The sequence below is a fragment of the Diorhabda carinulata genome, chromosome 5 (assembly GCF_026250575.1).
Source record: "Diorhabda carinulata isolate Delta chromosome 5, icDioCari1.1, whole genome shotgun sequence".
Lineage (NCBI taxonomy): Eukaryota > Metazoa > Arthropoda > Insecta > Coleoptera > Chrysomelidae > Diorhabda > Diorhabda carinulata.
The window spans coordinates 26500491-26612295 of record NC_079464.1 but is presented as its reverse complement, the minus strand read 5'-3'; the positions used below and the strand labels follow the sequence as shown (position 1 = coordinate 26612295).

General features: G+C 32.6%; 3 protein-coding genes across 4 annotated transcripts; 1 reads left to right on the top strand and 2 right to left on the bottom strand.

Moving 5' to 3' along the window:
- Positions 1-10304: 10304 nt before the first annotated feature.
- On the top strand, positions 10305-68020 carry LOC130893632 (acyl-CoA synthetase short-chain family member 3, mitochondrial). 2 transcript variants are annotated; one of them, XM_057799876.1, is made up of 12 exons: positions 10305-10619; positions 38176-38338; positions 46425-46569; positions 50001-50145; positions 52992-53088; positions 55321-55532; positions 56730-56958; positions 57169-57479; positions 63264-63409; positions 63478-63700; positions 65860-66035; positions 67842-68020. In XM_057799876.1, the coding sequence occupies exons 1-12, from the start codon at positions 10586-10588 to the stop codon at positions 67926-67928; spliced, it is 1968 nt and encodes a 655-aa protein (XP_057655859.1). In that variant the 5' UTR covers positions 10305-10585; the 3' UTR covers positions 67929-68020. The 2 variants fall into 2 exon arrangements, with proteins under 2 accessions (XP_057655859.1, XP_057655858.1); XM_057799875.1 differs by lacking the exon at positions 10305-10619 and adding an exon at positions 28778-29056.
- A 2205-nt stretch (positions 68021-70225) lies between these two features.
- Positions 70226-88486, bottom strand: LOC130893631 (protein argonaute-3). The gene is made up of 10 exons (XM_057799874.1): positions 88426-88486; positions 87969-88358; positions 87733-87912; positions 87292-87667; positions 82555-82897; positions 80025-80276; positions 79258-79464; positions 78483-78787; positions 75399-75670; positions 70226-73759 (listed from the first exon to the last, which is right to left on the bottom strand). Exons 1-10 carry the CDS (start codon positions 88466-88468, stop codon positions 73425-73427), a joined length of 2703 nt encoding a protein of 900 aa, XP_057655857.1. The 5' UTR covers positions 88469-88486; the 3' UTR covers positions 70226-73424.
- A 576-nt stretch (positions 88487-89062) lies between these two features.
- On the bottom strand, positions 89063-111019 carry LOC130893633 (27 kDa hemolymph protein-like). Its single transcript, XM_057799878.1, has 5 exons — positions 110838-111019; positions 105828-106033; positions 102231-102507; positions 98886-99039; positions 89063-91066 (listed from the first exon to the last, which is right to left on the bottom strand). Exons 1-5 carry the CDS (start codon positions 110878-110880, stop codon positions 90850-90852), a joined length of 897 nt encoding a protein of 298 aa, XP_057655861.1. The 5' UTR covers positions 110881-111019; the 3' UTR covers positions 89063-90849.
- Positions 111020-111805: the final 786 nt, after the last annotated feature.

Here is a 111805-nt window from a genome sequence, read left to right as displayed (position 1 = left end):
TACTGCAGTATAAAAGTATTACTAGGTGCCTATCACCAAAAAGCTAGACACATAATATCTTGTAACCTGTTTAACGTTAGCTGAGAAGTTTCCAGGTAAAAAAATTATAGGTGTAGTTGAAACAGCAATGTTATTCGTTTCTTGTAAATGCTATCTCTCAACAATATTGGCAATTTCAATAAACAAGTAATTACTCGTATTACACAAGACTATCTGTTAACGGGAGATCACAAACCAACGTACAGGATGTACAATAGTGAGTTTATACTGAAACACCTCTTAATTGACTGAACAGCTACTTCAGGAAGACACAAAGAAACTTATAAACTACCTGAAAGCCTGCAAACTAAGTAGTAAAATCTAGATTTAATGATCTTACTCGCTAATAACCCTGCGTGATTGATGCGTAAATAATAAAAAAAGTCATTGGCGTTTCTTATCTTAAAAAAGAGCACCAAATGGATTTCAACTATCATTTATATTAGATACAAGCAATTCTTAATTTTAAAATCAAGTGTTTTCCATTGTAACGATAATTATTATTGAATTGTGAACAATTTTGTCTGTAAGCCTTATGTCTCAACCTACCTTCGCTCAAATATCTTTCAGAGATCATGTCAACAAAAATATCTTAAACATATTTTTTAAAAATTATGACATTGTTATTAAAATTTCTAATAGCATCGAAATCTGCCTGTTTACCTAGGCAATAATTTCTAACTTGTTTCACCAATAGAGCTTTCCCAAAATAGTGGTTTATTGTTATCTTTTACACAGCTGGGCTCTTTGTTTATCTCCTGCACATTTCAGAGGTTTTCTTTGGTTTGCCAAGCAGTACTTCTTCTAATCACTGAAATGAGGAACTAGTAAACGGTAGAAACACACTTCCACTCGATGGAATTGGCATACCAATGTATTGAATACAACATCCATTTTGCACATATCTTTCGGTTAAGTGATGTCGTTACAAGATCTAACATAATCATGTCCTGTATTTTTACTTAATTTAATTACTGAACATTTCCCAAGTCTTATTGACGCTGTTTGATTAAAATGGGTCATTTTTGAGTTGATGAAGCCTAGACTCATCATTATAATGAAAAACAAACAGTCAAGTGGATTTCAAAGAGCCAATCTACTCTAAAAAAGACAAAGACGGTTTCGTCGGCAGGAAAAGTGACGACTACTGTTTTTTGATTGTGTTCATGAAAAGTTAAACCACCAAATCTGACCTCAGTGGCTCTTTCCTGTTTCATAACTTTAAAGTGTCATTTATAGAATCAGGCAAGGACGTTAAGGCATACCTAAGTCTATTTTGTGGAGAAAGACAGCAATAATTATTTGATAAGGTTAAAAACGTTAGAGCATCGGTTTACATAATGCTTATACTAGAAGATTTCATTGAAAAGTGAAAATGATTATGGTGAAAATATTCGTATTTTTGTTTTTTTTTATATAACCCTAGTTTACGAATTAGTTTACCGACCTACACGAACCCACGTGTTGCTTAGACGTAATACCGAAAATTAATAGGTACGACATTTTTTACCGAACACTACTAATATTTATTCATAAATTTATCATTTTCTTGTTTTCATAAGGTCTCTCTATAAATTACAAGCAATTCCAATAATTTATAACATATAATATTGATAAAGTGAAATTCCGTTCGTAACCGACTCTGTAATGTAAGTATCTGTTTAGTATTTTGTTCATCAGTCTTTGATGTTACTGGAATGATTCAGCGGCGCTGTAAAGACACAACATCAATATTCGAAGCTGCCCTCGCTTTCCTTTTTGAGCAAACAACTTTCCGTAATCTACATGATTACACTCAAATATTATAATCAAAAAAATGAAACTGGTTGGATATTGGCAGGAAGCTTAATGGAACGAAATTCACTTGATGCATAAGAAAAACGTCTGCGAGGGTTGATATTCAACGAGAAAAAGATACTTCTCGGAATACAGATTTGGCTCGTGGTAATAAGTGAAACATTTGTAATCAGACTTAATTGGTTTTAACAAAAAGGTAACCATTGTTATCATTTCGTTTGACATAATAAGTACGTTATTATAGTACAGTTGCTGAAAAAAAAATTGAATTTCACTAAATGGATTTCATTGCATTCAATACAAGGTTATACATTACTATTGGACTAAACAGAAAAACAAAATTTAAGGATTAAATCGAATATACCGAGAAGCGTATGGTTCAGTACTGTCTTCGAGAAGAGCAGTATTATTAATATCCCACGACAATTTGGAAGCAATGTTTTACTTTTGTACAAGTAATATACAATATGTAATATGTACAACATATTAGTGAAGTGCCTTATTATTTTTATTTTTGGTAGATGATTCCACAGGCACTTGTCCACTAAAAAGTCTTGATAAATTCACGTTCTAGGTATCTGCAGGTGAACTCCGTGTTTTTTATGAGCCACGTCAGCCTAGCGAATAGTTATTGCAAATACTGCTCTAGGTGGGATTATGTTAGACACCTCGCAAGAGTATCTACCGTGGTAGTATCGGTAAAACAAAGTTAGGTCAACAATCTTTCTTCTACGTTCAAAACTATCCATGTTTCTGGTCAACTCTGGGCTGCCTATAAGTCAAATTGCTCTATTCTGTAGTCGAGCATCTTAAGGGTATGCCAATGCTCTGATAATGGACGTATCTGGGCCTTTTAGAGGATTAAAAGCTGTCGCGGAGTACTTTTGGTCTTGAAAAGCTGCCTTAGCTAATTCGGCCACGTGACTGTGATAGGACAAATTGCTCCCAGCCTCAACACTTAACAAGCAAATTTGTGGTGATGGTGATATTCTATGTCTAGCGGATACCTAAAGTTCCAGCTTTCGTTGGAAAAACAGCATCCTGGCTCTTTGCTGCATTTCCAAGCCTTTCATAAATTATTTGCTCAATACTACCTACGGTAATGCCCAATTCCTCAACCATATCGCGTACAGTATTGCATCAAACTCTCAAAATGAGTTTTTTCACAAAGCTGACGTCCTCATCGGTAACACTTGTTCTGGGGAGCCGCGCATGTTACAAGTTTGTTATCAATTTTCGCCTTTTCGGAAAACGGATTTCATGCAATTTATATATATTCGTATATTTTCGTTTTCTTTTATTTCAAAATTCCATTTGCTTGCATTATTTAGAATATTAATTAACATATTCATTATTTTTTATATTGATTTAATTTTCATGATTATTAACATCCATGTTAATATTAATTATGTAGTTTTATTATCAAGAACCTATACTGCGAAAATAAAATATTATGAACGGAAATGAATTTATGAGGAGAAAATGTAAATACGCGGATATAAAAACGGCGAAATAAATATTTATGAATATATAATACAAAAAATGTAAAGCGTTTATATGAAACATACGAATCTAAAAAAAATTGACAAAAGGAAGTATCGTAATTTAATTCAGTGATCTATATTCAAAGAAAAACTGCTAAATTGATCACGGGAAATATTCTTATTTTATTTGTAATTTAATTTAAGTAATTGGAGAGTTTTAATTTATCAGAGACATAAACCAAGCCTTCTAAGTTGAATTAAAATTCAACTAATTAATTAGGGCATGCAATACTGGTATACTGGTATACCGAAAACCGGGACATTGTCCAAATTTTTGCCGGTATTCACCTTAAAATATCGGTATTTTCGGTATTAGACCATTAACTCTAGTTAATACACGTTACACGGAAGCTTGATTCGAGGAATCCCCCATTTAATTAGAATCAAATCAGATCCCGTCCACTGTTGCTAAAAGCTGTTAGCCAGTGCGGTTTATTTTTTCAGTATGTAGACACAAATTGAAAGTTATTCTTCTGCGATATATGTAAGTGAATTTGGTAGTCCTAGAGTTTAAGGACCAATAAATATGTGTGCCATAGATAAGATCAAATAAATATTTATCAACTAATATGTTGCACAATTTGCAACTTCTTGTAATTTAGGTACAATATCCAATAAATATTATATCAGAACTATCAAATATGCTGCAGATAAATAAATTTCCTATTAATAAAACTTGTTTTATGGTTCCTCAATAACGTTTATTTACTTTTCTAAAATTATTAATCATTTAAAATAATTGTTTTAGAGTATGAATTCGGAATCCAATATATTTCAAGAACACAAAAAAGGGAGCGACGTTAATTCTGTTTGACATTATTATTTAATTGCTAATCAAGGGCAAATAAATAGCAAAATGCACAAAAAATCAGGGAGAATAGACAAGTGGACTTCACATCCACTTGGAAACTCGACATAAGAAAGCTACCAAAAACATTAAATTATTATGTTCAAAATCAATAGAAAGAACAGTTATGTGAAATCCTGATTCATATGGTTGCGCGTCATTGACTACCATTTACAATTTTCTGCTCTTAGGAGGATAAAAGAAAAGGGCTACATGAATATAATGATCTACCAAAATCAGCTGCAACAATAAAATCTACGATCTCTGAATATAGAAAGAGCATAAAGAATTAAAAAATATCTGGTTTAAAATAATTGAAACGCATCCGATTTAGCTTAACATTCGACTAATGGAAAACGGAAATTTGATTGAAGTCTAACATCAGTTATATTTTGCACTTGGCATCCACCTAGCTGCTAGAGAGGTCCTTCACAAAAAAACCTCCTGTTCAGTGACTGCTGATGCTGAAATTGAACCAAATGATTCCGAATCTAGCGATTGTGATAGTGAAGTAGATGATGACAATGATATAGAAACTGACAATGAAGAATATAAAAAGATTACAGATGATTGAGTTTGAATTTGTTGACAATGAAATAAATTTGAATTATGCTTATTTAGCACCGCTGGTAACAAAAATTGGAAGTGTCATTAAAGAACTGATCAATATTTAAAAAATATGCAAAACTACAATTTGGAAAAGAATTTCAATTGGATTTCATAACACGATGAAATAGTTTACACGTTATGCTTGAAAGGTTTTGCGAATTACGGTATTGTGCCCAAAAAACATTCATTGGTTTAAAATCAAACATAGTCTTTTCCGAAGAGAGCTCCTTACCAATGTAAGAGTTATTATTTCGAAACAACCTAATGAGTAACGTATACGCTAGAGGGCGCTATTTATTTCTTTTTTTTTTAATCTAGCTTGAAAAATGTTAAATGGAAACATGCAGTTTTTATTAAGGAATATAAAAGTAGACCAAATTAGCAACAGAATAGCGAAAACCGCATGTCGATATCTTTTTCGTATTACGAGATATCTTAAGAAATGTGTAAATTTTAAGTATTTTCCTTTAAACATGAATTACTTCGGTTTGACTAAACGAATTTTAACATTTTTTGACCTCTCAAAATTGTCTTTCCTTGTTATATTAATAATAGTTCCAATTATTATGTCAATATTACTTATGCTGTCACCGGGAAACTTCCCTGATAGGTGGATAGGACGTGGAGGCCTATTTATTTGGCCAGTCAGGTCACGAGACTTAACCGTCTTAGATTTCTATCTCTGGGGCCGGATTAAAGACCTTGTTTGTGCAATTAGACCCACTACTAGAGATAACATGATCGAGAGAATACGAAACGCCATTCAGAGAATTTCGAGAGCAGAAATTGAGACTGCTGCTCAATCTACTCTTCAAAGAATAAACGCTTGTATCGAAAATGATGGGCGACAATTTGAACATTTAGGTCGTCACTAGCGAGTTACCTTAAGTTATATTTCCATTTTAACTTCCATAACGCAGTTTCCCGGTGACAGCATAAGTAATATTGACATAATAATTGGAACTATCATTAATAGAACAAGTAAAGACAATTTTGAGGAGTCAAAAATGTTAAAATCCGTTCAGCGCCCTCTAGCGTATACGTTACTCATTAGGTTGTTTCGAAATTATAACTCTTACATTGGTAGAAAGGAGCTGTCTTCAAAAAGTCTAAGTTTCCATAGATAGGTTAAGTAGAACTGGACACCTCTTATTTGAAGAGATAGACTAAAACTTGTAAAATCAAATATTCGCTGAATTTCTTGAAGAATACGATAATCATAGTTTAAATGCATCTTAATTAGGCAAAATTTGTAAATGATTCATTTTATAATTTTTGGTATTTAATTACGCCCTCTGGCAGTGGACCTACAACTCTGTAAATAATTTCCAGGTTTTTCTTGAGGTCACTTTTGCTATAAATTTTTTTCTCCAGAAACTGTACTATAAACGGTTCCCGAGATATGGCCGAGAGCCATTCTTATTGGGACACCCGGTACATAGAATTTCTCAGCAATCATCCAAACTATGAACTTTGTTTTTAGGTTTTTATTTGGTAATCAGATTTATGAATATTCTCCTGTAGTCAGAGTCAAGATTACTAACAACATGTTGAGATTCCACATTCAGTGATGCAAGCGTTGCACTTGTTTTATATAAACCGAAGTTTGTGAAAGTTTCCTCTCAAACTACCATGGAAAACAAGTTCCATATGTCTGAAACGGTCTTATGATTTGTTTCTATATAAGGAGTTTGTTTTCGATAGAAAGTTTACGATTCTTATTCACGTGAGTGAATCATATTTAATATTTTGTATAATAAACCGTAGGTTTTGAAATTAATAACTGGCTTTTGAAGTTGCTAATATTATTTACATAAAATATATAATGCTTGTTCTTCTTCTTCTTCTTTCTTCCATAATAGGTGTGGCCTATTCCTTCTTCGACATCTTCTCTAAATTGTCACTCTACCACTTTTGTGGTCAATCTCTACTTCGTGTTCCAATTAAAGATTTATCCCATACTATTTTTACCAGTCTATCGTTTCTCATTCGACTTATATGTTAATACCATTGTTTTTTACGCTTCGATACCCATTCGTTAATGTTATCTACGTCACATAAACGTCAGATGTTTTCGCTTCTTTCTCGGTCTAATAGTGTTTTTTCCGTTTTTTTCATTTCTGTGATCTTCAAGAGTTGTTTCGTTTTCGATGTTTCTGGTCTTGTTTCTCATGTATAGGTTAACGTAGGTCTGATTGTCGCTTTGTGAATTCGTGCATTTATTTCTTGTCTTAGGTGTTTATTTCCCCATTCTGATGAAATCCCGCGATCTTATTTGCTCTAGCTACTTGTCCTCTTGTATCAACTGATCTCCATAACTGGTTATGTCAATTTCAAGGTGCTTGTATTATTTGACATTCTAGTTCTAATTTGCAACTAATGGGCTCTTTTGGTGTTGTCATGCATATTGTTTTTTCAGTCATATTATACTGTTTTCTGGCGAGATTGAAGATATTTAAAAAGCTTTTAAGATCATCTTCATTTTCGGCACATACCAAAGCGTCATCGGCATAGCACATGATACATTGGATTAAAAAAGGCACATTTTAGTTGGATCCAACGAGAACACGAAATGTTTGTTTCTCCATCCTCTAGAAAGCGCTTGTAGCAAATATAAATACAAATCAAAAGGTTTTTTGTGTTCTACAGCGTGAAGAAACATATTCTGTTGTTACTGTGCAAGATACGTTCCGTATTATGTTCACTTTTTGCCCGTTTAGATCATTGGTTTCTGTAGAATTATTTTTTGGTTAGATAATTTCATGGATTGAAACCAGAATGAAAATAAATATATTATTTTAACCGTCTCATATGTTTGTAAAGGAAAAATAAACATTTCTTGTTTTCTATCTATACAGGCTGAATCTCTTGGCTTTAAATTTATTTTGTACACAAGGCCGCTGACTAGATGCTTTGTATATTAAAAGTTTACAATGATTTCTTCGTGGTGTAATGCTGGTCTTTGATTTGTGAAAAAAGAGAGTCGAATGGGCGGAGTGTTCCATTAATAACAGTTACTGCAAAATTATTAGTATCACAAAATATCGATAATATAACGGCGCTAAATATGAATAAGTACAGACCATAAACCATGACTGAAGACAAAATAAAAGGTTTTTGGGTATACTTAAATAGGGCTTCAAATCAACTATTCCGAATAAAAATCTAGGCCAATTGACTATGTATAGTTGCGGCTCGTGGTGGAAAATTTAAGGTGTTCTGCAATGTTTCCAAACGTACCTTGTAGAACCCTTGTCGTCTTTGCCTTCATCAAAAAGATTTTATCGGCTTCCATATTGAAGTGGTAGATTGCTGAAACGATTGCCACGCAAGAAAATATGGATCACTAAGCACTACTTCACGTCTTCACCGAGATTTATAGTTTACTATTTTACTTTTATGGTCTTCAAAGGAAATTCGTAGTTTTTCAACTTTCAAAACTATACTGAACAAAACACTGCAACCATATAAAGCTATCTTTTTCAGTGGATAGCTTGAAAAATGTTATGAATTGATCTTTGCATTGGATTTATAAGAAACGTGTTATTCGATTTAACGATGAAAACATCTGTTCGACCTCTGCGGCTGTTACTACAATGCCAAATTCATACTCTTGCGAGGCGTCTACTAGAAAATGTCAACTAGTCATCTATACCCTCGATTTACTCTATAATCACGCCGTCACGTCCTTTGACTCGTTCGAAAAACAGTCACAAAGCTGGTAATAGGCTAGTGAAACGGATGAAGGCGAGAGGAAGCGAGCTTACCATCCACACTCTCGCAGTTGCGTTGCCTCGTATAGCCTCGTACAAATCCTGAATCGGGCATAATAATTTTTTCATTCAATTTTCTATTAAAAATTTCAGAAGCCGTAGTGCGCCGTTCAATGCACTGCAATCAGTTCTTGGTATAAAGGTCTTGACTGGATTTTCAGTTTTTCTACATTTCCACATTTTATAGAAGTATTCACCAAATATCTTAGTATTAATCAAGTTACAAGGCAACTTCTATACTAGACAGAATCGCATACACTCTATTATAGTATATTATTGTATGTATGACCACAGATTACTACCAATGAGTAGTTGATAAATAACATATTTGATATTATAAAACGTTTTTGGAAAATCAGATAAAATAGTATATGTATATTGGTGATTTATAGAGGGTTATCCAAACTGAACATAAATAGAATCATCAAAGACAATCATATGTAGCCAATAATTAGTGGTAAAAGCATTGCACATACTCTTAAATAGATTTTGTTGGGTGAGAAAATGTTTTGGGACAAAAGTTGAAGTAGAAAATATCGTTATCAACAAAAGGTATTAACATTACAGCCATATTGAATACGATAGTTTAAAAACGATTTATATTACATTTAATATCGTCAGGCGCCGAGATTTTACGAGGATGGTCGCCAAAATACCTGGCCCAACAAAGGAAACACAGAAATTTTGAATATATATATATATATATATATATATATATATATATATATATATATATATATATATATATATATATATATATATATATATTTGTATCTCCTTTTAGCTCCATACAGTTTTGATACCTTTTTATAATAAGAATCGTCAAGCTTCTCAAAATAGCCATATACTGCCGAAATTAACTCTTCACAGCAGGAAAATATTTAACTTCCGTGCCATTTTCTTAAGTCTGGAAACAGAAAAGAGTCCAAGAGGGCTAAATCTGGCGAATAGGGTGCATGAGGTAGGAATTCATTGCCAAACAATCGATAATAACACTTTTTTAAATGTGTACTATGTCTGCCAGTTTGTGCACTTTTAGTCTACGATCATCCAATACCGCTTTGTGGATAATCTTCAACATTTCTGGCGTCGTCATCTCATTTGATCGACCACAGCGATGCTGGTATTCGCAAGTTGTACAGCCTCATTTAAACTATGTCACCCAATATTTTACTGTTGATAACTAAATTGCAGTCTAAGCCAGGGTAGCATATAACTCAGCTTTTATATTGGTTGGGTTAATGGCCTTTAAATAAAAATATTGTATCACATAACGGTGACCAATTTTTACAAATTCACTGAAAACGTTTACAATTGATGGCTGCTAAACAAATACTCTGCAAGGTGGCGTTTTTAACCTAATACAGTGGTATTTTCAACGAACTACCGTCATCTCTAGGTCAGTCTAGGTACTTCCGAAACCATTCTCGCATTAGACTTTTCTAACGAATTTTAGAGTACCAAAATGACGCTGTATAGGAGGTTTCAATTTATTATCTCTTATAATAAACCTAATTTAACTGGGCTATAAAACAGGACATTGACAAATGTAAAAAAACACTAGTGTTTCTGACAAGCAAAATTTTTCTTTCATTATCTATACTATGTGCAAAATTCTTATCTTTTAAACGCTTAACCGACAATTAAAGCTAATTCTCAAATTTTTCAATATTAACAAATTAATTTTACTACCTCATTCGTCTTTCTTAATTGCATGAGTTACATACGTAATGGTTTTGGAAATAGTAGATCAAAAATCAAGAGCATTTATTCAAAAAAACTATTTAGATATATAAAAAGTCTGATTGTGAATTGTAAAAAATCGAAGGAATTAATTTTTAATTATATCACGTATTAATTAAAGTATGTATATATAATTTTCTATAAAATTAGCATAATGAACATAAACTTTAACTGACATTATTTTGTTTGTGGTGTAATCAGTTGAGTTTTGAACTTAGTGTTAAGCGAAAGAAATGATTGTTGAAGATATAATAGAGACGTCACATAGTAAGTACCTATAATTTTTTTCTTCTTACTTCGGTTTTATCATGACATACATAATTATTGAAGAAAAGCAGTAATACTGTCGAGCACAGGAATGAAATTATACTATATATTTCAAAGAAACTATAAAGATTATAAATCCAATGTTCCGCGTTCAAACCTTAACTATATACAACAAAAGTGCGACGTTCGCAGTATAATTTAGGACCGGCTATCAGGCAGACTGCTATAGATATTGAAGCATAGAATCTGAGTGACTTAAATATATTTTGTGACCAATATTAGATATTAGATAATCTCGGAGCATAAGCTCGACGTGCTTTCTCTGAAACTGCTACAAATATTACGGTTTAAGATTAGATGCACTAGAGCGTGAAGGTCGTGTATCTATTACAAGGCTTACTTGAAGTTTGACTGTAGGTAACGTAGCTTTTGTCTATGGATAGCCTCACACTTACAAATGAGGTGTTCAGCTGTTTCCTTTGGTTCCTTTCAGAAACGAGAAGAGCTCTCAGGATTTTTCTGATGTTCTTCAGATGGTAAATCCTCGGGCAGTGTCCAGTATAATTCTCCTTAGTTTATTTTTAAAATCTCTTCTGTTATTTTCGATCTGATGTCTTGCCTCCACTTTTCTGGTTGATTTTTCTTTCCTCCCTTTTTCATGACCATGATTTGATGGTTTTTTGGATCTGATTTTTATTTGTTTTCAAGTTATAGCTTATTAACTAATAAACAAATTATCACATAAAAATTTTCTTAATCATAGCGTTCTTTCAATAAATGTTCGAAAATACCGCCATTGACTTCTAAACATTTTCTGCTTCGTCTACAAAGAGCTTTTGATTCCCAATTGATTCATTTCTTTCTTCTTTAATATTTTATTTTGTAGACTTCATTTCTTATCCAGCCCCATAAACAAAAATCTAGTGGTGGAAATCTTGCAGGCCAATTAATGGGACCTCCACGACCGATCCAACGACCTGGAAAACGTTCGTCCAAATGTTGCTTGACCTGACGAGCGAAATGTGCAGGAGCTCCATCGTGCTGATAGTACATCTGCATTCTAATATTTACAGGAACATCTTCTAATAGGCCTTGTAATTCATTTTGTAAAAAATTAAGGTAGTTGTCACCTGTGAGACGATTCTCCAAAATGAAAGGGCCAATTAAATAACTGTCAACCATACCACACCACACGTTTACAGAAAACCGATGTTGAAAATTGCTTTCGACTATTGCGTGGGGATTTTCGTCCGACCATACATGATAAGAGTGGTTACGAGTTTTATTAATGCCATCACGGGTAAATGTAGTTTCATCCGTAAAGAATATACTCGATAATACACGATGATTATTATTTATCCACCGACAAAACTCCATACGTTTAGCGTAATCCTCTGGTTGTAGGTGTACATGATTAGGATATAAGTCTTGTTCGTGGAGTGTGTTTATTACTCTTTTTTGTGAAATTCCCAATTGACTAGCAATTCTCCTGAGCTAGAAGTTGCATCTTCTTCTACTAGATGCAGAATATTGTTTACTTCTATCAAACCTTGTCGAGTAGCGCGTTCAGATGATATAACATATCATCTGGGAAGCTTACCAGTTTCACAAAATTCGTTAATAACTCTAATAGATACGTTTTTATCAGGATATCTTTGGTGTGGAAAAGTTGACGATATTCTTCAGCAGCAGCTGTAGCATTTCCATTACAGAAACTATAAACAAACACCATATTTGCATATTCTAAATTTGAATAAGTATCTGGCATTTTGCAACACTAACAATCACATAAATTCGAAATTAAAAGTTCAGTTACTGTTCACTCTACACTGACAGTTCATCAAAACTTCATACTTAATTGAATTATGCCATTGTATTGAGTGGTAAATTGTACGTAAAATAACTTTGTAGTTTGCTCTCAGTGAACTCAAAGACTGCAGTTGCATTGTGCGCAATGATCAGAGCATGTACATACGGCGTATGTTTTCCCTTGGAAAATATAAGAGTCCAATTGGATATAAAGCTTTACTCTCCTGATCTAGTTTTTGGTAAATCATAATTTGAAAGACATGGAATTTATGGTAATATCAATGGGCATCTGATTCTTTTAGAATGTTTAGATGCCCTGTCAAATCAACGGTTCTTCTTGTTTGTTTGCCTTTATTGCCATTTTATTGATTCACTTTCTATAAAGTCATTGCAAGGCAAGCCGTCTTTTGCAGCTCATTTATCTAGGATTGTTTCCTCAATTTTAGTTTTTGTTATTGGCCTTCTTGTGAAAGCTGTATTGTTCATGATAAGTACGGATTTACACCTCCAGTTCATTATTTTGGGTTCCACTGACCATTTGTCAGCAATTGTGTAAAGTAATTAGTGTCTTATGACTTACTGCTTGCAGGTATTGTCCCCAAGTCTGTCTTTGATCGAATGTCACTTCAAGATATTCGTATTGTACATATACTGCAGCAAAGAGTCCCGAGGATTTGAATATATTTTGTAACCAATATTTCTAGAAAATCTTTGGAGTATTAGGATGTATTACAATGCTTTTAACAGTGTCGTTCGAATTGTGTTAGATAATAAAAAACGTACTGTTTTTGCATTTGCATAATTTTGAGAAATCGTTATAGTTATGTATATGCAACAATTGTTTATTGCACACGGCATGAAATTTCCAATACATTGAGTGGAATGAACAATTTTTATACGAGTTGCATTGCAAATTTTCAATATACTTATAGAAGGTATTAAAACATTTCTAATCTAACAATATACGATCGAACATCGTGTTACTCACATAAGGGACAAATTGAAATATAGAAAAATTCACTTGATTAACCTACAACTTGTTTATCGCTTTCAAGATATTCCCCAAAAAATGAATCCATTATTTATTTATGCATAAGTTATACAAGAAATGTTTAATTGTATTTTCAATAAATAATTAAACAATAAGTACCTTTTGTTGTAAAGCCGATTGAAAAATTCACATCTGCTATCTTAAGATTGTACATGTACTCCCTGTAAAAGTACAAACAATTGGGCATGAGCCGCCTCTGGCCCTCAGATAGTAGATTAGAAATCATCTATTCCGTCAAACACGGTATATGGAAATACGTCCAATCATCCATTGAAATAATATAAATGTAGAATTACATACGTGAATAAATAATCGTTTAATTCTAATTATATTGAAGTAATCATCATCGTCACTTGCACATAAATAATAATTGGTTCTATTTTCTCTATCGACATATCGAGTTTCCAGAATTCCTTTCCTTCTGTTATATCCTATGGAATTTTGCCAATAGTCGATGTGGAGTCATATCAAAGGTGACGATCACCTAATTTGAATTGTATACTATTTCTAGCGTCATATTACTTCATTCGGAACTGCATTCGTACGGCTGCAATGGTTATTCACAAACTGAATTTGACAGTTATCGTACTTTTTGGTGGGTTATCTCACTCATTTTGAGTGATGCAAATTTTGTTATATTGGAAAAATGGATAAAAAGGAATTTCCTGTGTTAATAAATTATTGCATTTGGAAAAAAGTACTATTATAGCGGATTGATAAACATTATTCGTAATTTGTAATTTGTCCCACGACAATTAACCGTTGAGAAGTGATTTGAACGAAGACGAAGCAAGCAGTCAAAGCTTCAGAGGCTATTACCGACGAAAGCATGTCCCTCCACACCGGATTCCAATTGGCACTCATTTAAGTGAATTGCACTTAATGAGTTAACACCAAAGCGCGGAAAGGCGCAAAAGTCAGAAGGCAATATTATGGCATTAGTATTATGGTATGATTCTGACAAAATATTCATCAACAATCTTTGAAAAGGAAAAAATCTATTACGTAGCGTTATCGAAGTGGTGAGCAGATAAACGGCACCATTTGAAGAAAAAATGATGGTCATTAAGACATCAATGGAAACAGTAGCATAATTGCATGAATTGGGCTTCGAATTGCTTCCACACCCACCGTATTTTCCAGATCTACCTCCCAGCGAGTTTTACCTGTTTTCTGACTTTTATTTTTAGGCTTAAAACAAATCGTTCTGTAATGACAGCTATAATCGTTGTATCGTCTCCAAAGGCAACAATATTAAATAATAAAATCAAATTCTATCACAAAACTGTTAGTTTTGGATGTTGGATGATGATTCAGTCAGTCAGTTTTTTAAACAAATAAATAGATGAAAAATCTTACGAACAATCATAATTAAGTAAATTTTTCTTTATGTGAGTTTATTTCAACAATTTTGATTGACAATTGGTCGATTTACACCTCCTAAAAGTTTCTAGTTAAACTAGATTGCGGTGTAATAATATTATGCCTGATTTTGTAGAAAAGTAAAGCTTTAATAACTCGTTGAATACAGAGGTCGGCATAAGTCTAGCGACGCTCTCGAAAAATCGGCATTAGTCCGGCAGCGCTCATACTCTGTCGAAAAAGTTTAATACGAAGGATACGATACGATACAAGTTCACGATTCAAGAAAGAGTTTATTTTGTTACATATATTTGCGTATGAACGCGGATTACGAAACAACAATTTCCGAACCCGCCGCTACCAAATCGTTCAACAGTGTGAAATATGTACCAGAAATTCTCAAAATCAGGCTCTGTTGCCGCGACGCGCCGCATTTTGTATGATCGGTATCTGTACCAATAACTAGAAAAAAAACTATCTCATCGAGTTTACCGTCAGGGTCTCCTCGACAGACTTCAGGAGGATGATTTCGATTGTAGATTGGAATTTTGCGAGTGGTACCTCGGATGCAATCAGACTGTTCCGCAGTTCCAGAATTCTATTTTGTGGTCAGATAAAGCAATCTTCAAGCTGAACGGTACAGTCAATCGACATAACTGCGTGTACTGGAACGATTATAATCCTCAAGCCTTCATTGAATAAGAATTAAACTTTCCTGGAGTGCGTTTTTGTTTGTCTTTGGGGGTTACGTAACAGACGAAAGTTATCTGGAAATGCTCGAAGATTTATGTAGGAAAATGGTCAACGACCCAACATTTTGGATGGGAGGATTAGTTGAGTGGCTGCACGGCCATGATACCTACTGATTTTTTCCTGTGGGGCCTTCTCAAGCAACGCGTTTTTGCAAGATGCATTAATCAAGATTAATTGAATATTACATTACCCCTTTTTCAGATCCCTTTGGTAATTTTTCTCTTAAGGCAAATTTGTTACTTGAGTAATGTCGACCTCTGTATTTCTCACATTCGCTTTAAAAATTATGTACTGACAGAATCGTGAGTTTTTCGGACTATGTAAATTGTTGCATTGATATTAAATTTTTAAAACTAAAGGACGATATTTTAACATGAAAGCGATAAATACGGTAAATACGTGTTTTTGCATGGGATTAGAAAGTTGTTGATAGAATTTTCGCTTAAAAAACGTGTTTAGATATTAGGAAATAATATTTAATGTTCATTATTATAGCATACTATAATTCAAGGTCATAGTTTAACTGTTGGGCGCCCTTTGATGTAATCTTTGAAAAATTTCAATATTCATATTAATGCATTTACTAACACACTTTTGACCTCTATAACACCAACATTCATATTTTGGTCTTCAGAGACCAAAACTTTACATTTTTATTTCTGAAGAAAGAAAGTTCCTGAATAAGTAACTTTTGACATTAAATTAACATTGAGATAGTGTTAACGATAAATAGTGAAAACAAACAGTTAATAACAAAGTACATCTAAACGGATATCATATTATCATTTTTCATATATAAAGGCCCTTATTTTCAAACTTATATTGTAAATACTTTCTATACTGCAATTCTGTCACCCTATATGTTTTCTCATCAATATTTTATGAAAGCACTTCACTTCAGACTAGTGTACACCAAAATAAATACACTGCGCGTCAACAAAAACTAACCTAACCCAAAAATTTGCGAAATTATCCAAATTTTTACATGTAGTTTATGTTTGTTATGATAAATGCATGATGTATTTATTCTATAATGTTTTTAGCAAGTTATACAATGTTATGCGGGTTACAACTAGAAAGTAAGCAACAATTCGAGAATTTATAAATTTATTAAGAAGCAACACTTTCAATTGACACTACAATGATTGAACAAAGCACACACAAAAAGTGAGGGGGTTTATTTTTTAAAAGGATATATTGCCACCTCAATACTGGATGATAATTGATAGAACGTAAGACATTCTTCTTCACGTGTTGATGGAGTAGATATTCGTTGTTGGTTGGTCACAAATAAGCTCAATAGGATTGAGACCGGGAGTTTAAGTGGGCCAGTCCATTTGTACAATACGAACCTCTTGAAGATACTCCGTTACCATTCTTGCCGTGAGCGGTCGAGCATTATCTTGCATTAGCAGAAAACCATTATCAACAAATCCTGCATATGGTAGTACATAATCTAGGATCTCAGCAACATATCGTCGTGCTGCTAGTGCGCCTCTGTCAATCACGACAAGATTTTTGTGTGCCTAAAAAGAAATATCTGCCCATTTCTTGGAATACGGATCGGAAAAAATGGCCCAGAGCAGTGGTCACCAAATTCACAAGGTGTGAATAAAATGGACTGATTCTTCTGGGATCACATTGATAATGTGTGCATAAAGGGATGACATCTTTGGGGGAATACGGAATGGAATGAATTTCGGAATGTTTCCATAGAAATGCTTCGTAATGTAACTTCTCGAATTATCACTTTCAAGCATACATAAATGTCTTTGAAGGTCTTTTGGAACACCTATTGTGATAATCACGACGTGTGCGTTCACTGTAGTTAATAACATAGTTCTATCACACTAATCGATCACCGTGAATATATGAAACGTCAGACTACTGGTACGGAAACAAAAAGAAAGCGATATCATTGAAACCATCACACATAGTTAAAATGTCAAAATTGTCATGGCTTATAGTCTGATACTGCTGTCATATCCGAAAATAAAAGAAACCGACTTGCTTATTTCATTTGAAATAATTGCATTTAAATGACTATAAAAAAAACATTTTATACATTCAAAATACTGTTCGAGATGTATTTCACATTTTTTAAATTATTTATACCAACTGTCTAACCACGAGAGATGTGCAACACATACATTTGATGACTATACGGGACATTTATGATAGCCCCAGAGCTACATAAAATAGCATCGATTAAGGTATACGACGTTTGAGCTTTGAAACGGGGGGCCTGTAATTAGTACATCACCAAACGACATTTCTGGCACTCTGTACAGGTACAGGATATGAAAATGCCAGCCGGTTTTCCCGGGCTAAAAAATGGGCTGAAAATCCTCATATGGTACATGAGTGAAAACTCTTGGATCGTGGTGTCCGGACCTCAAATAAGAACGCTGTAATAATGCCAGAAGCTTTGGAGGTCGGAAAAGCCTCACTAGAAGATATCGAAAGTGCCGGAAAATTCGTTCGAAAAGCCCGATATGGTACACGAGTGAAACCTTGTGGAACGTGACGCCGGATTCTCGATTAGTAGCGGTGTAATAGTGCCAGAAATTTTGCTGGTCGGGAAACCCAAAATTAAAAGAAATCATTAGGAAACCATTTGCTCGTAATTTCATGCCATCATTTTCAGCCGTTTCGCGCTGCCACCGCCAACTTCGCCGCCGCGAAAATGGGCTACTAACTTTTTTATGTGAATTCATTTACGGCGCTAATTATTAACCGATTTTAATGAACTTTTTTTTAAAACGTTCGGCTAATAATTTTTTTTTAATTTTGGGTATCGCAAACAGATAGTTTCAAGGGAGCCAACAAAAATAATTTTCATTTGAGACAGAAGCGAAAAGTTTTCATTTTCACAAGTACGTCGATTTTATTTTTTTCAGAGCTTTTCCGACCTGTAAAGCTTCTAGCATTTTCACAGCACTTTTTGTCAACACCCCAAAAAGTCAAGTAAAAAAGTGTACTACTCGAGGTTTTTCGAATGAATTTTACGGCGCATTCGGTCGCTTCTGGCGAGGGTTTTCCGACCTGCAAAATTTCTGGCGCTATTACACTGCTACTAGTTGAAAGTCCGGCCTCACGTTCCACAAGATTTCAGTCGTCTACCATATCGGGTTTTTCGGTCGAATTTTCGGGCATTTTCGATAACTTCTGTCGAGGCTTTTCCGACCTCCAAAACTTCTAGTATTATTACAGCGTTCTTATTTGAGGTTTGGACCCTACGATACAAGAGTTTCCATTCGTGTACAGAGAGAGAGTGCAATTATTAATTAACTGTTTACGAAATAGGGCAGAAAAATCACAATATGAAAAATTTCACAGACATCAGATAAAAAGAGAAGTTTTATTACATGTTCTAGGATTCAGACTCCCCAGCAACCAATTGTGGTGGTTGTACCAATACCACAATTGACCTAAAAACCCTACAATATGTATTTGAAGGATCACTTCACAAGTCTGTCGATACCTACAATAGAAAATGTATTTCTTAAATGTAACACATGCCTACCAAGTTCATTGCCAGTAAAGAGACTTTTTCATACGGTGGAATAATAATGAGACCTCACAGAAAAAAAATGAATAATGATGTATTGGAACTACAGAACAGAACACAACATTTGGCGTATTTTGGAAAAGTAATTTGCATTTAGCATTTAAAATACAAAACGCAAAACTATTTCGTACCTTACATTTGAAATAGTCGAAACTATCTGCATTGAAATACATTTCTTAGACTGCTTTATAAACACTATATCAAGACTCGCAATTACACGCATTTCGAGAACTAAGTTATCGTCTTCAGAAATCTTAGCTGAATATAAAATTTACCCTCGTCAGACATTGTTATTTTGAGATTTGATTTGTTTTATAACAAAATTCCGCTTTATATTTGAACCACTCTCGTATAAAGCATAAAAATGTAGGTTGAAAGGTTGAAAGGTTGAAAGGTTGGAAGGTTGGAAGGTTGAAAGGTTGAAAGGTTGAAAGGTTGAAAGGTTGAAAGGTTGAAAGGTTGAAAGGTTGAAAGGTTGAAAGGTTGAAAGGTTGAAAGGTTGATACAAGATAAATACTACGACTGGCACCAGTGCTTTTGATGGATAGCATATTGGAATGTGCCGCAGGCATTCTTTAATTATTTTAGCAAAATAATTTTTCCCTTGCATAATAGACAGTTGTTCGTAAAAACTGATATTGATTGATTGATATTAATAATAAAGTGATCTCATTTTCTGTCTTTATTTCCAAAATATCAAATATCTTATTGTCGTATCAAAACATGTCAAAATATGAATATACAAGCGTGGAATGTAAATTATACATCTTGTATATACGTTAGTTTTCAACAATAAACAATAAAAGCAATTTATAATGTAGATTCAGCAATGTCGATATTTTCATAATTATTTGATATTTCCTGAAGAGATGTCCATTGGTTCTATTTGAAACCTTGTGAATTATTTGGACGTTTATATTGTGGATTATTAGGACGAATATTTAGTTGATTAAAATTGTGTGGTGGCTGTGAGGGTCTTTGTATATATATATAAGGTTGTAATTTGTGAAAAATGGATGACGTTGAGTTGGATAATTGTTATTTGGACGCTAATTACTGTAGGACTGATTTGTAGGAGAATGTTTTATATACCTCGTTGGGTATGATGGTGGAGGACGAGTTTTCAAATTAGGTAGAAATATTGGACGGGGTAGTTGAAATGATCGTACATTGTTATTATTTGTGGGATAATGATTGAAATTTTGCGTTCTAGTACGTGTTAATCTTAAACAAGGTTTGAATGACACATTTGAATTCAAATTACTTAGTAGAATACAATAAGTTTTCTTCTTTCACTACAAAGCTCAACGTATGTTAGTTTGTATAAGTAAGTTACGAACAGAAGCTAAATTATCGTTTTTCACTTAAGTCTAGAATCTTGGCATCGCATACTAAAATTGTAAGGGGTTTCATTCTTAAATGGTTTTATTTAATAAGATCCTATACCAAACAGTCAATGTCTCGTTGGTCTCCCAAACTTAAATTTAAGGCTTGTTTGATTCTGCCCCAATTTTTTTAATTCTGTGCGCAAACCAATTAATATTTGAGTTCTACCTGTTAATTTTCCCAAGTTAAAATGTGTTTAACGCATTATCCGAGTTACTAGCAAATGCAAAAATAAAAGTTTCACAATTACCTATCAGTATATTAAGCGTATAAGGGTTTCCATCAAAATTTGGAATTGAATCTAAATATAATTGGTAGTTTGTACCTGATGTGGTCATTTTTAAATCTATATTTTCTAAGCTATCTTCACTTGAACCATTTTCAAAATGATTATTTTCGCTTTGTTGTAAACTTGAAATTTTTTTAAATAATATACTTACATTTTATACCTCAAATTCGCTCATCAAAATATATTAACGATTTTCATTTGTATAACTAGTAAATTATTGAATATGGAAAAAGGAAATAATAATGAACACTTACGTTAGAACTAAAGCTATCATACGGTAAGGGTCCTAAATGTTGGTTACGATGTTAGTTCTTAGCCCAGGAAAACTTTCTTCTCGTTCTTCACTGGTGTAGTCCACTGGAAGCGCTGGAATCGCTCGATGTCCACTCGAACTATCTGCAGTTCTTCGATATACACTCGAATTCACAGTTTTCGAACACAAATTGGAATATTCTGGTTAATCGTTGAAACTAAAAAATTTTCTGTGCGATACGTTAAATTTCCGAAATATCCTATTGACTGCGCCAGTTACGTTACTGAACTGAACGAAGACGTTGAGAAACGCTGAGAAATGTTTATTGACTACAATGACAAAACAAAATCTAACACTATTACCAGTTTACAATATTTATATGTTTTACAATGTGCCTCGTCGGCGTTATGCAATAAAACTTAGAACCATAATTCACACAAAAAAAATTAAGAAGTAAATTTACGAAAAACTACATTATAATAAATTTCATTGGAGCTAGTTCCGGTTTACAAATTTTCTTATTACAAAAATATACTTTTGTACAACTGTCATTAAAAATTCCACTTTTAAAGACGGAAGTGGAAGTGTGTTAAAAATATTTAACACGATTTTGTGATTTTTTGAATATTAAAATGCATTTTGAAGTTTAATTTCATTCCAAATTCGCCTTTTATTATCAAAATTGGACAGTTATACATACAAAAAACAAATATCACTTTTAACACTCATATCATAAATAACTATTTGTTTACCTTAACGAACAGAAAGTTGTAAAATTTCAAAAAGGGAAAAAAATAAATACGTCCTATAATGATATTCATAAATTGTTTGAAAATAACCATTCCAAAGAAAAACTATTGTCTGCTAGTAGTTTGAATTATCTCTGTTTTTGTTCTGTAAAATGAACTAAAATGAAAATAAAAAGAAAACATTACACAAGGGGCGAAAACGGGTTAAAAATTTCGAAATCAGCGGCTGCAAACTGTGAACTGAGGTTTTACTTTTAGTTTTATTTCACGCCAATTCACGTGCTCTGGCAGTGACAGTGTTAAATACCTTCAATTTTTCAAGAAAAAAAATTGTAATATGATTATCTGGACTGACAAATGCATGATAACATCAAAAGAGCTCATTAGATGTAAATTAGATATAAAAGGTCAAATACTACAACAGAGAATGAAATTGGAATACTTTGGAATTGACTCAACCAGTTATGGAAACGTAGGTAAGAGGACAAATAGCTAGAGGAAATAAGGTCACAGGATGTTTTCAGAACGGAAAATAACGAAACAATTACACGAAAGACAAGAAACAAAGACCCGAATTTACAAAGCGACAAACAGTCCTATGATAATCTATACATCAGAAACAAGACCAGGAACATCAAAAACGAAACAACTCTTGGAGACCACAGAAATGAAAATTATTGGGCGGATCTCGGGGAAAACAGACTCTAAAAAGGAATGAAAATATCAGACAATCAAACAACATATAAGTCGAATGGCAGACGATAGATCAATAAAAATAGTATACGATGAATCTTTGTAACACAGACCACGAAAATGGTGAGGTGGAGTGACAACCTAGAACCAGGATGAGGAAAGATATCGAAGAAGGAACAGGCCTATTATGGAAAAAAGAAGAAAAAGAAGCATGTTGACTTGTTGAAATATATAATACAAAATGGGTCTGCTATTGATATTCAATACTGAATAAAGGTATATGTTTTTTAAGACAACAAAGAGATTTTATATAGGAGTAGCAATGGGAAGATTACACTTTATTTTACTTGGTTAATGTCTATTCTACGAGGATTGTCTGTTGAATGTTTGTCTTAACAAAACCAGAAACTGTGTAAATGCGGCATCCAACGCTCGAGTAGCTTACGTAATTTCCTGTCAATACATAGCAGATGATATGGCGGTAGCCTGTTCGAACTCACTGACCTTAATCCGAAGGTCGTTTAATACACCTTGTTGAACTTTTAACATCGCTAGTTTTGCAGTTTTTAGATACTGTTACGGCCACTAGTCAATTGAACTACCCAACATTTTTTGGTCGTAAGTGATGATGCAGAGTTCCGTCTAATTTCTTATTTATTTGCTAGGCGTATTATCTTCTTTATAATCTCTCAATCAATGCGCAGACATATATTCCGACTTATATTGATAAATAATTGTTGACAACTACAAGTTGAGGTCAGAAATTTGTCAGATAATCCTCGTATCTAGTATGTATGAGAAGATCTACTTAGATTTAGATATAGCTTGAACCTTCATTAAGATATAAGATTTTCATTGCTTAAAATTTTTTACTTTTGGTATATTTTCTACTAATAATTAATTTTCGAGCTGTTAAGGCGAAAAAACATTTGGGACAAAAAATGCTACAAATAATCTGATCTTACCGGGTAAGATGCATTCAACCGCTGAATAGCTCATTCGATTTTATTCTTAACAAACTTACCCGAGACACATTGTCTTATCCTAACTGTGACTATTGAATTCGAATTGGTATTCAGAAAAAACATTAATTATTCCAACGACATATTGTTCATTTTTTCATGCCAAATGATAAATAGTTACATTAAGTCTAGATAAAGGGCACCGACTATTTTATCGTTTCTCGCCTATCTATATGACCAGCCAACGTCTGTTTTGAAGGTTACACCTCCACAAGTGCTAAGGTATTTTTAGCATCCGCGAGTCTGTCCGCTAACCCCATAGGTTTAAGGGTAATTTACTATAAATTTTATTATTTTCATGGTATAAGTTCAGAACTTACATCACCATTCACCAAAAATAAATTAAAGACAGAAATAGTCGCTAATTTACTGCCGATTCATATAGAAGAAATTTTTGGACTACAAGGCGTTTCAAGGGGAATCCTCGATTAGTTTTAAGGACTGTAAAATGAGAATGGTTCTAGTTAATATTCAGTGTATTCGCAACAAAACGGATGAGTTGTATTTGTTGTTGGAGAAATTGGGGTACCCGAAGATAGTTGCTATCATTGAATACTGACTTTATGCAAATGAACTAGTTTTTATTGAAAAATATAGAGTTATTAGAAGATATGACAGGGGTAATTCAGCTCTTGGCATAACCCTAATTTTGTCTTCCAGCCAGGACTCAGTTATATTAAATTATAATTTTTAACTAGTAGAAAATAGTTTTGAGTTTTCTGGAATTTACAACAAAACGACTTTTCTAATGATTGTGCCATTCGAAGGTCCGTGGTAAATATTTTTGAGTCATTTCAGGTAAATATGCACATGGATTCACCAACTAGAATTACTAATACAACTTCTATAGACGACATCAGTCGATCTAAGTTTTGAGCTCCAATATCATAAGTTGCTTCGGGAATACCTGGACAAGTTAAATAAGCCAGGCAAAAAGAATTGAGCAACCCTCCAATAGATTCTGAGAAACATTGAGTGCAAGGAATATTTCTGTGAAATCGGCTACGGAATATTAGAAAAGAAAGTAGATAAGAAAATGCCAGTTAATGGAACCATCTACACGGGTTGAAACGAGCAAATATTCTTTCTAGGGCATCGTTGCGTCAATAAACACCTGAAGACGCTAGATTCAGCAGAGAATGCAGCGTGCAGAGATTCTGCTACGTAGAGAACGAAACCTCTATCTAAATTATATGAAATTGTGAGATACTTCGGAACTTGTTTTACACCTAGGAGTGTATAAAATAGAAAATTGAGAGCAACTGGAAAAGGGGACAGAATAGATCCTTTGGTAAATGTGTATATGACATTTTAAATTGAATATATTCATGTTGTTTCGCTTCAATACATTTTCGTTAATTGAAATATTAGTCAAGATCGAAGTTGAATTTAATGAGGAAAGCTTCCAGAGTATTGTTGTATTTAGGATCTAATGAATGATTCGATCGCATTTCATTTTTTGATATTTTAAATTGGTGAACCTTCGAAAATAGTGACCTGTTTATAATTCCAAATTCGGTAATTTCAAATGTCTTGCTATATCTCTTGCCAACGAGCCCAATTTATTTATTCCCAAGGGCTATTTTCTACATTCCTATCTATATTTTAGTAATTCAAAAGAAGCGTATCGCATCCGTGCAAGGACGAAGCTTTCCATAATTTTATAAATTTAGTAGAATTCTTCTGTGATTATGAAATTTCTAGTAACTTTGGTTTTAGTATCGGTTAATTTTATTCCCCATTCCCCTGTAAGACTAATAGCCAAAGCAGCCTGAAATTAAAACCAAAAATAAAATTTTCCATAATACTTTTGACTATTTTAGAATTTTTCATATTGTGTTTTGAACCTGTGCATAGTTTTGCATATTTTGAAACAATTTTTAAGAAATATGGTACTCCTCAGCAGCGGCTAATAGGAATAATCAATTTCTAACAAATCTGAATCCTTTTAATGTAAAAAACGATGATACAGAAGTTGACAATAACAATAATGATCTTGTTATATGTAGAAACTTTGACAAATGTTTTATATATCACGAAATCTGCCATCGCGCACCAAACCACCAGCAATTTCATCAGGCAAGATTTCATTTGAAGAGTTAATAGAGTTGTTAAGTTTTCTTGAATTTTTTAATGTTCTGTTCTCATAAGAACTGCGAAAAAAAAATTTGCGAAAATGGTCCAGCCGAGCCATTCACGCATGATGCCGTGACCAAGGGAAATAAAGATTCCTTTTTATATACGAGTAGATTAGGCATTTAGTGAAGTAGTCAATTGGCCTTTCTTTTCCCTACAAGGCTATTTAATTGTAGAATTACATCAGTTTTAACATTAAAAAAGATTATCTGGGATAATGTAACGGTACAAGTTCAGGTCCAGAAATCATTTGTAATAGTTTTATAAAAACTGTAAAAGAACAAAAATTCCTCCAAGCACAATTTATGTAGAAAAAACTACATAATTTCCGAATTTCCCTTGATATGCTAAATCCAGAAATGTCTGATACGCTACTTCTTACTGGTACAAAGTGAGCAAAAATACTAAAATTTCCATTTACTTACAAAATGTTCCAGAAAATGTTTTGTCAGACAGGTCAAAGAACCTTCGTATGTATAAAAAATTTAGTTATTATAACGCCAAAAATAAAAATGTATTTAAGCTATGTTGACCTTCCTAAATACACGGAACAATGTGAAATGGATAAATTATTATGCATTAAATATTAAAACATTTTCAAAATAGCAGAGGAGAATTGATCTGAATATAGACGTTATGCATGTAACTTGTTTTATAAACAAAATTTGTCACAAAATAGTGAAAACTTTCTGAATCTGTGAATAATTGAATAAATCGGTGAATAATGTAAACGATTATCTGACAGTTATATATGTTGTTGACATTTCACTTCGAAATACTGAATTCTCAACTGGAAACTAACTTTTTGCAGAAGATTAATTGAAATATTTAATCAATACTCGACGAATTGATATTTTAGTAATGATCGATGACGGGGTTAATTACAAAAGTCAAACTTTGTGAATAAGAGATATCCTCACTTCCCTAATAGCTTATGAGGTATCTACTGGGTATAAAATTTATGTACTAAAAATGGAACTTGAAAATACTCGTATACTACACATCATCGAAGAGAATAAATGAATATACACTGATTGATACAAAATCAGGATTGAAAAAACTCTTACTGAACTTCAATTCACTCTTTCAATGATGTTCTACTTTGCGGATTTACTGAAGGTAAACTCTTTCTCCAGTCTCTGAAGACGATAACTTGGTTATCGAAACGCGCGTCAGACAGTGTAATTGTTGTGTTGGTGTTGTACTAGTACTACTACTAGAAGTGTGTACAGTGTTTTCACTATAACGGTTCCAAAAATTCCTTACTTCAATTCAGTGATTTTTGCGATGGTTTTGAGCCGTGAAGGAAATACGAAGGAAAATAAGCGGAACATATCTTTCCTGGAAGACCTGGATGGATTTCCTTACCGAATTCAAGCTGGACACCGATTGAAAAACCAATATATGAATATCACGGTAGTGTATTATTGACAATTTTTGGCTATGCTGTACGAGGATCCAGTTTTATCCAAATTTATTCAATAATTTATAGTTTGTATAGTTTTTAAACGAAAGTGAAAGGGGGACATTGAAAAGCAAACAACATCCTTAGTTTACATGGTCCGGACGTAATGTTCCAAAACCCGTTAACAGGGAGCGGATTTCGTGTATCAGCACACAGTGATTCATATTAATTCTTAGAGTATCTAAGTAATCTGTTAATTAGGAAAATTTGATGCAGAAGGTTTTGTCGAACCAGGAACATTCGGAGGAAAACTGGTGTTTTAAACAGGACGAGGCATTGCTACGGGAAACTTTTGGAGGAGGTATCATTTCCCAAGCATCCAGATTTTATAGCATCGTATGCCTATCTATGGGGTGTGTTGAAGGAGAAGATCTTCAGCGGTACAGACCTATCCAGAAGTGTTAATGATTTAAGTAAGAAGATTGTCTCGTTTTCTTTTTTAATAATATCAAGAACAGTGTGAATAGTCCATATTTCATTGAGAATAATAGTTATGAAATTTTTGTAGCGAAGCCATTTGTCCAGGATTTCAGAAGGTTTTGTCATACTCGAAATAAGTGTTTTAAACAGGACAAGGCATTGCTGTAAGAACATTGTGGAGGAGGTATCATTTCCTGAACATCTAATTTCAGCTATACATTCTGATTTCATACATTATTCATAGGATGTCCATCTATGGAGTATGTTGAAGGAGAAAGTCTTCGGCGCGAAAGACCTACCCAGAACTTTTAATGATTTACGTGATAAGATTCTCTCGTTTTTCAGGAATATGTAGCAATAAATATTTTTGAAAATGTTTGAAAACCTGCGTGACCATTATAAACTGTGCCTACAGTTCAATTGCGCACATTAATAAGTAAACAACTTCTTTATTTTGTGTGTCACGATTTAGCGTCAGCTCACAGTGTGATTGGTCCGTATTTCATTGAGAATAATGATGACAAACCTATTACTGTTATTCAAGAACGTTATAGAAATTTTATGGTGACTCTATTTATCCAGGATCTCAAAAAGTTTTGTCATAGGTACCAGAAACATTTTGTGTACAACTAGTACTTTAAATATGCAGAGGCATTGCTACAGGAAACTTTTAGAGAGGACATTATTTCCCGACCAACTATGTTTAGATATCCATCCTGATTTTACACCACTGGATACATGTCTATGGGGTATGTTGAAGGAGAAAGTCTTCAGCGTATAGACCTACCCAAAACTGTTAATGATTTACGTGAGAAGATTGTCCCATTTTTTACGAAAATGCAGCTCTAAAATATGTGCTCTAAAATATATATGGAAGTTTGCTTAACCGTTTTAAACAATGCATACACCACTTAGCCACCGCATTTATCAGGCATGGCTGCTTGTGACTTTTAGATTCTATTAAAGCCTTTAAAATAATTAGCTCAAGGTACAAATGTACGGAAAAATGTATTAAGCATTATCATGCTTGTAATGGCTCGAAAACTGACTATTTTGAAGGCGATAATAAAGATTTGTATTAAAGTTCATTTGTGGTCGCTGCAAGTCAAATTCGATTACATGGTAAAACTTTATGCAGCGACATTAATGGCAAAAAATTAACCTTGGTACTTGAACTTAATTTATGTCAAAATATTGCTAGTATTGTGCAAAATGCCTCGAACGTAATCATGTACTTTCTATGTGAAATAATTTTTTCGGCATTTAATATACCCTGACACCAGCAGTGAACTTTAACTATCTTATTAGCATATTGAATTGTATGTTAAGTTAAGTGTCTACCTGAATCAAATTTAACAGTGAAGATAAGTTACGGTCATTTCCTGTGTATCATAAAAACTGATGTTAGCTTTTTTGAAGTTTTGAAATAGATGAAAATATGATTTCCAATGCAAAACAACGTAGTGAAAAAACCAAGGGTGAGTTTTCATATTAGCATCTGTGAAAAGTGTCAAACTCATATATATTTTAGTTTTCCACTAATATTGTTGGTAATGAACGGTTAAATTTGATTTGAGGTAAACGAGGATGTGAAACTTTTTAAAGATCATAATTTGAGCATTCAATACGAATCCAATAACATAGTTATAATAATTTTATAATTAGGATAAAAATTATTAACAAAGTAATTCAGTAACTTTTTAAGAATGTTGTACGGTATGTTCCAAATAACCGATTTAGCCAACTATCTATACATAGATAAAGAAGGATGAGTAAAATTTCTTGATCTTTGGATTTTGGACAACCTGAGCCTGCTTTATAATGTGATTTTAAACGAACAAATTCATTTACAGACGTGGGTACTCAAGTAATAAGTGATTTTATTTCATAGAAACAAGTAGCTTCTCTTTAATTATCTGCCAAAAAGTAAAAACGTATCTTGAAGGGACAGGGTCATAAAAAGATCAGATGCAATATCTTAGAACAGAATTCTAGAATAATTTTTAGTTATTGATCGTTTATTTAGACATTTTTAGTCGAATTTTTCAAGAAAATTTTTCAAGAAAAAATTAGACTATTACGGTAGGCATGACTAGAAGAAAAATGGGGGGCACATCATTTTTCCCATGTTTTGAGACCTCCTGAACACGATTATGATGGTTTTTCGAATGTCTGTAGTTTATATATATATATATATATATATATATATATATATATATATATATATATATATATATATATATATATATATATATATATATATATATATATCTATATATCTGTTTAAGCTACAATTCTTATTTTCGTCTTTCGAGCAATTGCTATGGGTCCGATTTGGTTCAAAATTAACATACATGGCTTTTTTGGCGGCGGATTGATGTTATTAGAGTTTGGTTGAAAACAAATGAATATTTCGAGGGTTCGCAGTGCAAAAAAAGTGGTTTTTCACCTTTGCTCACCTCTGCAGGTCAAACTAAAAGCGACTGAAAAATGAAATTTCACATGTAGGTTCAATTAGTTGCGAGATAATTTCCTGTATAAGGTCGAAACTTTCCATCTCCACCCCTCTCCATTTTAAGGTCATTTTTGTTATATTTTCTTATTTTTTGGCCAGAAAAAGTTTAACTAGAGGGTTCGAACTTCGCATGCAAGTAGGGGTGATGTTGAAGAATTGTCTTTCTCAAGTTCAAAGTTTTCTTCTTCAGTTCTTCTAGCACAAAACGCCCGAAATCATTTTGATCGTTGTAATTGTTGAACTGGACCGCCTCCTATTTAATGAATAATACGAGTATGATCCTTGCTAGGGTGATTTTTTTTACTTCCCATTTTCGAAATTTCTTGTCATTATGACAATTTTTTCTTTGTTGTCAATTGAAATGGAACAAGAGGGTTCGAGACCACCGGGTCTATTGAAATTATGAATTTTCATTCGAGAGATAGAGTTAACTTGTGAAATGAAAAGTTATTGAGGAATCGCAAATTTTCCATAAAAAGAAATAAGATTGAGAATTATTAACATTTCCAAGAAATTCATTTTATGGAAAGATTTGTTTGTGTATTAGTTAAATTCTTCATACGACGAAAAATTCGACTTTCGTGATGGAGCTCTGCTGCTCACGGCTTTTTCAATATAAATTTCAATTTGTTCCAAATGAGCATTTACAAGAACCAAAGATATTTAAAAAAAATTAAAATGATAAGAAAATGTTAACGCATTTTGAAGTAGAATATTCGATAAGAATTCTCCTGGCCGTGACTGTTTTCAGTTAATGTAAATAAAAATGGAATCAGAGTTCTGTAGATATCAAATTTAGAAGAAGAAAAGATATTGAAAACATTATTAACTATTGAAGAAAGCCCACAGGAACCTTTAAGAGTATTAACTATTGCAACAATGTACAGTATGAGACAAAGCAATGTTCAAATTCTGTTCCAGTAGCAAATATAAAACTTTGAGGGTTACCAGAAAAGTTTCTGACCAACAAAGAAACGTTCTTGTCTCATGAAAATATCTTTCCTGTAAGAGAAAATGTTAGATTAAGAGACATAAAAAAGTTGCTAGAGGCCAGATCATCTGAATATGGTAGGTAGTCAACTAAAGTGAATTTTAGCTATGGCAGTCACTGAAGTGTGAAAAGGTCGTGATAGAAAGAACACTTTCTTTTTTCACAAATAGGATCGTTTTTTGCAATTTCTCTCTTTAACCAATACAGTCATGATTAACATAATCTATCCAAAAAAAACGGCTTTTCCGGCCAATCAGTCTTTCCTTTTTCTGAGCAGGTCTTAACTGTTATTTCGTTTCAAGAAAGTGGTGGATCCAGGTTTCGTCTGCAGTTATGAATGGATGAAAAAAATTTGACTCATTTTGCTCCAACCGTGTCAAAAAGGACTGGGAAAAAGTTCATTCTAATGCACTTTTAGTTCAAAGTGGACGGATAGCTTATAACATGCATAATTTTCAGTCATATAAGACAAATGCGATCTTTTGATATGCAAATATCTCTCAAACCTTAATCCGAAGGTAGTCCAGAACCATTTGGTACACTTTTTCAAGAATATGGATATTTTTCGTAGATTTTGGCAATCCAAAAAGGTCGTGATTTAAGTTGATACTTGATTTAAATGCCCAGAATTTTACATTCGTAAATAATGATGCAGTCTATCGCTGCATAGAGTATAACTCCACTTCATTTACGTAAAGGCTTATTGCCTTTCAAAAACAAATATTCAATAATACCACAATAGTCAATTTTTTGTATTAACAAAATTCTCAAAATAACTCACTTATACGATTGTCATACAGAAACTAATCATACAAAATGACTGAAACTAAGAGGGCATTTCTCTTACAATGTCGTATTTAGCTGGTGATGACGTTTAAAAGGAAAAAAAAATTTTAAATTATCAAACTTGTGAAGTGATCACTAATATATTCGAATATAAAGGAAAAGGAAAAACTAAATGATCAAACAAACACTTTATGATTAAGAAAGTTGTACATACAATGGCAACAAAAATTTAAAGGAAAAGGATATATAGAAAATACAGATCCTTTATGGGAAATGTTTAAGTAAAAGCCATGAAAAAAACTCTTAGACTACTATTAGAAGACATGGTATCAGTACTTTGAGTTTATTTATGTGTGACTTCCAAAAAAAAATTTTAGCTATTCATGGAACCATTTCAATGAAGGATTTTTCAATTCAATACCATGAAGAAAGATAATTACAATGAGACGAATTGTGAAAATTATAAAAAATGAATTCCTACTTTGCCTCCCATGTCTCTTCTTGTAATGGTAAATGCTCCTTAACATATTTAAGAAGATGAAGCACCAGATTCGAATAACAGAAAACAAGTTATAATCAATTGGTTGATTTATACATATATAATATTTTTTATTACAAAAACATCAATATTCGATTCGTAGTTGCATTCCTTTATTCCGAATACTTCCTCTCACTGATACGGGCCTGGACATTCCTCCATATTTCATTCTGTTAGCTGTGAAGAAAGCATTGTATTGAAAATAAGTGAAAAGAGGAATAACAAAGATAAAATTGAACTAGCTCGGGAACTGAGCGATTATGGTTCCTGTTCATAGATTGGAATTGTGTGAAATACAAAAAGATATAAAAACAATTTCTTTTTTCCAATAAGGTAACATTTACCCTACATGAAACAGTCATCAAGTTAATTTGTCGTTATTGGAGTGTGTGAAACCCTCACGGGATTCGACAAGGTTGACCTCAGTATTTCATCAAAGTGAATTTTTGGTCATGGCAAATAACAAATTAATTGAATTTCAAGGAAACGTTGAGTGAAGTTTAAGACAATTTTATGTTTTTGTGGTAATATTAACTAAAATAAGAAGGAGCTACACCACGTTATGCATCAACAGTACAAGCGTAACCAAATCAATGTTTCTCTTTATTCATGAATCTGTAGATAATGATAAAATTGTATGACAACCTCTTTCTGGTGATCTGGCTATTATATTATTTGGAAAAAATCTATAATCCCTTGAGCGAATAGACAAAACTTTAAGGAGAGTCAAATACTTAAAGCGTCGTAAATTATAGTCCTCTAGCCATGTGATGAGCAAGCCTTGAAAGTACGACTTTCTTCACTTTGTAATTCATGGCAAAATAAAGGGTAGGAAAAATATAGGTTGGTGCACAACATCGTGGTTAAAAAATCTGTGTGTCAATAGTTCAGGAACTCAACAACTCAGCTACTCCGCTCAGCAGTAAATAAAGCAATGATAGCCAACATGGGAACCTACAATCAATAACTTTATTATAAATTTGTTTTGGGGGTTTTTTCATCGTCCCCAGTTTTTTAAATGGTATACCAAATCTTTTAAAAAAAATTTATCGGTTTACTTTAGGATTCTTGTATATGTATCGCGCTCTTCCCAATAAATTCATTCACTTCCTTCAATTTCCCAACTAAAAAACATGTTTTATACAATAGCTGAACGAACTTGACAGATTTTATCAAAACGATTTTATAAAATAATATACGACTTATTAAACATGAATTTAGTTTTTTCAATTGAGGCGCTCGGTATATTTTTCTATTTTGTAGAAGCTCCTTTTTCCTTTTATTTGAAAAACTAGACATTCGTATCCAGTTGTTAAGTGGTAGCCCACGATAAATCGACCTACATGTTACACGTTTGGCATTCATAATTATTTATCAAACATGCATTGCTACACAGAAGCTGAAAATGTTCAATTTATGTGAGGAACAGCAAAAAGTCACAAGGAGAAAATATAAAATTACTTTGATGTCGCGAAATGAAAATACTTTTTCAAATATAAAACGAGACTAGATACATAACAAAACTAATATAATTTGTGTTATAAACTTTATTTTTTAATGCCTTACATTTTGCTTTACCGGAACCCCATCTTACAATATTGTAAAATCTGTGCAAATTCTTACGCCTGAAAACATAATAGTAATCAACTGTATACGCAATTAACATGAGATAAATCCAACAAAAAATGACATTTAAGCCTATGATTACCTATCTCTTTGGCATTACTCATATTACGGCAAGAGTTACAGTAAATTTAGACAGGTAACACTTTTCTTATCATTCCGTTAATTCTACATTTTCATCACTTTAATAGCTATAGCTTCGAGAATTGTAAATTAGATGAGCTAGGTCGTAAAGGTTTGACTTTGACCTATTGTGTACCCCGGACTGTTTACTCTTACCTCTTCTGTGTTTAAGACTGTGTTGACTGTAAGTATCGTAGCCTTTGTCTATCGACAGCCTCGCGCTCGCAGAGGAGGTGTGCGGTTCTTTCTTTCGGTTCTGGCAATGTTAATCAAATTATTGTCTATTAAGAAATTGATTATTCTTAATTAATTCTAAAAAAATGTGTCCGCTTAAGTTATAGAACTGATATAGGTTCAATTGTGTCATATTCAGAAGTCATAGATCAATATTAATGTAAGTCTACCAGAAGGTTTCTAGATATCTGAAGGTTCAATACAAGATCGGGTTCAGGATACAAGAGTGAGATTACTACTCTATGGTGATTTAGTGGTCTGTTAGGTAACTTGAGTATGTTAGAGTAGAAGTACTGCTCCAAATTTGTTTGAGTTATGGCCAGCAGAAATTCGGGAAGAAATGGGCAACTTCAGGTTGATATAATCGCTTTATAGCGTCTACGAGTCGAGATATGAATATAAAAATGAAAAATCAGAATATTGATTCTTGATTTTAGGTGTCTTTTTTAATAATTTTTGGAAAAAAGATAAAATTTGATGTTTCGACTTTTGTTTAAGTGTTTTCAAAATACTTTCCAAGCTTTCAAAATTCAATATTCAAAGTGACGTTGATAGAACTTTTATAAAAAGATTTTATTTTGATAAATCAATTTTGTTCAACGTTTGTATAACATTTTTATTTATTTCTATTTCTATGCATTCTGTATATTCTTCCAAATATGAATGACATCAGTTGAAATTTCGTATATATGGAAATATCTTTTTAAAAATCAATTTAAAAATAGTCGCTTAACTCAAATTCAAATCATTTTAATTTATAATATTCTCTGGCCTGTGAAGAAAAGTATGTTTTTGCCGTAAGTACATTCAAACAATTTCATCTCATTTCGAAATTCATTCATAATTATAATCAAATTTGAAATCATCTGGATGAAGATTTGGGTTCAAATAATGAATCTGATGTCATGTATTTATTTGGAAATAGAGGCAAGAAATCATTTCATCCACATTCCTGCACTTAACCATTCACAATCTTGAAAAGTAACAAGCCTTTATAATCGGCGTCTGCTTTCAATAAAGTTGTTTGTGTGAAAGGGCTTTCATCATTATCTATATATATATATAAAAGAAAGTCGTGTTAGTTACTCCACTTATAACTCAAGAACGGCTGAACCGATTTAGCTGAAAATTGGCAGGGAGGGAGTTTAGAGCCAGGAGAAGGACATAGGATCCCGTTCGACAGCATTCCCGTGTGACTTGACATGAAAGGTCAGTCACTATAAAACGTGGTATAACAAAAAAGAATCATAACAAAACGCAAATGACAGCTATGTAATTGACGTATAATGACAGATATGTAATGACGTATGGATTGAATTTTTTATATTTTTGGTTATCTTTCTTAGAATCATACACTTAAAACTTTTTTTGATCTTTATTAATTATTATAATCATTAAAAAATATTCAAATTATACTTTATAGATGTTACACCCAGTATTCTCCAATTTTTATGCTTTATTTTTAAATATTATTATTGATGACGAGCAAACAAATACTTGCGTCAATAGATAATAATCAACTTAATGAATAAAACATCATTTTGTTTAAAGATTTTTCTATACATGAATATACAATTATTTCAATAAATCTGAATTTATAAATTGAATTAATTCACCATATTTGAACTATTGAACATTTACGTATTGATATTGCAAATAAGCGAAAATTGGGCTAATATAAACTTGTAAAAAAAAACAAATCTTGCAACTCAGTTCTTCTACCGTGAAAAGTCGTGAGATCCATGTAAGTCGGTTGATTTATTCAGTCCCTCATTAAGGGACCTTCTGTCTTAAGTTATTATGTAATTAGCTAATCTAACAATAGCCACTATATTAATATTGAAAGTCTATGTATATAAAATAGATTGACTTGGTCATGGCATGAAAACACAATACCATCAAAAAAAAACAACCAAGTCTTGCAGCTCAGTCGGCGTGATTGTGCAATCGCACTAAACAATCTTATTTACTATGTTTTGCTTAAGAGTTTCATAGTGTTTTCATGCGATTGCCAAATCAATCTATTTTATTTAAACATAAAAGATTTTTAATGTATTTGTGGTCACTATAAGATGTTGCATTAGCTAATGCTAATGCTTTAGACAGACGGTCCCTCAAGTAGGGACTGAATAAATCAACCGACTTGGTATTATGTGGATCTCATATTTTTTTACGGTTGAAAAACTGAGTTGGGAGACTTGGTTTTGTTTTTGATGTCATCTCATTTCTTTCTGTAGATAGACTTATATTTTTTCTCTCTTTTTTCTACTTCTTAAATACCAACAACGAATTTTTTAAAGCGCACTCTATGTCTTATGAGCTTTTTTTATTTTGGTAAGCAGTATTTCTCTTTTTATTTTCCGTTACTACTTCTTAAGCTTCACCTACAGTTTTTCTCGAAGCCCACTCCCTCTTTATGGCTTAGATGTTACAATTTTGGACAAATGGGACGCTAAATGCTTCTTAGTCTATCGTATCCACAAACTGAAGATTCCTGTGCTTTAATACTTCCAAAAGTCGACATATGTAACCCGCCTAGGCTTGTAACTCTCGATAGTGCCATGTAAACTTGATCGGGTGTGAATACTGTAGAACCGATATCCATCAGAGCATTATTGAGTCTTAGGCCCTAACTTTTGTGATTAGTTACAGCATATGCTTTACATATGGGAAATTGTTCTATACCTACAGTCGTACCAGCCTATCACATCTTCTGGACTGAAATTCCAAATATTTTAGTTTTCCTGTGATTTATGCACTAAACACCAATTGTGTTAGAATTTGAAGCTTCTATGTCTACTAGAAGTGGCTTAGAGTTTTGTTGATCGGTTAGTAAATGAGTGACTAGTTATAATTATTAAAATACTGTCTCAAATTAAATGAAATTTGAAATATACCGTGTTTATACATTGCTTGCTTGGTTACTCGAAATACAGGCTTCTAGTTTAATCTACAGCGAAGTTATAGAGGTTCGAAAATGGCCTGAACTGCTTCGTGAAAAGGATGGTACTACCGAGCCGCTGTACATTATTAAAATTTATAAAAGTTTTACGAAAAAAATCTCTTTGGTGTAGAATTGAATGATGTTTAAGTTCACTTGAAATTTTGAATAAATATAACCTTAGAAAAGTTATGATACGAACTGTGTAACTAGCGCCCCCTACGAGAATTAATTATAAAAACAAATTCATGTTATGTATCAGCTTCCTAAACATATTCCTCTAAAATGTTATCACAATGTTACCATTAATTTTGGCAACATTGTAAAAAATGTATATAAATTTTTTTTCTCACCGTCCTATATCTTGAATACGGATGCTACTAAGTTTTGAGATATGGCAACACTGATGTGAATATGTCAAATCTGATATTGCCATCATAAATCTTGACATTTTCAATAGGGAACGTACTCCCCCGCACGTATTGTCATACGATTGCTACTTGAGTTGCTTACAGATACATTCATCTTGGTTAAAGAATGGATTTATATCGCCAACATTTTAGTGCGATGATTTTCGACGTGAATTAAACCAACACCGATCAACTCGGTTCGACTTTTCACATGTTTTGGAGGTACCTGAAAAAATGCTTCAACAATTGGTGCAAACGCATGCAAAAGTGAATTGATGTCAATGGATATTTTGAAAAACAATAAAGCCATATCCAATTATGAATATTTGTTTTTATTTGTCTATCTCAAAACTTAAGTAGAGACGGGAATCACTGTTGTTTGAACTACTAAAAAAAAAATTTGGAGAATCGAAAGAATTATTGTTTTTATTTATAGTGAGCAGAACATCAGTACCATTTCCTTTGGCAAGTTACGACACAGTATATGCCGAGTCCATTCAACATCCAGATCGTTTTTGGGCCAAAGTTGGGCAACTGCTAACTTGGTCCAAACCATGGAAGCGAGTAGTAGATAATACATACGAACCTTTTACAAAATGGTAAGTGTTATTTGAAATAATGATATCATAGTTATATAGTGTGCACATGTACACATTTCATCCTAATCAAAACTAATTTTTTCCACTTTATACGCTGTTTTTTCTTGTCGATTCTGGTTCTGTAACCAAAAACAAGAAATAGAATTGAAAAACAACTCTTATCTAAACCTCGCAATAATAGGCATTTCCCACGGCAGCACTACGAGTCATTTTAAACTTGCACCCTTTAAGGTCTTTATAGAAAGTGAAGCAATAAAGTTAATTCTGTGATGCTCAGAGTAAGAGTTGATCGAACTCAGATGGTCATCACATTACTTTTGCATTTACATATTTAAATTGCTAAATATTTCTATAAAGACTTAAAATTAGTCGAAACGTCAATTTTTATCTTTCTTTTAAAAAATTATTTAAAAAAAACTAATTTTGAAATAGAAGAGACTTATAATCAAGAATATTTAAAACATAAACAAAAGGTCTAAGAAATAAGAAATTATATATATAAATATATATATATATATATATACAGAGTGGTCCAACGAAAAGTTTGGACCTACCTTTTCTCTTTTTTTTTTTGTAATTGAATTCAAAAATGCTCGGACACGTCGATTTTGCTAAACCCAAAAATTTTAAATGTAAAGAGGGGTCGATTGATATATCATTTGAAAGGGCACAAAACTGTCTTTCTAATGATACCCTATTTGTTGAATTTGACTAAAACAGTTAATGCGAAAACGGCGTTAAAGACATTAACCCGAAAATTGCCAACTGCAATCGTTAGTACATTCCAATGTTTGTTATTTTTAACATGTTTTGTAAAAAAAGTGGACTAGCCGTTAAATTGATTTATTAAAACCTTACATTAACAAATGTTGAAAATGTTACCCATTTGATTCCATACAATAATACAGATTTTTTTCAAATCTATTTCTAACATTTTGTAGCATATCAGGTGTAATGTTTCTGCACTCTGCTGTAATCCGTTGGCGAAGATTCGGGCTTCGTAGCAAAATATTTATTTTTCAAATGTCCCCAAAGAAAAAAGTCTGAAGGCGATAAATCCGGTGACCTGGCAGGCCATTTAATTCGGCCCCTCCTTCCAATCCACCGTCCAGGAAACCGGTCATCTAAGAACTGACTTACAGGATCCACATAGTGCGCAGATGCTCCATCCTGCCGAAAATGAAGCCGATCAGCAGTCATCTTCAATTATTTGTGTTATTAAAGAGTCGATTGTTCTGGAATGGAATAAATTTTGTACCGTAGAATTGAAATAACTTGAAAAGCCACCAAACTGAATCAATCAAGAGACTAAAATAAACTGTGTTAATTCTTTTCCTACACGTATCTGCATTTTTTATTTCAACAAAAAACGCAAACCATTAGTGAGGAATTTAGTTCTGATAAATAATGTCGTGTTTTTGAAATCCCATGTTCCTTTAAATTAAATAATTTAGAAATGATTGTAGTTGTTTTCACTCGTAAGAATTTGAATTTTTCGTTAATACCAAAATTATCGGCTTAATGTCTTTAAAGCCATTTTCGCATCAACTGTTTTAGTATAATTCAACAAATAGAGTATCATTAGAAAGACAAATTTGTGCCCTATCAAATAATATATTGGTTTACCCCTCTTTCCATTCAAAATTTTAGGATTGTTACTCACCCCCGCTAGTGGTTAAAGGCGCAGATCGAATAATATGTTTAAAATGTGACCCACTCAAAAGCAAAATAGACGTGTCCGAGAATTTTTCAATTTAATTACAAAAAAAAAGAGAAAAGCTAGGTGCAAACATTTTGTTGGACCACCCTGTATATATATACATATATATGAATTGTAAAGAAGTCTTTGCCAGCTAAATTATAAGCGGTTTCTTATTGGTAACGTGGCAAGGAAACACCAAACAGAAACGAAACAAAACATAAAACATTTTTCCCTACCATTTTTCCTAACCATATGTACAAGGACTTTCCCAACAATTATCGAATTATTTCAATAAATATGATATTAATATAAGTTATAGAGGATATAAAACATTATCCAAATATTTCACTAAATTAAAATCTAATAAAACACCAAAAAACAAAAGAAGTAATATTATATATCAAGTGCCTTGTACTAATTGTGACGCTGTCTACATAGGGCAAACATCTCAGTATTTAGAAAATAGACTAAGAGGTCATCAATACCATAAAAAAATAGAACTGCGTTAACGAACCATGAAATATCAAAAAAACATAAATTCAATTATAAAGATTCAAAAATTCTTGAATCGAAATATAATACACGAAAAAGAATTTTTAGAAATGGTTCACGTTCATAAGAACGAAAAAGCTATAAATTATAAAAAAGATCTAAATAATTTAAGTAAAATTTATCTATTTTGTAAATTCTAATAAATTTAATTGATTACCGCTTTATATTTGAGAGTCGAAACGTCAAAATTTCTTTCTTTATTTTGAAAGCTATCAAAAAAAATAATTTTAAAACAGAAGAGACCTAAAATCAAGAACATTTAGATGCATTATATATATACATGGTGTCCCTCGACGAGTTTAAACTATCTGAATATGGCAAAATACTTATAGCAAAATCATGAAAATTCCTGAAAATGGGTTTTCGGATACGATTTTTTTGAAAAAAAAATATTTTGCCGCATATTTACGCCTACCTAATCCGGAACGTTATAAAGGACAAAGTTCTTCGGCAACGTTCCTAGCAGACTCCGGCGAAGAAATAACCAACCTAAACCGCCTCGGTGGCTGGAAGTCTACTACTGTCGCTGAGGGCTATTTGGAGGACTCCAAGAATCAGAAGAAATATCAAATAAAATTCTTTGTACTATAAATGACATAAAACCAATGCCGTCACCGTCACCGTCATCTTTATGCGACCTGCAACCGATGCCATCCTCATCGACGTCAACTACCTTCCAGTTGAAACCAAATAACTCCACTGGACCGGCAATTCTTACTATTCTACAGAATGCAACAAATTGTGTTTTTAATATTAATATTTATAATAATTAATAGTTTTTAGTTAAATTTTTGTATATTATCATGTTTGTTGGAATAAAATAAATTTTGAAAAATGGGTTAGTATACTTTTTTGTATATACGGTCGTAGAAAAAATAATGTTCCTAACTCATGCGTAAAGTGTCTTTCCCGCACTTGACCGCTTGCCCACTGTAGTCGCGTGCGGGAAAGTATCACTTTCCGCAGTTGTTAGGAAAATAGAAGTTTCTGGAATCTTGAACGTTTGTTTCATCATAGTCAAAAATAATGTATGCAGGGATATCTTGCAATGTCTGGCATAAATTGTTAAAATATTCCGACATGGTTTTTTCAGGAACAAAAGCAAGAGAGCGTTTAATATTTGCAGTTACTTTCTCCACTACTGCATCGTTATGTCGTTGAAGCAAAGAATAGACCCAGTGATTATGCTGAAACATATCAACGTTTATACAAAAAAGTATACCAACCCATTTTTCTAAAATTATTTTATTCCAACAAACATAATAATATATAAAACTTTAACTAAAAACTATTAATTATTATTAATATTGAAAACATAATTTGTTGCATTCTGTAGACTAGTAAGAATTGTCGGTCCGGTGGAGTTATTTGGTTTCAACTGGAAGGTAGTTGACGTCGATGAGGATGGCATCGGTTGCAGGTCGCATAAAGATTACAATGACGGCAACAGTTTTAAGTCATTTGGCAGGTAACAGCTCGGAATTAGTTTCATTTGCAGCCTTGAAAATGGCTTCGGGAAGTTCTTCATCGGATGAATCCATTAATATTATTGTATCGGATTCGGTTTAATGAGGTTTAATTTTGAAGAAGACTGCACTTATTCGGTCACTTCCAAGACATTTTGATCAACTTTGACGTTTTAGTAACAATTACATGGTTATATAAAAAATATCTGTATTATTGTATATTTTCAAAAAATTAAAAATGCTACAAAAAGCTAGAAAAGGTTTAAGTTTTATTTGATGGACTATTTAGTAAATATTTATTTACCTGTAGTAACAATAGTTATAATCTCAGAAGTGAAAAACTATCTAATAAGGTCAAAATTTGCATAATTTTACTTTCCCGCACTAGTGCACTTTCAAAACTAAAATGCGTGCGGGAAAGTTGGTTAAACCGCACGGTCGTAGAAAAAAAAGAAACCAAACTAGGAAATTGGAAAAATATAAGATATTTTTCCTACAGTTACAACCAGTTTATTATGATAGGCTGGAAGACTACATGTTTTTAGAGAATGAAACTCATTTTTTGTTGAGTATCCGCTTACAATAATAATTGACCCGGTTCAGGATTTTTTAATTGAATTCATAATTACTGAGAAAATGATTTCGTCAGTTACTTCACGACCTCATTGTATACAACAATTTTAACAAAAAATAAATGAAGCAAAACACGAACTTCTATTATTTCCAATTAACCATAGAATACGAGTATAATAACAGGCAAAAAACGCTTTATTAAAATATTAAAACGAAGGCCTAGTTGGCAATTAATCACGGTAATAACCTTTCGCAAACGATAATATGAACGTAATGGTTATTCAAAGCGAAATTTTGATTGATTGAAAACGCTTTTGTGTGAATTAAAACCGCATAATGGGAATGCTTTGGTTTGTGATTTCTAGAATTTTAAACGAAATACACATTTATATATTCAGTATTTCCCTTGCTACTATCACAGATCGATATAATCTATAAATCACTGTTTATATAACAATTATTCATTACTCTAGATATGAAATTAACTATTAATTTTTTTTATATTGGAAACTTAAAGCGAAAGCTGCACGTTGAATCTTTTCTCATCATGTCCTGACTTTGCCTTGTTTTTTTTTTGGAACTGTCTCATTTTGCAAAAAAAAATAAGATAAGAAGTTCCAGAAAACAATTAATCTTCATAAAAACTCTCCAATTAAACTATCTTATTTCTGAATTTCGTAATTTTTTATATTTTCATAAACGAACATTTGAGCACTTGATTTAATCTATAATACTAATTTACACATTTTGACTTTTGTTATATACCCCGAAATAAATGTTTAAAAACGGATGGACCGAACTTCTCTAAAACTAAGCAGAAATACTCTATAAAATCAAATAATTTTTTTTAATTTTCGTCAATTCTTATTCCACGTTCAACATCTAGTTCCAAATTGGAATGAACTGTCAAGTAGGAAGTAGAAACAAAATTTGATCTTTTTTTTTGTTTGTGGACAGTTTATGTTTTCAAAAAAAACACTCAACAGAAAAGAAGAAGGTCTCAAAATAAACTCTACATGAATACCGATATTACGAAATACAAAAACCGCATAGCAACAGAGCAATCAAGCGCGCCAAGACAACAGTGTAAAGCAAAAAGTTTAAGACCACCTTAATTAAAGTAGGAAAATTAAATAAAACTCCGATAACATATTAAGTGTTTGATTAAACTTTTAAATCATTAAATTAAACACTTTTTAACAATCAATATACTTGAAAAGCGTAAAGAAATAGTTAGTTAAACTCATTTCTAATCAAAAAATCCTTCTTTACATTCTATGACTTTTTTTACTAATCTTGGCGTAGGGCAGCCCACATTTCCTCTCGAAAGGATGAACGAAATTACGTACGTTAGTATCAAACTCTTCCCACGAAAGTTCAATGGGATTGAAATCCGGGCTCTAAATAGGCCAAACCGTGTTTATTAACACCCATTTTGCCTCTTCCTTTTCCAAATATCCTCTGCATAATTTGGAACTATGTTTGGGATCATTGTCCTGTGGGAAAATGAATCCATCTCCAATTAATCACAAACCCGAAGTAACGGCATTTTGTTCTAACATTTTTTGTACTGTCCCTTTTTCATAATTCCAATTCTGATCAAATCTCTAGTTCCATGGGTAGAAAGACATCCCTAGACCATAATAGAGCCACCACCATGCTTGATTGTTGGGACTACACAGTTTGGCATCATATTTTATTGGAAACTGCGTCGTACGTGAATTCTTCGTTTTGAACCGAATAGCTTGGATTCATCTGTCCCAGAACCTTTTTAGAATTTTCTCCAGTTCAATCTTGATGGGCGAGGGCCCACAATATCCATTTTTTTTTGTTTTGTGGCGTTAGCAAAGCTTTTAGAACGGCAATACAACCATACAACTTCGCATTTATCAGTCGCTGTTTACTGTAGTCAATGATAAAGGTTTAACTCGGGTTTACCCAGATTTCTGGTACTGTTAACTGTCTATTTCACTTACTGGTAAGAACAATGAAATAATCTTCATTTGAAGTGGTAGTTTTGTGCCTTCCGAGCGTTGACGATTTTGAAAACTGCCTACCTCCCTGTATGGAGTCTTCGATAACTTTGATTCATAATAAATGTTGAAAATGATCACCTCTACCTTGTTTTTACTTAAAAAGTTTTAGAATCGTAGGCTGTGGTCACTTCGGCAATTCATTTACGGTGTTTGCGTAATGTTTATCCAAATTGTGTCAAACACTGTTGTTAATAGTTACCAATAGAAGTTTACTTGTACGTTTGTTGTTATTTTCACGTTATCTGTGTATTGTAACATGTATACAAACGCGAAAATTTTCACGTATGGGCAAACGAGAGTATCTATCATAAATTTTTCAATATGTTTTTGCAGTGAACGTATGGATTGCTATTGTAGGGGATAACTTAGTTGGGCCATATTTTCTGCCTCAGCCGTTAAATGGGATTTCTCACACCAATTTCCTCGAAAATGATCTCCCCGAACTACTTGAAGACATCCCACTGAATATGAAACAAAACATGTGATTCGTGCACGATGGTGCTCCAGTACACTTCAGTTGGGCTACTAAGCAACAATTAGATGCAACATATTCCAATCGTTGAATTCCTCGAACTCCAGAGTTAAATCTTTGTGATATCCGTTTATGGGGTTACCTTAAATCATTAGTCTACACGACACCCATAGTTGATATCAACGATTTGAAGAATCGTAATCAAATAACGTGTGACACCATATGAAATACACCTTAAATATGTACGGCAATCCATGACACGTTGGTTACGTGTTTTGGCTAAAAGTGGTTATTTCCACCATATATATAACATAAACAAATTGGTAATGAAAAATGATCAGGAGCCGGTGTTTATTTGAAGAAACTGAACATTTAAAAGTAATTCAAACAGAGAACTGGCTTCAAGTAAAACTAACACAATAGCGAAAACTGTCGTACTATTGTGAGAAAGTGATGGATCATCCATAAATACAAAAATTTACACAAATAGCTAAGTAGCTTTAAAAATAATAGCACCAATAGCAAAAAAACAGAATGGTAATGAGCTAATAATGCTATGAAGTTGAAGGGAATTCATTGTATCAAAAAAAAACACAATTGACCATTCTGGCTTGAAAATGCTCAAGAATGAGCCATAAAAGTGAAAAATATGGAAGGGGAGTTTAAGTAGTTAAGTTTGTAGATTATGGAAAATGGAGGTCACCGAGTGAACCCCGAATTTTAGTTTCTTATAGATTAGTAGGGAGCTTAATAGAGGTCAATAATGAAATATTTTAAGGCAGAATATTATTGAGATTTAAAATAAAAGTTGGAGATATCAAAGCGGAGTGTGGTATTGTGAACAAAGTCTGAATTATATTTAAACAACCATAGTACGGCTTGAAACTGATTATAGAATTGAAGTTCTCACAGTATCAATTTTCCCAGATGACTTTAACCAGATGTTCCTAGAAACTCCCGATCTTAGATTGGGAATAAGAACCAACAGAAATAAGATAAAGTATATTCTATATGTATAAAAGTATAACAATATTAAAAGTTACTTATACTGATTAATGGAGGATTGTGTACCTTCAATTTTGCTTATAAACAAAATTATTATAGATTATAGATTGTTATATAACTTTAACTAATAGCATTGTCAAGTTTTCTTACGTACATAAACTATCAAATGGTCTTACCAAAAATTGAAGATTTCTATGCTATCGACTCGATTCAAATAAAAAAAAATTAACATTTGTAGCGTTTGTAAAATACATTTCATATTCAATCAGGCATTTTATAGGTTTGTAGGAGGGGAGCTGAACGCATGTTACAATGCCGTAGATAGACATGTAGAAGCTGGTAAAGGAGGAAAAGTCGCTTTGATATACGACTCTCCTATTTTAGGCGTAGTAAGAAAAATTACATATTCTGAACTACAGGAAAAAGTAAGTAATAAATTTTATATTAACAAATAAATTACAAAATAAAAGTTTGTAATGTAGGTATATGTTACAATTTATCGCTGTCGGTTTATTGATATTCTTCAAAATGTAAATGTAATTCCTACTTGGTGACTGGATTTGGAAAAACTTTGGAAAAACCAAATGTTATTTCCATTGTGATACTCAAACATGAATAAATCATTTTATTTTCTTTCTACGAGGGTTGGTACTTAAGTTTTAAAATAGACAAAATATTTATAATTCTCCATTGAGATCAATACACTTTTGCAAGCGTTTTAACCAATTTTTCCATTCCGATTGAGTTATTTGATTTGAGCGCATCAACCGCTTCAACAGGTGTATAAAAACGTTAACCTTGCTATTTATTTTTGATTTACGGTAATAAGAAGAAATCATTTGAGTGCCAAATAAGGTCTATATGGTGGATGATGCGTCAATTCGATGTTTTCACTGTTCAAAAACGTTTTTGTTTGAACTTATGTGTGAGAACTTGCATTGTCGTGATGGAGAATGATTTTTCTACGTGATTCGTTTCCATGATTTTTTCGAACACTTTTGGCAAACAAATGCTGGTGTACCATTCAGAATTGACCGTTCTACGTTGCTCTAATGGAACAGTTGCGACATGTCTAGTTAATCCGAAAAAACTGACGACCATTTGCTTCGCAGTGCTTCGTGCGAAATAACTTTTGTTGGATTTGGCTCATCTTGAAAGACTCATACATTATATTATTGTTTATTTTTGGATTCAGATGTCTTTTGAAGCACCGTGATTGAATTTTTTCAGTATTTCATTCCACCAATCGACACAAGTTTCTTCTTGAGCGATTGTCCTGATCAAACAAATCCTTTTGACAGCCAAACCAATGCTCAAGTATATATTCTGGTAGAACAGTCGATTTTGGACGACCTTCGCGAAATTCATCCTGTAGCGACGTTCGACCACGTTTGAATTCGGAAAACCACCGAAACCCGGTGGCTCATCATAAAAAGTTCTCCGCACACTGTAGTTCTTTTAATCTACGTCGAAGAAAGTCATTGAAAATGATCGCTTGAAAATGTTCTCGATGCAATTCTATTTTTTACCAAGATGAATGTTTCAATCAAGTATCTATAAAAAAATCAAACAGCACTAGTATAACAACACGTTCTGTGTACGTTCACCATCAAGTATCAAAGTTTATGATGACTAACGTCGTATAACTCGTGGAAGTTTCTCTTTCACTTAATTTCCTCTGTTTATTTCTTTTTAACGTCAAATTTATCGCCTATTGCAATTCTTCATATTTTTGTTCATTTTAAGTTTCTATGTTTGAGTTGACATCTCTACTGTTACACTAAAATTTCTTTCACAGTCTATTAATATGTTAGAATTATGATATAATATTCCTCCTTATTCTTTATTTCTATATATTATATATAGTCCTCTTCTTCCATCCATTATTTTGTAGCAAGTTGGATTTGAAACTAAAATTTGGAAATCATTAAGTACCTTCATCTCTTGGTCTCTTCCAGTGAACCAAATCAAAGCACTATCTTCGAATTGATCGTGTACTATTTCCTTTATTTCTTTTAAATTTTTTTAGTAGTGCTTTCTCTATGTTTATAACAAATTTTACATTAATTGTTCCACAAATTGTTCTTTTTCCAAGATACTTCTTCTTTTTATTTTCTTCTTACTGTTTTCATTTTTCACTACTCCAACATTCAGTTCTCTTAATAACTTTCAAGCATAAGATATTGATCAAACGAACCCGCATTTTGTGTGCATCCATTGTTGTGATTGTCGTTTCGTTTCGAGCGTATCCTGTATGGCACCTACTAATATCTCATCAACTGAAACAATGGATTTAAACAATCTTCTCTATCAAATTTGTGACGGTCACGCCTGAACCGTTCGGCGAGTTTTGTGGTTGTCAGTCACATAGTTGGGACACAACGAGTACAAACTTTTATGTTCAGTAACGATAGAGTACCGGACAGATCTTGAAACTTCCGGAAATTGCATCGATAATTCACTTATGGTGAACTTTCCCTAACCGCTCGGTCAACTCGCTGAACAATGTCGTCTGAAGCAACAGACTTGCGTCCTTGATCCTCATCAAAAGGAACATTAGTTTGGGCATCTCTAAATTTTCGTCACCATTCGCCCATAAAGGTATCTCCATACACTTGACTCATTCTTAGATAAAATTCCACTGCACTGTTCCTTTCTGCCTGCTTGAAATAAATAACAGCTAGCACTATGCACAGTATTAATCACCTACTGTATTCATGGCCATCAAACTATACAATTGGAGGTTGGAAAATACAATCCTTGTAATTAGAATCATTTCAACCCCTCAAGAATCTTTTAACGCTACACTAATGGGGCAGCTAGCTTGAAATTGTTTTTTTTTTCAATTGAATAATGATCCTAATGGAACCACATATCTATAAAATGTTTTTCAAATGAAGCAAAAAAAAGTTAGTAATAACACCTCTGAACCGCGTATTTTAAACTTAGCACCAATGCCACTGTTCCATTATGCACTCAAAAAGATTAGTTGTATAGAGTAATTGTATTTCGACAATAGGTCGTGAATTCTATGGAGGGTAAGGAGAATGAGAACCATCGAAATGCGGTAAATAAGGGTACTTTGTACAACGCAAGTCGTTGAATAATGAATTGCTTAAATTAAGAAAGATATTAGATTTATTGATTCGACATATTTCAATTCATATACAACTCCTACATTTGTCTACACCAACACCATCTTGGAAGGTTTTGGAACTGTTATTTATCATAAAAAGCTTCAGATTTTCTCACATAAGAAATACTCCTTCTCTCTACTCTCCATAGTGAATTCTCATCGCCTCAAACTCGAAAATTTTGTTTATGTAGAATTTAACAAAAAGTGTGTTCTATCATTAAACAGAATATTTGAATAGAATTGTAGAATTCATTCTGTTAACGTGTTTTATCAATTCCTGGAATGGATAACCGTAAACCCAAATGTTAGCCTTTGACATTGTAGATGTAAATCTGGACGTCCAAACTGATTTTCTTTTTTTTCTTTTTTCACTACTGGACACAATGAATTTAAAGAAATTAAATAGAAAAATTACAAATTAAACTGCACACAGTCAATTGCTGCGTTGTATCAGTTTTTCTATTGGAACCCTTTGATAATTTTCATAGTCATAGTGAGAATCGATATAAACTTGTTTCTTCTATATCGCTCTATTTAAACTGCCCGTCATACATTTTTTTTTCAAATTTGATATGATTTTCTAGTAAGTGTTCCAGTAATCCAGTTAAGCGATTGATCAGCTGACATTATGATTTTTTTATGGTATAATTCTACAGTAAATATCGAAATTTGAACTATTTCAGTATCTATATCTATTATTCAAAAGCAAATCTTTTCTAGGTATCCAAATTAGGTGGTCTTTTACAAAGGTTAGGTGTAAGCAAAGGAGATAAAGTGATTATATACATGCCACTAATTCCGGAAACTATAATGGCCATGTTAGCTGTAGCTAGAATAGGAGCAATACATTCAGTGGTTTTTGGAGGTAAAGTATTACACATACGTTAACATCCAATCACTTTTCTATTTTTATCGATTCAGGGGTAGAACCACGTTGGAATTTTGAAAATTCTTGACGTTTCTGCTTCCGCTTTGGACTATTATCAAGAGAAAAGTGGGGATAAGGTGTTTATTCGTCCATTGGTAAGAAGTAATCCGAGTCAGTGGTCTTAATCTGCCTACTCCAAACAACGAATCACACCTTTTCTTGATTGATTCCAATGTCTCAATCTGCCTATTCCTTGAAATTTCATCAAGGAAATGAAAAGTTATATCACAAAAAAAAAATATAAAATGATTAAAATAGTAAATAATATACTTACCATCGAGAACCCTGTAGACAGCCCCCCACCCACCGTTCTCTCGATAATAACTCAAAAGCGGTAACCGAAACGTCGCAACCTGGTTCAACCCATGAACCTAGTCCTTTTGTTCATAATCCTGACCACGGAAACCTTTCCGAATATATATTCACGGGTTGAACCGCGTTAGAATTTTGAAAATTCTTGATGTTTCGGCTCTCGCTTTGGGAAAACTAGGTTCATGGTTTGAGGCGAGTTGCAATTTTGAAAATTCTCGACGTTTAGGCTCCCACTGTGGAGCCATTACCAAGAAATGGGTGGGGTTAGGATGGTTATTCGTTTATTGGTGAGAAGTGATCCGATTCCGACTAGTTTGAACGTTATTACGTGTCGTCAGAGTCGTATAACAGCTCTCATTCGGGCTTGGGACCCGAATTAAATACAATGTCAAAGAGCGTCGCAATTTGGTTCAAATAGTTAAACATTCCTCAGCGAAAACATCTGGTCATATAGAAATCTAGCGTAGTAACCGATAATATAGATTCTGATGGTAAATGAGGTGTGTAAATTATGTCAGCATAAATGATTTCTAACCTTCATCTCTGAAATAGTTTCTACAATCTACAACTACTTTTCTCGCTAATGTCTCGACGAATATTGAATTACATCTTCTCTGGAGAGCGTGATGTCAATAGACCTTTTTGTTGATATTAACATCCCTAATGGTTCGCAATTGCAAGGAGGTTTGTAACCACTGACTAGTTTCGACGTTATTACGTCTCATAAAAGTAGTATAACAACTCTCGTTCGGGATTGAAGTCCGACCTCATTTACTCATTTCTACCTGACCAGTGGTTCGTAGTTGGAAGTGAGAAGGGCGCCAGTGAGCGTTCGCTGGGGAATGTTTAACTACATGAACTAAATAGGGACGCACTTTGACGTTTCTTCAGTTCAGGTCTCAAGCCCGAACAAGAAATGTTATTTCACTCTGATGAGGCGTAACAATGACACATGTATATCATGAAGGACACAATATGAATTATGAATCTGCCAAATTTTTAACAACTGAAAAAAACTCTACAAAGCGTCTATTACTAGAAACAACATATATTGCCAAAAATAATCAATGCATCAATAAGAAAACTGATTTAAATAATCTTAATGTAATCTATTCATATCTTTTAGATTTTTTATTAAAAGTTCTTGAGCTCTTAGGTTGATTTTTTTATTAGAATGTTATCTCATCTTCACGTTTCGGTTATGAATAGAAGGATTATCAAAAGACTAATTAATAGAAAGAATAATATTTTATGAATTAGATAACATATGAAATAAAGTTTTTGTTAGAATTATTTTTCTTTAATGTCAAAATATTAGATATTAGTTTATCTACCTTAGATACTAACTTTATCTTGAGTTATAAAATTATCAAAAATTAACAATAAAAGAAATGATCTGTATAAAACAAAATAAATTATGTGTTACTGATGAACAAGATATAAAAAACTTGGGCAAAATTTATTATAGAATGGAACAAGATGGGAACGATGTTGAAAAATAAATAATAGTGTAAACTTTTCAATGATGTATAAGTAATAATACGTATCAACAATGTTTTGTATTTGTGAAAAATATGAGAATTTTAATTTTATGCAAAATTCTCGTACTAAATTTGCGGTAAAAAATATGACAAATCTGGCAAAGAAAAAAAAATATTATCAAGTTTGAATGCCTACGATAAACATCAACAATCTTTTTTTTAATTCTGCGTTTATTTGATGATCATAAAACTCGTATTTCCTGATATTTCCATAATTAAGCGTTTCATTTAAAAAAAAAATTTAATTTTATTAGTGATGATTCCTTTGGAAAGAGGCACTGCCTTTCTCGATTTGTATTATCATATAGGATTCGGATTTCGTCTTCAGTGATCAAGCGATTAAAAAAAAGTCGCATATGATGCATCGATTGGCATTATTAATTGTTATCTTCGAACAAATTATATGGGAGCCAAACATCTGTTTTTTTTTTTCGAATTTGCCGCAAATGTTCTTGGATGGTGGACCATGGTTAGTATAGAGTACATGAGAGTTCTTCAATTGACTGATATGCCTTCATTTCTGCCCTTAGCATATCGTTATCTAATGTTTTTGTTATTCCTGTCATTCTTATTGAGACAACAGATTCGAATTAGCATCCATTTTACATTCCAGACTCATTACCATGAAATTTTCGCGCTTCGATGCAATCAATTAAAACCAACCATAAAGTTAGATATCCATGAACTTCTGTCTTTATTACTACAACCGGGGAAATCCTCAATAAAAGGATGGCATTATATAAAGAAATTATTTGTAGAAATGTAGGTACTTCTTGTGAAATAAATTATGGAAATATCAGAGGCTCATTCATATTTAATTGTCCATTGGCCTATTGTATACTTTAAATAAAATTGCTGTTTATACTTTGTCTGTAATTTATTCTCACGTCTATCAAAGTATATTTTAAATAGCATTATTATATTTTTTAGGATTTGCTGCAAATGAGTTATGTACAAGAATTCAACATGCAGAAGCTAAAGTAGTTATTGCAGCTAGTTGTGGTATAGAACCAAGTAGAATCGTTAAGTAAGTAATACCGAATTGAATGGAATTCAAATCATGTGTCTTCGCCTTCAAAATAGGCTCCTTCCGAGCCAATACAAGTAGCTTAAGTAAATTATTTTTTAATGGCTTGAATGGTGTATTTTCCGAAAAGCGATTGTGAAAGAGGAATGACTTAGCGATGACTCTCGTTACGTGTTTGGCCAAAAAATCAGTCACAATCATACGAATATGACGGCGCAATATCGTAGTGAAACATTCATTAATTGTCTCTCCACAAATCCGGTCGCATAAGACAAATTACTTCATGCAGACGCTTCAAAACAGCCAAGTAGTACTCTTTATTTACCGTCTGACCTACTGGAACGAGTTCATGGTGAACTACACCATGGTAATCAAAGAAAACAATGAGCATCGCTTCAATTTTGAACCAACGTGGTTTTTTCGGTTTTGACTCCATTTTGGGATGCTATTCACTAGATTAATAGGCAGTTTAGATGTCATATTGATAAACCCACCAGTTGATGAACGTAGAATCCTCAATTACATTGTTAGGTTTCACTTTCTGTGACCTATACTCGATGTTGTATTAGTTCAAGTCCAGCATGGACACTCTTCATACCCAAAACATTGACCAAAATATGTTTCTGAAAGCACCCTCGAAAATCTATTTTCTCAAAATTTCTGATGTGGATGTTTAAGTTTTCTATGACTTCACAACCTTCACCGAATGCTCTGTACCACTCAAATTGTTGTGTTCACGATTAAATAAACTTCCCAAAATAATTCTGCAATATTTTCATCGATTACGTAGCCGTAATTCCATTGGAAACAGAAAAATTTCAAACAAAGTAGATTGTTCAACTGTTCGAAAATGTAATCATTTATCAACAGATGATTACGAATTATATGCAAAATTTTTTGACCAAACAGGATAATTAGTGAAGACCTTTTGGAACATAATGTAATTGAAGAAAAGAAAATGGTCATAACAATTACGAAGCGAAATTGGAAAAAGACAATACAAACACTACAAGAAATAACTTAGAGCATAACTAGACAAACATTTTTTCATAATTCAGCAGACAAACCAAAATAGAAAAAAAAATTTAATTTTTAATTAACATAAGACAAAAAGAGATCACAGATTAAAGTGGGAAAGAAAAAAAATATAAGATCGAAGAAGTTTGTGAATTCCAATACCTAGGAGCAACACTGTCAAATAAAAATGAAGAACGGACAGAAATGAATAAAAGAATAGCCAAAGGATGTAAAGCCATGGGATCATTAAGTGAAATGATAAAATTAAAGCAGGCTAAATTAAAATATACCGAACAATAATACGACCAACAGTTACATACGGGTTTTAACAAATGCTGAAGAAACAAAACTGGAAAGAAAAATTTTCTGGGACATAAAAACAAACGAAGAACTGAAAGAGCAACTGAAAGTTTTGTATAAATACTTATCAATAAAAAGATGGATAAAAGCCCAAAGAGTAAGATGGTTGGGGCATAACAAAAGGATGCCGGAAAAGATTTGCAAAAAGGACAATTGAAGAAGGGGAAGGGAATATAAGAAGGAGAGGAAGACCAAAAAAAATGGTTGGATTCAGTTTTGAAGGATAGTAAAGAGGTAGAGCCGAATTAAAGCGCAAAACTACAGAATCGCAATCTGTGGAAGAAAATTGTACAATCAGTTGAAGAGCGAAGAAATTAGAATAAATTAAAAAAAAGATTTAAAATGTGTAGATTTTCATGGCCTTATGATTTTTTAGTTTTTATAATCATCCTCTAGTTTTGAACAGCCTTAATTCAGTTAATTTTGATTTTAAACTAATATTGAAAAAAACCACTTCATTATTTTCCCTTTCTCGAAGATTATTTTGAAAAAATTCTTACTGTCCGTGTTTAGACCATCTTTATTAATATGGAGATGAACTATCGAGAAAAAACGGCAAAAGATTAACTTAACATGGGAAGAAGCTACAGAAAAAGCCAAAAACTGAAGGAAATGGAAAGACCGCGTCAACAAAGTTGACCACAGTTTTACCACAGCTGCTGAAATACCGACAGGTGCCCTTTACTCCACTGGGATCTGTATCACGATGATGTATATGTTTTTTCCATTTCCATTCTTTTCGATTTATTTCTTTAACAGGTTATCCGAAGATATCGTATTGTGATAATTTTTTTTCCAATCTCTAATCTAAATTCCTTGTATTTATTACCCAAATAATGATTTTTCTTTTCCTAGCTACATAACTGAATTAAATGAGGCAATATCATTATCTACTCATAAACCTTCGAAATGTATAATATTCCAAAGGAAAGGTGTGGAAATTGGTGATCTAAATCCAGAGAGGGATATGGATTGGGAAGAAGCTATCAAAAATTGTGAAAGTGCGCCTTGTATACCAGTCGACGCTAATGATCCTCTATATATTCTTTACACTTCAGGAACTACAGGTGAGTAAATTTCAATATTCAATTACTTTTAAATATTGAAAAATTGCAGTGTATATAGCGAGTTGTTGAGCAAGGAATAAAATATTGTTTATTTATTCTTTCTTAATAATTTTATCTTTGTCTTATTGAAAATGTTCTTTTTATTCATACAGGCTGTTCCGGGACTTAATGCAAAAAATTCGGGAGTGAGTAGATGACGTGAAAATAATGCTATGACATTAAAAAAAATTTCTCACTCGACCCCTCGATTCTGAGTTATAGGCTTTCAAACGAAATCAGAACTAATATTTAAGTATATTATATAAATCATACATTCGAACATGAATTTTTAATGGATATTTACGTATGTCCAATAATAATTTGTTTGACGGAATAAATAATTCTACACTGATATCTGAAGGGCGGGGGCGGCTCATGCCCAATAGTTAACAATCCGTTACTTTTAACAGGGAAAATCTGTACGATCTAAAGATAGCAAAAATGAAGTTTTCAATCGATGTCTTAACAAAAAGGTACTCTTTGGTTAACTCGATAAATTGATGGTTTAGGAGATATGTAGATTTTTAGGTCGTTGTGCATGCCATAAAGACCTAAAGACGTCCTGATCATAAATTGTGATTATTTATTGAAAACATATACTTAGAATTTCTCCAAAATGATTACATTCGTAAAGACCTGTGGTTCATGCACTATGGAACCTCCCTCCACTTTTCTACTTATGTAAAAAATCGTCTTAATAAAATTTTTCCTAATAAGTAGATTGGTCGGGGAGGTCCATTTGCATAACCACCACCTGAATCAAATAAAATGGATTCATTTTTTTGGGTATATCTTAAAAGCACAAGGAACTAAATAATCGACGGAATAAACTTCCATTTTGGACCTATAAGGCAAAGTCTTGGAATATTCTTTCAAATTCAAAGAAATATCCTCCGCATACTAAGGAACTGTAGAGATATGCAAGGTGTCCACGTCGAAGATGTATTATAGTTTTTTTTTGTTTTTACTGACTAACTAATTAAGTTTTTCCAATAAATAATTACAATTTATTTCAGAATGTCTCTTTATGGCGTAAGGTTGAGTTTAAAATGTAAATTGTTTCTCACGACATTTCTCTCTTTTTGAGTCCAGATTAGTTCAATAGTTCACAGTGATGAGATGCCAATGGCCCAACTTTAACTTCAAGATTGTTTACAGGTGAACCGAAAGGTATTACCCGACCAGTAGGTGGACATTTGTGCACATTAATTTATAATTTGAAAACCTTATACGGACTTACACCAGATGACGTATGGTGGGCAACAAGCGATTTTGGATGGGTCGTCGGACACTCGTTCATGTGTTATGGACCATTATCATATGGTATGACGACCATTATATACGAAGGAAAACCAACTACAACCCCTGATCCTAGTTCCTATTATCGGTAATATATTTTTATTTTTAATTATCATAATTTTAAGGAATCAGTTCTTGAATATATAAGGTAACGATTCATTTAAAAAAGTGCTGTTATAGAGAGATAGGGAGGGCAAAAACGCTTAGTTTGGATTCAATTTGTATTGAAACCCTCTATAAAAATAGTTTAGTAAGAAAATTATAGGCATTTAAAACGACTTTTATTTTATTCTTTTAGAATTATTAGCGACTATAAAGTTAATGGAATGTTCACCGTACCAACAGCAATGAGGCTATTGAAGCAAACAGATCCCGAAGGAAAATACGGCATGGAATACGATCTATCAAGCTTAAGACAATTGTGGATGGCTGGAGAACATCTGGATTTGAATACGAAACTATGGTCGGAAAGAATGTTTGGAGCGCCTGTGATAAATCATTGGTGGCAGACTGAAACGGGTTCTGGAATTTCTGGAATGTGCGCTGGCTTGAAGAATCCTTGCACCGATACGGATCTTACCGTAGGACTTCCATTTCCTGGATATAATAGTAAGTTTTTTTCATATCATTGACTGATCTTTTTTATTTTAATAGAATTAAATAATTATCACTTTGATATAGACGTCCAAAAATAATATCTTCATCATCAGTTGATGACATTTGGAAGATTTTAATTTATAATTGTTAAAACAGAACATAACCTCAAGGCTGCGGCTTTTCTGTAAATTGGTGAGCCCGTAAATAGAGACGATAGGTTTGGTACTTAAGTTTTGACATAGACAAATAAAAAGAAATATTTATTATCGGATATGGCTTTATTGTTTTTCAAAATATTCTCCATTGAAACCAATTGACTTCTGCTAGTGTTTGGACCAATTGTCGATTGAAGTACGTAAAATATGAAATTTGAACGCATTAACCGTTTCTTAAGATGTAGAAAAACGTTGATCTCACAATTTTGTTTTGTTTTGCGGGAATAAGAAGCAATCAATGGGTGCTAAACAAGGACCGTACTGCATGTGACTCATCAATTCGATGTTTTGACTTTTCAAAAACGTTTTTTCTTGCACTGTCTACATTCACAACATGTGATTTGACCGCATCAAACGCTTCTTCAGATGTAGAAAAACGTTGTCCCAATTTATTTTTGACCTGTGGGAATAAGAGGAAATCATTGGTTGCCAAATAACGATGGATGATCCATCAATTCGATGTTTTCACTGTTCAAAAACATTTTAGTTTTAACTGATGTGTAAGAGCTTGCATTGTCGTGGTGGAGAAAAATTCGTCTTCTACGATTGGTTTCTCTGAGTTTTTCGTACAATTGCTGGTGTACTATTCAGAATTGATCATTCTAATCTCTAATGGAGTGATTTCCATCGGTGTTTTGATCCCAAGAACGGGAAAGTAGTGCTTATTAACCGACGTTCTTAAATAGGCTCGGCACTTGTAAAGCTTGAGCGATTGTGATGCTGTGACTGTCAAGTTCTCGTGTAAATGATTTAATAGTTATTAATTATTATTATAGCTCATTTTTATCATGGAGTCGTTTAACTGTAGGGTAGAACCGTTTGATCAGATGAAAAACAAAGGAAATAATGACAAAAAAGGGAAAATATGACAACGACTATCTATCGGAACCTAAGCCGATTTGTGTTATAACAGCACAGTTTAAAACCAACACTTCTTCGTAGACATATTGAAGCAAAACATCCGACACACAAAGATGAACCTATTAAATATTTCAAAGGAAAATTAGTAGATATCAAAAATTGTAGCCTTTCTTCTTCCTTGACTTCAAACGAAAGTAGTGAAATGGCCCATGAAGCATCATTTCCAGTAAATTATAGAATTGCAAGATCTAGACAAGCGCATACAATCACAGAAAATTTTATTGGACAATTTGCGAAAGATATCGCCAAATATATACGTGGGGAAATTGCGGCAAAGAAAATTGAGCTAGTTCCCTTATCAAATAACACGGTGTCGCGTAGAATTGATGACTTATGTGGAGAAAGAACTTATAAAAAGAATAAAATTGAATTATTTTGTAATTCAACTTGACGAATCGACGGATGTAACAAATGCCACAGTCTTGTTTGTCTACGATAGATATTGTTCAAAAAGATGTATATTTGCAAAACCTACACAACTGGAGAAGCGATTTTCGATATGATCAGAGGGTATTTTGAAAATTAATCTAGGTGTGTGTGCAAAATCAATGATAGGAAAATTTTTTGGTTTAGTATGTAAGCATATTCCTGCAGAGTAATTTAAAACTTTTCTTCACTACTTCACACAGATGACTTTCCCGTGGTAAAGTTTTGACGCGTTTTGAATTGAAGTCTGAAGTTCAAGAATTTTTTATTGATCATCCATTTCATTTGTCTTGTTGTATATCCAATGTTTTGGCTGCAAAAGCTTGAGTATTTAACTGACATTTTTTGTAAAATCAATGAATTACATATGTCTTTACAAGGTGGGGGTGTCACCATTATCAGTGTAAATGATAGAATTAAGGCTGTGATGTAAAAGATCAATTTTTGAATTCAGATGAATGAGTTGGATGTTTCGATTCTGTCAGCACTTCTTTATCAAAAAATCCAATTAAACTTGACGAAAACATAGAAAGGAGTATATGTGAACATCTAAACTATCATCGATCAACTTTAGATGACTATTTTCCCAACAAATGCTATATATCCATCTCAAACAACTGGATACGCAATCCATGTCAAAAAATATGAGTTCAGAAATTTCTCTGGAAAAAACAAAAATTCAGAGTTATCTTGTGATAGTTCTTTTTTTTAAAGATCAATCTTCAATTGACTTCTGGCTCAGTATAAAAAATGAATATCCTGTTCTGTCAAAAAAGCCATTGAAGTTCTTTTACCATTTTGCACAACATATCTATGAGAGAAAAGATTTTTAACATATACTTATCAGAAAAATAAATACAGAAACAGATTAAATACAGAACCTAACCGAATGTTATCAAACAGATACAAATATCCCATCAAGAGTTTTTCCAAATGTAAAACATAAGAACCAGTTTATTAAATTTACCTACGATTCTGGACGACCTTTTAAATATTCACAATCTCAAAACTTAAGTATCGACCTTCGTAATATAGCCGCAGCTGTACCCGAACTTAGCTCCAATAATAAGTCTATTCCTTTATGTAGCTCTCATTATTTCATTTGTTATCACACTACCCTTCTATAATCCACCCCAATCCCAGCCCTGTAGACAAAAAGTTTTCCTATATCATGACCATTCTTAAAATCTCTATATCCAACATACGCATGTCCCTATCCTCTCAAAAATATACCAACGTGTATCTCTCTCTGGGTTCCCGGAAAGTGTGTACAAGATAAAAGTGGAAATTTTCACCAGCATCTTGTAGACTAAACCAGTGTACTATATATACTCGCTCTGTTAGCCGCTCATAAAAATACTCTGGGCAAAATTGAAAGAGCACACACACCACTCAGGAACTTGATGATTTTTGTGTCAAGTGTCAAATTTTAAAACCTACCACAAATTATTTGTTTATTGATTGCCGTGTCCGAAATACAAGGTACTCGATTAATTAAATACAAACTTATAACCTTAAATTCCCCGGCACGAGACTCTTCTTGAGTTAAAGTATGAAAATAACTGGTAACTTAATATTTGAAACTAAACAAACTTGAATTTATTCCCGGACACGATTATCCAGATTAGCATCAAATAAATTTATTCAAAAAAAAAATAATAAATTCGCATTAACTGCGTATCTAAAAAAACACACCGAATAAAAGCATCTAAATTGAAAACAACTCAGGTTTTTATATATTAAAGATAAGACTGGGACTTATCTATGGAAATCCTGGATGGCTGCAGCTCTCAACTGAATTCCCAGTTGTTGGAGTTGAGTTGAATTTGTTTGTTTGTGGTGTATAGGTTGAGTCCTTTGGATGTAGTTGCACTCCAAGCTGGAAACTTCAGAACTGTGGAAAAAGATGAGGAAGGAAACAACGGGAACACAGATGGAAATTACTGAAGAAGGAACGAGTAGAAAGAACAAATTTGACTAAAATGAGCTTATCCAAACAGGAATCTGTTCTAATCTATTGGTTCTGTTTCCCAAATAATCAAAAAAGACTAATTTATATCATACTATCATACAAAATTTACTTGATCAAAAGGAAATCCATAAAGAAAACTGGAAGTTTATTAAAATTTCGAGTTCGAGTTCGAATCAATAATAAATTAATTTATTTCAAAACTCTAATGTTATATAGAATAAATAAATTAGAAGTGACTACTGTGCCAGGATACGTGAACAAAGGAATATTCAAAATGTTTGAAGTTAACCGTAACAAGCCGAACGGCATGTTACAAACGTTCTTTGTCCTTTTATAGTCTGGTTTATCAAGTAATGATCCATATTCCGTATTTGTTTCAGCAGCCAATTTGTGTTAAGCGTAATATTGAAATTCATGAAACCCAAACATTTATCTGGTGTTTGAGAAGCAACTATGTTTGATGTTGATATCACTTGATTGCAGATCCCAACCAAGAAAGAAATTAAAATCACTATTTCGGAACGTCGCGTTCAATTTTATATTCCTCTTCTCTTTTGAGGTTATATCAATTTGATGTTGATACTGATTGTTACTCCTGGGGAACTTAGAATTGATATATTAGTTTCCATATGGTATTTAATCTAGTATAATTTTTTCTGAAAGATTGATTTTTTGGTTTATCAAATTTACCATACCAGTTTTCAAAATTTGCATTAGTCTTTATATGCCATAGCATCTTCCGATGAGTTTGGTTTTGAGAAGAATGTAGTATAATGTTCTGTTTTGAGGTTAAATCTAGAAGGAAAGTACGTAGCATATATATTTTTCTTTAAATGATAATAGAAATCATTAATATTATACTAATTTTTTTACACGTTTTGATACTAAACTCCATTTTTTCCATCGTGAAAATGCGCCTGTCCATTCGTTTCCAAATTCAAAAAAATAGCTTGAAGGAAAACAATTTTAGACCAATGAATAGGTGACTGCAGACAAACGAAAGTGTGGCTAGTAAATAATGAGTTTGCCGATATAAAACATTTATTTCTGATATTATGTATATTTATTTATTACCTTCAATATACACCCTACATCGTTCCATGGTAATGAAAAGTGCAGGAAGTCCTTTTCTCTGTTCCAGTATTAGAACAATTCCCGTACGTATTTTCGTATAAGAATGTATTTCATTCTTAAAAGATGTTTCATTTTGACAGCTGACTGGACGACACATTATTCGGTCATATGTAAGGGTGGTGTGAGCTTATTTCAATTTTAATATATTATTAACAATAAATTATGAGTTTTTGGACAATTTTAATATATCGAAATTACACTGGCGAGCACTACTTGAAGTAGGCGCGACATACCTCAATTTTTTGCTCGCCAATGTATTGTATCACTCTCTAAAGACGCAAATTAGTTATGAGGGTAGAGGCCACGTCTCGCAATTCTGTTGGTGTAAATTGTGAAGTTCTTCACCCAACATTCCGCTTACATGATATGTTTATCATGAATTAGTGCCACCAACCGACCTCTCACGTTACTGTGTAATTTCCCTAATGGATATTTTCAACAATTTTTCTAAAAATAAATGATGTGAACACAAGCCGAAACAAAGAAAATAGTATAAAACACTCGTAACAGAAGGTCATTCCAGCATTCGTTCCTCCCGCCACTCGCGCTCGTGTCCGAATTTGGAACTCTTGGGAGGAATGTAAAGCCTTTTTACTTGTAGTTTGATATACTATTCTGTTAGTTTCTTCAGGACGTGCTCCACTATTTACTTAGCCAACGATCAGATCGAACAAGATTACTGGCTTTTTCAATATTTTCATCTTCAACATCTTCTTGGCTACCTTGGAAACGCTTAAACCACTCAAAAGTACGTGGACCATACAAACAATCATTGCCATACACTTAATTTATGAGTTTTTCCAAGTTTCATGTGAAGTTTCACACCAATACGCTGCCCCCATACAAACGAAGACAACGGATACACTGATTTGTCCTCAGACCCTGTGGACGTCGCAATCGAAAGAGTAGGCTTTAGGATAAACAGCTGACAGGGTTGACCTTTGGAGCATGCGTACTTTTTCTTTAGCAGCGCTAAGTTTCGTTACTTAATAGCTATATGTCGTATGGCAGGAGTTTTCGATAAATTATGTTTTCTTGGAGCGGACCACCGATACTCAAATAGTTGCTAGTTCTATCACAAAATATTTTTTTTTTATTATAATAATAGTTAATCAATTATAATGATAGTTAAGGTGTTGAGAAAAGATGGTACTGAAGCTGATATCAACGAATTAGGAAGAATAGTCATCAAACTCCCTTTACCACCTGGAACATTAACTACGCTCTATAAAGCCGAGGATAGATTTCTAAAAACATATTTCGCCAAATTTCCAGTAAGTTATATAAATATTTTTGTATATGCCTTTACTATAATTCTAAATTAAAAAATTTCTATTAAAAGGGATATTACGATACGATGGATGCTGGTTACAAGGACAAAGATGGATTACTTTACGTAACAGCTAGAGCTGACGATGTCATTAACGTAGCCGGTCATAGATTGTCCACTTTAGCTATAGAAAATATAATTTTGTCCCATCCGGAGGTAGCAATGGCATGTGTCATTTCAGTACCAGATCCAATTAAAAACGAAGTACCCTTATGCCTGTTCATAATGAAGGAAGGTGAGAATAATAATATAATAATATATATATAATAATAATTAATAGAAAAAATCATCCAGTATTAATTTTCAGCATAACATTCGATGAAATTGATCCTCATCTTTACATCACTATCAATAAACAAAAATTTCTTTATACGTCAAAATAATACGGTGAATATTTTCAAAAATGAAAGCTATCAAAATGAATAATTATGACTAGAACGGGAATTAATATCTCTAATTAATCCACAGTTTCACTTCTTGGCGCTAGTTTTCTCAAAAAAGGAATAAAAAATATAGCGTCTTGTATTCTACAGTCCACAGTTTGGCGTGAAAATCCGAAAGTTTTCTTTTGTTTCATCCAATAACCTCTGTTCTACGCAGGAAGAAAGATTTCCCATCTTTGCAGCGTAGGAAGCAATCAAATTTATGCGTTACAAGTGATCGAGGCAAATTGAGGGAAAGTTATGGAGATGATGCAAAATGCGAAAATAAATAAAAAAAACCAATAATAAACCACGGAAAAAAAATATTAAGAAGAACGAGGAAATTAGCACAACTGCTAAGAAGAAATGAAGAAGAATCAAGAAAAACTGACATAAGACTTGAAAATAAAGAAGGAGAGTTGATAGAAAAAATGTAAAAAGCTCAAGAGAAAATTTAAATAATGGAAAATGAACTGTATGAATCTGAAAATAATTTGAGAACGGTCTGCTAAAAATAAAAGACTTAAGTGGCTTGAATGATGACAAAACAATAACACAAGTTACTGATGTTTTCGGTCGAACCATCACAAGACAGGGCTGGGTTTAATGGGCTATAGCACAGGACGGCAAATTGAGATAAAAAAAAATAACAAATTATTCTCATAATTAAAAATATTTGTCGAAAACATAATAAGAGGGTCCCTATTTAAGTTTTGAGGTATTGCAACACTGATGTCTATATGTCAAGTCTGACATTGCCATCTTTAAGTGTGACATTTTTCATTGTGAACGTACTCAGCCCGTGTTGACACACGAGTGCTATTTGAATTGTTGTTTGAAAAAATCATCTTGGTCAAAAAATGGAATTAAATCTAAAACATTTTTGTGCGATGTTTTTCTGTGACTTTCAACGTGGATTAAACCAACAGTATTGTGTCGACCAATTCGACCAACGTGTGAATTTCATCCAAAATAAGCTGTTGTAATCGACAGTATGGGTCTTTCAAGGTGAGCCAAATCCAACAAAAGTTGTTCGCGCACGAAAACGTTTTGAAGTGTCAAAACATCCAACTGACGAACCGTATATATATTTTGATTACTTATGATTACTTTCCAATGTGTAATTAAAATTTAAAGTGTATAAGGGGTCCCCTTGCTTCAGCCCTCTTTTTCTTTGAAAACTATCTGATAGATTTCTTACAGACCATACTTTTATCTCAGTTCTATCCAGTGTCAATTTCAGCATTCTCAATAGTTTTCGTGGGACATTTTCTCCTCTCTATTGTATCTTAACTTTGTGTATACGCGCACACGAACAGTAGATTTTGGTCTTGACTATTGTATTGCTTCGTTCCCTCTCTAAAGCTTCCTTGATTTCCAACTGGCCCCAGTTTGTTTCTTATTATTCCGGCTAAAAACTTTGTAGGTCACATCCAGTAGGGCCTTGTCCGTGTTGTTGTAGAATAAAATAAACGAGAACAATTATTTTAGACGTTTTTATTGTAAGTCTTTTCCCTATTCAGTCAAGCCACTATATCCTAAAAATAACCCACTTCCGCCCCCACCCAAAAAAAATTAGACCTTTCGTTTAATTTATAAATCTTGTTCAAAAAGATGGTATTAATTTCCGACATCTAGGACCTCGATAAATGGATTCTATGACACTAAACTAAAGTGTTTTTATTACGATTCTAAAACAGGTATATACAGAAAAAAAGCCGCCTTTTGCAGTCATTATAATAAGTAACAGTAGCGATTTTGTTTTGACTTCTCGCCAATCGATTCCGAGTGTTTAGTTCGTCAGAATAACATTATTTCATCTTTTTGGACTGACGTCACCTTAAAGATCAATTTAATTGTGTTCCAATTATGTAATTAATTGAACGTAGACTCGTTCTTGACAAACATAGTTCTAATTTTGTATTATCAAGATGAAATCGCAGTTTTTTTACATATCTTAACCTTTTTGCAGATTCACTTTTGAGTGAAGATACAGTATCGAAAGAATTAGTTTATATGGTTCGTGAAAATTTGGGGCCGGTGGCGTCCTTTAAATTAGCATTAGCGGTTAGCGGATTGCCAGTAACGAGGTCCGGAAAAATTTGTAGAAAATCTATGGCGGATCTTGCCAGAAATAAACTTAAGAAAGTAAGTGAAAAGAGAGAGATACACAGCTTAAGCCTCATCAAAAATCGAGGGTGTATTAGCAAGTAGAGGTAGTGGAAATCAAACTATGAGTCATACTAATACAGGACACAATTTTACGTTTGAAATAAGATCCTACTACAGTCGACTCTCGTTAATATGAAACTGGAGGTAGTCTTAAAATGTTACGAATTATCCAATGTTAGAAATGGTTTTGGTGGAAAATTTTCTAAAGAAAAGAATAAAACATCGAATTATTGAGTGTTCATAATCAAATAGATATTATTTATTAGCTACTATTCTTTAACTATGACAAAAGTTAAGAGGTACATGTGTACACTTCTCATAATGTAAATGTAATGTAATTAATACCCATTTCGAAAGAAATCTACTTTATTAGTTTGCATCAAAGCACTGCTCAATAACTTTTTTAAGAGAAAAAGTACCTCGAATGCCTCTTCATCACAGAATGTTGAATGAGGCTCTTGCTTCCTTAACTGACACTTTTGCGAAAGGTTCTGATGTGTCCTCATCTTAAATCGTTGATTTTTTCATTTGTACTTGTCGCAGATGAAATTTCGCTATCCACTGGAACAAAATCAGAAAACTCACACATTCATTATCCGTAATTATTAGAAGATTTTCTTGATTTTATTTTATGGAACCAGATTTTTTGAAGCACTTCATTTGGGGTATTACTGCTCTCTGTGCCTTGTCAATCACTAAAAGCAGGGCCGGATTAAGATTAGATTAGGTTAGGTTAGGTTACGTTAGATTTGTGGTATCAACACATCAAGAAATACAGAATGATTTCCAAATGATGGGGCCCACTTGGGCATCAGCTCCCCTCGCATACATTCAATATTGCATGAATATTTAGCTGTAAAAAAGATTTGTCGCGTTGTATACCGCATAATTTGACAAACGCTTTAAAAAAAGCTTGTGCCGATTGGTGCAGAGAAATGTTTAAAAACTTCAATCGCAGTGCTTCGAAAGAAGTCTATAAGAGCGTGCCATGGATCATGGATCTACGCATCTGAACCCGAAACTAAACAACAATCGCCTGTATCGGTCTTTCATGACGAGCCAAATCGAATAGAAGTTGTTCGAAGCGCACGAAGCAAAAGGTCGCATGTTTTTTTCGGAATAACTGGACATGTCGCCACCGTTCCATTAGAGCAACTTAGAATGGTCAATTCTGAATGTTACACCAACATTTTTTTCAAAGAAGTGTTCGAAAAAATCGGGAAGACCAATCGTAGAAGACGAATCAGTCTCCGCCACGACAATGCGAGCTCTCACACATCAGTTCAAACAAACACGTTTTTGAACAATCAAAACATCGAATTGATGGGTCAACGTTTTTCTAGATCTGAAGAAGAGTTTGATGCGTTCAAATCACATGTTGTGGAGATACCTCAATCGGAATGGAAAAAATGTTTCGATAATTATTTTAAACGATCTTAAAGTCATATCCAATTATAAATATTTGTTTTTGTTTGTCCATCTCAAAACTTCGGTAGCAACCCTCGTACTAATGAATCTATAGTACCTACCTATACCGTACCTATAGTAAGTAGAAAAATAATGTGTATAACACATCTGTAAAGGCCTTTTTTGGAATCATGTGTTTGTCGCATTCAGGGTCGGTTAATGGGAAAATATTTTCATTTAGACTGCTTGTGTGCTTGTGAATAAACCCTTGAACAAATTGGTGGCGGTGTATTCGATATGATCATAAACAGTTTCATAAATTCTAATATAATTATATTCAATTTTATGAGGTATCAAATTGATATTATTTTACAGATTTCCGCAACGGTTGTAGATCCCACTGTTTACAAGGAAATCGAAGAAATTTTAAGAACGCACGGATACTGTCGCGAAATAGATTAACATATGTATAGCTTAACCATAACTTAGTATTAAATTTAAAAAAATTCATTTTATTTTTGTTAAGATTAGGTAAATACAGAATTGTTATTGTTTTCTTCGATTATCAATTACCCCAAATGGAGACTTCTTATGAGAAGCTATGAATTTACTAGGATAAACTACTGTCATTTTATTCGAATGAAATGTAATTCAATATCCGTTACGGCATATAGGCAGAAATTATAATTTTTTTGTTATAAATCTGGTTTGAAAAACTTGTTATTTCTAAACTGGATAAAAAGTAAATTAATTTGTAGTGTTTTGGTTCTATAAATTAGTAAAAATATAAAACTTAAGCTGTATTTCTAGCCTAAAGGTCGCCCAAGTTAAATCTATTATTCCTCTAACAATTTTATAGGTTAGTTGTGAAGTTTTCATCACTACACCACTGGCACAAATTCTTTTGTAAAACGATTAGCAGCAATCAAATATTTATCCTGTAGTGAAGTAACCGCGATGGAACGCGATTTCTCAACGTTTCAATTTCAACTGTTGATTCCAACACATTAATCTGCTGATCCCTACCAAGAAAATGGAAGCTGAAGAGTATCAACAGCTCATGGAGAGCTCTTCGGATCCTTTTTTGTTCATGTTGGGTCAATTCGTATATTCTTTTTATTTATTTCTGCTAACAAGTGACATGGTGCACTTGTGTATCATCTTTCTCCACTTTTTTGTTTCTCGTTGTTCCTTCTTATTCGCGCCGCCAGGTATTTTCAGGTATCTGTGCTTTATGTAGTGTACTATATCTTCTCTTTCCATCTGGTTCCTTATTTTGTAAGCTATTAGTGTTCGATATTCATTTTCTTGTGGTTTTTGGTCTTGGGAACCTTCTCAGTATTTTTATTTCCATTATTCTTAGTTTTTCTTTGTCTTTTTGCGTTATGCTATTCAAGTAAATAAGTATCAACAACTCATGGAAAGCTCTTCGGATCCTTTTTTTGTTCATGTTGGATCAATTTGTATATTCGGAGGTTCGTTATACAAACATTTCATTGAACTGCTCTTTCTACATATCATTAAGGTTTAACTGAGAAAAATCCCCATAGTAAAGTTATCGTGACATAAATATCAACATTTATTCAATAGGAAAATGAAACTTGGTATTCAACTGAGTACAATGAGCTCCTTTATGCCTCTAACAAGCACCCAAGTATGTGAATCCGCACTGCAAATTCTCACGTTTTATAAAACATGTAATATGCAATAGAAGCGTCAATCGTTGAAATTTAAAATTCGTTAATTTCGAAATAACATCCCTATAGGATGGTAGGACGACATTTGGATGAAGAATATCATGGTGGATGAATTGTATGATCAGATTCAATTAAAGGGAGAGACCGATTACCAAACCTGACACCTTTAGTTTTTTTTCTGTGGGGGTCAAAGTTTCCCATCTGATACTTTCATCATATGTTCAGTTTGTTGTTGATTTGACATCTCATGAAGACACAACAACGTTCTGGTTCAAACTATGGAGTCGTTGTCATTTTTTTGACAAGTCTTCCTCATTAACTAGTATATCCTGGTATGAATAAATAGGAAATAAAAGAGCAGACGGGTTAATGAAAAGTACTTTCAAGAGACACTTCCGCTCTTCCCATTTCCCGTACCAGATGGTTTCATCAAAAGTCTGATGAACAAAAGAGCTGGAAGCAACTTTTTGAACATGCGAATGGAAACAACGAGCATGCAACAAACTAAAACCCTCTCCAGTTTCATCAAATTCGAAAAAAAAGACTGATCACCAAGTTGATTACTAGCCACTGGTTAATGGCAAAGAATCTCAAGACGATGAACATCACGCAAAATGCTCAATGGTCAAGATGCAAAAATGAGGATGAAACTCCAGTCCACATATTGTCAACTGGGTGTTCGAGAGAACATCGAAATCAAGGGAAGTCATGTAGGCCTCTTCACTTAGCACACAACATAAGCCCCCCATAATATCTGAATTTCAATCCATGAATTGTCCTTTATAGGGTACAGGGGCACTCAATTCCAAATTAATAAAAAACAAGATTAGTATTGGGATTTGAAAATAAAAAAAATAATTTTACTCATAAAAGAACTATTCCCGAACATAATCTTTCGACAAGGCCTCCTCAATTTTTGCAATAGTACTGGATTATCCAACATACAGTCCTATTTCAATATCTGTTTCTAAAACTTGGAGAATTTCTTGGTGGAGAGCGCTGGGAAAATGATGACAAGTTTAAATAAACTGTTATCAATTGGTTTAAAGGCCAGGCAGCAGATGCTAGAATTTCCTATTTTAATAATAAAAAAATATAAAAAAGGTAAACTAGACAGTTTAACAATCAGTCATTGTAGTAAATAGAGCAAAAAATTAGATCATGAGAAACTTAAATAAATGTTCAAATAATACCCGTATTTTCTTTAACCCTTTCGTTACTGCGGTAATAAGTATCCCAAGAAAGTTAAAAATAATTGTAAAGTTTCTATTTGTCCTAAAAATGCCCTCGTTAAGTATTCATCTTTCTACAGACAAATATAAACCTTGAAAACTTAAAATGCACACAATCTCATTATTTTTTTATTACAGTAGTTTTAGTTTTTGCTGTTATTTATACTAATATTCTCAGGTAGTAGTTTTATTTCGGTTGAAATATAGTACCAACCGTAGTTGATACAATAGTTTTATAGTTATGACAAGATTTGGACTTAGAAATAGAAGCAGCTTTGGAAAATCACCATAATTTCTCTGAAGTGGAACCGTTTTCTCCTTGGAATCAAAGTATAATTATGAAGATTTGACTCCGATTTACAAGGATATGAAATGAAAAAATACATCAAAATGACATAGCAGAAGATGATCACACTGAAACTTCAGAGAGAGAAAAATCACATTTTACCACATGCTACATTTAATCTTCTCAATACTGTAGGGACATATTATCAAGAGAATTTCTAATTTTACTAAAGTGATTTAAATGCTTTCAAATGCACTAGGATCTGGGATTTTAGTACTGTACGGTCATAGGTTCATAAACAAGTCCAGCCCTGTCTACTTTGTTGCTGTTTGTAGCCGGCTTTTTGCTTTTCTATAAAATTTTGTCAGTGTAGATGTTGCTAGTAAACAGCAGACACGTGTCACACTTATTACTGTGTTTTTATATGTGCTGTGCTCGGAATTGCCAAATAAGCTATTTATAATTTTATTTTACTTTAGTGTGCAACAATAGTTTTTGAATTTTCTTCTTTTCAAAAAAAAGGGAACTTATATGTTCCATCAGTACTGAATAATCTATATATTAAAAATTTTCGTTTTAGAATAGATAAGCCTTTGTTAGACAAAGAGCTCCAAGATATTGTGCATAACATTGATTTTGAAGAAGAATTAGATCCATTTCAAGACAGTGATGGAAGTGATATAGCTAAAACGTATGTACAACCATCTAGCGACGATTTCTTCAAGTGGAGTTGAAGATACTCCATTGATACAAATTTTGGATTATGCTTATGATTCCAAGAAAGGTTTATGTTTTCCACAGCATCCATAATATTATATATCCGAAATTCTTTTATTGATTGCTTCTCTTCTCCCCAAGTAATAAGCCTTAAAATTGAATATAACGCCTTGGTCCATTGGTTGGAGTAAGGCAGTTATGTTATGGAGCATTATCAATTAATAGTAATGCTTCTTGTTCAAGTTTTTTAATTCCACAATAACATTTAAAAGACAGGCCAAAATATTCAATGAACCAATCCTGGAAATTTTCATAGTTATCTATTTCTCTTTTTGTAGTGGTAAAGTAGTAGTGGTGTAAATTTGAAATCTCCACTTGCGTAACCATCCAGTATAAGTGTTTAGCGATCTTTTGCTGCTTTAAATCCTGGTGCTCGTTTCTCTTCACGATATAGAAATGCTCGTTTTTGCATTCTTTTCCACAACAGGCCTGTTTCATCAACATTAAAAACTTATTCCGGGTGATACATTCCTTGTTCAATTATTTTTTTTTAATGGGAATTAAGCCGTTGGTTTCGTATCACCACGTACTGCTTCTCCTGTATTCTTTATGTTGTGAAGGTTATTTCAATGCTTAAATTTATTTAACCAATTTTACTTAAGTCACCTGTCTCAGCATGAATGTAGTTGAAAATTATTTTAGCTTATTCATACATATTGCGCTTAATTTTGTCGTCAATCCATATAGATAGTCGTTTTTCCATTTCCTATATGAAGTTGATTCTAGAACAAATAATGTTAGTTGGAGAGCTTGACGTAGTTGCTGTTGTTCATGACCAGGATCTAATGATGGTTGCTTCATTTTCTTGTTTTTCATTATCACCCATGATAAAAACTAAAGATCATAATATTTGTCACTATATTAATAGTTATATTAATAAATATTTACTAACAATAATGTTAACAAATATTCAAAATGATAAAAATGCTTCCTTTTAGCACAATTTAGAGTAAACCCAGGGGTGAAATAATAGAACGCTAAGACGAAACTGTGTTAAGCGTGGTCTTATTATATAACCATCTTAAAATACCAGCAAAAACATGAAAAACATACTACACATGTTATTTTCCAGATAGCTAAAACCTCAATTTCTTATCGGTCAATCGAATGACATAATTTAAAGGAAGATTATCCCTGAATAGATCTTATATTGAAGCCAATAAAAAGAGGAATAAAGGTATGACAGAAGTTTCGTTTTCTCAATAATAAAGGAAATAGCATTTCTGCGAGCAGAGCAAATTTTGTTGTCTACTCATTAAAAATGCTACTGTTCTAATGTTGAAAACAGCCTACATAGAAAAAACTCAAGTGTACATGGTTTAAAAATGGCAACATGTAGATTAACGACAAACCTCGTTGTGGATATCTATCAACTGTTAGAATCGAAAAGAATGTTGGGAAAAAATGGAAACCATGTACTCACAGACGGTCGAATGATAAAATGATCAACTATCAGTGAGTAGTGGTTATCTTGGAGCACTATTCAGAGAATTTTAACTGAAGATATGGGAATGAAAATAATTGCTGCGAGGTTTGTTCCTCGTAGTGTTCCTGACAATCAGAAAGTAGATGGAGTTTGAACATTTTGTACTTTGAAAAAACAGCTTGATCCATCAAATATATTACTGATGATGAGTCAATATTCTGTGGTTATTACCCAGAATCAAAGCAACAGTCAATGGAAGTCGTTATCAAATGCGTAGTTCATGCAGAATCTGTTGCCCCGGGTTAGAGTATCAATCAAACCTCCCATTTGGAAGTGTTAGGATAGTTCATTAAAAAACAATTTTGATATATTATTCTTCAATTGTACCAAGAAAAAATTGTCTCGTTCCTTGCCAAAAAACTAAAGCTAAAAAAAATTAAAAAGGCGTGTTCGAACATCCCATAGTCGTAATTGAAACGTAAGTAACATTTACATGATAAATTCCGTAACGAAAGAGTTAAATTGTTACAATACAAAAATTCAAAGATAAAATAATGTATCCGCTAATGTAGAGCTCGGTAATTGCTTGATATGTTGCCCCACCAACGCAGCCAATTTGTGTGCATATTGACAAGGCGCTGGTACGCGAATCGTACCAGACCAATTATAATATAGATGACACAGTTTGTAACATAATCGTTGTATGTGATCCGGTTTTAAATTACAACTATCATATAAAACGATGTAATGCGTGGGATTTACAGTTCCGTATCGCACATTTTGAGGTACCAAAAAGAAGTCGCACAAATAACGTCTTGTCACTGAATGGTCCAAGATCGTACCGGGTAGAGGGTTTCCAAAGTTGCCGTCTCGATCTACGGAAATACAAAATAATTCTATTGATTATTTGAGAAAAAATAGTAATTAAACTTAGTGTTCCAACAACAACTTGACTACCAAAAATACACAGAAGCCAAAGACAAAATATAAAAAATAAATAATTCATATAAAACAATTGAAGATATTTTTGATTTGTAGCGACCACGCCATGGGCCTTCGCATTTAACATTACATAATACAGGTACAGTTTTTAGGAAAAAACAACATACTCACACGAATGCAGGCGAGACGTTTTGAATAGAGTAGAAATTAATTCTGTCTCGGGACAGCGAAGTGAGCAGTTCTCAAATGCCTACATCTCAGCAGAGTTACGCTGCTTCTAGAGATTCGGCATGTACCATTTAATTTTGTGTTTGATATATATTTCTAAGTATATTGTTTTGCTGATGTATACATAATAAGTTTATGTAGTTATCGAACTTTTTTTATAATGCTACTGTATCCCCATCCTTGACCGTAAGACTAGCACCCATAGATTCAACTAATTTATTTATTGAATATTGGTGTATCACAAATTCAAAATTTGAAAACATGAACCAATTAGACGATTGTACGTTTCGTCTCCAGAGACCGAAGGTATAAACTGAAAATTTCCCGCCAATAAATCTCTGCTTTGAATTATAATCAACAGAGACCTGGGTTTAAATTCAGTGTACCAAAATCAACATTGGGTCGATACGTCAAGAACGGACGAGAAAAAGAGGCCATAGAAATAGATAAGTAAGCTGGAACATTCAGATAAATGTTCACGGATGAACAGTAACTTGAGTTGGCAAGATATGAAAAAACACCTATTTGCGGTATATATGAAAAATGCACGTCGATTGGCGTACAAGTGGCGACTAGAAATAATATTTCCTACAAATTTAACAAAAACTGCGAAACGGCTGGCAAAGATTGGATTAGTGGACTTTTGAAGAGACACCCTGATATTAGTATACGATCACAAGGAGCCACTTCGGGGCCTTTCTTATGGGGTTCAATCACGTAACTGTTACTCAATTTCATACATGGCTGATGTATTGACAAATACAATCTAACAGCTGACAAGATTTTCAACTGTGATGAGACGGAAAGCACAGTGAATCCCCAAAGTCATTTGAAAATATTAGCGACAAAAGAAAAGGAAAAATTGGTGTGTCCACTTCCAGTGATAGAGATCAGACAATGACTGCAGAGATTTGTGTTTCACCTAGTGGGGCTTGTATGACACCTATGCTGATCGCTTTCTCTCCTTACCGTCCCGATCTTAATCCTATCTAGCTAGTGTGGGCGATAATCAAAAGTTATTTGGCTAGTGTCCATACTTAGTGATTTACCCTCGTAGTTTATACAAATACAGTCCACTTTTGGTAGCCTAAAGTTAGCAACCTATGATTTCAATGCCACTGAAGAATCTCTTTAGACACTCGTGAGATGGCAGGAGGGAAGAATGCGTAGAGAACAAACACGCATGTGAAGAAACATTATGTTCTTTTCCTTTCATACATAATCGTATTTTGTATATAATAAGTATTTTGTTTTCTCAAACGGCGAATCACTGGAAGCTCGTGGATGCATTCTCTGAATTTTCTAACTGGCGGAAATAGTACAAGAAAATTTTTTTCTACTTACTAACTGAAAACACTCTGGTATTTATCCTCTTCTGTACAATGATAAAACATATTTTTATATCTAATTCTAGTTCCCGTAATACTTGTTCTATTTGTTCTATTTCATATTGTTTACAATAATCTAATTGACCATCACCGACACCATCTCTAATTATCACAATATTTTTTGGGAAGCAATGATTCTCTTTCGACCAAGCTTCTAATAATTTCTTAAAAGCTATTCGCATGTGATCACTGAGTTCTTTTTCTTGGAATGTAGCAACACTAAACCATCTAAAAACAAACATATTAAGCATAATTCTTACATTGGTATTTTTTTAACCGTTGGTGATATTTATACTGAACACATCATTTACATTACCACTACAGCAATAGCAATAATTACGTCTGACGCGCGTTTTGATAACCAAATAAGGTCTTCAGAAACTGAGTAAATTAGAAGTAAAACTTAGTTTACCTTCAGTCTTTGAAGACGATAACTTGGGTTATCGAAGCTCAGTAGTATAAACAGTGTGTCCAGTATACGAGGATATAGTGAAAAATTCTTAGACTACCAAATAAAATTTCAATGTCAAAATATTTTATTACTCAACATATTCTCCTCTTAATTGGATACATTCATTACAACGAACCTCCGCAGCTTTTATTACCTCCTCGTTGGAAGAAAATTTACGACCTTTTAAACTTTTTTCAGTTGAGGAAAGAGATGATAGTCGGACGGAGCTAAATCTGGTGATTAAGGGGGGCGTTTTAGTAATTCAAATCCTAAATCACGAATTTTTTGCATGGCAACATGAGATTTATGTGCAGGGCCGTTGTCCCGCAAAAACAAAACACCTTTGGATAGCATTCCGCGTAACTCTGGTTTACTTTTTTGACATCAAACTTTACACAGACACTTCTAATAAGTTATTGTTAGTTGCTATGGTAACGCAATATTTTGTTTATGCATGGAACTGGTCTAGGCTAACTAGATATCAATACGAGAGGAAGGACCTTTTCGTGAAAACTTTCTCAAATAAAATAGCAAAAGATATAATTTTGTAATTTTACATTATGAATTATGAAAGGAACGACTAAAATATTATATTTACTACTCTAAACAGTTTTACAGTGTAATATAGAAACTTAGTGTTGGCCAGCGTCGGAGTTCCAAACAAATCAATTTAATTATTCATAGAATTAAAACATTTGAGATAAGTAAACAATATCAAAATTATTCCACAAATACAGTTCAAAATAACTTGAACTCTAATTACTAAAAATGTGGAAAGGTAGGTAGGTAGTTTCTTTCGATAGCCTGGGTCGGAAGTCCTGCCACTATCCTTCTGTACCTTGTGATTAGTACGCCTACTAGAGTTTCTTCCTATTCACTACTTATTTGGCTCGCATCCCTAGAATTAGAGCCACGCCTTTTTGTTTAAGATGTTCCTTACTCTGTTGGTAAGATTTCCACCACAGGTTCAGAGCGTGTCAGCGGTTTAACGGCGCCAATATTAGCCAGCTCGTCCGCAATTCTATTACCTGAATTTTCTATGTACAGGGATACTGAGTAGCTTTATTGCCATGAAGACAGCAAATTTATTCAGTGCCTTGTTGTATTACGGAATCAATGTTACTCGGTAGTCATGTGTTGCAATGTCATTGGTAGTGCTGTGCTGTCTGTGTAACAGGCTGCTAGCCAAATCTGCATAAGAGTAGTGTACCTTTCTTGGAGAAGGGTGAGTCCTTATCCACCTTTTCGCTTTCTAGTTCCCTTCAGTCCGCCTTTTTAAATTCATATGTGCAATAGATGTTGTATCCTACGTGTATCTTTAATACGGTAGCGCCGCTTGGTATCCTGTACGATGATGCCAATATGTAGATGTCCGATGCTCAAGAGGGTGGCCACAGCACCGCAACACCAGTCTTTTGAATTTTTGTAGCGCTGCCAAAGGACATCCAAGAAAATTGTTGTCGAGAATAACTTGTTGTACAAGATGGCATCTTATTAGCTTTGTTTCCTCCAGAGGTTCCTGAGGTACCATTAGAAAGACCCAGCCGCCACCTGAGCCTCCAAGAGAGAGACCATCTTGCCCAGTACAGACTCCTTTGGTCTTTGTTTGCACCCTACTTGAAACTACCAAAGCCAATTGGGCAGCGAGGCTTGAACATCACTGGGTAAACTGGAAAGCTTGCCCATATGTTTGGACTTCGCCTGTGTAAAACAGGGTTGAAAGATGTCGTATTTCGCGCCTAATTAATCAGAGCAGTTGATGGTAAAATCGGCTGAAGACCAATCTATGTGTAATTTAGCTGGTCTCATTCCAGGTTTTTCAATCCATCTCTGTAGATTGTCTTGCGAGGGGATTTCTCAGTTATGTGAGCTACACCAAGACTGGGCATCCAAACGAGCTAGATCTTGTAGCCATCACTCACCAATTCATCTGGGATTTTATTGCACCCCAGCACAAGCCTAAAGCTCACCAGTTCATCAGTTATAGCAAATCTGCTGTTCGAACAGAGAGAACTCAGTGTATTTCTATGGCATCTTCTGCAGGAGTCCAATCCGGCCAAGCCATTCATTCTGAAATCATGTGTGTACCAAGTGGCTCCATTATTCAGTATTGCAGTATTCACTGTTTTCTTTCAACAATACCACCACCATTTCGACAACTTGGCCATTTAGTATGGCGGACACAAAATTCTTGAAGAGCATTGCCCCTATTCACTTTATCATACAAATCTCAGTGTTACGTCCTTTGGGTGCCCGGCAGATTCTTTCAAAAGAAGAATAAAATATTTCTTTGATGTCAAGAAATGCCACCAGATCAGCATTTCCTTTACCTAAGGCAAACCTCCACCTTTCTCCCCAGGATTTGATATTGTTGGACATGTAGTGGAAGTGGAGGTAATAAAATAAAATAAATTTTATTAGGTTTTTTGACAGATTTAAATTTAAAAAATGCGAGTGATTAATTTGTCGTCGCCCAATTATCCTACTGCATAATAATAAATATATACTTTGTTGGTTATAAGATAATAAAAGGTGAAAGAACTATAAACAGGTTGTTTTGTAAATTTTGAAATAAAATGTAACGTTTACCTTGAAATACTTTCATCGAGACTAGCCACAAATCCACAAACAGAAGTTCCTTCTGGTCTACTGTGATAAACATCAATACCACATATCATCCATCCCTTAAAAGGAAATCGCAATGTCCAAAGTGTTCCGCCTAATTTACAAGTCATCTGCAACGCTATTTTCTGTACGATAGATCGGACCTTTTGCGGATTCGATAACGTCCTAGAATTTATAACTTGAGACGCCACGGGTATTTGAGAACAACAAATTTTTTTAATGATAGAATAACGGTCGCTCCTCATGTTTGGACAGATGAACACTACAATCTAAAAGAATTATTATAAATTATTATAACGAGAAAAAACAAGTGCCACTGCAAATATGTAACAAAGCTTGGAATAAATTTTTTAAGTATAGTCATGAAAGTGCAAACTACAAATAATTTAATTGATTACCGCTACATATTTGAGATGTAAGAACTAAGGAAAAATTAATTTTTCTTATAAAATCAAATTTTCTTTTTGATTTTATTCCTATTTTGATATTCATGATGTGATGTGATGAGGTGATCAATTGATTAATAAGTAATAATAATAATAATATATATATATATATATATATATATATATATATATATATATATATATATATATATATATATATATATATTCCGAGCTTTCGAATACTTATGTATTCATATCGTCTGGGATTGAAATTATGGACAAATATAATATAAGAAATATGTATAAATGTATAACAATTATAAGTAAAATAGAAACTTATCAATATATTTTACCTGCGTTTTTCTACTGATATGTTCTCGACATATTTTTACGTAAGTTTCGGATCGATCATCGGGTAATCTTATTTGTTGTGGTTGCCTTATACGACATCCCATTACTTTTCCTAATCTACACATCAGTTCACAAAACTCATTGGCGTACTTCTTATCTTTATCGGTGAAGAAAACTATCCAATTGTTCATGTCTACTGGACCAGATACCTATCAAATATAACAGTACATATTTTATACGAAGATCGGGTAAGTATTAACACGATATCGATAAAAATTAAGAAACAAAACTACCCACCACGCTAAAAAAAATTTTAAACTATTTTTAACCGCCAATGTTTCGGCTACAATTCTCGTTAATTTAGTTTGTAGTTAAATTTGCAAAGTAATTAAAGGACAATAATTGTGTGTAATATAACAAGCGTACGTCGGTTCTGTTCGTAAGATGTCGGTTAAGGTGGGAGCTTTTTGATGACCGAGAGTTTTCACATGCGGCTTATTATCAGTTGCATTATTAAATTCTATGTTTGAATTCGGTGTAAGAATTGTAGGTTATTATCTAATTTTTTGTTCAGCTCCTCTAATTTAGTTTACAATTCGCAAAATCATTCAACAGGAAAATTAAATATAAAAAATATTTTCATTTCATTGACTTTAAAATCTGTATCAATATAAATTTCTTTATTAAAACGATTATATTCCACCAATAAAAGAAAGTAGAAAACTGGTTTTAAAGGTTATGCTTTACAAGTAATGAATTTGTTATATACCTGATAATCTGAAGCAGCTCTGGACCAATCACAATTATCATTTGTTTTACATTGATTATTCCCAAAGTAAATGATTTCGTTATCCAATTGTCTTCCGGACATCAATAAAGAATCATTTTCTAGATGTAGTCCCCAACTAGCCAAAACCTGTTGAGCTTCTGGTGATTTTTCGACATTTTCTAAATATTTCCGTAGGGCCGCTACTCTTTGATTTGGTGTGACTCTTGTGTAATGTGCTATATCTTTCATCACCTTGTGAAAAAAAAATATATATATAGTTTAAAAAAACAAAAGAATGAAATGGATTTCGGTTACTGCACAGGTCAATTCGAAGAATAAATCAAAAAAATATGAGAGGAAAGGGAGCAACGAATGATTGGACGGGACTATATGATTAAATTAGCCAATGAAAATTATGATTATAGTTACAAAAAATACGAGGATATATTGAGAAATTCTTAGCCTACTATAGAACCAAACAAAATTTCAATATCAAAATATTTTATTACTCAACATATTCTCCTCTTAATTGGATACATTTATTACAGCGAATCTGCAACGTCTCTAGACTTTTAAAAAAAAAATGTTTCTTCTTGCTCTGCAAACTGAAACAAGAACTTTTCCAGCAGATTTTTGGACACGAAACTTCTACCCTTGCACGCTTTTGATCAACATTCAAACATTTGGGGATCCATTTTGCAGCAATTTTTCTCATGTCCAAATTGCCGTTAACTATATGATGAACGCGTTCGTATGAAATATTCAGTGTTTCAGATATCCGTTTTAGCCCAATTTGACGATCTGATAGAAACATGTCATGAACTGCATCGATATTTTCGGGGACTGACACAGAATACTGACCTTCCCGATCGGTCAGCATCTTCAATAGAAAATGTACCTCTTTTGAAGCTTGCAGTCCAATTTTTCACGGTCGGATACGAAAAATATTGATCGCCAAGGGTATTAAGCATATCTTCGAAAATCTGCTTACCTCTTAACCTTTTTAAATCCATTTTTTTTACATCATTTTTCTTTTAATTTATTGCGTAACTCTGGTTCACTTTTTTGACCTCAAACTTTACACTAACACTTCTATTAAGTTATTGTTCGTTGCTATGGTAACGCAATATTTTGTTTATGCATGTAACTGATCTAGGCTAACTAGATATCAATACATCCTCGTAAACCAGTGATTGTACGCTTGGCGAAGTTGTTTAATCACAACGGTTTTTTGGTGGTTCCGGCCTTAACCACTTTTGCAAGTCTCTCAAAACGAGGAAATAAGAGAAATACGCTGACTTGCACTACCAATATAGATAGCAGACAGATAATGTTTCACAAATTACTTACTTACATTAATTATTCATTTGAAAATGCTCCCAAGGAAGCAACGAAACGTTAAGTTATACATATAAATGTGATATTCCATCGAAGTTTTATTATTTTATCCAAACAATCTGTGGATCCAAGAAATTTATATATATATTTGACCATGAAATGTCAAAAAAGCATAAATTCAATTATAAAGATTCAAAAATTCTTGAAACGCAATCTAATACACGAAAAAGGGAAATTTTAGAAATGGTCACATTCATAAGAACGAAACAGCTATAAATGATAAAAAAGATCTGAATAATTCAAGTAAAATTTATAGCTCTATTTTGTAAATTCTAATATATTTGAGATGTGGAAACCAAGAAAGAATCAATTTTTCTTATTGAAACAAAGTTGACTTTATTTTTATTTTGATATTGATCTATAAATCAATATAAATACGCAAATTGTCAGTGTCAGTATCATATTTTGAAAAAGACTTGAAGAAAAGTCGAAACGTCAAAATTTATCTTTCCTTTAAAAACTATAAAAAAACTATTTTCCAAACAGAAGAGACCTAAAAACAAAAACATTTAGATGCATTATTATATATATTGTTATACTTTTCAAGTATGAGTACACTTTTTGACCATAATTATATAATGGATGGTCCTATATTAATAAATTATTTATTTTATTTCAATATTCAACGTACACTTATTATAAGTAATTTGTGAAACATTATCAGCATTTTCTAAAGAATAATTAATATTTGATGATTAAAATATTTGTAGAATAGATAAAAACATATTAGTAGATATCTTAAAAACATTATTAAAAACATAATATTAGAATCAGTGTAATTACCTCGAAATTTCAATAAAACGGTATTATACCAGGTAGATTGAAATAATCTAATTGATCAAATTATGGTAAATTTGGTCGAGGTTTTTTTATATTGTCTATCATTTACAGAGTATTTATCTTGTTTTATGTGTATCATTTCATTGATTAATAATTTTTGGTAGTTCGTGTCTTGAGCTAAGATTTTTGTTTTTTTAATATCAAATTCATGATGAAATCTATGAATTATCTGTATTTGTTTGCAATAAGATCGATTCACATTAGCTATCAACAATTTCATTATATAAAAATGGGTGCTAATGGGCGACTTAATCTACCTTTATATAAAAAGATTCAAGGTTAATATACTCACTGTGAAGTCATTTCTCATGGAGGTGGTAAGTCCTGTGAGATAACTAATTTCGGGCACTAAACAAACGATTTTCTCTACTTTTTCCGCTGAACCAGACACCCTAACATTTTTTCTATTTATCAATAAGGGTTGAGTCAAGTCCGTTATGGTAATATCATACTGCTTTTTGTAATAATCGATGAAGGAAATACTATTTCCATCTCTGGTGGGGAAAGTATCCTGTGGCGACATGTCCCAAGCGATATCTTCCACTGTATAAGTTTTGTTATTGTATTTAGTAAATATACAGGAACCTATCAAACTTGATGTAGCGAGTTGCTTGAAATTTTTAGGATCTGCTGCCCTAAGTTTAAAAAATTAAGTGTCATATTTTCATGGCAAATAGTCCATGAGGATTATTAAATTAATTTTTGAAAATTTGTTTTTCAGCTTCATATGAAGCGGAACACAACTCGTTTAAGACGCCATTTTGTATTGTGTCATGCTTGGCGAGTCCCTCGTTACCAATAACCTTTCGCCCGTTGCTACGCCGTCCGTTGGACGGAAGACAGGGATTTTCGTTATTATTAGGAAATTTCCGCTGACTTTTTGTCTCAGTCATTCAATAAACAGTTAACATTGAAGTGAAAGTTGTCAACTGCCGTCTGAAGTACCTACTGACAATTGGTATTCAAGTGTCGACTTGGCTCAGATTCTTTTAGCAAAGAAAATTCCATTCCTGGACACCCTGAGGAAAAATACATTGGCTATCGATCAAGAATTTTTGCCAGTTCACAGTTAGGCTTCCAAAAAAGTTGCCAATGGTTTCATACGCAATGAAGAAAACTAAATGTGCAGTTTTGATTTAAACTATGCATAATAATGATAAAATCGACAGGCACCAAGAAGCTAGAAACGATTATGGCTTAAAATACAACCGAAGGAATTGTCACTGTCAACAAATTATACGCCTGTTACTCGGCGAAAAGAGTAACAAGAAGATGGCCGATGGTAATTTTTATCATATAATGAACGTAACTGGGATCAAAAAACAGAGAAGCTCCTGATTGAAGAAATATTTTTCTCAAAAATCTGGCTCAAGATTTAATGAAAGAACAGTTGTATGCCAGATCAGACATAAAAAACCTTCCCATAGATGTGAAGCCTTCATTATCAGAAAAGAGCAGACTTTGAACAGAGAAAATCAAACACTATAAAATTGTGTGAAGAGTGTTCAGAACTTGTGTATGGGAAACATTCCAAAATAATTTGGGAAGTGAAATGAAACAAAATTTGCCGACCAGAATACGGCTAGCACCTGGTGGTGTTGCAAAAGCTTAAACGTCTGGCGAAAGGTTAATCATTTACTTGTTGTTGTTGAGTTGGTAACAATATGGCGTCTCATTTTCTATAATCGGCTTACAGTTGAGAAAGTTAAGTTAGATTAGGTTAGGTTAGGTTAGGTTCTCGGCCGGGGTTGCTGGTCCTATACCGAAAGCCTCCCCAGGTGATGAATAGGGAAATGGCTTCCAGATATAGGTGGTACCGCGCAGGGCGTGCCAAAACCAGGAAGGACGCGACGGTTATTATGTTATGTACGGTAATTCAACGGGCAGATAGAGCTCATAGCCGTAATGAAGACGTTCTTCCTAAAGAAAGACACTCGAGCAAAACTAAGCCCAAAATAAAATGAAAAATGAAATAGAAAATGTTTGAGCAAAAAAATATATTACACCAAAATGGTACCACTATCAGTGGAAAAGATCTCCTTGCTAAGGTAGGTTGCCCCACGAATTCTGGGGGGGGGGAGGCAAAGACCCAGCGGCAATTTAATTCCTTATTGGAATCTGTCCAATAACCTCATTATAGAAAAAAGAAGGCGAATAGAAGCAGTAGAAGAGCTTAGGTGAAAATGATTCAAAGTTAAAACTGACCTACATTACCTAGAGAAAGGAAATGGAAGAAGGTGTGGATATCACAACCAGTAGAAAAGAACTGCTTGAGGAGATAATATCCTAAAGAACATGATATAATTAGAGTGAACTTAACGCGGGCAAAACACAAGCGGCAATACTACATATAAATCAAGATCAGACAAATACTATTAGCAGGTTGAACAACATCAAAGTCGGATACACGAGATACTGTGTTGAAATAAATAGATATAAACAAATGCTTTAGATGATGGCCTTTCAATGATACAGCTGAGTACTGCAATGGTCCTGACAATATAGCCCTTTACTTCAAGTGCTGTAAAGAACATCACCTTAATGATTGCAAGGAAATTGGAGAAAGATGCTTACTACGCAATAATGAGAGTCACACCATAGGCACAGGAAGATGTGAAGCATTTAGAAACGCACTGACAAAAATTGTAGACTAAGAAGACAGACAGACAATATGAAGAACCAAATGAAGAAACAAAGAACGTGAAGGATGCAGCAATGAAAATTGTAAAAAAAAAGATACCAATATGTGAAAGCAGCACAGATAAGGCGTTTATCTGGATTGAAATCCGAAATTTTATTCTGCTAAGCTTTTATATTGGACCTAGTAGAAGAATCCAAAAATTCCAAGAGATTATCCAAAACCTAGATAAAAAGATACTTAGATCCTAAAAGGACGCTGTTGCAACAAGAAACTTCAATTCTAAAACTTTAGAATGGGGTATGCCAATAAAAGACAGGCGATATTATGTGCTAATGGATTACACAAAGATATCTGGTTCTCATCAATGAAGGCGTAGAACGCACTTTCCTTAGACGCAACGCAAGCTCAATCATAGACCTTATCATGACAAAGAGTAATATAGGAGAAAAATAGTGGATTGAAAAGTAATAGCTAAAGAAATTTTTAGCAATCACAGATATACATACTTCGAAATCAGATATTATGAACTAGGAAAGGTAAAAACAGTAAAAAAACCTCACAAAAATTAACCAAAGGAAACTAGACAACGCTATAAACAAGGCCGGAAAAAAGGCTTACTTACAACAGGGGGAGAGATAAAGACACTCTGGTGAAAATTTGCAAAGCTACAGTGCCTAATATAAATATCTCAAACCAGTATATTGGTGGACAAAGGAAATCGCAGCTTTAAAAAATGCATGTCTGGCCTCAAGAAGGAAATTTGCCAAAAGTAATAAAAGAACAACAACAAATAACAAATCAGAATACATAAAAGACGTTAAAGACATTAAAAAGACACTGTTGAAGCTGAATATGTGTGGAAATTGATAACAACCATGGAGTGAAGGATACAAAATCGCCCCCAGGAAACTTAACCTTTGATATAAAGGCCAGCCACTGGGAAGAAATGAATATCTAAGTCTCCTTAACACAACTAACAAGTTACTAGAGTATATAATACGGAGCAGATTAGATGAAGAATTAATGAACGAACTTAAAAGCCAGACTATCAGATTGACAATATGGCTTTAAAACTGGGAGGAACAGATGCGGTGAAGTCGGTTGTAGATTTATTCATAAAGGAAACTAATAAAAAATCATACAGGAACTGTAAAAAACGCATTCAAGAGAAGGAAATAATTGCAAAATTGTAGAACAACACCATATCTCACAAAGTTAATAATGAGCTCCAGCTCCAGCCGAGCAAGCGAAATGACTGTGGCAATGGCGAGAATAATGCCCAATACTAAAGAAACTCGATCAAGTAAAAGAAAACTACTGGCAGCAGTCACCACCTCAATATTACTGTATGCAGCCCCAGCATAGAATACTGCAATGAAAATTAGAGCAAACATAGAAGACAGGCTCCTATAAGGATATGCAGCTCATATAGAATCGCATCAACAGAAGCAACCCTAGTAATTGCTGAACTGCCATCAATAGACCTACTAATAGAAGAAAGAAGCTCCATGCCGCTGCAAACGAAAAGAAGAAACGCATTAGGAAAGAAACCAAAGTACAGACACTAAAGATATGACAGGAACACTAGAACGCAAATGAAAGTAAAGAAAATACATGGACAAGAACACTAATACCAGATTCCTCACAGGCCATGGTAGTTATCAATAATTTACATACAAAATTGGGAAAACAAATGATGATAAATGCATCTACTGGATACTGCACAGCATATACTCTACTGTCCAAATTGGAACGAAGAAAAAGAGAGAACTACCACTGAGCTATCAATATCAGACCTACAGAGGTAAATATCACAGATGATTGAAGATCTGAAAAAGTGGAGAGCAATAGGTAAGACAATAGAAAATATTGTGGACCAAAAAAGTAAATAACAAACTGGAGATTAATATCAATAGACGAGAAAAAAAGTGAATATCCCCCACCTGAAGTAATACGAGAGTGGTTTCAAGAGAAATACAGATTATAAAAGGAGGGAAATGTTATTTTAGTTAGCCGGCACCCTCAAGAGGGCATTAACTCAATACATCCCGTCCTACTCAAACATCTTGGGTTAGATTAGGTTGGATTAGATAATTATAATTTTGTATTTCATTTAGAACTACTAATTTAGTACTAATATACACCCAACACAACCTGAATTTTAAAGTATATATATAAAGAAAAGCTTCATTTATGACGGGGATTTCATAGCTGTGGGGGGCACCTCTCACAGCTCATTCTGGGGGCGCAGAGAACTCTTTAAGACATTTGCAATTTATATGGGGCTCTGCAACTCCCTTCAGCTACCCCACTCCCACCTCGCCTTCAAATCACTATAAATCGACTGTTTGTAACCTAAAGTTTTACCAAATATTAAAAGAAACTTACCTTAGTTCTTTCAAAAGTTCATAAGCATTTTGTGTTCTCATTACTTTATGTTGTGTATCGAGACACAACATTAATCCACCTTCCAATTCATTAACTGATATAACATAACCCGGAAGTACTTCTAACTTGTGTTGGGGTATCAAGTATCTGTGGTGTGTATTGAAATAATTACGACCCATTGGAGTATATAATAAAATATACATAATACGTTTGAAGAGAACATTATAAAGAGGAATACATTCACGTTCTGATAAGCTTTTTTGTTTTTTGTAAATAATTTTCACTTCGACTGCTTGATCGCCGTCTGCACCTGGTATATTAATAGAAAATGTTTTGAAAGTATCTGTGATTTTTTGAGGAAGATAGAGAATACTGCCTACAAAAAAATTGAGAAAACGTGAAATGAAAAAAAAAATAAAATTTTAAATAAAAAAAACTAACCTCCGTCAAATACTTTGGGCAAATTAAGCTCTTTCATAACAATATTCGTTGCTCTGATTCTCTTATTGGTTGCATCTAGCTCTGGATCAAATTTGACTTCATATTCAAATACTCCTCTATCTTCTTGCAGGTGTAATTTTATGTAATTCACTGACAAATTAACAGGTCTACCAGAATCTCCTGAAATATTTTAATTTCTGGTTTTAATACCATTTTAATGTATTTAAATTACTTACCTTTAAAATGCACTGGTTCTTTCTCAACAAAAGAAATTTCTGATGTGGCTTTAGTTATAAAATCTACTTTTACCTCTGTTTCGGAAATTGACGATTCTGGAAGAGGTGTAGTTATCAAGGCAGAAGTTTCAGGTTGTGGTACTGTCTTCGTTCCAGGTGTAGTTATCAAGGCAGAAGTTTCAGGCTGTGGTACTGTGTTCATTCCAGGTGTAGCAGCTTTTTTTTCTTTCAATTTGTGGAGTAGGGCTGCTCTGCCTTTTGGTTTTGTTGGTGGATCAGCTGTTACCTCCATTCCTACTTGTTTCTCAGATTTCTCCCTTTGCATTTGAGCAATTCGAGCAAGTAAAGCTCCACGACCTTTTGCTGGAACTTTATCCATTTTATCATGCACTAAATATTTGATTGAATTAAGTGAAATTCTAAGAAATTTAAATTCTGAACAAGATAACCTACATACCACAATCGTTTATTGTAAACATAGAGAAACCACAAAATTTCATTAATTGTCAGATGTCAAGTGACACAGCTTGTCTAATTAATCTATGTATGTTTTAGTTAATCTATTAAAATTGAATTGAAATGTAGAAAAATTTAGTTGGTTAGCCTACAACTTATCAAATAAAAACTAATAAATGTTCGAAGTGAGCATCTTACACTTCTACATAATTCCTGAAGCTTCTTAGGATAATTCTTTGAACTTGGAAAGACTTTTCAATATTCTGCTTTATAGCGTTACAAAGTTTATTCTATTGATTATTTCGTTCCTTGTGTTTATGGACGATAAAGGATTTTTTCATATTTTTCAATTAACTCTATATCGAGCTATTGACAATAGTGCAATTAATTTTCCACGCTCTTGAATTTAAAAGAACTATGAACCTCCTGCCTCTTGCTTACCTCATATAGGGAACACGCATTCCGGTATGTGCTTTTTATCTACTCATTAAAACTAGAGACAATTGGGGTTGTTGCGTTCAATGCTTTGATTAAGAAGTAATTACAATTTATTTAAAATTGCAGTTATTTTTACAACTAAAAGTACTTTAAAAGTAACTGAAGTTGCAGTTCATTATTCAAAAGAGAAACAATCCACGTAAAATAAATTCATTTATTAAAAAAGTAAATAGTATTAACACCAAGAATATATACAAATTGACCATTATCACAAAGTTTCTGTGGTATTAATTTACACTAAAATGAAGTAAATATGTAGTAAATTATAAATTAGCCATAAAAACATGTTCTGCATGTAGTATCCAGTATGAGTATTCAAAAATAAAAACAAGAGTTGGTAAGTTCTGTTTGAATTATCCAACGTTAGTTTATATTTTTTTATCTTTCCTATTTGAGTAACAGCTAAATATATATTTCAAGATGAGCTTAAAACCATTCTAAAATAATTGGTAAGAGGAGTCTATTGATTCTAACTTAAAAACACGTTAATGTTGTATCTCTGACTGAATACTTTACATAGAGTTCAGTTGAGCTAAAAAAAAACCATCAACCCCGAATTTACCCATACCCATTGAAACTTATTTGTAAATTGCTTATCTATCTAATTTTATATGACCACTATATTTATTTCATAACTGGTATTTAAGTCGACCATCAAAGATACAAAAGTTAGATTAAAAACCAAAAAATTTCTGATAAAATTAAGTTTACGTTAAGAAAAGTATTGAGGGCTACTTTGTGAATTTTCTGGAGTAGAGTGAGGTCTCCAGCTGTCACAGTATGTTGGCTTTTGTACATAATCTTTATAATGACAAACTCGATATTTTCTTCCATTACACTTTCATTTACTAAGAAATTATTTTATTTCAAGAAAAAATTCATTTAAATTGGAACACTTGAATGATAAAATTAATTTTAAAAATACGTTCTTTATCAGGAAGTCGAGTAATCAAATTTTTGCAAGGTTTACTTTAAGAGCTCATTCGCCAGTGAGGTGTAGCCCTCATTGCAATCAATTCACTTTCAGACCTGCATTCAAAATATATAGAAAGAAAAAATGATATTAAATAATAAGCCGAAGCACTGTTTGCTTAATAAAAATACTTAAGGTATAGTATACTGTACATAAAGTTACTTAAATAAATTATCTGTGTTAACTTAATGAGGTTTTTTGGCTGTAGGTTTAGAGCAGGCTGCAAAAAAATGGAGTTACTGGGAGTCATTGTAACTTTGGAAAAAATCATTCAGTACCCAGATAAAAATAGTACATAAAATTTTTTGTATCAATCGAGTAACCACTCAAAGATGATATTAAAACTTAGTTTCAAGTGAGTCGTTGCGTATCTATGCTGTATTTTTTTGTTTGGCCTCCCTATTATTCTTGTACCTCCTAAACCTTTTTCGATGATACTTCGAACGACATCTTTTAAGTAAAACTCACTCTTTGAGCTTTCTAGTATCTTGTAATGGATGAGTATTTGTATGGATTCTTCAGTGGTTGGTTAGTTATTTTATTTGTTTTCATTCCCCTAAAAAAGTTCCTTTTCTTTTTTCCTATAACTAGTTGTGTATCTTCTGCCTTTGTTCTAATTTATTATCATAATGACATAATCACAACAAAAATAATGACAATAATTATGCTTCATAAAATACTAATGTAAGAAAAGTTTATACTCAATAGGTACAGTTCCATATATAAAAAAAATTTTATACTAGAAAAAATTTTATGTGTCATTTTTACTAAATTTCAAAAAACTTCATCTTGTAATTCGAAAAGTCAAGTTTTTTGCAACCAGCTCTCGCTATATAAATATTGGTTTTTAATATCTTTTAACTTGTATGCCTTGAACCTGTGTATGTATGATATTTGGTTGTTAAGATAATAAATTTAATATCAAGACTATGGATCACAAAGATGAACCACAATTTAATATAACCTGACATATATAAGTGCCACAAAAACAAGTAGCGAGTTACTAAATATCGACCATGATCCGCTTACTTGAGAAGATCCAGTTTTTATACCTTGACAAGGAAGTTGCTTTTTCAAAAATTTGAAAAAAGCATCAACTATGTTTGCTGGTGTGCTTTCTTTGCATTGTTCTAATTCGTTGTTGATGCATGCTCTAATGGTCTCAAAATCGCTGAAAACAATAATTATATTAATTTAGTCATGTCAATGAATACATAAAACTAAAAACACTACCGATTTTTTTTATATTATTTAGAATCAGAAATCTCATGCAGGGATGACGATATTATTTATATTTCAGTATCCAATGATATTAATGTAGAAAAAATTTAGATCCAATATTTATTGTTCTCTAAATGTTTATATTATATCAAAATGTATCACTGTAACTGTACAATTTTCAAGGTTTTTGATATAGAATCTAATAAGTCACTTCTTTATTATTTCACGAATACACTTTTTTTGTTTGAAATATCGACAGAAAAAGCACCCTATTTTTCAGTCGATAATTATTACATCAAAATATCGGCTCTTTTGAGAAATAGCGGATGTCTTTTTGTTCGTTGAAATCTATATTTTCTGAATGTGTGAAAAATACACATTGCTATTAAAAGTTTTGTGGAAAAATCCTACAAAAACTTTTTTTCTAAATAATGTACTTACTATTTTCAGCCAATTACCAAAACTCACCCTAACTTTACTCGTGTTAATCAGTCTAACATGGAATATCACGTTTTACCAATAATTAACATATTAAATAGTAATGAATAGATAACAATTGTATACCTATAACGGTTAAGAAAATTTTGTTGTTTTTTAAATAATTAACTTATACTCTTTCTTCTTATACACTTTTTATTTATCAACTCCATGTACAATACAAATCATATTAATATATCATCTTAACCTTAATGATGAATAATTCTCGATAATTCTCTATGATTCTCACTAACTGACTTCTTCTTTTTTTTTTTATTTTCATATATCTTAACAGTAGGCCAGAAAGTAAAAAAACTAATACCTATATTATTAAACACAAACCAGAAAAGTATTATTTTTAACACCCTCTCTTAATACTTTTCTATGAAATCTCAAATATTATATTTTGATTTTTCTTTTATTAACATTAATAATAAACAAAATATCTTAACATAAATTTAAATAATCTCTATTCTTATAAAACTGTCTTTTGTGGAGCCCCTTTGTTAAAATGTCTGCTACTTGATTTTTAGTTCCAATAAAAGTTAATTCCATTTTCTTTGTATTTAAAATGTCACACACAAAGTTGTATTTTATATCTATATGTTTTACACGTTTGTTATTTTCGGGATTTTTTATCAAAGCTATACATCCTTGATTGTCCTCATATATTTTAAAATTTTGAATATTGACTTTCATATCAAACAATAATTTCTTAAACCATAAGCAATCTTGTACTGCGGAACATATTGCCACTAACTCAGCTTCTGAGCTTGAAAGAGTCACACAATTTTGTTTTCTTGTTACCCACATCACTATATTACCAAATAATTTAATTAAATATCCTGACACTGATTTTCTATCTACCACTTCACTTCCCCAATCAGAATCCACATAACACTCAAACAAACTTTCATTATTTTTTCTTTCAAATTTTAAATGCATATCAACTGTTCCTTTTAAATATCTTAAAATTCTTTTTAATCCTGTCCACACCAAACTATTATTTTTATCTTGAAATCTACTTAAATAATTTACTGAGTAACTGATATCTGGTCTTGTTCCAAGCATCAGATACATTAAACATCCAATTAATTGTCTTACTGGTAGTGTGCATTCATCATCTTTATTTTCAAAAATATTAAACTTTGGATCTATAGGTGTTGCTGTGGGATTGCAATTATCAAAATTAAATCTTTCTAATATTCCAAGTAAATATCTTCTTTGACTTAATTCCAAGATTCCTTCTTCTTTAATATAATTTACTTCAAGTCCTAGAAAATTCTTTAAATCTCCTTTATCTTTTATATCAAAACATCTCATTAAATCATTTTTACAAATTTCAATTTTATTTAATTTTTGCCCTGCTAATATGATATCATCCACATAGAGTAATAAATACATAATTTGTTTATCTTCATCAACTTTTGTATATAGACAATAATCAGTTTCTGATCTTGTAAAACCTAAATTTAATAAATATGCATTTATTTTTATGTTCCAGCATTTTGCAGCTTGTTTTAAGCCATAAAGAGCTTTATTCAATTTTAAAACACATCCTGGTTTACAATTTACCCTCTCTGGCGCATAAACATATATTTCTTCTTTTAAATCTCCATTTAGAAATGCCGTTTTCACATCAAGTTGTTTTATATAATATCCATATTGATTGCTCACTGTTAGAAGAGTCCTTATTGTTGTCATTTTTGCCACAGGTGAATATATATCATCATAATCATAAGTATTTCTCTGTCCACATCCTCGTACAACTAATCTCGCTTTGTATCTGTCTTCCATTATTGTTTCTAATGGTTTCTTAGCAAATACCCATTTAGCTGTCAAAATTTCTGCTTTTTCCGGTTTCTCTACTTCATTCCATGTCTCATTTTTCTCAATTGAATCAATTTCCCTTTTCATAGCCTGTATCCACATATTTTTGTCACTTCTATTATCTATTTCCTCCACTGTCTCTGGTACTTTTTCTACAAATGATACTGCATCAAATGCCATATATAATTCATAATCATTATATTTTTCTGGAATTTTGACTTTCCTTTTTATTCTTTCAAAATTTTTTCTTTTATGAGCTTCATCATTACTCTCATCTTCTTCGGATTCTATTTCAACGTTTTCTTCTAAACTGTTTTGTTCTCTATTATTTATTTCAATACTTGCTTTTTTTATTTTATAAATAAAATCAGTTTCATTAAATATAACATCTCGTGCTACTATCACCTTTTTTTCTTTTATACTCCACAATCTGTAACCTGTATTTGTATATCCTATAAAAATCATTTTTTCAGAAACTGGATCAAACTTTTCTCTAAATTGTTTTTGTATATGAGCATATGCTGTACATCCAAATATCTTAATATTTTTTATATCAGGTTTTTTACCATACCACAATTCTGCTGGTGTAACATTTTCTAAATGTTTGCTAGGGCTACGATTTAAAATATAAGCAGCTACTCTAATGCTCTCATTCCAAAATGTTTTTGGGAGGTTGGCTTCTTCTATCATTGTTCTTGCCTTTTCCAACAAACTTCTATTAAACCTCTCAGCCTTACCATTCTGCTGTGGCGTATATGGTATTGTATAATCTAAAACAGTTCCATTTGATTTACATAAATCTTTTATATCTTTGGAAATATACTCTCCTCCATTGTCACATCTTAGCACTGCCAATTTTATGTTAAATTTTGATTGTACCATATTTACATATTCTTCAAAACACTTAAACACCTCATCTTTACCTTTTATGATATACACTGTACAAAAATTAGAAAAATCATCCACAAATGTAACAAAATATTTACCCCCATCGTGACTTAGTGGCGTTATTGGTCCAACAACATCAGTATGAACAATCTCTAATAATCTTTTTGCATGTGATCTTGTTTCAAATCTAAGTCTTGTCATTTTACCTTTTACACAGGCTTCACAAAAATCAATTTTATTTACATTTACATTTTCCAAACCTTTTACCATTCTTTTATCAACTAATAACTTTAAATTTGCATTACACATATGCCCTAATCTTTTATGCCACATCATTGATTCATTGTCATCATTTTCAATCATAAAACATCGATTTTCTATCTTATACTCAAAAATAATCTCATAAAGCCTGTTTCTAAATCCTACTCCTATCAATTTATTTTCATTATATAAACTAACCTGACCACCCTCAAAAACTACAGATACATTAGACATTTCTAATCTTTTTACTGATAATAAATTCTTCCTTAAATTTGGAACGTAAAAAACATTTTTTATTATGCATTCAATGATCTTTCCATTTATTTTACTCAAAACTTTAATATTTCCAATACCTATTGCCCTCAAATATTCATTATTCTTTGCTACTGCTATGTTAATTGGTGTTTTTAATTCTAAATATTCATAAAAATATTTGTTATTATTTACTAAATGATCTGTACAGCCTGAATCTATATAGAATGAGATATTATCGTTACTTACAATCTTACTTTCATTACCATTCATCAAAAAACATATTCCATCTTGCTCTTCCTGATCTTCGGAACTTTGTTTCTTGTTCACCTCTACATGATTTCCCTGATTTCTGTAGTTTGTATGATAACTTCTACCTCGAGTGAAACCTCTACTTGGAGTTGCATATCCTCGAAAACCTCCTCTACTATAACCACCTCTATAATTTCCTCTGAAACTACCTCTTGTAAAACCACCTTGCACAACTCTTGAATTTGATTGCCCTGGTACACTTTCTTTACAGTCTTTTTGCATATGTCCTTCCTTGTGACACCGGAAACACACTATTTTTCTAGTATTTGTAGTATTAAATACTGCTGATTTTTGTTCATAAGTTGATTGTTCAGATTTTAATGCTTTTCTTCTTTCTACTTCACTTCTAAATTTTCTTTTGACGAAATCTATTGTTAACACTTTAGGATCCATATTCTCTAATATTGTTATAACTGTTTCAAAACTTGGAGGCATCCCCATCATTAACATACATACAATGTCCTCATCACTCATAACAGCTCCTGTAGCTCTTATCTTCCTAACAAGATCATCAAATTCTGTCAAATAACCTTCCAAATCTTCATTCTCTTTTAATTTTAATGACATTAACATTCTTCTTAGCATCATTTGCCCGGGTAATCCTTTTTTTTCATAATTATCTCCTAAAGCTTGCCACATACCATAGGCTGTATTTTTCTCCGTTACAAATTCTAATTGCTTATCATCCAAACATTGTATTATCAATGACTTACATAACTTATCTTTTTTCATAGCTTCCTTTTTGTCTTTTTCCACTGTATAATCTGATTCCACAAATTCTTTTTCTATCCATTCTGCCACATCTTTTTCTTCTAGTAATATTTTCACTCTAAATTTCCATGAGTAATAATTTTCACCATTCAATAGTTCTATGTTATAAATATTTTTTATTTGTGAATTAGCCATTTTCTTTATATTTTAATTATCCACAGAATCACCTGGGCCCATAACCTGTTGTTTTTTAAATAATTAACTTATACTCTTTCTTCTTATACACTTTTTATTTATCAACTCCATGTACAATACAAATCATATTAATATATCATCTTAACCTTAATGATGAATAATTCTCGATAATTCTCTATGATTCTCACTAACTGACTTCTTCTTTTTTTTTTTATTTTCATATATCTTAACAGTAGGCCAGAAAGTAAAAAAACTAATACCTATATTATTAAACACAAACCAGAAAAGTATTATTTTTAACAAATTTCGCATTCGAGTTATTTTCTGTTTTTTTTTTTGCATTTTCTAATAAAATTTATAATAATAATTTATATTCTTTCTCACTATTGGGAGAGATTTAACCTAACCTAACAGTAAAAGTGTCAGTTCCTATAAAAACAATCTTTTTCGATAGTTATTACAGTTCTAAAAATTAATAAAATCATTAATAGAAAGTTTTGGAAGTATCCTAAGCTCAGAGACATATTACTGAAGTAGAATTTCATACCAAAACAGTGAATTTTGTTAGACACAGTGTAATCAATTTTAAAGCGGATTGGAAGAATAATTCGCAAAATCTAGCTCTTATCGCCTTGATATGAAGTGGTCTGTGCCAAAACAGGTCCGTACTCTCGAATCAAAGCGAATATATTTTTAAAATTAATAATGATAAAAAATAAATGTTGGGACTTCTGACTACAGAAGCTCTCAGAAAGCAGATTCTACAAAATCATATTCCTCTGCACTTAGTCAAACACAATTTCCAACAAAACATCAAGCAGTTGAGCTAACTAATTCAAAAAATATTCTATTCACATCAAGGCAAATGAAAATATTGTAGAACGCTTCATGGCCTATCATGAAGGGTTAATAAATATTAACAACACTCTGATCCAAGCCCGAAAACTTATAACACCACCCGAAAGAAAAAATTTCTCGGTATACTATTTGACCATATACTAAACTGGAATCATTATATTAGAAATCTCCTAGCTTGCAACAAACGACTAAATTTAGTGAAAACTCTTATGAGCAAAGAATGGGGTGCAGATCGACAGACATTCCTAACACTATACCAAACACTTATTCAATCAATTTTATATTCAACAGTTAACAAATCGCTCCTAAAAAAATTCGTTTTCACAATTCAGCTTTACATTTGATGAGAGGTGCATTCAAAACAACTCCAGTGGAAAGTCTATACTGTGAATCAAAGGAACCATCCTTGGGAAACTTTTGGACTTTTTATGGTAATGATTTAGATTTATTCTGTACCTTCTTGAAATAGTTTCATTGAAAGAAATTGAAAAAAAAATTCTGCTTTGATCACAGAAACAGTGTTAAGGTACGTGGTTAGTCAAACAAATCGCTCGTAATAAAAAAGGCTTTATAGCCGGTTAATAAGAACAATAAAAAAACATCTTACATAGAACTATGCCTGTCAACGCACACGTCGTGCGCATGATCACTTCTACACAAGCAAGAGATCATGCGCTCTCCGGACAACGAAACACATGCGCAAAAATATAAATGTAGAAGTTTGTCTTGGTAGCTGTACTGAACTGGAACAATGCAAACCAGGTCATAGGGTTGTTCTTGGTAGCTGCATTGAACTGGACCATTGCAAGCCAGTTCATGAAAACTATATAGTGCAGAGAGCAATGAAGCATTTGTTGATTGTTGTATTTGAGGTTATTTGATGTGATTCGGACCTTGTAATATTAACAATAATAGAAAACGATTCAGTACTTTTTGATATTTTACATTCGTCCGATGACGAAGATATTTCCAGATTACACTTATTGTACTGCACTGGCTGAACTGACCCTAGCCCCAGTGCTAGCAGTACAGTGAAATGGGTGCGCTGCTACTAAGAAGAGCGACACTAGCGCTGGTTCTGCTACAAAGAACGCTTTAGTGTACACTTCCTGAAGTAGTTTTGCCAGTGCGGCTGCCAAGAGCAAATCTTAGTACTCTTAACAAACAGAAATTTGAATCTCACAACGAATTATGGTAATGAAATGTTTTTTTTGTTTATAAATTATCAGGTCGTTCTCTGCAAAGTTCGGCATTTGGTACGTATCTCAATTTCAGTAAAGTTTTCTATTTTCTTTTGTTCTCCTTATCCATTTGACATAATACAATTAGAAAAGTTAATATTGACATTGTTGAGTTTTTTATTTTGGTAGTATATTTGTTGAAAAGATATTCAAAATTTCATCATATCATATCATATTAAGATATGGAGTGAAAAGTATCTTTTTTGCAGTTGTGCCAATTGATTTGCTTTTGGCAAGTAAGGTGTGATTTTGACATTATGTATACCATAGCTGATCAAAAACCAAACGTTGCAATTATGTTTTGAAATATTCCTTGGAGTTGCATTATGGCTTCTTTGATTGGAGTATCATCTACAGTAATATTTAGGAAAGGTTCTACATAATCTTCACATATTCCAATAATAATGTTTAAATAATTTGATTTCTTTAGCCAACAGATGAGGCCTCAGAAATAATAGTATAGACCAGTAACTCCCAAAGTGATCAAGGTAAACCCCCAATGAATCTAAACAAACTTCCATCGTTACATTTGTTGTTAATATTTTATACAAATATTGATGTAGGAATGTAATTGCAGGGAGTCAACCAAAACCAGTAAATTTACGAAAGTGGCTTATGAAGAAAAATGTTTTAGAGCCTTTAATTCCAGAAGTTAGCGTTATACACAAAATCGTATCACTTTTTTTGTTATATAATTCTAATAGAGTATAAAACAAAATTGAAAAAAGTTATTTTTTCACTTACCCACAATCTTTTTCACTAAAAAGTATAATAGGTAAAGATGTAATAGATATATCATCAGGATTGGGCAATCTGGAACCCACAGTTTTATCTAAGCAGTCATGGATGCCATCTTTTCTGTTTTGAATACATTCTACGCCTCCTTCGGCAACAAACACTAAAAAAAATGGTAAAATATGATTATGTACTCGGATGGTTAACGTATTTTCGAGATACAGAAACACTATTTAGAAAACTAACCCCAATTAAATGACTAAGAATTATGAGCAAGTTTTTGCCTTTTGAGACTGAAGATGATAACTCGGATATTGAAACACGAGATTGTGATTGTGAAAATGATAGTTATAATTGTGATTTTTAGCGTAGTGGTGGTAGATAGTGTGTGTTATGTATGAATATCACTAACAGTTCCAGAAATTCTTCTTATCTAATTCTATATTTTTATTTTCAACAAATCTCTTATTTTTGGAAGTATTATTATTGTGTGACATTATTGTCCTTTTTTAAACCCGTGGTAGTTCATTTTGTATATTAATACAATTATAGAAAGCGAAGAATTCAAAGTTTTCTTGGATAAAAATTGGAATAAAAACAGTTGATTTCTAAGTACTGAAATTATTGTTGTCAGAATGTAGATTAACTATAATGGGTTAACTATTCAAGAACAGGATCTTTTTCATACCATTTGGAAATTTCCTGTTCTATTTAGGTACCTAATCTTGCAATGAAATATTGAATTTCTCATATAGTTCAATTTTTGAAAAAAAATTAATCTCTGAATAAAGCAATTTCTGTCTATTGTGGTTTTTTATTCTGATTTATTTACATTTGATCAGAAATGACTCATAGATATAAAATTTGTTTAACCAATAAATACAAAACTTTTCAGAACTTCATGTGCTACCAAATTTGGCCACTGTTTTAAACCTCTTTATAAACGCAATCAGCGATTTTAAAATTTTACAATTCGTTGCATTTTTTTCCAGTTTGAATAATATGCATTTGCTCTTTTACCATGTGCCGATTAGGTTAGATATTATTTATATAAAAGGAGAAACTAAAAACCATAATAATGTAGGTAGCATCAAATTATTAGCAATTGGATAAAGGAAAAGCAGCTGATCATAAAATGCAATTATGAATACCTATTTTTTGTTTATGTTATTTTATTCTATTTTTTGCTGTATAAACCCTTCTTAATACATGTTTTTGTCGATACATATATCCAATACAAACTTTATTAGGAAACTCTTCAATCATACAGTCAAGTAACCAGTAAAGAAGAATAGACTATTTAATAAATTTTATATAGATTCAAATAAAATGATTGAAACTACTTAACGATCTATTATTTGATTTGTTTAAAAATTGGATACACTCTTCAATATTTACTTCATATAACAATTCCCTAGGATTTTTTCAAAATTTTTTATTGTCCCGTTATTATATATAGTTACATCAAGACAAAAATACAAAATAAAATAATATTTCAGGATAATTTCTAGAGAAAATTATGAGTTATCCAATTATGGTAAAGGCAATGTGAAAATCATGAGAAATAGAGTTTTCTTTAAAACTTTAACAATGAGAATTCATAGAATAAAGCCAGAATAACGTTATGAATTCAAATTTAACATAAAAAAGTTTTAGTGGAGTTCAGTACAATTCAATAAAATTATCTAGTTACTTCCTTGGAATGAGTGACTATTCTGTATACTAAATCTATGTACGGATCAACCACTAGTTAGTTTTTCTGAAAATACAGCTCTTTTGTATGTATCGGAAAACTATATAATCATTAAAAAACTGATTTTAAAAGTTCATATCATCATAGTAGGGATTTGAACCCAGTCAATTTCCTATTACCTATCTCATCATAAAGAATATGAGAACTTTGGATCAAAGAACAATAGACCTTGAAAATAATGGAAAATCGATCAAATTCCATTTCCTTGCCAAAGTCAATTTGAACTCTACAGTGAAAGCGACATATATTAAAATATAATAAGTTAAACAATGGCTACTGGAAGAAGTGAAATTAATACGAGACTATCCTCAATTAACTCCAAATGTTAATAACAGTTGGCTTTTAAGGTCTGAACCTTATTAAAATGTAATATTATCAATATTTTTATAAAGGTCCGCTATATTATACACTCTCCTGGGAAATCCCATATCTACAATCTCCATAAAATCAAGATCATCTTCTTCTGCAGCTTTTGCTGCTTTTTTGAATTCTTTCCACATACTAAACCAAAAGAATGTCTTATTACTTATGAGAGTAGAGACAATAATATTGTGTGATACCTATAGCGATAACTATTGACTCTGCTCTGTTTTTTTTACACAAAATTACCAAATTATAGGTTAGAAACTGTTTAACTAAAAATTCAATTATTTAAGCCCCCGATTTAATGATAGTTTGAAGACTTGGTGCAAATAAAAAAAAATTAAGCCAGTGTTAAAATTTAAGCCCCGGTGCAAGTGGCCATCAGTAGATTAACATCGATATAGTAAAAATTAATAAAAAAACAAGTGAACTTTTAAAAACACAACAAGGCGACCCCCTACTATTTAATCTAGCTTTGGAAGGTCTAATAAGAAGAACCAGTATCAACAGAAAGGGCATGATATTAAACAAAAGTCATCGATACTTAGCTTATGCTTATGTGACGTTGATAGCAAGAAGCAAAAGAGAGCTTTGAAACAACTAATAACAGCAGCAGAAGAGGTAAGCATGACAAAACAAAGTGTAAGGAAATAAAGAATAAATGAGAAAGCAAGACAAAAAACAATTTCAGTAGTAGAAAATTTCATATATGTAATATGAAATCAAGCTAAGAATTGCCAAAAGTAACAGATGTATAAGCAGCATTAGAAAAATATTAGCACTGAAAGAGATACTCAGATCTACAAAAGTTGGAATATATAAAACAATTTTGAAACCCACCTTGTGAAACCTGGATAAATGCGAATAAAACTAAGCAGAAATTGGAAATCTGGGAGAGAAAAATATCAAGAAGAATTTTTGGAGGTAAGCAGACAGAGTTAGGTTAGGAAGAGAAGATCAAACCATGAAGTTTACACACTTTTCAATAAGTCATCAATCAGCAAGTTTATAAAGACAAGAAGGTAACAATGGATAAGTAACTTAGAACAAATGGACGAAGACAGACTCTTGAATTGCATGGAAGATACCAAAGGGCAAGAGGAAAGGAGTTGGAGGGAAGTAGTGGAAGAAGGCCTTCGAGAAAAAACATCCAGAGCTGGAGAGAAAAGGCAAGGGACCGAAAGAAGTGTAAAGAAATTACAACACTATGTATTTCTATTCTTATCATATTTACTTACTAGCTAATCGATCTCCATCTTTGAAACACATGAAATTTTGTAAATCATTTACGATGTTTAGAGTTTTATTGAAAGCATCTTCTTCTCTTTCATCCATGCAAGTTCTTGCAATAGCTGTAGTGTTATCTAAACATGCAAGTATGTCCGGCCACTTCTTACAATACTTGGCAAATACTTCGTCCATCGACCCATTTTTCTTTGCATTCTCAAGTTCTTCTTCAACTATAGTCACGTTGACGTAACTTTCAAGACAACTTTGTATATTTTGTTGTTCTTCCTAAAACAAGGAAACGGACATATAATGATGTTTATGCTAACATTCATCAAATAATTAACAATATCTTTATATGTAAGTCATAGATTGAAGACTACCTAGATACACACCACCCATGCATTTTTAAGTAACACTTGTTTGGTACTCCTAAGAGACTCGAAATTTTGGCCCAATGTCATCGATATTTTGAGTTCCTCTTCCTAATACTTGACGCAACAACACTTAAGTCTCTTATTTTCAAACAAACATCAGTAACATATCGATATAAGGAAAGGTGGGAGATTTGAATTTTTTTTTATTAAAATATTAAAACTGAAATGTTAATCGTCACACATATTCTCAAACTCAAAGAATGTCATCTTGTTGGCAAGGGATAGTTGGCTCTAAGGGACATTTTATGTGAATTTAAGTTGTGCTTCTCTAACTCCTAATTAATAATTTAAGAGGGTTGCTACTTAAATTTTGAGATATACAAATGAAAACAAATATTTATAATTGGATACGTCTTTATTGTTTTTCAAAATACAATCCATTTCGATTTAGCGAAAATATGTGATTTGAACGCATCAACCGATTCTTCGGATGTAGAAAAACGTTGACTTCGCCTTCGAAATTTATTTTTGATCTGCGAGAATAACAAGAAATCATTGGGAACGAAACAAGAACTTTACGACGGGTGACCCATTAATACGATGTTTTGACTTTTCAAATACGTTATTGATGTGTGAGAACTCACATTGTCGTGGTGGAGAATGATTCGTCTTCAGCGATTGGTTTTCCTGATTTGTTTGAACACTTCTGGAAAGCAAATGCTGGTGTACCATTCAAAATTGAGCGATCCACGTTGCTCTAATGGAACAGTGGCGCAAAGTCCAGTTTCACGGTATGTCACATAACGATCTTGCAATATCAGTTTAAGCATAGCATCGATATTATCTGACATAACAGCCGATTATGGACGACCTTCACGAAAATCATCCTGTAGCAATGTGCGACCACGTTGAATTTAGAAAACCAACAAAACACTGTGGCTCGAGATGGTGCTTCATTAGTCGAAATCAGTTGATTAATACATTGCTGTTGGTTTAATCCACATTGAAAGTCTCATAAAATCATCGCACGAAAATGTTCGCGATTTAATTCCACCATCAAGATGACTGTTTCAAGTATAACAACTCAAATAGCGCTCGCATGACAACACGTTCTGAGTACATTCACCATTAAAATGTCAAACTTTATGATAGCAATGTCAGATTTAACATATTCACATCAGTGTTGCCATATCTCAAATCTTACTACAACCTTGTAGTTGTAAAGTGTGAGGTGTTGATAGGACTTGAACGCCAATTATTAAGTGTTTCTGATAAAATCATCTATCAAAACTGACCTTGGAAAGACAATGGTGTAAAGCGAAACCGAACAGAAGATGCCAAAGCAGTCGTTTTGACGAGAATGGTAGCTTTTAAGCCACTTAAACGTGAAACTAGTTGCCATTGTCGCTTAAGATCGATTTATATAACACATAATCACTTGTTAGTGGCCACTGATTAATAAATTGATAAGGATGTAAGGCAAAACCGAACAGGAGACTCCAAAACAGTCGTTTTGATGAGAATAGTGGCTTTTAAGCTACTTAAACGTGAAAGTAGTCGCCATTGTTTTTAGTAAGTGGACTGTAATTATTGAAATGAAACGACTGATTCACTATATTAATACCAAATATTAGAATTGTACAAAGTATAAAATTGTTATATGTTTACTCTACAAACTGAAAAACGAATCTCGCCTCTAAACCCTTCTCAACGCAAATCTTAAACTCTTCTTGTCTGTAATCTAGAGCGCGGAGAGCAGGCTGATTTAAGATTTTACAAAAAGTTATGGAATTTTAGGGAAATACTCAGTACAATTGTCACTTAAGATCTATTTTTCTTGCACATAATCGCTTATTAGTGACCTCTGATTAATAAATTCACAATACTGCATGGCAAAACCGAACAGAAGACCCCAAAACAATCGTTTTGACGAGAATAGTAACTTCTAAGCCACTTTAACGTGAAACTAGTCGCCATTGTCACTTAAGATCTATTTCTATTGCACATAATCGCTTGATAGTGGCCACTGATTAATAAATTGACAATGCCGTATGACAAAACTGAATTGAAGACCCCAAAACAGTCGTTTTGACGAGAATAGTAACTTTTAAGCCACTTTAACGTGAAACTAGTCGCCATTGTCACTTAAGATCGATTTCTATAGCACATAATCGCTTGTTAGTGGCCACTGATTAATAAAATAGCAATACTGTATAGTAAAACCGAACAGAAGACCTCAAAACAGTCGTTTTAACGAGAATAGTAACTTTTAAGCCACTTTAACGTGAAACTAGTCGCTATTGTCACTTAAGATCGATTTCTATAACACATAATCGCTTGTTAGTGGCCACTGATTAATAAAATGGCAATACTGTATAGTAAAACCGAACAGAAGACCTCAAAACAGTCGTTTTGACGAGAATAGTAACTTTTAAGACACTAACGTGAAACTAGTCGCCATTGTCACTTTAAATAAATTTCTATTGTACATAATCGCTTGTTAGTGGCCACTGATTAATACATTGGCAATACTGTAAAGCAAAACCGAATAGAAGACCCCAAAACACTAGAAATCAGCAAAAAACTGGTATAAAGTATTTTCATCCCGGGTGCTAGTGATATTTCAGATTGCGTCAACTAAATCCTTATCAACGGTATGTACTTACAGAGTCTTTAATCTTTTTTGAAGTTCATGAAGGAAATGTGATCTTTCCATAATGTTTTTGGTATTGTACTTCATATTTATTACCTCTGACATAATAACCAATCTATTTTATTGGGTGCAAATAGGAGTTATCAACTATTAAAGATAAATCTCACGTAGTCCCAGGACAATTCACATAGTTAAATTCGTTGGAAATTCAATCCATGTATTTAATTAAATGATTAAGAGTTTATTGTTCCGATCAATACTGCCAGAAAATAAATTGTGATGTCAAGGTCGTCTTTATTAGATTGGCCAGTTATTCAATTTCCATTTCATTTCTAATTACACATAAGTTGAAATGAAGAATAACAAATAGTATTGTAGAACATTGAAACTTTTCAACTCAATTACAAACACAGATTAAAACTATTTAAAAAACGATACACACAAAGGATTGTTAGTGTTTGTCGCTGTGATAAAATCAGCAGTAGAAAGTGTTATCCTTAACTGATATGCCTCAATTCAAGAAGAGTTCTTTATTTAATTTGCGTACCAATTTTTATATATCTAACCTAAAAACTCACTTTTATTAAATCCACTGCATTAGGCGCCCCATTCTTTTCACATTTTTCTTTTAGGATTTTTTCTATATCTTCGGCATTTGGTAAATTGGTGCTGTTTAAATCTACCTCATCAGGAAGATTTACATTGAAATCTCCTAGGCCTTTTTCTATAGCGTCCTTTACTTTATCTGCATCTACATTATTCAATGATTGGCAATTGGTAGTTACTGAAAATAAATGAATATTATATTTAGGGGGATTAAGGTGGTCATCCCTTGTGATGACCTCAAAAAATCGATTGCTTTCTTAACATGTCTAGAATACGGTAGTTAAGTGATTTTTAAACATTCGAAGTAGTTTTAAAGATACATCAGTTAGAAGAAGGAGCTGTACGGTGCGCTAAATTGGCAGTCGGAGTCCGGACCTATTGTGTACAGTCAGCTTGATACCTGGCTCCGTTTTATACACAAGTTTCTAAAGGCTTAAAGAGGAATTTCTATAATTATTTTAGTCTTTGTTTAACTTCGAAGAGAGCAACAACTACAAATTATTTCTTTATTTCACTTTGTGAAACTTTATTTTCACGCAAGATAAAACTATGAAAGAAGAAGCAGGAAAGCCACAGGAAAATAAGGAGGCTTTTCATCTCTATTTGAAGCTTCTACATAGATTAGAAAATACACTGTAAAAGTTTTAGATATCATGGTTATGAGTAGTTTTTGTGGCGCATGTAATAAGTATAAAAGTAAAAAAAATCGATCCTTTAGAGTAAGAATGGTAGTATGAAACGCTTGTGCACCATAAACCATTCCGGAAGTTCCGGTAAAATGGAAATTTGACGTCTATGGAAAAATATGGCGTGAAGTATCTTATGTACATCGTAGATGCTAAACTTTATGAAGATACTGTAGTAACAAAAAAAGAATGTGTTGACCACGTAGAAAGTAGAGAATGGGAACACAACTTCGTGCTCTTCAAAGGGACAAAACAAATAAAGGAATCGGTGGAAAAGGAGCAGGTAAAAGTTATTCAAGAAACAGCGAAGTTTTACGGATTAGCTATTCGCCGTCATCCACATTCGCTTAAAGATATGAAAAAGGAAGTTTGAGCAACGTATTACCACAAATATTCTTCAGATGAAAACCCTCAACATCAATTTTGCCCAGACGGCGAATACTGTTGGTGTAAATGGAAGCTAAGAATGAGCTCGACCAATTTCATCACGATAAACTACCTCTAATACCAAAAGTGCAAGTAGCTATCAAACCTGTTTTCGGAGATTTATCGAAAGATAGGCCCCAAGATAGTTGAAATTGCTAGCTACTTATCAGTTATAATCTCTAATGAAGGTTTTTGAAGGTGTTTTATGAGTAATGTCGGTTATGGGCTGCCCCATTGGCCGTGAAACCCAAACTTATGTTGAGAAACGTGACGAAAAGCGAATCTCACGCTCTGAGCAGCGCGTGAGTGATGTCGTTAAACAAGCCAGGATACTCTATGGACCAGGCATCGCCGATCGAGGGCGAGTTTTCATAGTTTCAAGCGGACTTTCCTCCATCGTATCTCAAAAACTGCTTGATCAAACGGACTTGAAATTTGTGGAGAAAACAGCACACGTAAACGTTTGGTATGAGCTGTTATCAATAAAAAATTCCCAAAATTTCGATTTTTTATAGCGAAAAACCAAAAAAAATTCACAACTTTCTTTTGCTTAAGATAAGCCAATCAGTCGGAATCGTAGAGGAAGTGCGAGCCCATTTTTTCGAGGCAGGGGTGTTAAGAACGCTGTAACTTATGTTCTCCACAAGATTTTTAGCTGAAAATTTATATTTACACTATTAAAATCGCTAAAAAACAAGCCGTCACAAGGGATGTCCCCCTATCAACTCTATAAATAAACTACTAGTTAGTTGAGAAATTTTTTGAAAATAAATCATGGAATCACACTTGGTGTATTTATAACAATTAAATATCCATTTAATTGTTGATAATTCGGCCAAATTATAGGCATTGTTTAATTAGAAGCAAATTCTACGTATTAAAATTATGTTTTATTTTATAGGCCAGATAGCAAAGTGATTCATATCCTGAAAAACTTTATTTATACAAATATATAGATTAAATCAAGGATAACTAGTTGATAATTTGTTCAAAATAATTTTTCCAACCCTTTCTAGTGAAATATCCACATCAAATAATACTTTCTCATTTACATTTTTTTAGAAACTTTCTAGAAATCGCAGCCTCCGCATCATCTAATCATACTCTTCTCATTTTTATTTCTAGACGTATAATTTCTATAATCCTTTATCTTAACATTCATTATATACGACCTAATCATCTTGGTTATTCTTCTTCAATCATTCTTGTTTCAATCTCGGGCTTGACCATATTATTCTTCAACTTTTTTAATATCAACTCGTATTTTTTAATGTGTCATATAATTATCAACTTTTGGAAAACAAGAATAAGTTTTACATTAAGTGAGTTACATAAGTTTTGGCTTTAGAGCCATTCTGCACCTATACCTAGAAAATATTTTGTACAAGACTCCACATCTCATTGTTCCGCTTCCAAAATAAGTAGACTACCCCCAAAGGAGGCTATTTCTTGGGGTTCTTGTGTCCCACTTCCCAAGTACTACTCCTTCAAGGTACTCAAGTCTTTTAGAAAAATGGGCAGGGCATTTGCAAGACAGTAAATGCTCTGTTGTTTCCATGGTTTGTTCGCAGAATCTACAGTTGTCGTCCTCTTACTTGCCTATCGTCTTAAGTTGGTATTTGACAGGGCAGTGACCTGTCAGAAGACCAACTACCAGTTTCATGTCGTTTCTGGTCATCACGAGAAGTTATTTAGCTGATATGGTTAAGAATCTTTTGGATTGTCTTAGGTCTGAAGTGTTTCTCGTGTAAAACTTCCTCTGATTCTTCAGCCATTCGTTGAATTCGTTATTGATGTGGCATCTGATGAGGCCACAGCAGGGCTCTCATCCTAAGTATTCAGTCATTGCTACTTTTCGACAAAGCTGTTTGCTTCCTCATTTCCTGGTATATCCTGGTGGCTTGGTAGCCACATTAGGTTAGGTTAGGTTAGGTTAGGTTAGGTTCACTTTGTTTTTGTTAGCTAGTGCTTTTAGAGTTTGTTTACACTCCCACACTAGTTTGGGCGTGCACTCAATAGCTTTCAAGACCTTCAAGGCAGCTTTGCTATCTGAGAGAATGTCAGATGTAATTTTATGGTATGGTATGGAGAGCTTAATTACCACTTTGAATGGGATATCTTTTTTTAACAGATCTAGAATTCTAGGTGACCTATCAGATTTCCTAACTTTAGTTTTACTGTCAAGATTAGCATGTGGGCTTCGCTAAATGCCTCTTTCCTCACTATAAGGTGAAAAGGATATTAGCCTTTGATTCTTGTTCACTTTTTTTCTGAGCTGTTGTTTGTTCAGTTTTCGACCACCAAACAAGCTCTGTATATATGACTGTTTGGTATATCCAGAATACCATCTTAGGTTTAGTCTCCATGTCTTTCCAACAAGCTCATATAACCACAGTGATTTTGAAATTTCATGAAATAATGGTTTCAAACATTCTATATAACTGAATAACTGTGATTATAGGTACTATTTGTTTTTTTTTTTATTTATATCATCTCAATATTTTAAATAAATAACAAAAACTTCAAGGTAATTTCTGAAAGTTTAATTAATTGAATACTACACAATCAATATTTTCTATTTAAAAATAACTAGTTGTTCACTTTGTAACTATAAAAATCATTATTGTGATCACTATAATTGACATCAAATACTTAAAAACTTATAAATGTTACCTGCCACACTTAAATTTAGAATAAAGACAACAGAATTGAATTAGGTAGTTGTAAAAACAAAGTCCAACTCGAATAATTAGAAACGAGTTATTTATCACAACCTTGACTTCACTCTTTTAAGTAATAAGCACACAAAAATTGAATTTAGTAATATAATTATTAGTAAATATTCAAAAATTACTGTTTTGATAATTATAAACTATGCCACTTTGGTGATAGTTGTTGAAAAATTTATATTTTCAAAAACACTGCTTAAATAATCACTTATAATTTAATTATATATATAAATTTAATAATGTAAGCGTTTGAATTTCTTTTTGTTAAAATGAAATAATAATGACATTCATAAAATACTAAGAAATATTAATAACAATACTAGAGCATATTTATAATAATATGAAAATTGAGAAGTCATGTGTTAAACAGCATATTTTCATAGGATAATTGTCAGTAATATTCTTAAAATTGATTCAATATTAAAAGACACAAATCAACTATTAACAAAGCAATATTTTCTTTACTTTTTCCATTCTAATTAAAGGAATTCAAATGATCTGTGGTATTATTTGTTGGAAAAATATTACTTTTATAAAAAAATGTAAACATGTATTAAACGTGTTCACCTATTTAAAGTAATCCTACCAGTTTCTTGGACTTCTTCTTAGTTAACATTTCCTATCAAAATTGACTGATGAATTTCAATAACAAATAGATTTTTGGGATGAGCTGTATAATTTTTTTATATATTTGATTGTGTCGTTAATTGTTAACTTTTTATCTTAATGCTTTCAAAAGTTTCCCCAATGTAATTTCGCAATCGACCTATTTATATGAATTAGTTCCAATATTATTGCAACTTTTTCCTCCTTTGTAACATTTAGCGACTTGTTTGTTTCAATTGTTTCACATAAAGAAAAATGGTATAAAAATATTCTAGTTTTTATAACTGACAAATATTTAAATTAATTAAGGAATTTTTTACTTTTACCTTTCTTTATATCGGTATCTGGAAATATTATTTGAATATATTGAATAATAAGTATAGTATTTGTAAATTTAGTAGATTATTTTCAAATTCCAAATTGATAAGAAATATTATTTGATATTCACAACACTCGACCTGATATTAATCAAGGGGGTCAAAGGGTAACATGTAAATTAATTAAAATCTATTTGATGTAGACAAAAAAGACTTACTTATTAAGATAAAAATTATCACAGCTTGTTTTATAAAATTCATTTTGAATGAATTAAAAATAATTGGAACGGTTTTTAAATGTTTCTAAGAGAACATAAAATTAGCCACAATTCACTACCTCAGCTCTGATTACTTACTAAAGACTAACTAACCTCTATGTGAAAATGACAAATGTCAACATGAAAAAAACAAAGGAGGAGACCAATGGGGGAACAAGCATAACACAGTGTTGCCAAATTTTCTATATATAAGCAAAAAATTATGAATTTAAATCTCTGTTAAAATTTTATATATTTTCAAATTGATAGTAATAACTGGTTAAAAAATGGGGGTTATAAAAAAATATGATTTACCACTTCCAATAGGAGGTGTATTATTATGTAATTGCGAATATGAATATTTATATATTGTTCGTTAAAAATTTATAATGCCGATTTGTAATGAATAAACAAAATAATAAAAGAAGTAATTAGACTTAAATTGGCGTTTTCCAGTTACAGTTAACTACACCATAAATCACCTATTTAGATCTATGATTAACACTTAATAAAAATAATGCCTCAACTCTATCTGACTAATCATTGAAGTTTTATACGTAGTCTCAAGATTTTGGCTTAATATTTTCGACAAAAAATATGAAGAATTAAATATAACAATTATAATGACTAAAAAAGCGACATCTAGCGGTCATATAAAAAATCACAGATTTCATTTCTGTTATCAATCATTACTTTGCTTAAAGCTCAGTTTATGCAGCCAAAATTAGAATTAAACTAACAAATTAAATAAATAGTTGAACAACACTGAAATCGTACTTGTAGTTTATGAAGAAAATTGAGTAAATTCAAATTAAAATTAAACTAAGAGTTCGTCAACTTTTACTTACGTATACCGAGGTGTTTTATTTTTAAAACTGACATAAAAAAATACGAAAAACAATGTCTGAAAGTCAGCAATGTCCTTTAGA

What these genes read in the sequence shown, in the direction of transcription:
- LOC130893632 (XM_057799875.1), top strand. Translation starts at nt 29,017, where the DNA reads ATGATTTCCAATGCAAAACAACGTAGTGAAAAAACCAAGG. An exon ending in GAACCAAGTAGAATCGTTAA is followed by an intron (nt 53,089 to 55,320) that starts GTAAGTAATACC and finishes TTCTTTTCCTAG; the next exon opens with CTACATAACTGAATTAAATG. An exon ending in TCCATTTCCTGGATATAATA is followed by an intron (nt 57,480 to 63,263) that starts GTAAGTTTTTTT and finishes TTATAATGATAG; the next exon opens with TTAAGGTGTTGAGAAAAGAT.
- LOC130893631 (XM_057799874.1), bottom strand. Translation starts at nt 88,468, where the DNA reads ATGAAATTTTGTGGTTTCTCTATGTTTACAATAAACGATTGTG. An exon ending in AGAACCAGTGCATTTTAAAG is followed by an intron (nt 87,913 to 87,968) that starts GTAAGTAATTTA and finishes AAAATATTTCAG; the next exon opens with GAGATTCTGGTAGACCTGTT. An exon ending in CCATGAGAAATGACTTCACA is followed by an intron (nt 80,277 to 82,554) that starts GTGAGTATATTA and finishes TTTTTTCACAAG; the next exon opens with GTGATGAAAGATATAGCACA.
- LOC130893633 (XM_057799878.1), bottom strand. Translation starts at nt 110,880, where the DNA reads ATGAATTTTATAAAACAAGCTGTGATAATTTTTATCTTAATAA. An exon ending in GATAATTTTTATCTTAATAA is followed by an intron (nt 106,034 to 110,837) that starts GTAAGTCTTTTT and finishes ATTTATTTTCAG; the next exon opens with TAACTACCAATTGCCAATCA. An exon ending in AGATGGAGATCGATTAGCTA is followed by an intron (nt 99,040 to 102,230) that starts GTAAGTAAATAT and finishes CATTTTTTTTAG; the next exon opens with TGTTTGTTGCCGAAGGAGGC.